This window comes from Lepidochelys olivacea (assembly GCF_965140295.1).
Source record: "Lepidochelys olivacea isolate rLepOli2 genome assembly, chromosome: 1".
NCBI lineage: Eukaryota > Metazoa > Chordata > Testudines > Cheloniidae > Lepidochelys > Lepidochelys olivacea.
Window position 1 is genome coordinate 206,756,454 of NC_140411.1, and position 144,179 is coordinate 206,900,632.

General features: G+C 46.6%; 2 protein-coding genes across 3 annotated transcripts; one reads left to right on the forward strand and one right to left on the reverse strand.

Annotated features, from left to right (window-relative positions):
• Positions 1 to 2,731: 2,731 nt before the first annotated feature.
• On the forward strand, positions 2,732 to 55,605 carry VANGL1 (VANGL planar cell polarity protein 1). 2 transcript variants are annotated; one of them, XM_084647128.1, is made up of 8 exons: positions 2,732 to 2,799; positions 11,212 to 11,461; positions 12,682 to 12,808; positions 16,757 to 17,364; positions 41,541 to 41,674; positions 45,351 to 45,483; positions 47,534 to 47,768; positions 49,311 to 55,605. In XM_084647128.1, the coding sequence occupies exons 2-8, from the start codon at positions 11,391 to 11,393 to the stop codon at positions 49,569 to 49,571; spliced, it is 1,569 nt and encodes a 522-aa protein (XP_084503254.1). In that variant the 5' UTR covers positions 2,732 to 2,799; positions 11,212 to 11,390; the 3' UTR covers positions 49,572 to 55,605. The 2 variants fall into 2 exon arrangements, with proteins under 2 accessions (XP_084503254.1, XP_084503253.1); XM_084647127.1 differs by having other exon boundaries at positions 2,733 to 2,799; positions 11,171 to 11,461.
• Positions 55,606 to 71,751: 16,146 nt separating this feature from the next.
• CASQ2 (calsequestrin 2) lies at positions 71,752 to 116,762 on the reverse strand (the record flags this gene model as incomplete). Its single annotated transcript, XM_084618035.1, has 11 exons — positions 71,752 to 72,002; positions 76,195 to 76,269; positions 76,680 to 76,780; positions 78,071 to 78,125; positions 81,233 to 81,278; positions 85,142 to 85,272; positions 87,488 to 87,561; positions 88,813 to 88,924; positions 92,260 to 92,360; positions 94,324 to 94,408; positions 116,529 to 116,762. 11 exons carry the CDS (start codon positions 116,760 to 116,762, stop codon positions 71,823 to 71,825), a joined length of 1,194 nt encoding a protein of 397 aa, XP_084474161.1. The 3' UTR covers positions 71,752 to 71,822.
• Between the last annotated feature and the right edge of the window lie 27,417 nt (positions 116,763 to 144,179).

Consider the following 144,179-nt stretch of genomic DNA (forward strand, 5'->3'; position numbering starts at 1 on the left):
GGCCATGGGTACTCTGGGCTTCTCGTTTAACCCTTCTGGGAGACCGTGGCAGGAAAGCCAGGGACATGGGCTTAGCAAAGGAATTAGCCACAGAAACCTTGCTGTTAGAGCACTGAGAGTTACAGGTCTTTGAAAACAACCAAAGGCCTGAGACCTACTGTCCAAAGTTCTGCATGCAGGCTTGTTTGGGTGGGCCACTTCTGCCAAACTGGCTTTCCTCTATTTAACACAGATTAGGCCAGTTTATCAACTTGACATAAAATAAATCAAGCAGCCCTTAAACCCTCAGGCTTGCAGTCTATCGGTCTCCTGAAAGCAGCTTGGTGTAAGGCTGTTGCCCCTTTGCCTTCCCTTTCTCTATCTGCTCCCTTCCTTTATAGTTGGGTTTGCTTTCTTTATTGCTCCCAGCTGTGGGTGCTTGTCTCTATGGTTGGCAGTTCTGGTAGCTGTGCTGGGGTATGGTCAACTTGGTTCTGTGAGCTGGGGAAGGCTCTCTTCTGCCTATGTTCTATCTGGGGTTTGTGTCATGGAGTCACTGGGCATGCTCTTAAGCAGGGTCTCTCCTCTATGCCGTATGCTTAAACTGGGAAGCTCCAACCCCCTTGCCCCTTTCTTAAGCTTGCCCCACCTGCAAACCCTGGCATAGAAAAATCATTGTTCTATAGGAGTGGGCCAGTACTTGAGTTCTTCACTCAATATTGCTCTGTGATGGTCCTTCAGCAAAGTGTTATTCCAGGGCAGAGCAACTAGTCTGGAATGCAATTCAATATGCTGCCCTCAGGCAAGTTTAGATGTGTGTTCCACTCATCATATAAAATGGAGTTAATAAATTGATACTCCACTCATGTTATACCCTGCATACACCAGTGCAAAGTAGGTATAGCAAGCTACCAAATCAGAGTGAAATGAAAGTTTAATCTCTTAATCAGTTTTGTGCCTTTGTTCTATTATAAATGAGCATAAGATATAGATCAAATATCATAGATCAAATATACAGATATTGCAAATACAATTGTGACAGTGCTCAGGGAAGGGGGGCAGAAGAGGGTGCAGGAAAAAACACATAACCCAACATCCCCCAACTAACACTACAATAACCTAGTACCCTGCATTAACATATAACATGAAGAAACATCTTAAATATCTGCTTCCTTTAAAGGACAGAACATTTTCTAGTAGTTAAAGGACAAGACAGGAAGCCAGGAGATCTTGAGTCTATTGCTTGCTCTGCCACTGAAAACTTTGCAGTCTAAATAGGACAAGACACACAAAAGGTGTGCGCGTGGGGGAAACTGAGGCACAGAGCGGTGAAGTGACTTGCCTAAGGTCACATAGGAGGTCAGTGGCAAACCCAGGGACACAACTCAAGCCTCCTGACTCCCAGTCTAGTGCCATATCCACTAGCCCACAATGGGTATCCACCAAACTAGGAGGAAGAAATATAATGGGGCAAGCAGGGGGCATGTTCTGCAACCACAGGGATTATTACTGGTCCTTTAGCTCTTCCCGCACCCAGGTGGAGTTCCTCTTGGTGGCATCTACTGGCTCCTTGGATTCCTTTGAAGAGAAATGGGTGCTGTCTGGGGTTCCCTCTGCAGCCCCTTGGGTTGGAGCATACTGCTTCATACTGTAGAGTGAGGGTTCCAGCACATGGTGATATTGAGTGACCCCAGAGTGAAGGCACTTGTGTACCTAGTGATTAATCGAGCCCTGGCTGGAGAGGGCTGATCCTGCAGGAGAGAAGGTTGCAAGAATCCCAGAGGTGGATGCAGCAGTATGGGGGTGCAAGGGGCTGGGCTCGGGGGTGTGGGGGAGGTTATAGTGTTGGAACAGCATAATTACTCCACCTCCATGAGAAGCAGAAGCTATGTTGGCGGGGGAACATCTCCCACCGACATAGCACTGGTGTACACTTGCATAACTCAGGGGGAGTGTCTTTTTCGTGCCCCTGAGTAGCGCAAGTTGGATCAACTTTAGAGGTTGTGTAGACCTGCCCTCAGAAGCACTCCTGGCCCTCATGAACTGTTTGCCCTGAAAGGAGTGAGGTCTCCATAGAATCTCCTTCCTTAGAAGTTTTTAAGGTCAGGCTTGAAAAAGCCCTGGCTGGGATGATTTAATTGGGGATTGGTCCTGCTTTGAGCAGGGGGTTGGACTAGATGACCTCCTGAGGTCCCTTCCAACCCTGATATTCTATGATTCTAAGGGCTGATCCTAAAGAGAGTTGCAGTGGGAGCGAGGGGCAGGGGCTGCTCTTATGCATGGGTGTCTGTAAGAGTGTGGTCCTGGGGAGGGGATGGGGTATAGTTGGGGATGCTGGGGGCCCTGAGGGAAGCTTGCAGTAGGGCAGGTCAAAGGTGCTGGAATTGGGGGTGCTGCCGCACCTCCTGGCTTCAAATGGTTTCCATGAAATACAGGGCTTACAGCTGGAGTCAATGGCTCTCACCACTCCCACTATACAAATTGTTCCAGCAGGCCTGGGGCAGGTCCCAGTGGGGCTGGGGGAGCAGCAAGGGGTGGTCCCAAGGCGGCAGGGGGGCTGGAGGTTGGGAGGCAGTCCCAGCAGGTCGGGGGGCCCTGGAGCGGCTGTGCGGAATGTGGGGGGGGGGGAGATGTCCCAGCAGGCGGTGGGTCCCGGAGGGGGCTGTGGGGCCGGCAGGCGGACCGCAGGGCGGCTAGTCCTGGGGGGCTGGTCCCTGCGGTGGGGCGGGGCGGCGCCGGGCACAGGAAGCGGAAAGCGGCGGCGCTAGCAACTGCAGCAGCGGGGCTGGTACCGGGAGCAGCATGGAGCGGCCGCGAGAGGTGGGTGCGGGCGTGGGCGGCCCGGCTCCCCCTGCCTGGGGCTCCCCCGGCCCGCCGCGGGGCGCGGGCTCCCCCTCCGCAGCGCTGCCCAACGCGGGGCCGGGGCTTCCGCGGGGCTCTGCCCTGCACGCGCCCAGCACCCCCGGGGCTGCTCTCGCCTCCCCGGGCTGGCCCCACATCCCCTCCCCCGCGGGGGCGGGGGTCCCGCTGCGGCTTGCGCCCCTCAGCCCTCCCCCCGCGGGGCAGGTAGCCCCAGGGGGCTGCGGCCGTGCCACCCCTTCCCCGGCTTCCTCCTCCAGCAGCCCCCCACCGTCCTGCCGGGCCTGTTCAGCCCTCGGCCCCAGCAGGGCGGGGGTTCGCGCCGGGCGTGCTCTGCGCCTGGGGGCTGGCGGCCCACAGCCCCTCTCCCATCGGGGGCCGCCCGGCATGGAGGATGGTTCTTAGCTGCTGGGCTGCTCAAGGCTGGGTGGCCCCTCGGCTCAGGCTGGCAGGCATCTCGCTGCCTCTGTTAAACCAGGGTCGGGGAAGCGGTAAGCGGGCTTCTGTGGGTCTCAGCTACCCGCCAGCGTGTACTTCACTTGCACATCCTGGCTAGTAGGTGCCTGATCCGTTTGGGCACTCCACGCTTCTGGTGGAAGGGAGAAGGAGCTTTTTGTCACTTCTCCTTCCCCCCACCGCAAGCCTCCTGGCTGCTGCAAGGGTTGCCCCAGCCTCTGTTTTCTAGATCTTCTGCCTTTGCTGCTCAGAGCTTTCCCGTGCAGCAGCATAAATCAGACCAGAGTCTTGTCATTTGGCATTGCTGCCCACAGAGTCCTGAATAACAGCAGTGCACACAACTGGAACTTGCTAACTTCAGGCAGGGCTATGAGCAGCAGCTTAGGCACACTGGGGCTTGCCTGCAGACCTGGGAAGGCAACACTGCCTTGCGCAGGGTTGCCAGGGAAAGCGTCCCACTCACCAATGGCAAGTGAATTTTTAAAGCCCTGTGTTTGGAGCAAATTAGTCATTGATTAATAAACCAGTGAATTAAAACTGAGTTCAATGCTCTGCAAATATATCTTAATTCCCTGGATGACGTTTAAGTTGTTTAAATTCCAAGTCTGTTTGGGTAACTGTGGGTAGGTGTATAAGACAAAAAAGCTAGTAAAGCATAATGTGATCTAGTTATACAGAACTTAGTTTGATCACTTGGACTAATGTGACAATTTATGGCTACACAGGTCTGCCTGGCTGTCTGTTAAGTTTAGACCATGGCAACTTACAGCCTTTCAGTGATAGAGAGAAACCTGAGATCCTTCTGCTCCGAAAGCACAGGCCTGCACTTGGGCTGCAGGGGACACTCCTTTTAGTTTTTAGCAATATAGGTGGTGATTGAAGAAGACTGAGTTATTACTTTTGCCAGTTTGTTATAACAATTGCAAACTTTGAATGGGTGCTAAAAAAAAAAAAAAAAAAAAAGACTTAATTTCTTTGTTTAGAATGTTACTTAATGGTTCAAAATAACCATTCTTGCACCAAAGGCTGAGCTCTTTAGCTACATGTTCCTGAAGGTGCAAATGACAGGTCATCAGCTTTCTTACTCTAGGGAGGCAGAACTAACAATTGTACATAGCGTTAGAATATCAGTTAGGAAAATAGTTTTGATTAGTGGGAGAAGAATTGTATTTTGCTGTTTGGGTTAGTAATTCTTGCCTCATAGTTGCTGAGTATTTAACCTTCTAAGAATTTGATTTTAAAGAGGCTTGGCTTTTTATTCCTTTTGGGGTTTGAATATATAACTGGCTGCAAAGCTGAGACCAATATTGGTCCTATAGTAATTTAACTTGTTAATCTTTAAAATAAATGGTGAATAGAGTTACAGAAAACCTCCTATTAAAAAAAACTCCTTGCAAGTCAAAATTCTGGAAGGATTTCCAGCCCACATTCAGCCACACAGAGAGGTAGCTAACCGCCGATGGCTATCAGCCAGGAGCATGAAAGCTAAGCAGATATACAGACTGTGTCTAAGTTAGGATACTGCTTCTAAATTCCCATGTTTGCTATTGTCCTTTCACCTCCACCACTGGAGTGAAGGTTAGTGCATTCAGGGCTCCAGATAGCCACTAACAAACTAAGCACCATAACATCTGACCCTGAGCAGAGCAGTGTTTGCATGAAAGAGTGGTTAAAATGCTAGTGGCTGCCGTTACCTTGGGTATCTAGTGCTCCAACAGAAGAAGAAAGGGCTGACTGGGTGCTATGGGTAATATTTTTTGCAAATAAATTGCTTACCATCACTTCAGGTTTACTGTCCCATTGAGATGAATAGAAGGAGTTCACACTTCTCTTTGGAGCAAATCCTGCCCCTTCCTCCATTGTTACTGAGGACATTACAAAGCCAGTGAAATTCTACTTTCAAAAGGATGGGGAGCCCCTGTAAGAGGTGCATGTTATGAAGCCCAGCTGGGTTGCCCAGTAGGGATTTGGATTTGGGACTGTAGATCCACTGGCCATTCCACCCCCTGTAGTTGAAGTGTAAGTGGCACAAAGGGTCCTAAAGGATGCCCCCCCCGGAGGGGGTACAAACAGACCTCTCAGTTGTTCTCCAGAGTCTCAGCTTTCATTTAGAAGAACCCCCAAAAGTCTAGCTATTACGGTTTCAGAGAAAACCTTGAAAATGTGACCTTCGTATAACCAATGCAGATTAGTATGCCTGAGTTTGCCGAGGGCCTGAAACAATGGCTCCAAGGTTGACCTGCCCTGTTCGTTTCAACAAAGGCTAACTCGGAGGCCAGGACGCTTTAAATGTCAATGTCGTTCACTATGTCACTGCTCATGAAAGCATAGATCATATAATGAAGACCAGTGTTTCCTAAAGTGTGGGTTGTGCCCTCCTCCCCAAGGATCCCACAAAAGATTAGGAGCATGGGGGGTATGCAAACTAAGAGGTACAGACTCAGCTTCCAAAAATTTGGGGAAGGCTGCAATGAAGCGCTGCTGAGTAGCTAGCCGGGGCCCTAAAGAAAGCCCGGTAGGAGCTTTTCAGGACGCAGACTAGCGGCTGCACATGGTGTGGGCTGTAACTCAAATCTCTTGCTTGGCAAACACTTCCGTTTGTTACAAAGCAAACAGCACTGCTGTGTTTTTGGACCTGTAATACATGTTCAAATGATTCACCCATGTGTTTGTATTACCTATTTAAAACAAATTCAGACTCTCCTCCTGCAGGAAGATCCATGCCATATAATGTGAAGGCCTTAACTTAGATATCGGAAATAAAAAAGCTGCTGCCAGAGTGAAAGCTGAAACGTGCCACAAACTCAAGTGCAAAAAAAGTACGTAATGGAGGTTGCGCACTTAAAATGAAAGTCCCGAGTCCTACAACTGGATTCACGTGGACAGACCATTCTGCCCTTGTGGGTGTGATTTCTGGATTGGGGCTTGAGTCAGGAACTGCTGAAGTTAATGTTCTTGCAACATTAATTTGGTGAAGTTGCTCATACGTGGCTCTTTCTATTTGTTCTTAAGTGTGCAATTTAATATATTAAACTACATGACTTTTACACTTAAGGAAAAGAGGAATAGGGAAACACCACAGATATACTGTGCAGCCAAGTTAATGCTGCCCAGGAACTTTTAACTTGTAAATTTCCTGCCTCTTGGTCTTTGGCGGTGCAATCCTAACATTGCCTTAACACAGCTTTTAGGTTTTTGTATTTAATTTCCAAGTCTTTACTAAATTAAATTGGGAGAAATTTCCCTTGTTTGCCAGCTTATGGGCCTCCATTGGCCAATACACAGTTGGTGGCATTTAAATATTGAGGCCAACTGCACACTTAGCTGAACATGTGTGTACTTGTGGATGCTTTCTGCTGCTTATGCTCCAAATGGCATTTTTAAATGCACGTAACTTCACAAACTAACTGCCAAAATCTAATTCAGCAGAAATTCTAAACCTGCATAAAGATTAATTCCTTACTAAATTTGAAACTTCAAAGCTGAGCTGATCTAGAGTTATCTTCCCAAGCACTGCATGAGCAAACCTTGAAATGGTGAGGAAACTGGTGGGGTAGCATAGAAGGCTGGGTATTTTTGTTCACATTTGTAAATCAAAGGGCTGAATGCGACCAACTCAACTCAACCTTTTTGGTAATTGCCTGGATCTGGGACCTTGCTCTCTTGAAATCAATGACAGACTGACTTCACTAACAGCAGGCTTGGGCCCTAAGCAAGGAAAATGGCCATTCCAAAGAAGAAATTTTTGTGAGCGGTTTATGAGCATGTGAAACTAGGGAGTTACAATGAGTTACTTAGCAACCTTAATTACAGAGATCTCTACTGTACCCTGTGGAGACTATCTTATCTAATATGCAGTGATTCATCTTGATGTGAGGGGCTAGTGCTCTTCTTGCCAGCATAACCACCTTCCCTTTAGGGAGCATAGCAGGGCTCTGTATCCCCATGTGCTCAGCAGCTGGGTGAAGTTTGCAACACCTTTATGGGCTGCGAAAAGGATACACACAGTCAAAGTCCTACCCAAGCCCTTCCCCACCACACTCTGGTACCCAAAAGGGCTTCCTTCAATGCCAGTCCAAAGTGTCTGAACACAATCAGGGCATCCTTGAGTAGTCACACATGATGATGAACTTAAATTGGGGTTTAAACTGGTGCAAGCTTGTGACTAGATAAGGCTTCTGTACAGTACAGTTGCCCATCCCCTAGGGCCATGAGGAGATTTATTGTTACTTTTATTGTGATAGCATCTATAGGCCACAACCAGGTTCGGTCCCATTGTGCTAGGTGCTGCACTCATGTCCGCTCTGTGCAGAATGTTAATTGTAGGAGCCTTCCCATTACTTTCTGGGCCTGCCAGTCAAGGACTACTGTAGCTCACGAAAGCTGATGCTCTAATAAATTGGTTAGTCTCTAAGGTGCCACAAGTCCTCCTTTTCTTTTTGCGGCTACACAAAAGACTACAGACTAACACGGCTGCTACAGACTAACACGGCTGCTACTCTGAAATCTGTCATTATGCAAGGCACTGAATTTAGCCGTATGGAGTGGAAATCTGTCAACTTCATGAGCCACTGCATGCATCTGATGAAGTGGGCTGTAGCTCACGAAAGCTCATGCTCAGATAAATTTGTTAGTCTCTAAGGTGCCACAAGTCCTCCTTTTCTTTTTGTCGTCTTATGGCTTCCCAACCTAATTAGCCCTCCCTTGTGACTCTTCTTTTTTCCTTTCTCTCACCCCCGTTGGCAGTTCTTAAGAGTTTATCCCAGCTGGGCTTAGCCATTTCCTACTGTGAGCTACATACCGCACACCCGTCCCTGCCTGACTTGGGTGTGCATGCTCCATGTCAACGGAGCATTGTAGGATTGTGATCTCTGCAGTCTTCCAAAGGAGGTTGCCTGTGGTGTTGCTCTATGTTGCTCAAATTGGGTATGGTCTTCAGGCTTCTGGAAAGTTGCCAGTGCAGCCCTGGGTTGCCCAACGTTTGGGTGCCCTTAGCTGGCTAATAGGCAAAGCCAGTGGTCTCTCTCTCTCCCAACTGAATTCAAATGGATATAGTGCCCATTCATAGCAGCCCTGCTGCAGCCTTGGCAGAGCGCTCTGTTTAACCGTCAGTGTCACGTGGCCAAGGCTGTGAGGTGTTGCAGAACTCTCGCGTTAAGGGTATTGCTGTTGGTGGTGACTGATCCAAGAGGTTTTACTTTTTGGGACCCTCTCGTTGACTTTTTGTGGCGTTGCATCACAACCGTTGCTTTTGTTTATACACACACACAGACACACAACTTAGTGGGATCCTGCCTGCCTGCCCTGGTGTTTCTGTGTTAGCTTAATGAAAATACTTCCTGATATAGGGTGCGTGTTCTCCACTTGATCCCTTGTGTCACCTCTCCCCACCTCAGAATGGGAACTGCCCGCTCTTGATTCATGCGGGGAAAGCCTGGGTACTTTCGCTGTAGTGTTGGTCTGCTGAAATGCTATGTTGACTCTCAACAGAGATCCTCGTGCCTGTAAAGCAGTACACCATGGGTTATCTCTCTGCCGCCATCCCCTCAACGGAAGCTCCACTGCTAACACACAAGGAATTGCTACATCAAAGCACTGGTTACTGCCTTAGGGTTGTAGTTAGAGGAGGGGTTGGGGAATTATACTCCTATTCTTGGCTCTGCCACTGAATTGCTGTGTGATCTTTGGGCAAGCCACTTGCCCTCTATGCCTAAGTTTCTCCATCTGTAAAATGGAGATAATACCGACTTTCCAGGGAGGCTGAGAGATTTAAGTAATGTATGTTTACAAAGTGCCTGGAGAACCTCTGAGAGGTAAGAGTGTTAGTCTCTATAGTAGAAGCTAGTGTAACTTCTATACTGGGGTGGTTATCCCATCGTAGGGGCACATGTTAGTGGAGAGGATAGCTGTCCTCAAAGAATAGATTTGAATAAGGTCACAAACAATTTGTGATTGGAAATAATGACTTTGAGGCCATGCCTCTTAATTGCAACTTCTGTCTAATTCAGGATGTTCCTCCTCTTTTGCATGCAAGTCTTGCTGATTTACGGGAATTGCAGATTATGGCTGTAGGTGGTTTCTATTGATCATGTTCTGCGAAGGGTGTTTTCTTCTCACCACCGTCCTTGCGCACACATCTGCACTAGCTTCCGATCTTCTCCTGCCTACACTTCAAGCCTCTCCTACTTGCTTTCAGATCTCTGCATGGTTCTGCTCTTGCCTGGGTCTCTACCCTCCTGCATCCCACCCAGCTTTGTGCCTCCTTTCATTTGGAGACTTTCCTGCCTTATAGCTGCAACACCCTCCCAATTAACATGCACACAGCCAACGCCCTCTCCATTCAAATAACTCCTGCAAGCGCCCAACTATTTGACAAAGGCCTTGCAGCTCCCACCATCCATGTAACATTTTGTAATATTGTCCCCATTTGTTCCATCAGACTGTGAACTCCATGGGACCAGCATTTTGTTCTTTGTTCTGCACACTTTATACTGTGTAATGTGGTGTGTGCTGTATACTTACATCACTAATTAGCACATGAGGTGTTGAAAAGATTAGCCCAGATGAGTTAAAAAGCCAACTCTTGCTCCTTTTGAAGGAGGTTGAATATTTCCTGCAAGAGGTTTGAAGATTGCTGTGAACAGAAAATAATAGAAGGATTTAATGAAAGCAAACTCTCCCATCTTAGAACTTGTAAATAAATGTAACACCAATGAAAGTAAAGGCCACGACGCTGATGAGAGGCAGGAATAGCCTGGGCAGGAAATGCATAAGATTGCTCCCTCCTTCCTCGTGCCAAACACCAAGCTCTGCCAAGGGCCCACAGTCTTGAGCTGCAGTCCTGCCACCTACTATTCTAGAGGCTGGGGATCTGTGTGGTGACAGTCCTGATTGTGTGCATCGCAAAAACTGGCAAATTGCTCCTCTCTCCGCTAATCAGTTTAATTTGTAACCTAATCCAAAGTGGGAATTTGGGTTCCCCAGAATGAAAGGGATTAGTGTCCACCAGTCCCTCGCACAGAGCTCCGACTCCATCGGACATGTTTGATTGTTGTTCCAATATCTTGTTCTTTCCAAAGCATGTTCCCTTTTCTGCTTGTTACAAAGATGTCATAAGCCAGAATGCCGTTCCAAATGTACTCCAGGAAAGAAATCTTGCACAGATCCAGGGTGTGTGTAAAGTAAATGTGATCTAATAGTCTCTACCCTGACTCCTGTGACTTTTAAAAAGCTGCAGTTCATAGCCCAAGTAGCATGTAGATGGTAAGTGATAGGGGGCCTTGTAATCAATGGTATTTTATAGTTAGTAATGCTAATAAAATGGACACACCTTGTACTTTAGCAAACAGTTCAGGTTCAGGCACGGTGGGTCTGATTCTCTTTTGCCTTGCCCGCTGATACGCACCTGCGCAATGTGAGTGTAAAATGTTATCACTCCGACTTGGTAGCATTTTTATATCTCCTTTGCACAGGCGAGGTGGTGGTGGAGACTTGAACCCACTGTATCTTTGTGCATTTTCCAGGAGTGAGTTACAGACCTCCACTGTGCTGCAGGCATGGGCTGCGTTGCCTTTCCCTCACCAGACCCCTCTGTTTACCCAAAGATTCTGCTGTCCCCTGGAGACTTTGAGATAAATGAGGCTGCGTTGTGCGTAGCAGGAACTGCTTATTTTATAATTTATTACTCCACAAATATATGGACAGAACAAAAAAGATGTGATATCTGTCCACAGGAGTTTACATGCTTAGAACAGGTGTGACAAATATTGATAGTTGCTACAGGGGAAGGAGGGAGGAGGCCTAGCACGGTCAGAATGTGGCTGCTTTGCTTAGTAGAGTATCGGTATTGTACGCCCATCTGTTTCTTTTTTCCTAGGTTGGTACTGAAGATTAAGGCACCTGCTCTTCCCTCCTTAGAGTTTCTTTAGGTGGAAAGTCATTGGCTGCCTGATGTTTTGGAGCTACTCATGATTGGGACGCTGAGAGTACCCAGGAAGGTACTTTCTCTGAGGACCCCACCTCAGGAGCAACAGCTGCTCACCGTCTAAGGAAGCCGATCAGTGCCCCTTCCAGCGCGGGGGCAGGCGTCTGCTGCCATGGATACCGAATCGACATACTCGGGATATTCCCACTACTCAGGTCACTCCAAAAAAGCCCACAGACAAGGGTATGGAAACCGTTATTAACAAATTAGTCCTTTAGGCTGGGCAGTGTCACAGTGTCATGACATAGGTCTTCCGTAGGTCATGCTGAAGCCCCTCGCAGACCAAAACACTGTGGATCTAGAGGAGGCAAAGTGTGGGACAACTTTCTCTCTCTCTCGGGACACTAGGAATAGGGCCACGGAAAGTGGAGATGGAAAGAACTCGGTTAGGTCAGTCATTAACTGAGAGAGCTGGATAGAGTCCCCAGATGGAGGACTGACCAGCTTTTTAAAAAGTTCTTGCTATTCCTTCTCCTTTTTTCCACTCCTGTTTGTCTTTCTCAGCTAGGGGCAAAGTCTCTCTTCCCCTCAGCTGCCTTCCCCCTCAGTTAATACCTTTTGTGGGTAATTCAGGTGTTTAAAAAAACAGCTAAAAATCAAAGTTTGTTTGCGGCTTATATATGTATTATGGCAGCCACTAGCAGGTTCCATCTGAGATCAGGGCCCCATTGTGCTAGGTGCTGTATGGACCCAGACATTCCCTGTCCTGAAGATCTTAGTCTAAATATTGCTGTCAGTGCTCCCTTTAGTACTACCTCAGCCCCCTTGAGACAGTTTGATTACTGACCTCCCTCTTCCCCCCGCCACCCCCTAATCTCCCACTGAAATCCTTTGGGGAGAGGGAGTACTCCCTGAGTTTACACTGAGGATACGTGTGGGAGACTTTCCCCTTCTCCAGGCCTTTTCTGATGTTGCTGGGCTAGGAGGAGTTTGTGACCAGGGATTGAGAAGGGAAGAAATAGGTACAAAGCTTCTAATTTAAGTCCTCTAGGCTGGGGACTGTCCTATACAGTGCTGAGCTCTCTGTGAGCACCGAACTAATGTGCCATGCCCTGGGGGGACTGGCATGCAAGATGGCACCTTTAAAGTTTGGAAAGAGGGTCATGTTGTACGGGCAGGTGCAGGCTCCTCGGTGGAGCGAGTCCTCTACAATCCTATTGCCAGAAACCATCTGCAGACATGGGATCTACGTTGGCTCCCAACCTTCTTGGAGGCATAGCAGGTGGAGTTTATGTTCTGGAAGGTTGCATCGCAAAGGTGACTGGCAAGAGGCGAGGGCACCTCTTGATTTACAGGAGGTTAATGAAAGTGGGTAGATCTCACTGGGAGGGCTGAGTCTGTGATGCCTTCTGGTGAATGGGTCCTGTAATCTTCTTCTCCCCTTGCCTTTATTTATGGGAAAGGAGTCGGGACAGGCACAAATCGCCGCGGAGTAAAGATGGCAGTAGGTCAGAGAAATCAGTCACCATCCAGACGCCTCCCGCAGAACCGCTGCTGGGGAATGATGCCTCTCGGACAGAAGAGGGTCAGGTAAGGAATGGGAAGCAGATGGAGACGTGGATGGGTGAAGCGTGGGCTGTGGGACAGCATTCTGCTTTGGTGACTGTCTTTGCCTGCCTGAGTGCTGATGGAAATGTGTTTGTTGCACTCTTGGTAGCAGGCAGGTATGGCTCGCGGGTCCCTTTGGATCATAGTTAATGCTGTTGGGTTTTTTTTTCAGGCCTTAAACTGCTTTGCAAAACTCTCTACCTATAGGGACTGCATCACTTCACCTACCACCAAGATGCAGCCACTTCTGTGGTGGGATGTGGTAACAATTTAACAGAGCACAACACATGATTTAAAGATAAATATGAAGAATTGAAATGGTCACAGGCTTTTAGAGAGGCAGAATGCAATGATCCAGTTATACCTCCACGCTTGTATTAAAAGGTATGGGACCTTTGAGCTTACAAGCTGTCAGGACTTTTGTTTTGTCTCTTCTGAAAGCATCACTTTCAGTAGTACAGTGCCCTGTCTGGCCACACTGAGGGCTTTCGCTCACTATTGATTTCGAAGAGCGCCTACTACTGAACCACAGGTGCTGTGTGTCCTGCCAAACGTACCAAGCCAGCTGTTTTTACCACTGATCAAGGATAGTTACCCAACCCAGCCCCCTTCGCTTTTCGGCTGAGCAACATGCCATTTTAAAAAAAATTTAGACCTTTTAAAAAAGAACTCTTTCCAAGAGTAACAGAACAGGCGACCAAGATGCTGAGTGGAGGGAGGAAAGCAAGAGACAATGTACAACAAATATAAGAAAAAGGAGTGACGGCAAAAAATTGAGTCCATGCAGTAGGTATATGGACACTAGGTCAGGCAAAGAATGGAAAGATACTGTTTCTATATTACATCTGGATCAGAACAGAGGCCCTTCTATACTGGGAGCTCCACAGTTTGAAGCAGTCATACTGCGTGAATAGTGGCCTTAAAGAGCTGTGACGCTTCAAGACAAACTTGGAATAGTGTCTAAATAGTGTTTTAGTGCATCCTATGTTTCACTCTTCATCTGCATGCACTTTTTAGGTTAGTACTGATGTCTTACACAAAACCAGGAACTCTCTCAGGGAATCGGCCTGTCTACACTTAAAACGCTGCATCGGCGCAGCTGCACCGCTGTAGCGCTTTAATGAAGATGCTCCTACACCAAGCTCTCCCACTGATGTAGCACTGTCTACGGGTGGGGAGAGGGAGGGGGGGAAGCGGGCGGGTGGGAGTTAGGTTCGTATAACTACTTCACTCAGGGCTGTGGATTTTTCACATCCCATGAGCGCAGTAGTTATGTAGACCAGACCTCAGTCTGCTGCCTCTTCCCCGCCAGCAATGTACGCGTTAATAGTTGTTAGAGCACCCAGATGCCACTGCAGAGAGTGCCAAATGGAGGTACATAAATAAAACTTCTTTGTTTTTTCGGACAATAGCTTTCACAAACTGCCAGTTAAGCAGTTGTGAATGGGTGAGTTTGTGTCAGGTGGGGCAAAATATGCTGATGAGTTCTTAAGAAACAAGTCTTTATCTTCATGCAAATCTCTCTAGTAATGTAAACTAAAAAGCTAAGAAAAATACAGAAACAATACAAGAAGGATTGTCTCTTAGCAACTCAAAGACATTATGCTCCGGCAGCTTTTCAGCACAAATTTTTAGCCCGGTAGCTCCACTTGACTGCATGAACTCTTGATAATGCCATTTAAAATGGGAAGAACTGTTAGAGCAGCGAGGCTGGGAACCAGGACTTGTGTGTTGTTCTGTTTTAGGCTTTAGCCCTGGCTTGCTGTGATCTTGGCAAGTCAGTTCCCCCTCTGTCACTGTTTTTCCATCTGTAAAATGGGGGTAATTATATTGGTCCACCTCACTGAGTGGGGAGGGGTTAAGAATCGACAATGCCTAGATCATCATATGGAAGGTGCTAGCAGAAGGCAGAGTACTCTAGTACTGCACTCCATTTGAGAACTCGTTAGGCCTTTCCAGGGCCTGTTTTTACAAAAAGTGTTAATGTTGCTGAGGCTGTTTCAAGATGCTGGCTGTGGTTGGTCTCTCACTCTCCTTTTAAAACCTTAGTGCTTTAGGCCCAAGATTTTAATGTCTCAAATTGCACCAGAAGTGAAAATTCTTGGATCTATTCTAAACAATTATGCTGCCTCAGTCTGCTCCTGTTACAAGGATTCCTTTAGACTTAATCTTTTTTATAACTTTTTTGAGAAGGGATTGTGATGATTTTATTAGATACTGGGCTGATGGAGATGGAGATTAGATGGAGGCCCTGAAACCACAGAACAAGAACAATGCAACATCACTACCTCTGTCAATTAACTTAAACCTGTTTGTTAAAACACTTTTGTCAGCATATTTCCATGCAGAAGCCCAGAGGGTTTTCTCCTATCAGTCACAGACACACTTCCACTGGGATATCTTTTTCTCTTCCCAAAACCATGTTGGGGTGCTAATGACTGACTGGGTGACTACAAAGGCTTAAGGTGCCACTGGGTGGAATGAAGGAATCTACCTATTGTCTAGAAGCTTTAATGCAGTTTGGAATGCACTGGTGTAAATTGTCAAGTCTTCAGAAGTCTGAGTCAGTCCCTGAACAGCAGCTCCACATCAAATCCATGCATACAAAGATAAAGAGTTAATCTGACCTTGTGTAGGTGTGTTCATGGAGTAGGAAGGATCTCTGTGGCAGAAGTTCTCTGAAGTTGGAATCCTTTTATTGCTGACTTTCAGACAACTTTATTGTAGACTGAAATTTGACTCTTTGGCAATCGTCCCTACTTTTTCAAATATGCTGGCTTCAGGTTGAACAGCTTTTGGACACATCCAGTACTTTAATATAGGAGCTCACAAGTGTTGTAGAATCCCACAGAGTCACATGGCCCAGCACCTCAAATTACTGGTGAGTTGGTTGTTAGCTTAACAAACATTGGCTAAAACAGTTCAGCAGAGGATGTGTGTAATGTTTCCTCCACTAGTGAGGGAGACTGAGAAAATACACAGTGAAAGTGCAAACCATGGATGAGGTTTCACTATAACCATAATTGCACTCAACTCATTGCTGACCATTGAAACAGAATTTCTCTTGCAGGTGGATTCTGCACTGCACTTATAAATACTTGCGGACTGGAAGAGCACTAGTTCCTGCATTTACAGAATGTTCTGTATCTGCAGGAGGTGGGCTCCTCTATTTTTAACTTCTGGCTATCTTTATCAGGGCTTGTTCTCCAGATCTCTAAGTAGCAGGAGCAAATGCTCCCAGTCTTTCTCCCTTCATGAATCCCCTTCCTTCCTTCTACTCACACTCACACCGTAACATATAATCTTTGTTGTCCCTACAGATTGGGCAGGGTATTTGATTGTCTTTCAGGGAACTGAAAGGAAAGACCCATGCACGGTAATCAGCATGTAAAGTTGTTATGAAGGCCAAGACTATAACAGGGTTCAAAAAAGAACTAGATAAATTCATGGAAGTTAGGTCCATCAGTGGCTATTAGCCAGGATGGGAAGGGATGGAAAACCATGTTCTGAGTGTCCACAGTCTCTGTTAGCCAGAAACTGGGAGTGGGCAACAGGGGATGGATCATTTGATGATTGCCGTGTTCTGTTCATTCCCTCTGGGGCACCTGGCATTGGCCACTGTCGGAAGACAGGATCCTGGGCTAGATGGACCATTGGTCTGACCCAGTACAGCCGTTCTCATGTTGAGTCATCTCTCCTGGGGCTGTAGATGCAAGAAAAAATTCCAAATTCGGTTAGACCATTTACCCCTGCTTTCCCACGCTCCCACGTTATTGTTGAATACATTTTTGGGGGATTCTAAACCTGCTGTTCAGCTGTGTTGTGGCGGTTTCCAATCCTCTTTGGTGACCATGTGGCCCTTTGGGTTCTAAACGCAGAATGTCAGGAATTGATATAAACTGATGTTTCCTTATTCTCTTTCCCTTTCAGGATGACAACTGGGGTGAGACCACAACAGCTATCACAGGCACCTCGGAGCACAGCATCTCCCAGGAGGACATTGCCAGGATCAGTAAGGATCTGGAGGACAGTGTTGGCTTGGATTGCAAACGCTACCTTGGTTTAACAGTGGCTGCTGTCCTTGGACTCCTCGTCTTCCTTACCCCCATTGCCTTCATTCTCTTACCCCAGATCCTGTGGCGGGATGAACTGGAGCCATGTGGCACCGTCTGCGAGGGACTGTTCATCTCTGTGGCTTTTAAACTCCTGATTCTTCTGATTGGGACCTGGGCTCTGTTCTTCCGTCAGCCGAAGGCGGATATACCAAGAGTGTTCATGTTCCGGGCCCTCTTGTTGGTCCTTATATTCCTGTTTGTTTTTTCCTACTGGCTCTTCTATGGCGTCCGCATCTTGGACTCCAAGGACACCAATTACCAGGGGATAGTGCAGTATGCAGTGTCTCTTGTAGATGCTCTCCTCTTCATTCACTATCTAGCCATTGTGCTGCTGGAGCTGAGGCAACTGCAGCCCATGTTCACGGTCAAGGTGGTGCGGTCGACAGACGGAGAGTCGCGATATTATAGCTTGGGGCACCTGAGGTAGGTTGAAAGTTCTTGGGGGCAGGGGAATGTCTGGAAATCTGTGTCAAGATCCAAGTGCAACAGCAGAGAATGCAATCCGTTGAGCATGGGTTTTTTTATTGTGATATCCAGTGGGTTTCTCTAACCTTCCCCACCCGAGGCTCTCTAAGTCCTTCATGAAGAAAAGATTAAACCTGTCAGCTCCCCAGTGGGGTAGGAAAGGAGTGTTCCAGTTTCACAGTTAGTGGAACAGGTACAAAGGCTGTGATTTGCCCGCGGTAAGGGCCAGTAGAGCTGGGGACTGAATGCAGATCTCCTCAGTCCCAGGCCTGTGTTTTAACCTCTAGTCCTTGCCTTCCTCTCTTCTCTTCCTATGAAGAGCCAGCATTGGGACTGCCTGAAGAATCCCTAAATGCTCCTGCATTGGGTAGCCAGGAGGAAAGGGGTCCTGTCTGTAAGTGATCAGCAGTTGATGAGATTAGAATTTTTTTCAGACTGATGATTTGGCTTGTCAAGTCTGTGATCAAGACGGCGGGGGCTATGTTCAAGGCTCGTCCTGTTGTGCATCTGGAGCCTGACGCTACTTGATGTGAAGGGGTTCTGTTTGCATGCCCTCGGTACACAGATGAGCAAGCTGTTGCTGTGGCAGCTCCCAGGATATGGCACTAGCTCCTTGTGAAAGAGCCGCCCCAGCTTCTCCCTCCCCTCTTAGGGTAATTGAAGACACGCACTCTGTAGTATTTGTTTCCGCTGCTGTCAGCCCCACGTGTAAGCTTTGGCTGCCTTTTCAGTTGCTCTATATTGTTACTAATGTGCTTCGTTTGGTTTCTGGATTATTTGCTGCTTCAGGTGGTGGTGGGTGGTATGCTCTACTTTATAGGTGTCCAGGTGGGGCCATGGTGCCTAAATGTTATTAGATCTTCTTAGCACTCCGGCACCTCCTAGATGTCATTTGATACCCTTAGTTGTATGACTCACGCCTGACAGCCCCGCCCTTTGTGCTGAGGTACCTGCCTCTCTCAGGTGTGGGAAAGGCCAGGTCACACTGGCTAGAACTTTTTTGTGGGGGAGAAGACTTATTTCTGGTTCCCTCACTCCATGAAACTGATGGCTCCTCAGGCTGGGGGAGGGAATGACTTTAAAGGGAAGATGCTATCAACTAGTGTCTGGATTAAACATCTGTCAAATGTATCCTGTCCAGATCCCTGTGGCACACACAGATCTACTGCAGATGGAGAGATTAGTGTCTGCTGGTTTAAATGAATATATGAACAGTCTCCTGCAGCCTGTTAGCAAAGCAATGGAATTGCTTTGAAGTAGGGCTTAGTGGTTAGAGCAAGAGCCAAGGAGTTGGGATTCTTGGTCCTCGTTCCTGGCTGTGCTGGTGACTCATGTGACTCTGAATAAGTTAGTTCAACTCTTTGCCCCTGTAAAATGGGAGAAGATACCTATCTTCATAGAGGGTGGTGCATTAGCGGGGCTTAACTTGTTGTTTGTAAATCACTAAGATCTGTAGGACTACACTACTGTTATCAGCATAATTAGTCTATTGCCTGTATAAGAGTTTAGATCACATAATGTTAAGATTCTTCAGTGATAGGTTCTAGTGTGTTTATCAGACAAAGGACCAAGACCCTTCAGCCCAAAGAGATTGAAGGGTAGCCACCAAAGGAAGAATTCATCTATATACTAACGCTTCACACACTGGGATGTGAAGATGCCATTGTTACAAGAAAAAGAGTTCTGCATTTTTAAAAATTACTTTTGTATCTGTTTTTTCCTAAAGAAAAAAAAATGGAATTCTTGCTTTTGAGTGTTTTAGTAGACAATGGTGGGAAATCCTAGGTTTGTATTCATAGACAGTAGGGCTTCTGTTGCAAACGTGTTTGAAACTAAGCTCGTAGATGTGAATAGTCCATTGACGTTGTGCTGAAGGTTAAGCACCTGCATAAATCTCAGCAGGATGAGGCCTAAAGTGGTAACAGGTCTTCTATTAGAGCCTGATATATCTGGCTTTTTTTGGAAAACACCTAGCTGCACCTAACTATTCTTTCAGTGACATTTAACTGGCATGGTAACTGAAATAAATGGACTAACTTCTCATCCTAAGACCAAGCAGTTTACTCCTGTCTTCACTTTGTCTGTCTTTTTCCATCTCCACAGTTTTGAGCCCCGCTTCTTCACCTCTACCCCCTTCCCTTGAGTGTCTAGCATGCTTTTTGGGGGTGCGCTGGGGTTGGGGAGAGCTTTCAACATATCTCCTCCTAATGTTTTCTCAGAACCCTTCCAAACTGAGCTGGTCAGTAAAAAACAAAGTTCTGTGGAAAAATTTCAACTTTGTCAAAACTGAAAGTATCAGGAGTTTTGTTTTTTTTTCCAATGGAACAACCAAAATTCTGAGGCAAGCAGACACTTTCTGCAGAAAGTCTTGTCACAAACCTAATTTTCTATCAGCAAAGGTTCAGATGGAAAGGTTCCGCCAGCACTGGCTCCAAATGAGCGAAGGAATGGAGAGGAGCTGAACTTGCCAGTAAGGACTTCTCTCTACCCCTGCTGAGCTCTGGCAGGCTCAGGTCACTTCTCTTCCCAGAGTGGTTCCTATTAGCAGGCTGGCTGAAGTGCTGACAGAGGGACCATGCCAATTCCAAAGATTTCAAGTTTAGCTGCCCAGTTTAAGATCCTCCTGGCCTGTGATTTTTTTGTTTGGGAGAAGGGGGTTGCAATGCAGGTGGAAGGTGGAGTTGTACCCATGATTGTGCAGCCAAACCTAAGCCCTGCTTTATTGGGTAAGTTTATAATGCTGGCTGCACTGCTGGTAACTGTGAAATCACTTGAGGGATGCAGAGGAACACAACATGAGGGCTGTTTGCAATCCTGTTCAGCAAATGCACGTGGATACAGAGAGTGAGAAAGAAAGAGGCGAGATGAACAAAACTCAGAGAAAGGAAAACTGAGGAACATGCAAGCGAGACAGGGTAAGGAAGCAGATGGTAGGAGTGAAAGCAGGAAAAAGGGGTGTGAACAGAAAGGGGAAGGGAGAGAGAAGGAAAAATAAAGCATTCTCTATCAGCAGGACTGATATTCTGGGGACATTAAAAAATTATGTCCCTGTTTATATCACAAAACCCAAGCATAGGTTGCTCTTTCAGGCCAGTTCCTCCCAAAATTTTCTGGATGCCTCATAGGTTGTTAGCAAAGGCCCCATTAAAAAACCCCTCCCATTCTTAGTCAGGCCGCTAAATGTATTCTCTTCCTTTCAAACGGATAGACATTCTTCTTCCCTCCCTTTTCTCTCCCACCCCCCACCCTTCACCCTAGAGCAGTGTTAGTCTAGACAGCTCAGGAAAATGAATGGTTTCAGAAGCGCATGGTGATTATTAGTCTGTAAACATTGACAGAATTGGTGTCAGGCGCCTGCATTATCTCTGAATGATTTGGGTTAAACAGGGCCATTAGTGGGTCATAGAGTCTATTTCCACCCTGTTACATCGGTGGGATGCCCAGAACAAGGAGCAGTGGAGGAGGGACAGGTGACACTGTTCAGTTGCCCATTTATATGGGTCTGTACAATGCCAGGTCAGTGGTGAACACCAGACTGCCCTAGCCTTTCACCTCTTGGGACATGGACTCACCTCTTAAAACAAGCTTCCTGTAAGATTAGCTTGTGAGTCTCAATCTAGCTTTTATTGGACATCCGGCCACATTTGCAGTGTGATCCACACAAGTGGATATACTTGGCTCTCTTTAATCCAGAGAGGCTGAGTACTTGGAAGGGAATATAGCAGAGGTGGCCAAACTTACTGACCCTCCGAGTCACATATGACAATCTTCAGAAGTTTGAGAGCTGGGGCTCGGGGCTTCTGCCCTATGGAAGGCACCTGCTGGGGCTTGGGGCTTCAGTCCCGCTCCTGCTGAAGCCCTGAGCCCTGGCAGGCGCACCCTGTGGGGCTGAAGCCCCGAGATCCCCTTCCCCAGTGGGCAGAAGCCCCTATCCTACAACCGTGCTACAAGGCAGAGGTCCCAAGCTCCCCTCCCTCCGGGTGGAGGGGAGGTGGAGAATGGGGGCGGGGGCATGGGGGGCTCAGTGAGCCGCACTTCAACTGTAAAAGAGCCGCATGCGGCTTGTGAGCCACACTTTGGCCACTCCTGGACTATAGGTTTCAGAGTAACAGCCGTGTTAGTCTGTATTCGCAAAAAGAAAAGGAGTACTTGTGGCACCTTAGAGACTAACCAATTTATTTGAGCATAAGCTTTCGTGAGCTATCGCTCACTTCATCGGATGCATACTGTGGAAAGTGTAGAAGTGAGCTGTAGCTCACGAAAGCTTATTCTCCTGGACTATAGTCTCAACTAGATCCTTGCCCATCCCTTTGCAAAGGTAGGATATAATCCTTGCTGAAAGCTATATGGGATATTTAATCTGACCTTAATTGTAGTCAAGAGGCCAAGAAAGAAACTGGTTGTAGCTACACCCCCATCTGCTACTACTCTGCCCATCCCTTCTAGACACATCTCCCTCTAGTAGTCATTAATGCCTCCAGGTTAGAGGTGCAGTTGCTCTGTTGATCACTGTGCATGCAGATGCAGTCACCACATCTAGCCTATATGAAAGGCCCCAGGGAGAGCTTGCCACCCACTGTAGCAGAAGATAATATAACCGTGCCATACGTGGCGAATGTCCACCCACACCTGTGGACTGTAATGCAAAGCAGGAGTAATCTGTGCTGGCAGAGCTGTATAGGGAAAATTTATGCAACCTCTTTTCTGATTGTATCCAGTACAAACAGCTTCTTTCATCAATGCTCAAACTTAAACAAACAGCAGGCCAGGCACTTGTGAAATTGCTCTCTGAGTTTTCAGCACTTAATGATCTCATTTGAAAAGCTGCCTCTTGTATCCAGGCTCCTCCAGCTGGCGTAGTGGGCGTGGGCGTAGGTGGAGTGTGGAGGGAGGGGAACGGATTGAAAAGGAACAAAGGGGTAGAGGGAAGTAGGTTCCTCAAACCAAAGTCTGCATGTTTAAGCCTTTCCTTAAGCATGGCTCACTAACTCCAGGCAATGCTTAAAGACTGACATGCTCTTAGTCAGCGAGGACACTTGTGCATCATCTGAATGGAACAGAAAACTCTGCTTTCTGTCCAGAGTCATGTTGAAACTTTTTTTCTTGGTGGCTACTCACACTCTGTTTCAGCCCCACAAATGCAAGCTCTTTATGGAGTACCACCTCTTAACCCCATTCTCCATCACAGGATTTACTGGCCCAGATCAGAGCAATGGCCCATTCTGTTGTCTCTTGGTTCAGGCAGGGCATGATCCTGCAGATGATGGTGGTGAAACTCCCGAATGTATCTGGCCGATTTGTTCCTTCCTGAGGACTAGTCTACGCTGGCAACGCTAAAGCGCTTTAACCTGCCTTGTGTGGTTGCGGCGCAGCTCCACGGGGGGGCGTAGCTCCCAGCCCTGGGGCACTGTCTACGCTGGCGCTTGACAGCCCTGAAACTTGCTGCACGCAAGTTGGGTTGGGTTTTTTCCACCTTCCTGAGCGAGAAAGTTGCAGTGCTGTAAACTGCCAGTGTAGACGAGCCCTGAGATTCATAGATTATAAAGCCAGACAGGATCGGTGTGATCTAGTCTGACCTTCTGCATAATACAGACCACATAGGACTTCCCTATTCATGTTTGAACTAAAGCATATCTGTTAGAAAAACATACAATCTTGACTTAAAAATTTCCAGGGATGGAGAATCCAATCCCTTGACAAACAGGTTAGGAAAGTGTGGTCTTCCAAACCTCCTGCCATGATCAGCCTTTGCTCTGAAGCATGAGATCTGATTACTCTGAGTTTGGCCTATAACTACTAATTTTATTAGTAATTTGAAATATATTCAGCTATGGTATCAGAGAGACTGACCTCCTGTAGCAGTAAGTTCTACAGGCTGAGTATATGCTCAGTGGACTAGCACAGCCAACTCTGAAGTCAAACCCAGTAGCCGAAGTGGAGCTGGACACCCTCTTGCTCATTCCCTGCTAAATTGTGCCATCTCTAAAATGTTCATGTTGGTAGAATTGGAGGGTGTTCTCAAATCAAAGCTAACCTACCCACTTCTATATAATACAACTCTTCTCTACTGTTTTCATTCCCCACAGCTGCCCCGCTTCCTCACACTAGCCGGTCCAGAACTTCCTGGGAAGCTGAGTGTCATTCTGCTAAAGTGGCTAATTGCCACTGAGGATGTAAAGCGCGCTCGGAACCTATGCAGTCAGCCCCAGTGTAGCCTTTCAGTGCTGGTGAAAGGTGCCAGACTGATGTCCTGGAGACTGAAGTCCTTCCGACTACAGAACTAGCCCAGCACAGACAATCACAGTGCAAGCTTCCCCACACCTGTGTGTGCCACTAGACTGCACCAAGAACAGGAGTACTTGTGGCACCTTAGAGACTAACAAATTTATTATAGCATAAGCTTTCGTGGGCTACAGCCCACTTCATCGGATGCATAGAATGGAACACATATATCTATGTATATATACACACAGATAAGTTGGAAGTTACCATTATAAACTGTGAGAGGCTAATTAGTTAAGATGCGCTATTATCAGCAGGAGAAAAAAACTTTTGTAGTGATAATCAAGACGGCCTATTTAGACAGTTGACAAGAAGGTGTAAGGATACCTAACTTAAGGAAATAGATTCAATATGTGTAATGACCCAGACACTCCCAGTCAAACCCAAGTTAATGGTATCTAGTTTCCATATTAATTCAAGCTCAGCAGTTTCTCCTTGGAGGCTAGTGTAGTGAAAGTTAGTGCAGTGGGATCCTCTCCTGAGATGTGCAGTTGTAGTACACAGCTATTCTTGACAATCTGTTGAAATTGGATATGTTAATGAGATAATGATGCAGCCCTGGGGCCTTCCAAGGGAGCCTGAGCTCGTTTTTTCCAATTGTTTTGCGTCCCAAAAACATGAGTGTGGAGTGGCGTATGATGCACACCAGCCAGTGCAACAGTTGCTCTCTGCTACTAGCAGCTCCAACCAAGAGACTGGGGAGTGACCTTTATTCCCTGGAGTGATGGTTTCACATTTTTGGAATACTTGTAACTTAATATTTTAACAGTCTCGATTGTGTACTTGCAGGTGAAGGGCCTAGAGTTAATTATTAATCTCTGGCTTTCTCTTCCTCTTACTATGTGATCTCCTGAAGGGCAGACCGAGGAGCTATGTCTTCCAGACCGAGAGGTAGCAGAGGAAATGCCATGGCTTAGTCTGCTGGGATTTTTCTCCTTGTTTTAGTTCTGCAAACTGACAGCACACAGCAGTAGATGTACAAGCACTTCAGCATACCCTGTACTTAGGGGTTTGATATCTCATTTCCTCTTCCATTGTTGTCCTGCTGCCCAAAAGGCTAGATGGCCTCCTCTGAAGTGCCTACTGTGAACTTTTTTCAGAGTAGCAGCCGTGTTAGTCTGTATCTGCAAAAAGAACAGGAGGACTTGTGGCACCTTAGAGACTAACAAAAGCTTATGCTCAAATAAATTGGTTAGTCTCTAAGGTGCCACAGGTTCTCCTTTTCTTTTTACTGTGAACTTTGTGGCCACTACAGAAAAGGCTCAGGCATCTACAAACACTGAAAAAAACAACCCCAAAACTTTTAACACAGACTCCCTGTGACAAATCATGGGGTACTAGGTTTGCATCAAAGTAGCACAAGTCCAGATCTGGTATACAAGACATTGTTTTCAATAAATACGTAATTCATTACCTATCTATACATAATATTAAAAATATCAAGTAAAATGGCAGCTAATCCTAGACCCTCCACTTAGGGAACAGGGGAGAAGTGCTAGGGAATTCAATCTGTATTGCTGACCTTAAGTCAGACTCTGCAGACTTGTCTTCACTGCAAAGTTAATTTGACTTGAGTGTTGACCCTAACTTGAGTTCCCTCCAGTGTCGATTTGATTTAAATCAAGGCAATTTAAATCAGTGATTTAAATAATGATTTAAATCACCAAGTGGAACGTCTTGATTTAAATTATCAATTTTAATCACTTTTCCATTTGTACTTCAGTTATGTTTCTAAAGAAATGTGCATTCTCCAACGCTGATGTAAATCAGCATGTTTTAATGGTTACAACTAAATAAGCATTTACACTAGAGTTGGTACATCTTTTTGTGACCTAGGAGGATACACTATACCTATATACATTTATTAAACAATTATATAGTTTAATGTTTTCAGATTCTTCTTGAACAGTTTAGTATGTTAGAAAATGGTGATTATTGCTGCTTTAATAGAAAATTAACTTTTTGCTCATATGTGTCAAGCTGCATTAGGATGGTAACTGGAATTAAACACACAACAGCATTTACAATCTTTTTATTAAACAAAACAAGCCCTTAATATGGTACATGACTTGTGGTACCATATTTATTAAGCTTGATCTCAAAAGTTAGATGTTTTCCCCCCTGATTCTTTCTTTATCTAGAAAAGCAGCCTTTAACACAGTTTTTGATAGAGGCTAATGGAATCAGCATTTTTTTTTTCCAATTTAAATGTCTTAACAGATAATAGGTTTAGGCCTTAACACTTCCTGTATTATACTCACATTTCATTTGAAACAGGTTTATTTTTAAAATGAAAACTTATAATAATTTAAATAATAGAAAACCTGAATTAAATTTAAAAAAACAACACGTTTTCCCCACCATGGTCCCCTCCACACATACAAACCTTGATCCAAGTGTACTAGTGCTTTTAACTCGAGTTGGCTGCCCTGTTTAGGGGCAGGGCGTGAGCTAAAACTCCTACGAGCACAGCTACTCTAGTACTGGATGCAGGCGAGTATCACTCAAGAGCCACTTGTTCTCCAGCGCCCTTCCCCCCAGTTCCCCTGTGTGCTCAAGTTCTCTCACAACTCCCTGGGAAAGAATTTATAGAGCAGTTCCTCTTATTGCAGCACTAAGAACCATGGGACGTGTTCCCAGATGTCCCAGTGACCCACACAGGGGTGAATGCAGCGCCACTGTGGACACTGAGGCTGTATCTATGCTATGGATGCTACAGCAGCATAGCTAGGGTGCTGTAGCTACACTGCTTTAATCCCACATCATAGATACTTCCTACAGCAATGAAAGAAGTTTTTCCGTTGCTACAGGAACTCCACCTCCCTGAGCGATGGTAGCTTGGTCAATGGAAACATTCTTCCATCAGCCTAGCTGTGAACACAACGTGGGTTAGATTGGCTTGACTATGGCTTTTAGCAGTGTGGATTGTTCGCACCCTTGAGTGCTCTAGCTATATTGACCGAAATTTTAAGTATGGACTGGACCTGAGTCTTGTTTCGCAGTGGGCTGCTCTCACTTGAGTTGGACTAACTTGAGAGGAGTAACTCAAGTTAACTCTGCAGTCAAGACGTGCCCTGCATGGGAGATTGCAATCTGGCTTGGAAATAGAGTGTGAGAGATGGGGTCCCTCAGAAGCACAGGGTCCTGTATGGCATAGTCTCAAAACCGCCCCCAAGAGCTGGTCTTTTGTGCACAGACCTGCACAGAAATAACAAAAGGTGTGAATTTAACCAGTTTAGTTACTTCCAAGCAAGTCTGTGTGGACTTCCAGTTTGGAAGAAAGTGGCTAATGTTGGTTTTGTTTAGTGAAAGTCTAGCCACTGACTTTAGCTGGTTCCCATCTGAAATGAATGTCCTCACCCAGACTGACAGATCAAGGAGCAATGGTCTCAAGTTGCAGTGGGGGAGAGAGATTAGGTTGGATATTAGTAAAAACTTTTTCACTAGGAGGGTGATAAAGCACTGGAATACGTTACCTAGGGAGGTGGTGGAATCTCCTTCCTTGGAGGTTTTTAAGGTCAGGCTTGACAAAGCCCTGGCAGGGATGATTTAGTTGGGGATGGGTCCTGCTTTGAGCAGGGGGTTGGACTAGATGACCTCCTGAGGTCCTTTCCAACCCTGATATTCTATCGTTCTGTGACTGACACTGAAATAACTCATCTGTTTTGGGACAGAGTAGTTACATCTCTGCAAGTCCATGTGCAGACCAAGCCTAAAATATAGTTTAGGTTACTGCCCCTGTACGTATGTATTCAACCCCATTGTTCAGCTATGAGTAGCTTTGTGGCAAAATTTGGGGGTTTGAGAGAGAATCATGAGAAATCTCCCCAAAAGAGATTAAAGCTGTTCTAATTCAGAGTAATGGCAAACTGCCTTTGAATTCTGAATCTGCTAATCCTGGGCCCTGCCAGGAATCAAATAATGGAAGATCCTTTCCCTGGGATGGCACTCAGTCAGGTTGCTGGCCAGGACCTGGAATGAGACCAGAGTGCTTTTGTCTTGTTGCAACAAATGAGACCCTTTAAACAAAAAGACTCTCTTCCTACATTGATGTATGAATTTAAAACTGTTTTAATGGTTACTTAGAACATTTCCTCGTGCTTATTTACTTTGAGGTAAAACTGGGAAAATACATTAAATATAATTTCCTTCCTTAACTTTCAAAGCTATTAATGTATGTGCATGGGGGCGAATTTCCCAGTAGCGCTCCCAAAGGCTCTTCAACCATCTCACCGAGCATAAGAAAGATAATTGATTTAGCCTTACACCCTTTTAAAAACATTATTTTTAATGAGGTTTTTTTTTACGCCCTTTTAAAAACATTTATTACCTAGTGATCTGATTCAATTTTGCATATGTACAAGAAATAGAATGTTTTTTCCATATTTAAAAAGAAAAGGGAAATTGGAGGAAGGTAGAGTTTTTATATTAGGGTTCCTTCATTTGTTTTTATTTTTACTGTGTTTTTTCAGGTCTGAATCCACTGCAGGTATAAATTGGGACAAATCCACTAATGTAAATGGAGATATTTGCTTAGGCTTGTGATGAATTTGATGTAGAAGGATGAGTCTCTATACCACCACCCCACCTCAGGAGCCATAGATGTAGGGCCAGTGACCGAAAGCAGCAAGGTTAGGGTGCTTCTGTATCCTGGCTGTTTCCTGGGTGCACAGGGGTGCACAGGGGTCATGGTAGCTGGAGTGCATCTAAAAAGGGGCAGAACTTGATTGCAGGAGCCCAAGCCCCTATCCCCTTCTGTTCCTGTGCTCACCCATACACTGGCACTTAAGTCCTGGGATCCTAGGCATGAGTTTCTGTTGCGTCTGGAAGACTTTTAGGAAGTGATGAGCACTCCCTGTAGACAACTTTCATTGTTAGGAAGCAAGAAAATGGGAGGAGGCGGTGTTTACTCAATCAAGCACCAACAATACGCTCTGTACTCTTTTGGTGTCTACCTTTGTTTCTAACTCTTTATCCAAAGTGCTTTGGTGGGAGTTTAATCCAAAACTAGAAAGTTTGTTTTACGCTAAAATCCTTTTTGGAAGTTAAATGTTTCTGTGCCTCTTAAAAACACACACTCACACTCTTCTTGTTGATGTTCTTTATGTGCTGGTGTCTTATGTTAGGAAGAAACCTGAGAGAAAAGGGTTGTGTCTACCTGTTCGGTGGATTACCGATGAATATTGAAAGAAACATGTTCATTTTCTAGGTCTCTCTGCAGTTGCCTTTTTAAATGCTAGTGGACAGTGTGGAGGGACAGCGTTGGAGACTGCAGTCTATTTGTCTGCAGAACAAGAACAGCACGTGATAGCACATGCCTCCCCCAGTATGGTGCCAGTTGTGTGCCTCATCCCCTGTCCTAAAGAACCCACCTCCAGAGTGGAAGTGACATTGACTCTCCATGGCCTGGTCAGTCTTTGGCACCCCTGCCAGCAATGGGGACTGTTTGTGATTTGGACATCAGGAACGGAGACCATCAACTCGCTTTTCTCGTAAGCTCCCAGATATTGTGTGATAACTTCTGTTCGCTACAGACTTAGTCTGGATTGGAAGAGCTGACCTAGAAATGAGACTCAAACTCACTTCCAGTCTCCGGAGCCCTCCAGATCTCTTCCTCCAGCACTTCTTGGCACCTGCTGTTCCACTCTCTCCTTCTTCTGAGATCTTTCTCCTAAGACCAACTTCTGTAGCAAGCATTGATAGTCCCCAGCAGTAGTTAGCCTGCAGATTGTTCACTTGGATTGATTTAATTCAAGCTTTCAAAGAGCTAAGGGTGCATGGGTTCACATTACTGTAAGGAAGCTGGAACGACCAGCTGGCTTGTGCTGCTTCTTACTGCACCTGTATGTGCTAAGCTGGGTGATGCTGTGCAGGTTCAGAGTGCCTGCTGAGCCGTTAATTTTGAGACTTTGTGGATCAACTTCCTGAAACCATCCCTTCGTGTAAATTGCCATCTCTGTGCTTTGGTCAGCCTTTCCCCCTAGTCTCGTCGATCAATTGATAATGGAGGTCTTTCACTGCTTAGGCCTGTTTCAGTGCTAGCAGTTGGTAGGTTGTTTGTTTGTTTTTTTAAATGAACAAGTTAGTCTTCTCTCTCACTCCCACAGGGATACTAAGCCACTTCACAAAGCCACGGTGTGGAGACAGTCGGCATGGCACACTGGCAGCATGCTTGGCAGAATCCTAAATCTGAGCTAGCTTCTGAGATCCAGTCCCCGCCTCCTCCTAGGATTTGATCCAGCTACCGTTAGCTTCAATGAGTACTGGCTCAAGTCTGTAATGAGGGTTTTGGGCATCTGGCCAGGCCTTGGTTCATTTCTCATTGGGTGTTCTTGGTTTGTGGTGGTGGTGTGGCTAGGGAAAGACAGTGACTTATTTCTTCTTTCTGTTCCTTGTGCCAGCCTCAAGTGTGAATTGGCAACAATAAGATGGGCTGGCGCTCTGCTCTGTGAGCGTTAGCGGCTTATACATATATATATTTTAAATCAGTTCTAGGGGAATTAATGCTTAGGGCTTCTAGGTGGTATGGTAATACAAATAAATACTAACTGGACACAGGGCCATTAGCTTCTAAGGCTGTGTCAATACAGCAGCTGGGAGCATGCCTTCCAGCCTGAGTAGACAGATATGCACTAGCTCTGCGCAGGCTAGCATGCCAAAAGTACCAGTCTGGACGTCATGGCACAGACAAGCCACAGGGTGGGACAAGCTTGTACCTGTGCCACTATGTCTCTGCTGCTATTTTTAGTATGCTAGCTTGAGCAGAGCTAGCATGTGTCTGTCTCCCCTGAGTGGCTATACTCTGATGATACTCTGTCGATGCCTTCCAAATTTGTATTATTAGCAAATTTCACTAGCACATTGCTACTTTTTTATGCCACGGTCATTAATAAAAATATTGAGTAAGACTGGTCCCAAGACCAGTCGCTGAGGACTCCATTAATAACCTCCCTTCAGCATGATAGTTTACCTTTTAACACAACCTGTTGCCTTCTCCCCTTTAGCCAGTTCCTTATCTATCTTACAAGTCTCATACTAATCCCTGTCTTCTCTAATTAAACAATTTCCCATGTGATACTGTGTCAAATGCTTTATTTGAAGTCCAACTATATTAAATTTGCTGCATTTCCCTTATTTAAAAAAAAAACAGATATTTTTCTAAAAGAGGAAATCAAATTAGTCTGGCATGTTCTACCTTTAGTAAACCTATGTTGCATTACATTCCCTTTACCTCCAGGAACTTAATGATTCTTTCCTTCACAATTTGTTTTTAAGTCTTGCGTACTACTGAGGTCAGACTAACAGGTCTAATTGCCCAGATCTCTTTTTTTGTTTTGTTTTTTTATTTCCCTTTCTTAAATATAGGTATGACATTAGCTATTCTCCAGACATATGGTACTACCCCCAAATAGATGCTTATTACAATCCTTGTTCTGGACGAGCAATCTCATGTGCCAGTTCTTTCAATATTCTGGGATGGAAATTGTCAGGTTCCCATGATTTGAGCACCTTAAACTCTTTAAGTTTTTTTCCTTCCACCTCTGATGTGGTACCTTCCATTTCTATACACTCACTTCCATCAGCCATCCTGTCTTTCATGGCCATGTTCCATATTATCACCCTTATTGAAAACAGAGGCAAAGTATTCATTTAGTTTTTGAGCATACCTAGTTTATCTTTAAACTCCTTCCCATCCACACTCTATAGCAGCCTAATCTCCTCCTCCTTTATTATTTTTATTTATATAACTGAAAACCCCCCTCTTGCGTATTTTAATTTCCTTGGCAAAGGCTAATTCAACTGGACTTTTGGCAATTCTCACTTTATTCCTCCATGATGTAGCTTTCTTTGCAGATCAGTCTCTTTTCCCATTCCCTATAGGCTCTATGCTTATACCTACTAACCTTTTTGAGGAGGCTATTCATCCAGCTGGACCTGGAGCCTTTTCCTGTAAGTTTTGCCCCTTGCTTGGGGTGCAAATGGCAGATGGAATTTCTTCAAATCAGCGATACAAAAGCTAAGTTTCCCCCACATTTAAGTCTGAGCTCTTCAGACTGGTTAACTTTAACTTCCCTTAAAACCATAGTTGTTACCTGATTTTGGGGGTTCTTCCATTTAATTTAAACTAAAGCAGCTCTTGATCACTCAATCCAAGGTTATTTCCTAGGGCCAGCTCTTCTATGATGTCCTCAGTACTTATCAAAAAGTCTAAAATTGTATTATCTCTTGTTGGTTTGGTGATGGTCTGATGAAGAAAACTCATCTATCATATCCAGGAAAAACTAGACCCCATCTGTATTAGTAGCATTTATTCTCCAATCTCTATTTGGGAAGTAAGTCTCCCATCAGGACACGGTTCCCAAAGGTGGTTCTCTCTCTCTAATGTTCTTGAAGAGATCTCTGTCCGTATCTGAGTCTGACTGATGGAGGTCTGGAGGAGACCCAAACGCTTGCCTAAATCAGCCTCTCTTACAATCCTTCCCCAAAGTGATTTTGATCCAAACAGGTTGTTTTGTTCATACTGTCGCTTCTTGTCTCTTTACAATTTACTGCTTCTTTGGTGCACAGTACTACCCTACCACCGTGGCCTTTTTTCCTCTTTCTCCTAAACAGCTCTTAACCTTCAATACCTCTAGGCCAGGGGTGGGCAAACCTGCACTGGGGAACCATGGCCAGTGGGAGCTTCGGGGGAGGTACCCGCAGGTGCGAAGCCTTCTGCCCCCCTAACTCCCAGAGGCTGCAGAAACATGGTGCTGGCCACTTCCGGGAGCAGCATGGGGCCAGGGCAGGCAGGGAGCCTGCCTTAGCCCTGCTGCGCGCTGCTGACACCCTGGAGCCACTCAAGGTAAGCAGCACCAGGCCAGAGCCGCACCCCAAACCCCTCCTGCACCCCAACCCCCTGCCCTGAGCCCCCTCATCCTTCCTGCACCCCAACCCCTTGCCCCAGCCCTACATTTATGGCCCTTCATGCAATTTCCCCACCCACATGTGGTCCTTGGGCCAAAAAGTTTGCCCACCCCTGCTCTAGTACATTCATAAGTGCTATTCCACCATGTTTCTGTCATTCCTATAATATCTGGTTTGACCTCCTGCATCAGTAGTTCAAGTTCTTCCATTTTATTGTCCGACTCCTTGCATTCATATATGAGCTCTTCATTGTTTTGCTCAGATCTCATCCAGTTTTTCACCTGGGTTAGGTATAGTCCTTTACTAATTGTAACATCTACCTGACTGCTACTCAAATCAGTATGTGTACTTTCACCTTGTTGTCCATACTCTCACATTCTGATGTTCCTTTATCCCTTAGTATATCTTCATTTAGCTGATTTTACTGCTCTGTGTATTGAAGCCAAATGTGGAGATTTCTCAAGGTCTCTCCCAACTTTTTCCCCTAGTCTCCTAGTTTTAAAACCCTTCTTATCAATCATGCCAGCTTTGATCCCAGAAGGTTAATTCTCTAGGTACTCAAGTGAAGTCCATCAATAGAGGAATGTCTTCTTTCTGTGAATGTCTCCCAGTGGTCGATCATCCCAAAGCCTTCCTCGTAGCACAAATCCTTGAATCACCTGTTCATCTTCATTAACTTGTCCCTCCTCTGGGGACCAGAAGTATTCTGCTGAAAATCACCCAAGCTTCCACTTTGTGTCTTACCCAGCATAGTGAAATCACTCTTTGACACTGCTAGATTCTCTCAAGAATGGATATTCGTTCCGACCTGCAGCACAGTTCTCCTCGGGATCCTTTTCAGCCTCGTGTCCACATCTCATAGCCTTGCTCCTCACAGACCGCATGCTCTTGTGTTCTCTGGATGTGTTGTGGTGATGACAAGCTTGTTGATTTTGCTGACTATGGAATCCCTGATCACATAAATCTTTTTTTTTTTTCCCCCTTGTGTTGGTATGAATCTCTTATGTTCTCTCTCTCTCTCTGTCCCCTGTACATCCTTATTTTTCCCCCTAAGCTCCAGGCCTTGATATCTTCATCTCTTCCTCTCTCCTTCAGGGACTGGCTTCCCTTCTTTCCTCCCTTGTCACCCTATTTTCTGCCTGCTTCTCCTTCTTGTTCCTCGGTGCAGCAGAGAATTAATAGACTTTTAAGGCTGGAAGAGACCTTTATGATCATAGTCTGACCTCCTGCATGACATAAGTCCATAGAACTTCACCCATTAACTCTTGCATCAAGCCCATAACTTTTGGCTGAGCATATCTGTTAGACATCGAATCTTGACTTACACTGAAAGTGATGGAGATCCCTTGGTATGTTCCACTATTCATTATCCTCACTGTTAAATGTGCACCTTACTTCTTGTCTAAATGTATCTGACTTCAGCTTCCAGCCATTGGATCTTGGTATGTCTTTGTCTGCTAGATTAGAGAACCCTTTGCCTTCATATCTTCTCCACGTGTAGGTACTTTCTTATACTGGGGAGTAAAATGTTTGGCTATTTGGTTGTGGAGGGACTAGTGAAGTGTGACAAATCTTGCTAGTCATTTTCTGTCCCTGACAAGCCAGCGTCTTATTGGACTTTTTAAATCATATCCCCCTTCACACACACACCAACAGTATCTTTGAATTTTGCCATGACTTATTGTCCTAGTTGCATTCTCAAACTTCTAGAGCTAAAACCAATGCTTCTTACCATCTGAAAGTAGCTTGTACCCTATCTTACAAATGGCAGGAAAACATTAATCTTGAACTCTGTCAGTTGACGTCTCCACTACTAAAACTGCCTGTTGCAGAATTGCTTAGTGGGCAGTCCAGTACAAATGCTCTAAAGACCATAAACTTCACCAAGCTCCTGGCCTGGTCAGTTTCTCAGAATAAAAATTTCAACCACTGTGTGTCGGTAATATAGAGTGTTACAGGATTTATAGAACTGCTATGAAAGCGTTCTGGATTAAATTGTGGACTTGAACATTGGCCTGGGAATATTTGTACAGTTACTTTTTAAAAATAGCTTGTTCTGGACACTTCATTTAAAGTAGTGCTTTATTTTTTTTTTTAAAAAAAAGGTTTGCTGATGTCGTGCTGCAATGAAACTTCCTTTTTAAAATGTAATTTTTCATGCTGTTTTTATCTCCAATGTGGACTAAATTTTATTTATTTATTTTTAACCGCATTTGTGGTAGACTTATAAAGACTTTTTTTTAAAAGTATCAGATGAAAAAAGTCTGTATTTCCTGAAAACTTTAATTGAGGTTGTACAAAATCCCTGCTGAACTGTTACCAGGGATGTTTTGCACACAGTATTTTGTATGAGGTTTTTATCTTGTTAAATATGTAACTTGATGTTCGGTGTGATGTATGCCAAAAAATATTTGGGATGTTCAAAGCAGCTGAGAAAACCCTGCTGCTGGAAACTTAACTAATGCATTTCCTGAGTAATGTTGCAGTGTATTTGTTTTGTTTTTTTAAAAAAATCCAGCTAACGTTGCATTAATATAGGTGTCTTGCACTTAATTTCCTAAACTGTCTTTAAAGGGAGCGAAGAAGCTGACATAGGAAGCGATTCCTGGAGCCAGTCCAACAAATCCTTCATACTTGTATGAAGTACGTGTTCCTTTAACTGAACCATTAGCACGCATTCAATTAATAGAGCCAAGGATGAAGTGTTTACAAGAACTGTTCTGTTGCTGCCATACAGTCAGCGGGGGAGCAAGCTGGGGACTCCTTCCCTCCCGGGACATGGTAAATCCAAGGATTGGCCGTGTGGATCCCCTCCCTAGCTGAGAAGACTGTCCAACAATTGCCTGGGGTCCTGCTCCTTAGTCATGTATTTAAAACAAATTCTGGCCATCCCAGTGCATTTCCTGGGCAGGCTTGCAGGGTGAGGAATTCTGCGCACTTATTCTTAGTTGCCTGTGGGCTTCAGATGTGGTGGTCTGACAAGAAAATGTGGTTTTCCTCTCGTTTGAGAGAATGAGACCACAGCCCAAGTAAACTAAAACGGAATATTGTTGCTGTTGCACTAGTCTGATGATCTTGTTCTGACACAATAGTTGAACGGGTTTCTTAAGTCGTTTTACGTGTGTGTTCTCAGATATAAAACCGAAACGCTGCTCCCGCTGCCTCCAGTTTGACACCACCTTAACCCTGCGCCCTGACAGCCACCTGGGTCAACGGAAGAGCACAATAACCTTCCCCTCCCTTAACCTCTTCCAACCAGGAGCAAGTACTTCCTGGATCAGTGGTGCTGCCCTGAGCACAGTGCGGGTACATATGAATTATGCTGACTTGGAGTTGTGGTAGGCACAGGGAACACAGCACATTTATTGAGAGAGGGGTAAAGTCCTGTGATGTTCCTATTCCATACTGCCATCCCTAAGGGGCAGATTCCAGTTTGTGTGGGAAGTATCCTCTTCAACCTGGGTTTCCAGCTTTTGCAACACTTCCGTTTTGGGAGCTACCTTGCAGGACATGGCAAGCACAGGGCAGTGCGGAGTGCCTTCGGCCTCCGTGCTTGCAAGGGGGTTTTGTGTGTGAATTTCCCTTGGTTTTTGAGAAAGTGGGAGTAACGAGGGGGGCAAAGTTGAGGGACAATTTTGGGAAGATGGGGAAAGTTTCCTGGGCATTTCTCACAGACCCTCAGCTACCAGCGGGAGGCAGTGCCAGGGGATGAGAGTAGTCCTGAACTGGCTTACCCCTACGTGTACCCAGCAGATCCATATGTTTTAGACTTGCTGTTGATAGCCTACACTAGATGAGCTCAGGGCAGCACAGTGATTTGACATCTCTGTGGATATGGCCGTAGTTTTAGGCTTGGTACAGAGCCCATGTGCACAAAACTAATCACAGGAATCTGCCTAGAGGGGGACTCAAACTCATGGTCATTGGGACTGCATTTTGGTGCCACTCTCCCTTTGCCATCAGCTGCGTGAGGGTGTCTCACTGAGCTCTTCCTTGAGGATCCAGAGCTCAGTTTCAGTGCATTGTGCCAGTTTCTAGAGCACTAAAAAATTTAAAAGTAGGTCATTTGGGGGAGAAACTTCTCTCAGGAACACTTTGACCAAACAGACCCCAGTGTGCACCACTAACACAACCCAGGTCTATCAAGTGGTACAGGAATCGTCAGGCCCATCTGAATATGCCTGTGGATTTTAGATACTTTGTTTAGAGCTACCTCTTCAGAAACCTCTGCTCAACCTTACCCTGGGTGCTGGAAGGGTTGCCCAGTAACATACCTGGGAAGACAGGGACTCCAGTGGTTAAAAGTCTAGCTGTGCATGTCTGTGCACTGTTACTTGTTGCGGATTTGATTCGGACATAACTGCTGGGGTTGCCGTTCTCTGCTCTAAGCTTCATCCTAGCATTTCTGGTCTTCTGCAAAGCCTCCAAGAAGAATCTTCTCCTTGAAAAGAGACTTCAGTCGCAGCGTGATTAAGTCCATCACTGAAGCCTAGGTTAATGCCATTTTGGCCTGCAAGTTGCAAAGTGTTTCGTGATCTCCTAAAACTGAAATCACATTTAGCACCAAGTTTCCAAGTGCGGCTGTACCTGAGTTACCTATGGCAGGAGGGGGAAGTGTTTCACACAAGGAAAAAACAAATCCCTTTTCCTCAGGGGCATTGTAACATTTAATTCATTACTGTTTTGTAAAGGGCTTTGCAATCCTCAGATGCAACATATTACTGAAGTTATATCTGCTTATTGGCGTCCCCTAGTCGCAGCATGCTCTGACATGACCCTCTTACTGATTTCACATCACAATATCCAGGAACTTATCTACATTAGGAATATCCTGATTTCTGCAGCCTAGACAAAGGGCAAGTGTTTTCTGCCTTGCCCCAACAGTGATTTGAGGCTGAACTCATGTTGTAAAACACTGACATTCTTGATGAAGTTTGCTTTACGCTGTTGTAGGTTAGCGTAATGCTAGAGCCTGCTTTATCTCGTAGCCTATTCTACTGGATGCTGTCATATGTAGGATACAGGTGAGACTTCCAGTTGCAGCCATCTGAATGGGTCATTTCAGTACAGTGCACAGAAATCTTCCCAGCCCATCCCCTTATTTTAATTGTAAATGGAAGGAATAACTTGCAGGGGTGCTGGGTGAAGTGTTACCAGCTAACATGGGGCTGAACTCCTTGTAGAGATGCTCTGCCAGGAAAAAAAAGAACAGGAGGACTTGTGGCACCTTAGAGACTAACCAATTTATTTGAGTATAAGCTTTCGTGAGCTGCAGCTTGAACATTGGCCTGGGACCTTAGCCAGTTTCCATTCGATCTGGAGTCCAGGGTGTGTGGGAGGAGAGGAGCAGGCTTTCTGCAGCAGCCACTTTACTTCTCTGTGCATTACTAAAGAAGCAGCCTAATCTGCCTGCAGCAGAAAGTCTCAGAGAATATAAAATCAGAGCTGAATTTTGTGTGTGTATTTAGCATTCTACTCTAGTCAATTCACTTACCCATCTTAATCCCTCCCTCTAAGGCAGGGGTTCTCAACCTTTTTCGCTCTTAAATCCCCCCCCACACACACACACACATACTATAAAAACTCCATAGCCCGTCTCTGCCACAACAACTGTTTGTCTGCATATAGAAGCCAGGGCCAGCATGCGGGGGTAGCAAGCGGGGGTAGCAAGCAGGGCAACTGCCCAGGCCCCATGCCACATGGGGCACCGTGAAGCTAAGTTGCTCAGGCTTCAGCCCTGGGTGGCGGGGCTCAGGGCCCTGGGCTTTAGCCCCATCCAGTGGGGCTTCAGTTTTCTGCCATGGGCCCCAGCAAATCTAAAGATGGCTATGCTTGGTGGCCCCCGGACCCCTGGTTGAGAACCACTGCTCTAAGGCTTTCCATCTACTCGAGGCTACACTAGTCCCTGCACTTTCGCCCAAATACATCTGGCCACTATGCATTCCTTCTCTGTGCCTTTTTCTCACAGCTGTGGGAAGGGCTGGGTGTGTATTTGGGGGTGGGGGATTCTTGTTGCTTTATAGCTTGTAAGGGAGAGCAGAAATAGTTTTCCTACTGCACAGTTGAGGGCGGAGCTTCCCCTTGAAGTGGGTAGAGAGGTTGAGCAATACAGCCTGGAGGCTCTGATTCAACCATTTGCTCACTCTTCTAATTATTGTGACCCTTCTAATTTTCTTATCTGTACCATCGGTGTCTTAAAAAAATTCAAGAGAATTTAGCTTTAAACCAAACACAAAGCCCTGCAAGTGAAATTCTAGCTGTTTCCTAATTTCATGCCCACGTGACTGTATGTGAGCCAGAGTTGGGCTGACAGGAGGATTTAGGAAACGATGAAACTTTGCTAACATACTCTGTAGCAGCTCTGGAGTGGGGAGGGACCTGTAGTTGAACAGGCCCCACTGAAGGGGATGTCTTAGAGTGTCTATGTGGTAGTGACATTTTTTTGCAAGTTGAATTCTTTCTTTCTTTCTTTTTTTTTTGGGGGGGGGTCATTGGGGTATAGGGGACGTCTACATTTTAATGTTCTTTCTAGATTGCAGGAAAATTGTTACATTAAAGTTAACAAAATTCTTTCTCGCAGCTATATTGCCCCTGCTCACTGAGGGGTGAGTCACTCAACACACCACCTCTCTGGAGATGCTCCGCCCATTTTCATGTAGTCTTATGCAGCCCAAACTGTCCACAAACAGAGCAGGAGCATGACGGTCTGTGTTCTAACTTTGTTCTCAGGAGCTCGTCGCTTTCCAAACCCTTCACCTTTCCAGGCATGTGGGTGAAACTTTGGGAAGCTTGAGCAAAAAAAAGTTGTCATGTGTAAGTATGATGGGGGGAACAATAGGCACTTATTTAACAGCCCCTCAGTTAGAATGACTGGGGTTGACCAACAGAAATTTGGCAGGTTAAATCACCCTTGTTGAGGAGAGACACCGTTGAAACTTCAGGTGAAAATTTGGTTTTGATTTGTCATTGGGTGAACCATTGAGAACTGTTCTGTGTGCGTGGTTCATTTTATGCAACTTTCTCACCAAGACTTGAGTTTTCAACAGTGAATGGAGGAGTGGAGTGGGGGGGAGAAATATCTCAAAGACTGAGATGCTTTTAAGGGGACCATTCAGAAAGTGGCAAGCACTTGCCTTCTGAAAATCAAACACCTTTCAGGTGTCTCAAGTTGGATCCTCAAGAATCAAGTCTAAAATCACTATTCACTTTTGAAAATCTAAACCTGAGCTTTTAATGTACACAGCTAAGGAAAGCAACTTAGCTGTGCAGTGAAACTTAATGAGGAAGGTGCCCAACGAAAGAGGAACAGCTTGCTCCTCCTTGCTCCGCTAACCCTAGGTAGTTGAACAGGTATCTGGATTTTGACATTTTTTTGGAAGGCTATTTATGTATTATGTGGGCTCAGAGTAGCATGGTATGAAGGCTTTTATCAACATTAGACACACAGGTTAAGTAACTTGTCCAAATTCATACAGTGAGTCAGTGGCAGAGCTGAGAATAGACTCCAAATGCCATTTCTTGATTCGAACCTTTCCTGCAATGCTGTCCTTCCTATGCATACGTGTCCTACAACCACCACCTTATAACACGTGTGAGAATCATCTGCTGTTGTTTTCATGGGGGAGTTTGCTTGTTAATGACAAATGTAACTTAATTAAAACAGGTTAGGTTGGTTCTAGGAGCTAAAGTGCTCGTTGTTGAGTTCAAATCCTTCAGAGTTAAAAGTGAAACCAGCATGGTGTTCTTGGCTGGTTCCCTGGGTAGTGACATGAAGAAATCTCTACTGATGGTCTGTTGAGGGGGATGCTGAGGACAATGGTACATTGGCAGAGCTGTGTGATGGGAGCCAAGGGCCTGTCTACACTGTGCAGTCACAGCCTTGTCACTAAAAGTCAGCATGTGTAAACGCTCTGTCAGTATTTTGTCGGCACTTTTGCCAACAAAATACTTCCAGCCCCGTGAGCGGCGTTAGCTTTGTCGGCAGGAGAGCGCTCCTACCGGCAAAGCCGCGTTCACACTACCGCTTGCGTCGGCAAAACTTTTGTCTTTCGCGGGGGGGCTTTTTTAAGTATCCGTGAAAAACAAAAGTTTTGTCGACAACTTTGCAGTGTAGACAAGCCCTAATCTGTGGAGCATCTCCGTGCACCGTGCCTGATTTAGCCCTGGGCCTTGGCTCATTTTGAAACACTTCAGCTTGTAATGTCTTTAAACAATGCCTATCTTTATATTTTGCTTGACAAGCTGATTATGAGGAAAGGAAGCCCTTGCAGCTGAGCACTTTTTTGTGTTTACTTTGCTTGTGTTGGCTGTCCTATTAGGAATAGAAGCCAACTCCAAGGGAGGAGGTGACACTGTTTTACGTCCCAGCCCTAGTGTGGGATGTAACCAGAAATTGTGAATGTTGCTATAATGCAGCCATTCTACCTCCAGGCTGTGATCTTATCTGATCTCACAAGTTGCAAAGACTGTGCCATGTCAGTACTTGGGTGGGACACATCTCAAGAACCACTAGGTGCTGCAAGAAGTAGTATAGAAGATTTGGAGGGGAAAGCCTCAATCAGTCCCGAACCGGTGCCTCAACCTGAGGCTGACTGGCTGGCTAATATGAGCTAGTACTGCATCAAAGCCAAGATGAGATGAACTATTGTTTTCCAGGCTGTCTACAGATTTGAAGAGGATGCTATGTCAGTTTACACCCTGTTTGCATTTAAGAAGCTTTTCTTAGCAACTGTAAAGGCAAATGCTTCACTCAAAAATGAAAGCTAGAAGATCCTGGAACCCAATTCCGCAAGTAGTGGAGTCTGACAGATTTGTCCGTTGCAGAATTGCATAGTACGCAGCACCATGATGCTAACCACCACTTTCCCGTTAATGGGGTTATGTGTGTTTCTCTATATAATGTTAAGTTGTCCGTTTTAAAATGTTTTGTTGTATTTTATTTCTAGCATCCAGCGAGCTGCATTGGTGGTTCTGGAAAACTACTACAGAGATTTCACCATCTATAACCCGAGCTTGTTAATGGCCTCCAAGTCTCGTGCAGCCAAACACATGGCTGGCCTGAAAGTCTACAATGTGGATGGTAGGTGAGGTGGAATAGTTGCTGAGAATTGATGTGTGGGGTGGAGACGAGCAGGACTTGTTATCCTTTGTTCCAGGCACATGCCCTACCTTCTCACCATCCAAAATTCTTGTCAGAAATCTTCCTACCACTTCTGAGTACATTGCTCCCAGATCACTTCAGGCTTACAAAGCACAATAGAACTTTGTCTTGACTAGGAAAAGTGGCCAAGTTTAGGTCAGGTTTAGCTAGTATGTATTAGCTAAGCCCAATTTTGATTTGATTGTACTTCCTACTCAACACAAAGCCTAGATGGGTATGGCACTTTATAGGTAAATATAAGGACGGGCTTAGTGTCCTGCAAGCCTCTGTGAACTTAAGGCTTGTCTTCACAAGTTGTACCAATTTAAAGGAGTGTTTTTTCAAAAGATGTAGTTAAACCATTGTGAGGCCCTTTGTGACCCCTCTGAACCTGATTTAAACTAAACTTGACTCCATTCTTTGCTGATTAAATCCAAATAAGCCAGGTTTAAAGGAGCAGAGGTTGTGTCAGGACACACACAGCCTTGATAAAATCAGGTGTTCCACAGTAATCGGGTAGCTTCAGTTCTATGGGGAAGCTTTTAAACTCCACAGGGCTGAAGCTAAAATACAAAGGAGACAGGCTGTCCCAGGAAACACGGCCACCTTTAATTTCACAGGCGTTGGAAAAATCAGGGCTGCATTATACATGTGTGGATTAGCACTGAAAGGCTTTGCAGCAGGATGCGTTCAGAGGGGATTTGACTTTGCAGAGAGCGACTGTTTTCCACGCACAGCAGGAATGTGGGAGATGAATCTAAGACTTCTTCTGCCGTCTTTCCACATGGCTTATATCTTGCTTTGCATTGTTCGGTGCTCCCAAAGGGTTCAGAGGTTGTGTGGATGCTTCTCCAAACCTCCTCTGAACCTTTAGAGACAGCAAAAATTGGACCTGGAAATGTTGCCAGAGCAGCCTCCTCTAGTGAGACCTACTGCTGATGGTGGGCCCAGAAACCCGGAGAGGGGCAGCTTTGTTTTGTAGCACTTCTGGTCCTGGCTAGTGCAGGAAGTGCAGAGTGGTGTGTAAGTAACATCAGTAACAAGGGATGTAAGCTAGCATATTCTGTTGTAGAAATGGGCAATGTTTGTGTGTATGTGTGTGGGGGTGGGGGGTCTTGGAGAAAAAATAAACGATTTTGACCAGGTGGAAATCTTCTCTTTCATTCTGGTCACGGGCTAGTGTCAGGGGGGAACTTACCTTCTGGACCAGTATTTCCAAATTTGATTCCGCGAAAGTGTTCCCAGCCTTTTCAGGTTGTAAGGTATTAGACTTAATTAATGTCATGTTTTCCAGTTACCATCTTGGCCTCTCTTCTAGTGCAGTTGCAGCATAACTGTAGGAGGCGGCATGGCACAACTGGTGCAGGAAGAGGCTAATGATGTATACCCCTGGAAAGCTGGGACTCCAAACTTTCAGAGGAAAAATCCGTGATTTTTTTTTTCTAACACTAGCAGTCTGTGAGCTAGCATAATTTAAAATCCAAACTCAAGTAGACAAAAGCAAGCTAGGGATCTGGATGGGATGCTTTTTCAGTTCCAAAATCTTTCAGTCTGGCAGGGCTAGAAACAAGTGCTTCATGACATTGGATAGGATGAACTCCCAACTTTCCAGGAGCATAAAGCATTTATTTGTGGCACTAGTGGCTTCTAACACAGGATGTTACAATCGTTGTCCATTCCTTGGTCTCTCAGTACTTCTTTGCTTTATTGCTGTAATGAATACAGCAGGGCTTTAGCCGTTGCAATATACTGTGCAATCCCAGAGTTTGCAGAGGTATTGGATAGCTTCTCTTGCTACGCAGCAGGTTTTTTTTTAATGCACACTGAACTCAGTGGCATAGAAGCATATCCTTTAGAAGAATTCCTGTGGATTTACTAAGTGGACTGTGTAGCTCTAGCCAGGACCCTCTTAGCAGAGGAACAATCTGTCTTGCATGCTCTCCGCGTGAGAGGACAGTAATGCTGTTAAGACCTCTAATTTGTTGGCAGCCTTTGAGTTTGGTGTTACAGCAGCTGGGGGGGGAGGGAAGGGGTCGTCTTGCTTAAGTCCCTATTGTGCTGGCAAAATGGGAGCTAGCCCAAAGGCTGTATTTTCATCACCATGCATGATGAATCAGACAATTAATAACTCTAAACCAAACTGGAACTGCGCCTCTCCTAAGCCGTACCACTACACATCGCGGCTGTCAAATGAAATCTAAAGTGTTTACTCTTGAGAAGCTGTTTGTTTGAATTCCTAGACTATCCATCATTAAACATCAAACTTATGTCTTGGAACTTAAAAAAAAACCTTACTTTTTTAAAGAAAAAAGCAGGCTTTATTGTGTGAGCAGAGCATTCTTGGGACTGTCTACCCTACAGAACTGATAATGCTTAAAGACGTTCAGTTTAATGGTGTAGACTGGCTCTTAAAGCATAAAGAAAAGGAGTACTTGTGGCACCTTAGAGACTAACAAATTTATTTGAGCATAAGTTTTCGTGGGCTAAAACCCACTTCATCGGATGCATGCAGTGGAAAATACAGTATACTGCATGCATCTGATGAAGTGGGTTTTAGCCCACGAAAGCTTATGCTCAAATAAATTTTTTAGTTTTTAAGGTGCCACAAGTACTCCTCAGTCTGAATCAGCATAAAGAACAACACGGCTACCACTCTTAAAGCATAGTTACAGTCAGAAAAGTGGCTTTTAAAAATGTATACATTTTGGGGGTGGTTTTATATGTCTCTTTCTCTGACTCCAGGTCCGATGTGCTTTGTTCATCAAATGACAACACTTTTCCCTAACTCATAGCGCTGCAGGCTGCATGTGGGATCACAGAACCTAGCTGGGCCAATCCTGCATTTTAAAGCATCACTAGTAATCAAGTGATAGATACTTACTTGATACTGGTGTGCGATGTAGAGCAGACTCCCAACTCCTTTTCCTAGAGCTAAGTGGGCTCTGCTAATAGGCATAAAAACTCTTGAGACAGATGTAACTTTCAGCCCCACAGAGAAACAGTATGGAGCCCAGAGTTACAGTCTGCAGAGTCGCTTCTCTGACAGTAACTACATTTTTGAAAGTGTCTGTCTTTTTTCTGAAGATGATGCCACTGCCCAGACATCCCAGTGTAGCTCTGTGTTTTCCTGTGTGTGTCTGTTGTGTCCATGTCTCTTGATGTTCTTCTTTTCTGTCTGTCTTTCTCCCCCTCCCAACTCCTCTTGTGCTCTCTCATTGTCTTGTTGCTGAAATGTGATGTGTTCCAGCTGCCCTTGTGGCCAAACTGCAAATGTATATAGTGGATGGTAAGTAACATCCTTAGCACTCTGTTTCCTAGTTTGTGTAGTCAGTCACTGTAACTGTTCAGCTACTTCATCCCCTCTGAATTCTCTCTCCCATCTCCACTGACTGCAGCACTTGGAGTGGACAGGAAATATTCCCTCCATATGCACGCTTCCCAGGGATAGTGTCTGCAGGGAGGGTTTTTCACCTCCTTTTCCCCCCCAGAGCACTGGGCAGGAACAGCCCAACTTGGCCCACAAATTGCCTGTGACAGGCACTCTTGGATTTTGAGCCTTTTCAGCTCCCATTCTGCAACAGTAAAGTCTTCCTCTGACTTCTGTTTCCCCTTGAAGGCCCAGGTAACAATGCTGCTGGCCAATCCCGGGCCATGATCGCTGCTGCTGCCCGGCGCAGAGACTCCAGTCACAATGAGCTTTACTATGAAGAAGCAGACCACGATCGCAGAGTTAAAAAACGTCGAGCAAGGTAATGCTGTCTCCTTCACGTTGTTGTGATTGTATCCTGCTGCAGTCAGTTTGCTGGCCTGCTGGATTCTCTAACTGTATCTGAACAGCTGGGTGGGCCCATAAAAGAGGGGAATCGGATTGAGAGGTTTTTGTTGAAGGGACTGAGTGTTTGGTATAAATAAAGTCCTTTATATTAAAAAGGTATAGGAGAAAACAGACACCCAGGGGCGGCAATGGCTTGTGACAGGAAGTGCTTAGAGAAATGCATACGCAAAAAACATGTGTAAATGTTCCAGATCAGCTAGCAGAATGTTAGGGATTAGGGAAGGGTCCAGTGCCTGCGAAATCCATAACAGCTCAGTGCATGAAATCCCATTATTTCCCCAAGTAGTCCAAGGGCTGAATCCATAGCGCTGTCAGTGCCATCTAGTCTCTACAGGGAGGAATTCTCCCTCCTTCGGAAGCCGGTGAATGCAGCATTTGATATGGCAATGCAACACTTCAGCCTAAACTCTGTAGTCTTGCTGTCCATCTGAACAGGTCTGGTAGAGGCAGGGACACGACTAGCTGGATGTTTCTGCTGGAATGGTCCTCTGTGCATTACCAGTTCAGCATGTTGATTGCAGGGTGTTGTTCACCTTCAGAATTAACACCCAACTGAAACTAACCTGGGTAGGTAGCACCTCCAAGCTACTGTCTGAGGCAGATCACCTGCAGCAGGCTGACATCCCTGAGCTGAGTCGCAGTGTAACCAGAGGGACTAAACGAGTTGCCCTAACTGAGGGTTTAGAGTCAGCAGTAAAGTGCTGATATGAGGTCTGTCTCCGTGCTGGCTCAGCCTGACCCCTTGCTGCTGGTCAGGCTTTCTCCAGTCTCTCGGCAAAAAGGGAAGCATGTGTCTCTGGGTTTCCACGGGCTTCCTTCTGTGTAATCTAGCAACTTGGGTTCTTTTCACATACTCACTGAGCTCAGCTGGAGCAGCTGCTGGCTTAAAGACAAACCATCATTTAGCGGGAGATGCCGCCTGCTGGTGTATACATGGGGAATCTTTCTAAAACCATCAAAACCTAACTAAAAAGAGCTCTGAGGACCTCCTGGTGTTTCTTGAACATGTCTGACTGAAGCTTCCTGTGTCTCTGGCTCGTCTGTGATATTTCTGTCTTCCTACGCGTGATCAGGCTGACAGTCTCCTTGCATTAATATCTAAAGGTTTTATATGCAGGGCATTGTAGAAAAGTCATTATTAGTGACTTAATTCCATTCATTTAATCCAATGTGAAACATGAGTATTTTACAATCCAACAGCTTTCCTTTAACTGCACTACTCTCTTTTACTCGTTCAACACGGTTAGGGTAGCTTTTGAATATCCTCTGGCATCTGTGTCGCTTTGCTCCAGGGGGGTCTGAGTTTGTTTGCACAGCTGTGCTGAAACAGGGATAGTTCGCATAGGATGCGTTCTTGGCTGCAAGTGCCCTGAGCTAGGGCAGGGAACAACCCAACCGCATGCAGGGCCACTTGGGCAACTTGCCAGGAGCCTGAGGACTGCAACCCGGTTTGTATAAAATGGAATAGAGTGCAGGTCATGAACAGGGAGAGGTGTGTGGAGACTGTGGGTCCCAGTGTATGCAGCGCTCTATCTTGAGCCAAGCACCTTCCCCCAGACCAAAATTGGAGTAATGCATGCTGGTTCCACCACTCTCGTACCGCTGTACTCAATATGAGAGTAGCTGTGGGCCAAAGTTACAAATGGAGGCAGGACTGTCTAGTGAGCTGAACACAAGACTGGGGCCAGGAACTCTTGTGTTTTAATCCTGGCTTTGTCACTGATGTGCTGGGTGACTTTCTGAGCGAGAAGAAAAAGCAAACTCCCATTCACCTCTCCATGCCTCCATCTCCCTCTCTGCGGAAGGGGTTAAGTGACTTGCCTGACATGTCACGCTGGGCCAGCGGCAGAGCCAGGAACAGAGTCCAGATCTCCTGACTCCCGAGCAATCGGTGCCCTAACCACATAACCTTCCGCCCTCCTGGGGGGTGAATCTGGCTTCCTTGTGTCTTTTTCTTCCTCTAGGCTTGTGGTTGCAGTGGAAGAGGCTTTCACTCACATTAAACGTCTCCAGGCGGAGGAACAGCAGAAAGCTCCAGGTGAAGTGATGGATCCCCGTGAGGCAGCCCAGACAATTTTCCCATCCATGGCGAGGGCTCTGCAGAAATACCTTCGCACCACCCGCCAGCAGCATTATCACAGTATGGAGAGCATCCTGCAGCACCTGGCCTTCTGCATCACCAACAACATGACGCCCAAGGTAACGCTGCCTCCAGCGGAGAGCCAGAGAGCTGCAGGAAGTGTGTATGTTAGGGGAAGTGGGCGTCAGGCAGAGTAATGAGGCTTGAGGGCTGCTGTTGATGATACAGTTGGTACATTTCAGTCCTTTGCTTGTAACTTGGCTTTAGGTCTTGGAGTGAACTCAGCCCCCACTGTCCCTTCTCCTGTCTGCCTTTTTAAGCTGTGAGCATCAATGAGCTACGATCACCGCAATTCTAACAAGCCGAGTGGGGTCAGGCCTGGCTGATCCTTGGTTTGGAGACCTCCAAGGAAAGCACAGATTGCTGCAGGAAGTGGGGTTAGCAATTCAGTAGGGAGCTCTCTAGCTCTGTGCCTTAAGGTGGTGGGAGGGGTGGAGTGGGTGATTCAGGAAGGAGCAGTTTTCCCGCTGCCAGCACTGACCTCAGAGGCGCAGTGTTGGGGGTGCAATTCTTTGGATTGGATTTCTACCCAAGGAGCTGTGGCTGCTAAAGACCCCGAGGCACGTTGTGTGTGTGTGTGCATGAATAGGAGTGTTAGTCTTCATGTCCTGGCCAAACCTCCAGTTCGTATGACTGCATTCTACCTCCCTACATTTCCCTGCAGATGCAGCAGAATAATTATGCTTCACTTGTTGCTGTGCAACTGTTAAATGGCTGCCACCGTCCTTTCCAGAGGGGGCTGCATTTGAGTGCTGGGTGAAGTGAGGCTTGGTGCTTTACATATAGTCCTCTTTGGGTTGAAGGCCGCTGCAGAAATGCAAAAGCACTTACTATCTTACCCAGTATTAGTAGCCATATGTGATAGTAGCAGGGACACTGTGGGCAGGACGGGCGTTTAGGCTGGCTTTCACACAGGGTCTGTTATGACCTTATACCCGTGTTTGAATCCCAGCGGGCTCTTGGCATGATGTGTGTTGACAGTTGAACTTACCCCCTGAGTTTGCAGTGGGAACTTTAAAATACAACAATGTCAAGTAAACTGCTTGAAGTGATGCTTGTTCTTCCAGGTGTCTGAGTTAAAGTACTTTCCTGCCAAGGACTGAGTGGGTCACGGAGACTGAAATCTCCTCCCACCAGGACAGGGGATTTTTTGGCAGTGGGTTGTATACATGGCGGAGGGGAAGTTGTGCTTTGCCCAGGCTGCGCCTTTCTGGAGAGAGAGAGGCCTCGGCTCTCCAGCGCTGTCGGACCTTTCCCCAGTGCTAAATTTATATTTAAAAGGCAATTTTGAAACTGGAATTGGAGCCATAATTTTGTGAACTGACTGGGATGAGATAAAGCAGATCTCTAGCTGTCACCTACTTGTTCAGATCCTGGGGGTAGGAAATGGCAGGAGGAGAGGAAGGTTTACCAAGTGTGCTAGCTGAAACAATTTGCTACAGGGAATACCTCTGTCCACAGGTCTAAATCATGAGATTGAAAGAAAGTGTCAAGGCAGACCTGAGTCATGGGAGGTGGAGTTCCCCTGGCACTAATTCATTCTTTTTCTCTGTGTCTGTGTGTGTGTATGTGTCTCTGTCTGTCTGTCTCTCTCTGTCTAGGCATTCCTGGAGCGTTACATCAATCCAGGCCCAACCCTCCAATATGACAGGGATCGCTGGTTCTCCAAGCAGTGGACGCTCGTCAGTGAAGAAGCAGTCACACGTGGATTAAAGGATGGTGTTGTTTTTGTTCTCAAGTGCTTGGACTTCAGCCTTGTAATCAATGTGAAGAAAATCCCCTTCATCAAACTCTCGGAAGAGTTCATAGATCCCAAATCTCACAAATTTGTCCTTCGCTTGCAGTCTGAGACTTCGGTTTAGGGTGCAGGGCAGTGTTCTCTTCTTCTTGTGCTTTTGGGTTTTGTGTCCCCAATTCTGACTGAAACTGGCAGATGACAAAGACCAGTAATATTTGACCATCTGCACTTTATTTGGAAGAAGGGCTGGGGGTAATGGGTTGGGATATCTATCTAGAAAGTAATATCTTAAAAGCTCACAAGGCAACTTGGTTGAGTTAGCTCAGCCTTTACGACAGAATGATCCTCCTTGTTTTCCAGGCTTATTGTAGACACTGTGAACAAACAAACAAACGGCCTTTATATTTCCTTTGGAGCCCTGCCTTGCAGTGATCAATACTGTGCGTACATCTCCCTTACTCAGGCCTGACCTGTCTCTGCGTCCTGTGCGTGTAGATTTCTATTGGGAAGTAGCTTTTTCTCATTTATAAAAGTCTGCGTATGAGGGAGTATTTACAGTTCCCCTCCTCTCAGGAAGGAGAGTGTGGTGGGTGGGGAGAGAATTGATAGTTGTTTGTAAACCAGGCTGTCTAGTGGTTGAAGAGCCCTTCCCCCTCCAGGGATGCTCTTCTCCAATAGCACTGGACCACTGTGAACCAGGGAGTAGCAGGGATGGGTTTTGCCATCTGTTTCCTTCAGTCTCTTCAGTTGATTGTATTGCTGATCATGGTACGGGCACTACTCATTTTGCAGCTGTTTGAATTATTACCAGATGTCTTAATGAGATGTCAGGGGATTGGTGCATGATGCAACTCTCCCCCTCGGCCCCTTGATCTCTAATCCCTGCCCCACTAATTTGAACATCCCATGCTCCCTCTTCTCTGTCCCCCTTGCAGCTTTCTGAATGTGTTTCTCTAGCAACGGCTCCTCTGGGGTCAGTCGTGTTATCACGTTCTCCCCACCCCCCTTTCGCGATATATTTGCACAGTTGCAGCCTGGCTGAGTAAACGTTCTCCTCGGAGGTGTGTGGCGTTTACCTAACCCTGACGGCCTGGTCCCAAACAAAGCGAGCCTGCGCAGGAATGTAGTATCGTATTCTAGAAGGGCTTCAAGAGCATCTTGAAGGAAGGGGGAATGCTTAACCCCTGTCCCTCACAGGGCCCAGAGACAGTGTGAGCAGGGAAAGGGCAGACCTTGGCTGACACATGTGGTTGAGTGCCATGGTTCCTTAAGACCGTATATATAAATGCACTACAGTATATTCATCCCCCCCACCCCCACCCTGCTGTAGCTAAGAGAGACCAAACTGCGTCTGAATGTTGCAATTGCTTTTTTAAAAAAAAAAGTCCTTGACTGTTTACCCCATGTTACTGTTCTCTTAGGTATTCGTCACCAAGCTAGCCTGGAATTTGTCTGCTCTTGGGTGAGGGAAGCTTAGCTCTCCAGAGAACATACTTTTTAAGCCTTTTTTTCTGTCAGTGCCGCTCTGTTCTCAAGGTTTTTAAACAGGATTGTTTTAAAGCTGGGCTTAAACAGAACCTCTTGATCTGAACACTCTCCCTGCACTCTGAATTCAAGGAATGTTTGGGTCCAGGTCTCCACTCCAGAGCCAGCTCCTACTTCTGTCATGAGCTAAACCAAATCCCCAGTTCCAGACGACCTCCAGACTCTGGGAGTTCAGTACAGGATCTGGAGTGGGATTTCCTGGCTTGGGCCTATGTCTAACTTTATTTTGATGAACAGGAAAGTCTGGGGGGAAGTCTCTTACAATGTGAATGTCTTTGTTTTGCTTGCCTGTCTTTGTTACAGACAGATGTTTAACACACTAAGGCAAGGGACTTAAGCAGGTCCCATTGAAGTGTATGGGACCAGTCACGTGTTCAAGCAACTTGGTGAACCAGAGCCTAAAGTGGTGATTTTCAAGTCATGGCCTATCTGTGGTCTGCCAGGCCCTTCCTGCTGGTCCTAGGTATCTCCTATGGTATTTATAAGGACCCTACCCCCTTTGTATTTATGTACCAGTAACAATTACAAAGAAGCCAAATTGCACTGGTGGTTGCAGGGTGTGGGATGGGTCTATGGGAGGATCTCTTCTCATTGCCATATGCGATGTTTATAGATATCCCCTGCCCTAAAGCACACTCAGTTCTTTCCGTCAGGCTTTCTGGCAGTTTTTGTTGGTTTTTAACAGTTGTGGCCTTTTGCTGTATATTCATTTTGAAAACGCTGTTGGTTTTGTACCATTTTTTTTAAATGAAAGTCACATAGTGTTGTGCCTGATGCATCATAAAAAGTGAGTTTCTTTAACCTTTGGATAACAAGTGCAACTGGAGAGCAGACTCTGTGGGGCAGGTACTGTGGGGGTAATTGGATAAAGCTGTGATCAGGGCTGAACTGGCTGTCTGAATTTAGGGCCCCAACCCTGGCTTAGTTGGCTCAGACGTGTGAATTTAGAACAAAAGCACCCAGTATGAATTTCCTCCTTTCATGATTCCTGCCATACCACCTCAGAACTGGAAGTTGTTTGACAGTCGCTTTGCTCAGGAAACATGTCTTTCTGTTTTTAAATGTGTGTAAGGATTTAATACAAAACCAAATAGAAGCCGAGTGTATTCACAGCTGCTACATAACCTACCTGCTGCAGTTCAAAGTGCCACCATTTCTGTCTGCCCCGGAAAGGGGCACTGTTAGCGTAAACCTCCTTTAAATGGAATGCCCTTAATTTTGTTACTGCTAATGCTTGAGAGGTCTCAACCCCCAATGAGAGAGAGAAGGTCATTTACTCTTTGCCATTTACCTTTCTGCACTTCGTTGAGCTTGGAAGGAGAGGGAAGTGGTTGGAGTGGGGGACTGGGCGCCAGGACTCCTGGGTTCTATTCCCTGCTTTGCCATAGGAATCACTGTGAGACCTTAGGCAAGTTACTTCACTTCTCTGGGCCTTCATCTCTCCATTTGCAAAAGGGGGGACCATGATATCTACCTCACAGGGATGTTGTGAGGCTAAACTTAACCTTTGTGAAGTGACTTGAGATTGTCTATCGAAGCGCAAACTGTCTTCTAATAAAGATTTGAACAGTGAAACTAGACCGGCCTGTTTCACTTGCCATTTATAGTCTGTTAATGGATGAGAATCAGGTGTCGGGGACAGCAAGATAGTGTCGGCATTTCCAACCCAATCCCATAGTCCTTGCTTTACGCTCATGTCCATGGGAAGCATGGTTTGCAGGGTTTGCTCTGAAGGGGGCTGTTTCACTCCGAATGCCCTCCCCTTTTCTCCTCTCTCTTATTGGAAAGTTCTTAAGTGAATGGAAACCTACTTTAAAATGTTTAAGCCTTTGACCATAAGCTAAGTGACCGAGGAAATTCCTATTGAACAATGTCAGGTGAAGACCAGGTAAGGCTGAGCCTTTCCCTAGGGAGTTAGGTCTCCTGGTTGCTCAGGGACGAGCGATCTCCTTGCTCCCTGCTATTTCCCCATCTCCCACTATGTAGGTTGGACTGCCAAACACACTATGTCACGTCTTTGCTCTCAGTCAGCAGCATGATACAAATCCTAAAGCCTGGACGGGTCAAGCAGAACCTCCCAAGTAGGTGCAAGCAAAGCTGCTGTGATCAGTTTGAGATCCATGGAGATTGTTGAGGTGGCTTTTCTGTAGTAAAGTGGTATGTGGTGTTTGTAGGGTGGAGTGGATGGATAGTGAAAACGGTAGGGTCCCTGGCCCCTTGTCGGAACGAAGGGGCAGATGCTTGTCTCCTGGTTCTTGCCAGTCCCATAACTAGGGCCGTAGCATAGGGAAAGGCCATGTATGAACTGAGCCGTCCACCAGAAACACAGTTGAGGTGCTGCTGTTTTCTCCCCTTGGCATGTGGGTTCAGCATGCTGCCCCTCTGCTCTGCAGGGTGAGGAAGGAATGGAATTGGAATGGACCTAGAGCAAGGGGATTGGTGGTAGCGCTCCCACCCTGTGGGGACGGAGGGGAGCGGATTTGGTCCCCAACCAACCCTTGCTGCCAGGGGGCTATGGTGACTTTCTGCCTCCACCAAGTGCGCTCTATCAATAGCGGAAGAGGGTGGTAGTGGAAGAATAGGTGGCTGCTGGTCACCTCGCTGCCCTTGGGGGCAGGGGTGCTTGAGCGCAGAGGCAGCAAGCAGAGCGAAAAGGTGGCATGACACAAGTCTTGCAATTGGGTCTGATCTAGCATAGGCCTTGACAGCGGCCCCCATTCCTGCATAGCAGAGGAATAACATAAGTGTCTTTGGATGGGGCCAGTGGTGATAAATATAAACCAGCTTTCAGCACCTCTGCCCATGGCTACTCCTATCCTCTTCCCTCTCCCCCCGCCCTCTGCTGGGCTGGCTGCCTCTGATGACCCATTTGCCAAAAACACCCACTTCCTCCTCTGTTGCTCCAGCCTCCACTCCCATCTCCCTGTTGTGTTTCTCAGGCCAAGAGCCTGGTGAGGAACTAGTAACAGGCAAGATGGATGTCATCAGGAGCACAGGCTGGAGCTCATGATAAGGCAGGGCTCTTGGGTGGATCCCATCCTCACCCCAATCTTGCCTCCCAGCTGCAGGAAACACTTCCATTTCCCCCACGCACCCACCCCTGTTGCCATGGACTCCACCAAAAATCCTATAAAATCACACCACTACCAGTTTCTTAAAAACTGGCAATTCCATTTAGCCCCATGCACTGCTTTAAAGTCTTGTTGGCATAAACGTATTTAAACAGTAACGATAAAGAAGCCTGAAAGATCACAAACTTGTTTGCACCGCTTCGTAGGAAGACTTATTCAAGTCAATTAAGCTAACATAGCTATCCCATTAAAAAAGCCTGCAAATCTGGCCTCCCCTCTTAAAAAATATAAATTGACTTTGGGTCTTTGGAGAGAACTGTGTTCTGGCTCCAGACTTTATCTTCAAAATGTCCTTAAGTTTTCAGTCTGCCATCCAATAGACATTTAGATGAATAGGAGATGAATGTGCAGATGTCTGTTTTCATGTTCAGCTTGTATTTGTACGTGCTGTCCCCTTGTAGGTGTGTGTATTATTCCTGTCTAATGCCTGAAAAGCCAGGGGTGGTGGTTCAATAATGCCCATTAGGACTGTATGGAGAATGAAGCACTCTTGGGATGGAGTCATAAAATTACTTCTGTAAGGGGGCTGTGTGGCTGCGGGTGGGCAATGGGATGGATACACAGATCCTTTCGCCTCCCGTCGGCTGGCTCCGACTCCATTAAAGATGATGACCACAAGTTACCGTCTGACAGGTGTTCAGTAACCTGTGCAACTTCAGTGTTGATCTGTTCGGTTCCTCTTGGGCCAGGTCTCCACAGCACCATGACTGCCCACGAGTATGGCCTCTCCGAGGAAGGGGCCCGTTAATAGAGACCGAATTTTCACCCCACGTGGCAGGGCAGTGTGTAGGGGAAGCGTTGTGTCTCTGCCACCTGTGCCTGTCCTGGGCATAGAGAGGACTGAATTCTCTAGGACTGTTGCTCTGGCACCTTTCACCAGCACTAACTAATTCACTGGGGACGGACGGACGGGGACACACACGGACACATGCACACACGGACACACACATGGACACACTCGTTTTGCTGTGGTTCGCTGCCTGCACGGAGATCTGTCTGTGAAGGATTCTTACACTCCTCTGTGCCTATATCTTGTAATGAATACAACGTTATTCTGTACTGGGGGCCAGGATCTCCTGGCTCCCACACAACTCTTCTGATCACTGTGTAATGTACAGCCTGGTACTTTTTTCTACATAAACTGCATATAGTAAGGTGGGTTCTGCTGAGGTTTTCTAATGAATAGACACTAACCAGCCTCTTGCTGCACATGTGGCTTTAACTGCAGTGTTACATGGTCTGAAATAAATTCTGAAATCTGTTTTTGTTTTCCCCCCCCCCCCCTCGTCCCAGTTGTGAACTTGAGTAGCAAACTCCTGGTGTCTGTGATGTTCATGCACTGTGTGTCTAGCAGAGTGAATTGTTCTGTTCCAAGCTGGGTTCTCTTAAGTTATAGCTGGATGGTTTTGTTTTTGAACTGAAACATTGAAACCATTTTACACTTTGCATATTTTGTACAGTAAAAATCTGAAAATAAACTGAAAACAGAAATTCTGTGCTCCTACGTAGTCTTCTTTTGATTATTTCAGCCTGAGAAACGTCTTCCCCCTCTCTCTCTGAGCGTTCTTTATGCCTTGAGAGTGGTACCCTGTAAACAAGTGCCATAGCCTTTTCAGGCTAAACCTCCAATCAGCCTCATTGCCCAATTCTAGGCCTCTTTCATCTGTCCTGCCACAATAGGGGACGTGTTCATTTATCACTCTTGAACAATGAGACCTGTAGGAGGCTGTGCTGAATGCCTTAAAAAATCTCAGATTCGTGGGAGGAAATACAGGACATGGGGCTGGAGCGAACTGGCAGTGGGGGAAAGGAGTTAGAATTCAGTAGGTAAAACTACCTGCTCCCTTTCATTTACTTGGAGCTCGCGCCACCCGGCACACAACCTAATCATGAAGTACCAGAGCTGTTCCTCAAACTCGCTGGGACTCCTGATTGGAGTCTGACCTCCACTAGAGTCTGAGGGGGCCGGGGGAACAGCTGGAGCAGCAGTTCTTAGGGGCGGTGCCTTTGGTGTCTACAGAATTCAGGCCGTGTTATATTCAAAGCAACCAACCAATGTAGCTCTTGGGCACTTTCTCAGCAATAAAGCAAAAAGGTATTGCTACCACCACTCTGGTTACACGACCCAGCTTACAGAGCCTCACCTCTCATCTGTTGCCAGAATCAAGGTGGGGGAACAGCCCTCCAGCAGGTCTTGTCACCAGCTGGACTTGTACAGTTTCCTTGCAGACTGAAGGAACAAGAGTGTGGAGTGATCCCACGGGCACTGCAAATGGTGGTCCCGAAGCACTTGGCCTCCCGGCTTCATCCCGCAAGCTGTCCCCCCACCACAGGCCAAGCGTGTGCCAGGCTGCTGTCAGCACTGCTGGAGAAATGGTTGGAAAAATCCACAGGATGCTGCTGTGCTATGAAAAATACAGTGCAAGGGTTGCAGAGATAAGAGCAGTTAATGGATAAACATTAGTGCAGAGAGCCTCCGAAGGGGATTGCTCCTCCTGGGATTACCAAACGAGGTTACAAAGCATTAATTTCAAACCAGTAGGAAACAGGAAGGGTGGTGGGGGAGCACTTGGCACTGCTCAACTCCACTCCACTCCTCTCCTCTCCTCTCCCCCCCCCCCCCCCGGCTTCCTGATCCTTTTCCCATTGAGTGGTGTATCCCTCTGGGAGCTATTTGCCCTTGTCCTGCGGTGCCGTTTGTGGTGGCCAGCCCTGGGAGTTGCCTAAGGAGCAATCCCTGGTGCTCTGAAAGAAATAATAGAGGGACTGCAGTGAAAAATAAATTACAGGCACGAATGAGGGCAAGTTGCTCTGTCCCTCCCTCCAATAAATAATGAACCTCAGATTTTCCTGGTGGTGCTGCAGTCACTGCTGGCCACTCCTTGTGCCTGAGAGGAGCTGCCAGACTGGATCAATCCCAGTGTCCATCTACTCTCCTGTCTCTGGTAGTTGCTAGCAGCAGGGGCTTGAGGAAGGGGTGAGATCCCCACAGCAGGCTGAGGTTGGGTAATCTACCCCTCATGTTAGGTCTCATCCTGATCCTGATGGAATCCCTAGTCATGGCCCCTGGCCCTGCTCCCCACTCTCCTGGCTCAAGGAGCAGAGGTGGTGGAAGGAACTGGCTCGGCGGGAGGTACCTGCTCCTACTGGCCTCTACCTGGCTGCCTCTCGTGTCTGGATCATAGGGGGAAGCCATGAGCTTATCGGAAATATGGGGCTGAGGCTGCAGCTCCAGTTCAGCCAAACTCCCATCAAAGTCATGTGGGTTTAGCTTTGTGTGTGCGCCCTACGCACAGGATCCAGCCCCACGACTGGTAACTAATAATGCTAAGCCACGCTTGTTTATCACCGTTTTGTGGAGTTTAAGTTCCTTGCTGGGGTCGCTCTGGGAGCGTGGACCTCTGGCCGCCCTCGTCCATGGTGCCCTCCGCACGCAGGGAGGTAGAGCTTCAGGGGCTGTCCTTGGGCAGGACCGAGCCAGCTGTTGGAATGGCCTCTCGACTCTGAATGAGACTAGTAGGTCCACTGACGTGTTGGGACTAGACCCAAAATTCAGGGCTGTTCAGAAAGCAACTCCTCTTGAGAGCTGTGCAGGGACGTGTGTATGTGTGTGAGGGGCACACACACTGACTGGAGAAAACACTGTGTAGGGGCATGGTCTACCGGTTTTACATGAGCTGGGCGTACAGCGTGGGTGCTCTGAAGCACTGCAGGGAGTGATGGTACTAGCAAACATGGCTGCTGCATGTCCCTCTGTCCTAAGGTCTGAAGTTAATGGCTTGGCATTTCTCCTGGCAAAACACCTTGTGTTGGCTGAGTAGAGGGGTAAGGTTTCACGGCCACAGAACCAACCTTCTGCTTATGTCACTGTCCTTCATTGCTGGTATTGAGCCACGCTGGTACTCGCTCCAGCATCCGAACTAGCAGCTAGTTTTCTCTGGGAGGTGTGGGAAGAGCCTAAGCTTGGGGCCAGTCAGAGGCATGGGTGCTGAGTATTTGGGCCCTGAAGCACTGGAAGGGGTGGGGTATCTTGGGGAATAGGATCCCTCTGCAGCACGCTATGTCACATCAGGTATGCAGAAAGGGCGGACGTGTTGTTGGGATTGGCCAGCAGAGCGTGGTGTTGAAAGATTGATCTGAGTTTATCTTGGACTAGGAAAAGCCCTGGGCTCGGGTTACAGCAAATTCTGGTACTGGCAGATAAGCTATCGGGTGAGTGTGTCTTGCCCCTTGTGTCTCTCTCACACACACACCCCATTGGTCTGCTACACAGGCACACAAACGTGCACAGCATGTTCGGGGGGAGGGGGAGGAGGAGGATGGTGTGATACTGTGTGTGTGTGTGAGAGAGAATATGCACAAGCAGGATTCTCAGCAGAGCCATCCCTAGGAGGGTGCAGGACCCAGGACAAATCAGCCTCCCCACTAGTCTCCTCGCTGTCCAGCCCCCGCCCCTGTCCGCCCACCCTCCACTCTCCTCCTTGCCGCCCGCCCGCCTGCCTTCTCACCTGAATATCAGGGGGGTAAATGGTGTCCCGATCGTACATCAGTTGGGACAAAGGGCTCTATATCAGGACAGTCCTGATTTTATCAAAATGCGGGGGGGCCCCCCAAAGCACGGGGCCTGAGGCAGTTGCCCCAATTCACTGCATCCAAGGGACGGCTCTGATTATCAGTTACTTTTACAAAGGAACCAATGTCTATTTCAGATCCCATGCCCTATATCTAACTCATACAGCCCTGATTCATGTATACTTGTTGGCCTGCAGTAGTAAATTATCAATAATGCTGAGATGCTGCCTTAGCATGACAGGAAGAACCGTTTGTCCAGGTTTCCCAGCTTTCTGAGAGTAATGGCACCCCTGTGAAGAGGGCTTTCTCCAGCCACACATTAGATATTGATCGCTAATCAAGTAGGTCTACCAGGAAGTACGACCCCCCTCCCTCCCATATGCTTGTACCACCATTAGGCCTAACTCATAATCCCTGACCTGTGGGAAATTCCTTCCCAATTCCACATATGGTGATTGGTTAGACTCTGAATCTTTGAGCAAGAACTAGCCAGCCAAGCCCCTGAGAGAGAGAATGCTCTGTGCCACCTCAGAGCCCTGCCTCACCCCATCCAATGTTCCTTTGCCAGTCATGGCTGTACATAATACTTCAGAAGGAGATTTAAAAAAAACCCCTCCCATGATGCATTTGGGGGGAAATTCCAGCTGCTGGTGGCTGGCTGAAATCCTGAGGCATGAGCTTTTAGGAACATAAGACACTTGTTGCTTGTTCCATTTGCTATGCACGGAGATCAGCTAGATACCATGACCCTGAATTACTTCTATTTTAGTTTAAGGGAAACAAGAAAGAAAAGGCAAGTCAGTAGGAGAGAGCTGTGTGTGTTTGTCTTCTCTGTAACATGCTGCAGCATCTCCGATTTAGGGCATGGCTACGCTACAAACTTTTGCCAACACAAGTTATGGTGGCATAAAGCTTTCGCAGTTTGTATATCACTTGGGTACGTGCATACCGGGCTCCTGGCATTTGGCGGTGTGTGTACTCACTAGGAGTGCTTCTATGGATGCACAGTGCAGTGCACCATGGGTAGGTATCTCACTGTGCAACTCACTGTCCAGCCCGCTATGTTTTGGGAAATTCTGGCAATGCATGCTGGGGCAGAAACGAGTCACACAGGGGTTGACTGGTACTGCAGGATCAAGTTCCCATAATGCTACTTTCTCAGCCCCATAATGCCATCACTATTTTTGCACCAAATTTGAATATCCCATGGATCCAGGCAGGACTAGTTACGGGCCATCATCTTTGACAGCAGCATGGAACCTGCACAGCTCTGCACTATTATCATGAGTGTTGCAAACACAGAATGCATGGTCCACTGGTATTTGCAGCACCACAACAAGAGCCATGGGGAACATGATGATTTCCTTGAGGGCAGACTGCTGTGGGACATAGCAAGAACCAGTTCAAGATTTTTGGTGGTATTCATGAAGCAGCTGCAAAGGGTGGAGCACCACTTCTGCACCTGAGAAATGAGCACTGACATTGTAACGCAGGCTTGGGATGACGAGCAGTGGCTGCAGTACTTTTGGATGTGCAAAGCCACGTGAGCACCATGTGAGCCACCTGTTCAGGGAGGCTAGCCCCTGGCCCCGCCCCTTCTGCTCAAGGCCCCACACCTCCCCTGCCTCTTCTACCTCCCTCCCCTGCTGGAGCCCAGATCCCGCCCACAACCGCAGGTGCTGGTCCCTCAGCCCCAGGCTGCTGGAACGCCCCCAGAGCACTGGGCGGGTGGTATGGCCCCAGTGCCCCCAATCCCAGTGCTCCCAGCCCCAGAATTCTGGGCCGCACAAGCACTGGCCCCACCCCCCCGAGTCCCAGCCCCAGCTCGGGCCACAGGGGAAGAGCAGGAAGCAGGAGGGGGTCTGGGGGCAGAGCATGGGTGGGGGCCACGCCTAGCTGTTTGGGGAGGCTCAGCCTCCTGTGGCTTGTGATACCTACCATCCATGCAAGGCCATATTCCCGGATCTGTGTGCAGAACTCACCCCAGCCCTCCTGCACAGGGACACCAGAATGAGCTCTGCACTGACAGTGGAGATGCAAGTGGCTGTCATATGTGTAAACTTGCAATGTCATATTTCTGCCAGACATTGGGAAATCATCTTGGAGTTGGAAAATCCACTGTGGTGGCTGTTGTCATACAAGTATGCAGGGCCATTCACCATCTCCAACTATGCAGAACTGTGACTCTTGGCAACATGCAAAACCTAACGAATGGATTTGCAGCAATGGCGTTCCCAAACTGTGGTGGGCTGATAGATGGCACACATATCCCTATTTTGGCACCAGCCCACCTTGCCAAAGAATATACCAACAGAAAGGGCTACTTTTCTATGGATTTGCAAGCGTTGGTGGATCACCAGGGACATTTCACTGACATCAGCATTGGCTGGTCAGAGAAGGTGCACAATGCTTGCATCTTTAAAAATACAGGACTGTTCAGAAAGCTATGAGTAGGCACTTTCTTTCCTGACCACTGGATTACCATGGACAATGTTGAAATGCTAATAGTGATCCTGGAGGACCCAGCCTACTCCTTACTCCCCTGGCTCATGAAGCTGTACACTGATCACCTAGACGACACCAGGGAGTGATTTAACTATTGGCTCAGCAAATGCAGAATGACAGTTGAATGTGCTTTTGGTAGATTGAAGGGATGCTGATGTTGTTTACTCACAAGATTGGGTCTCAGTGAGAAAAATATCCCAATGGCTGTAGCTGCCTGCTGTGTTGTGCATAACATCTGTGAGGCAAAGGGGGAAAAGTTGCAGATGTGGTGGAAGTGGAGTGGCTGTCTGCTGAGTTTGAACGGCTAGGCACAAGGGCTATCAGAAGAGCTCAATGTGGAGTTGTACGGCTCAGGAAGGCTTTGAAAGAGCACTTTAACAGCAAGCTGCAGTAACGTGTTGTGATGGGCTGTGCTCTAACTGGCCCTGTACTTTGGGGCTCTGTTAGGAATTGTGCAGTGTTTGGTGCACATTTATGAGTGTAGTACTGACAATGCACCTATTAGTTTTGTGGTGCATGCTGTACATTAATGATTAGTAGCAATTGGATGTCAAACATAGTGAATGTCAGTGAAAATGAGGTAGGATCAGAGGGTAAAATAGGGAAAGAACAAGTTAAAAATTACTTAGACAAATTAGATGTCTTCAAGTCACCGGGGCCTGATGAAATACATCCTAGATTACTTAAGGAGCTGACTGAGGAGATATCTGAGCCATTAGCGATTATCTGTGAAAAGTCATGGAAGATGGGAGAGATTCCAGAAGACTGGAAAAGGTCAGATATAGTGCCCATCTACAAAAAGGGAAATAAGGACAACCTGGGGAATTACAGACCAGTCAGTTGAACTTCAGTACCCGGAAAGATAATGGAGCAAACGATTAAGCAATTTGCAAACACCTAGAAGATAATAAAGTGATAAATAATAGTCAGCATGGATTTGTCAAGAACAAGTATTGTCAAAGCAACCTAATAGCTTTCTTTGACAGGGTAACAAGCCTTGTGGATAGAGGGAAGCAGTAGATGTGGCTTAGTACGGCTTTTGATACTGTCTCGCATGCCCTTCTCATAAAAAAACTAGGGAAATACAGCCTAAATGGAGCTACTATAACGTGTGTGCATAAGTGGATGGAAAACTGTTCCCAGAGAGTAGTTATCAGTGGTTCACAGTCAAACTGGAAGGGCATGTTGAGCGGGGTCCCTCAGGGATCAGTTCTGGGTCTGGTTCTGTTCTATGTCTTCATCAATGATTTAGACAATGGCATAGAGAGTACACTTATAAAGTTTGCAGATGATACCAAGCTGGGAGGGGTTGCAAGTGCTTTGGAGGGTAGGATTAAAATTCAAAATGATCTGGACTAACTGGAGAAGTGGTCTGAATAGAATGAAATTCATTAAGGACAGATTGCAAAGTATACTCCTTAGGAAGGAACAATCAGTTGCACACATGCAAAATGGGAAATGACTGCTTAGGAAGGAGTACTGCAGAAAGGGATCTGGGGGACAAAGTGGATCATAATCTAAATACGCGTCAATAGTGTAAGACTGTTGCAAAAAAAGCAAACATCATTCTGGGACGTATTAGCAGGAGTGTTGTTAGCAAGACACAAGAAATAATTCTTCCGCTCTACTCTGCACTGATTAGGCCTCAACTGGAGTACTGTGTCCTGTTCTGGATGCCACATTTCAGGAAAGATGTGGACAAATTGGAGCAAGTCCACAGAAGAGCAACAAAAATGACTAAAGGTCTAAAAAACATGACCTGTGAGGGAAGATTGAAAAAAATTGGGTTTGTTTAATCTGGAGAAGAGAAGACTGAGAGGGGACAGAACAGTTTTCAAGTACATAAAAGGTTGTTACAGGGAGGAGGGAGAAAAACTGTTCTCTTTAACCTCTGAAAATAGGACAAGAAGCAATGGACTTAAATTGCAGCAAGGAAGGTTTAGGTTGGACATTAGGAAAAACTTCCTAACTGTCAGAGTGGTTAAGCACTGGAATAAATTGCCTAGGGAGGTTGTGGAATCTCCATCATTGGGGATTTTTCAGAGCAGGTTAGACAAACATTTGTCAGGGATGATCTAGATAGTCCTTAGGCCATGAGTGCCGGGGACTGGTCTAGATGACCTTGCAACGTCCCTTCCAGTCCTATGGTTCTGTGATTATCACACTGTGTCACTGATCCTCTGAGTTGCATTACATTGTACAGTACCAATAATTGGGTACTTTTATTACCAGCAGGCATCCTGAAGCATATGTTGGGAACTAATAAAGAAGAATTCTTTCCCAAACAACACAGTTTTATTGAATGATGAAAACACTTAAAAAAAAATAGCCACAAAAAATCCCATGTTGTGCAAGTTAAAAGCAAATATGTTAAAACCTTAATAAATGTATGAAAAATAGCTTAAAGAAGAGGAAGGAACATTCTTGTTCATTTTAGCTACTCATTCATCAACTGTGGCGCTCTCAGGTCAGTGTATGTGAAGCTGTGCTTGTCCTTACTGTCCCCTTGAGTTGGGGGGGAGGGGAGAGGGCTTGCAGACCCTGATGCCGTGTGGAACATTTGAGGGAGTGATGTAAGGAGGCTAGACTAGAGTTCTCCATGGACTGCAAAGGGAAGCAAGCCTGGGATTGTTGGACCTCTAGGTCCTCGGGAGTCTGCAGCCTCTGTGTTCGCTGCCAGAGAAGCCCCATTATGTCCTGGTGCATCTCCCTTTCCTTTTCCTGCTGGGACCTGTGGGCTGCTCTCCTGTCCGCTCTGTCCCTCTCCATACGGTCTGCAGTATTCACCCACCAGGCCCTCTGCTCACAGTCCACTGCCGCACTGGCTTGTGGGCTCTTGCAGAACGTGTCATCCCGATTCCTCTCATCTGTATCTGGCTGAGGTATTCTGTAGGTGTGGATAGGGAACCCTTCAAGGCTGCAATGTTAGCAGCTGCAGATAAAACACGCAGAGGCACCATTGTCAGTATAGTCACAATGGAGAGTGACCGTTAAGGTTCAGAACTCCCTTCCCTTGTTCCCCTGAAGTTTTAAGTAAGACATGCCCATTGTCACGTCTACTTCGGAGTGCTTGTGCCTGGCACCACTCAGCACCAGCAGTTACCTCTTCTAGTACCAGTAAATCAATGAAAAGCCAATAGCTGTGTCCTGTTAAATTGAGAGGCACCTCCCATACATCTGAAATGGGAAATACATTCACGCGTTGGTGGCGACTCAGTGGGTGCTCCGGGGCTGGAGCACCAAGGGAAAAAATTAGCTGGTGCTTAGCACCCACTGGCAGCCAATCTCTCCCCTCCCCACAGCGCCTCTCACTTGATTGGCTGTTTGCATCCCTGGCCTTTGGATAGGCCTACTGCAGTTCCTTCACTTTCATGGGCTGCTGCTGCTGGTCCCTGCCAGAGCCCTTCTCCTGTAGCCCTCATGCAATCTGCTCGTAGCTGTTACTGTTTCTATGGCTGGTCCCTAGCACATCATCTTCTCCTCACAGGCCCAGGAGAGCCAACATCTACTGTCTACTCCAGGCCAATGCATGTCTGGAGTGTGTAGCTGGCATGGTAAGGTGGATGACTGCATACAACAAAGGAGCACTGCTAGGCGTGCTTGCCACGCTGGACAATCAGGAAAAGGCATTAAAAAAATTCATGAGGTTTTAAAGCGTAAGGGGGGAGGGGGCTTCCAGTCTCCATGAGCCCTGGGCAGTGGAGTTCACAATTGTGACCAGAGTGGTCTGTGTCGGGCATTGTGGGAGAGCTGCTGGAGGCCTCTGAGGGTCAACAGAAGTAACACAATGTCTGCTCTTGCACTGCATCGACCTCAGAACATCGACCATGGCTCAGTCCCACTCGGGGAGATGGTGTTATTGGGTCGCCGTAACGGGGTGCTAACATTGGTGGGAGGCACATGTAAGTGTAGACACATGCACAAGTAAATTGGTGCAAGGTAGCTTATGTTGACTTAACTTTCTAGTGTAGACTACTCTATCAAGTTAAGTGTAGAAACCAAGGGTGGCGGGTAGCATAAGCCGGGGAGGGCTGTGCCTCCTCAAACAGCCTGGAGTGGCCCCGCCCACACTCTGCTCCCCCAGGCCCCCTTCTGCCTGCTTCCTGTTCCCTTCCTGCTCTTCCATGGCAGAGAGCCTGGGGCAGGCTGGGCCTGGTGCTCACAAGGCCTGGGGCTGGGGCTGCTGGGACGGGGGCCACACTGCCTGCCCGGCACTGGGGTTGAAGGTGCTGGGACTGTGCCTCACACTCAGCACTGGGGTTGGTGGGTGCTCCAGCCACACTGCCTGCCTGGCACGCTGGGGCTGGGGGCGCTCTGTTCGCGCTGCCCGCCCGGCACGCTGGGGCTGGGGGCGCTCTGGGCCTGGGGTTGGGTCATGCTGGGCCGGGGCCAGTGCCCATGGGGTTTGTGCTTGTGCTCTGGGCTCTGGCGGGGAGGGGGAGGGGCCGAGGACTAGCCTCCCCCAACGGCTCATTCACCCTCTGCCCATGGTAGAAACATAAAAGTGCAGAGCTCTTAAAACAAAGACATGACAGACATTGCCACATGCACAATGCTACTCTTTAAGCCCTAATATTTTTCCTCCTTCCTCCTTTTACAAGGCGATAATCTGACTCCCAAGGGGACACATGCTTGTGTGCTGATCGCATTTTAGTTTTTTACTGCTAGTAAAGGTAACCTCAGTGGGGAGTGGGCAGGGGGCTTCCTGGTAAAGTGTCTTTAATCACCTTAACATTTCTCAGAAAATGTTTTAGGGCCAGCACAGAACTGCTTCACATGTTGGAACAGCATGAGCAGTACAGACATATGCTGTGGGCAGTCCTTAAAAGCTCTGGGGGTATGTGTGTGTATCTGTCTGTAGTGTGGTGGAGAGACAAGGTGGGGAAGCAGTAAATCTTTTGGTTTGGTTTTTGCAAAGGCCAACCTTGAGTTCCTGGGCACCGAAAATACTCAGCCCAATATTTATACCGACTTTGTTGTTCTGTAACTATTGAGGGGGTGGCCATAACTAGTTTGCTGTTGCTTTGGAGTGCTGTCAGTACTGTGGTTTTGTATGGGATTTTTTTTAAAAAGAAATTCTGACTAATCTGATTAGTGGTTGCAACTCAGTAACCTGGCTGCCGAATTATGTGTGTTTCTATGGAAATAACTGGGTGGGGGCCTATGACATTTTGGATTCAAAGCTTAAAAGAAAACCTAGGAGCAGGTGGCAATTTGGTGTTTGGATTCATTGTCAGGTCAATGTTGAGCCACCCACCGAGGACATTATTGGAGTACGAACTGGAGCTACGTTGCATCTTTAGTTACTGCAGGTCACAATCTGGGAAGAAACTCTGCTTTGCAACTGACCAGGGCTTTGCGACAACTGGAAAAGATCCTTCCCCATAGAATTCATCCCAGGTTTTACTCGCTGAGGCAGGACTAGTCTATGGGAGTTCAGTGGGTGTCCATGCAGTACAGACAGGAACAGTAAAGCTCCCTCATGATGGAGTCTGTTGGGGCCTGACAGTGGTTGTGCATTCAAGGGCCTGAATGGAATTTCACAGCAAGGGGAGCTCAGCGTGAACCAAGCCCACTAAGTGTCTTGCTCTAGGGAGCCCGCAGTGAGCTGGGACACTGCCCTGCACTGTGTGTCAACCCTATTCCCCCAAAGCAAAAGGAGCTCTGGGTCCTGTTTGCCCTGGACTCTCCCCTAAGGAGGGGGAAACATTATTTTCTGCAGGTTGGCTCCTTGGGAGCAGCCATCTCCTCTCCCTGCTTTCAGCTGGGACTGCGTAATGAGTCCCAGACCCGCTTAGAGCAGTGATCCCCAAACTTTTGAGGGTCATGTCTCCCCTTATCTCTGTCCCCATTCCCCCAGGCTGGGACTGGGGCTGGGAGCAGGGCTGCAGCTCCGGGGGGAGGGGAGGACTCAGATAGGGGTAAGGGGGCCGAGGCTGGGACTGCAACTGGGGGTAGGTCTGGGGTCAGGAGCAGGGATGAAGCTGCGGTCAGGGGCCGAGGTTGGGGGCAGGAGCGGAGCCACAGCTGGGCCCCTGGCCAGGTGCAGAGCTGTGCCAAGGCTGGGGATGGGGCCAGGTGCAAGGTCGGGACCTGGGGCCATGGCTGGGGGCGGGGCCGGAGCTGGTAGCACTCCTCCCCCACCCCTCCCCTCCCCGTGGGGCTGGCCTGGGCCCGATGCACCCCCCAGAATGTTTCTTCACATTCTTCTTGGGGGGCACACCCCACAGTTTGGGGACCTCTGATTTAGAGGCAGTTCCCCGGCTTGGAGTGGATGGGGAGGTGGCAATAGCAGCTCTGTGGGTGCTTCTCGGACCGGTGGGTTTGTGAGCAGCAGTGTGGTCGCCTGGCCGTGACAGAGCACGGAGATGAGCTGAGGTAGTGGGGACAATTTCTAGCCCTGTCCTTAAATGGCCGTTGACAGCAGATATTGGAGGGCAGGAGAGGAGGGAGAGGGAGGAACAGGAGAAAATTGGCATAGGGAGAACTCAGGAGAGAAAGCAAGGGACAGAGGGGGATAGATGGAGAGAGAGAGAGAGAGAGAGGAAAAAGAGGAGGACGGAGGCAAGGGATAGCTTGATTTCCCCCTCACATTGGTTTTCCCCTGGTGTAAATCCATTGACTTCCTCCTCACTTACCCTGGTGAGAGCGAGCACTCTTCCATGGTTATTGCTATTCATTAGCTAAGTTGAGTGGCAGCTGTTTCATGCTTGACAAGTGGCTATAAGATGTAGTAGTCATAGGACCCAAGAGACTATGGTCCACCAATTGCAGCACAGAATGCCTCAGTATCCCACCACTTGTAGAATAGAACATCCTACCATCACAGCATGGAATACACCAACATCCCACCAGTCACAGAAGGGAACATATTAACATTCTAATCGCCCCTTTTTTTCCAAAAGAGATATTGCCCCATTTTGTAAAATCACAGCAGACAAGGTACTGAAAAGAGACAGAAAACTACTGAACATTTGGGACATTCCAGATAAATGAAAAAAATGCATTTGAATTAGCTTTCCCTCCTACTTTCTTCATTGCCAGAACTGCCTCCTTCTCCCCTCCCTTAAAATGTTACTTATTTTTTAAAATGGCAAAAACCAGAAGAGAATTAAACATCTGTAGCTTTTTAATTAAAAGGTAAAGTTAAAAAGATCCCAGATGATATATGGGTGAAGAGAAGCAGAGAAAGCCCTGTTTGAAGACTGGGGCGGGAGAAACGATAGTATCAAAAGCAACTTCACAGGCCACAGGGATGACAGGTGTATATTTAACTTTTTATTTTATAATACAAAGAAAAGCTTTCTAGTCCAATTTATGAAGCACTGAAACCCCACAGCACAGGATACAACATCACCCATCAGTTTCTGCATGGAACGCATCCATGTTCTAAGTGCCCCCTTTCCCAAAATAAATATTGCCTGATGCTTTAAAATGCCTTTTTGTATCAGTGTAGCTTTACCCATACAGCTGCACCAGTGCAAGACACATGGTAGGTGGGGCTCGCACAAATGCAACTCACTCCGTTTTACACTGGCACAGTGCATCTATGGGAGAGGTTTGCACCCGTGTAGCTAATGATGCAAATATACCTAACGTAGCCAAGTCCTTAGAGCAGAAAAGGCACTGAAAAGAGGCATGCAGAAAGCTAGTGAGCATTTGGGATGCCCCATTAGTGATAATGACCGGGAAGGGATAAAATAACGAATTTGCTTTTCTTCATGTTCACATAAATTAATTATACTGTCAGATTACAAATCACTGTTTCAGTGTCTACTCATGTTGGAATTATCCTTCCATGAGCCAGTTCAGGCCAATCAAAGAACTGCTCAACTGCATCACTCAAACGGCTCCTGGGAACGGGTCATAATTTCAGAGAGAGAGAAGCCGATCAGGAAACAGTATAAATAACTAAAATGTGTTTTGTAACAGGGATTATAACAGGGGTTGCAGTAGTGTTGTGAATGGTGAGGACAAAAATGCATGGGATCTTTATTCCCTTGTAAACTGCAAACCCTTCTGATTAGCCAGGAAGGGTGAAACCCTGCTTGTCTTACTCATGTGTGTAGCCCCAAGGTGAAGGCAAAGCTGGTAGTCTTCCCACATGAGGATGCAAGCAGGATCTGTCCCTTAGTGGTGAACTGAGAAGAGAGACTGAAAAATGTTGGCTTTACCCTTTCCTGCACTTTACAATGCATAAAGATGACCTCAAATTTACAAGAAAAATCCTGCTTGCTATTTACACGAGGCATCCCAGATCCTCACATCCCTCTCTGTGCTGGAGGATCTTGGGCAGAACTCTGGAGAGCCTGAACCATAAGATCATCTCTGGTGGCTGTAGACAGAGCTGTGACTCCCCTTCACCTCAACCAATGGGAGAAGGGTTAAGACTTAGCACCCCCTTTCCAGGAAGCAGTAAGAAAGCAGGAGACAGCTCGCAGCACAGCCTAGAGTGACATCATCCTTCAAGTCCTCCAAAGATCTCACCAAGTCTTCTAGAACGGAAAGGGAAGTGAGCGCTTGATGTTCCAAATGTTAATACTGTACATAGAAAATCCCCCCTGGCCCCCCCCCACACACGTATTTTAAACCTTTGGGACAGAAGCAAGAAAGGGCAGGTATATAGATATATGTAGATATAGATAGCGCTATAAAATCTTGCTTTGCAGTTCACTTAGACAGAGGCAGTTTCTGGAGTGTAAATCTTAGCTCTTGTTGGGCTAATTCACATTAATACAGTGACCCAATGAGTCCTGATTCTCATCTCACCTCCACCAGTTTTACATCGGTGTTAATTTCATTGACTTCAATAGTTACTTCTGACTTGCCCCAGTGTAAACAAGATCATAAGGCTCTGTATCTCTAGTAAGAGAGAAGAAACAGACCCTAACTAAGCTAAAAAGGCAAGACAATTTGAGGATTACTTCCTAAGGGTAAGAATGTCCTCAGATTGTCCTTCTCTTGCACTAAAACCTAATAAAGCAGGACAATTGAAATCTACAGGTGAGGGAAATCCATGAGCCCTAAAGATGTCACGTTGGTTTATGTGTGGATTTCTCATGGATGGCCCTGCATTCTGCTAGATCAAGTTTCTGACCCCTATTGTGAGTGACCCTTTGACTGCAAATGAATGCTGTGATGTACTTTAGACTAGAGTCTGCAGCCAAAAGAGGCTGCACCCTTAGTACTAAGGGATGTGTGAACATTTATGTGGAATAGAACTTTCAAACCCAGTCCCACGACTACTTAAAAGCCAGACAATTTGATCCTTTCACTGATGGTTACCACACCAAAATTATTCATCCAATGAGTTTGTCTAGTGAAGCTGAACAGACCTGTCCCCGGCTGACAATTTGTTCACTGGAAAAGATGCCATGCAGGAATAAAGTTCCGAGGACTCTAGGGTTGTACAGTCATATGGAATGGGAGGGTTTTAGGGTGGAGTACTATGAATGTTTCTTTTGATCTCCACGTGTGGCAGGGTGAGCCTCTGTATGTAATTTCCAGTTGTGTATTTCATGTGATCTCAATGCCCAACAATAAATCAGCTAAGGATCCCTTAAAAGAAGAGATGGGCCTAAGCCAGAAAGTTCAGATCCAGATTCAGATGTGGATGCAAACTTCCCCAAAATTCAGGTAGGTCGTATATAGTGCTCTGGTTCCACCCATCATACAGATGTATCAGAGTGGTAGAGTTCAGATCTGAATTATCTCAAAGCTCTAGAGTCAGGAATCAGTGTTTCATTTCAGTCCATTGGGTCTGAACCTCAGAGTTTGGATTCAGACCTTGATCTGAACTCCTCAGGAGCTTTCAGACCTGATGTTCTGACCCATCCGGATTTCTACGCTTTTACCAACCTTGCCTGAGTTTGGAGCCTGCAGTGACACACCAATCCAGGCAGGTTTCATGAGTTTGGGTGCAATTTTTTTGCACAGCTCTGCACAAAGGGAATATTCTTTCATTATACAGATAATTGAGATCTTAACTACCATCCTTAAAAAACAAAACAAAACACCCCACGGTGTTTATGATGTCATCAGTGAAGAAGTACCAGACACCCAGAGCAGAGTTTGTGGGATACTGTGGTCTCTGCTGTGCTGTTTAGCTGAGCAGATGTGAAGGATGTTTTGTTTAATGAGATTGGCAATATTTTTCAGTGACCTTCCTGATGTCTTACAATGAGATTAGGTCTTAAAATGTAAGAGGCCAATTATCATGGCAATAGAAATTAGTTCCCCATGCCCTTTGGTGGCATGAAGAAAGGCCCTCTACCATTTACCCACTACCCAGCAGTAACTCACAAAAACGTCAGGGGAAATTCCCTGCAGATTTTTGTTGTCCATACCGATGAGGCCTGATTTTCAGCAGTACTGAGCATCTGCAGCTGTCGCTGATTTCACTGAGAGCTGGGGGTGTGCAGAACCTCTGGAAACCAGGCCAAGGTGTTTTTTTGGCGTGGGGAGCAGGAGGGATGGGAAAGGAGGAGGAGATGGGTGTTCTGTGACCACTGGAAACAGTCTTCATAAGGCTGAGGAGGCGGGACAGCCGTTTAGGAGGCACAGCAACCTGCCGCAAGTGAAAATGGCTCACTGTCCGGAAGACAAACTGTACAGAATCAAATCTAATCATCATCATCGTCGTCGTCGTCATCGTCGTCATCATCATTGTCATCGTCGTCGTCGTCATCGTCGTCATCTTCCGTGTTTATCTTCCCAGAGAGCACATCCTCTATCCAGTCTTCCAGCTCCTCCGCTGTGGGCAGGTCATCATCATCCTTGATTTCCATCCAAACACTGTCTGCCTGAAGGAACAGATAACACAGCAAGAAATCAGAGCACCTCCCTGCTGGGGACTGGCTGGTGGTAGGATTACTTCACCTCTTCAAGGAGGGGGTAGGATTAGCTCGTTTCTCTAACTGGGTGTGGTGGGATTAGCTCATGTGTCAGGTAGGAGCTGGCAGGATTAGCCCCCCTGCTTTCTAACAGGGGGGACTCCATGCTGCTTTATTAAGGCCTGGGCTACACTTAAAATTTAGGTCAGCATAGCTACGTCACTCAAGGTTGTGACAAATCCACCCACCGTAGCTATACCAATCTGGCCCCTGGTGTAGATCCAGCGAGGGTGACAGAAGACCTAGCTACCGTCACTTGGGGTGGTGGTGATCCTACACTAACAGAAAGACCCCTTGTATCGCTGTAGGCTGGGTTATGCCGGGATAGTCCCGGTAGTGGAGACATGGCCAAAGATTGTAACAGATGTACTGCATGGAACTGATCATGTTCTTAAAGTGACTGTTAGGAACTGGGCAGGTAATAGCATGTATTTTGATCACATTTTTCTCATTATTGGACCAGCTAGCTAATTATATTAGCCAATAGTCCATAGGGACGTAGCTCCACTGGTTTTAGCCCATTTCACAATGCAGTTTCATATTCCCCTCTTTGTCTCCAACTCTCTCTGTGGATTTATTCCGCTGGACTTTCCAGACCTTGTCATCTCTACTCATCTCCCTGATCCTTCCACTCTTCTCCTGCCGGCACCCTCTCTGGCCTATCACACAGTCTGGAGGGACACTCTTGGGGGTGACAGCAGCTCTTGCCATCTGGAAGAGCCTTTTCCCATAACACCTCTTTGCCTCACTGACTCCACAGTTCATTCCAAATCTGCAGAAAACACTGCCCATCCCCCTTGTCTGTATGTCTTAAACTCTTCTCTCTCTCTCTGCTCACACCATTTAAAGCTGCAAACCACTGTGGCTTTCTGTCGATATGAAAGACACTGTACAAAATAAAGTTATGGAGTAGTGAGAGGAGGCATGGTCTAGTGGGAGGGGACTCAGGTGACCTGGGCTCTGTTCCCTGTTTAGCCATAGATTCCTTGCATGACCATGGAGTTTCCCTAGCTGTAAAGCAGGGATAATGACACTGTTCATTCATGCTTTGAAAGGCACTGGAGCAGTGAAATCTCCAAAGCAAAGTCTTTCCTTGCCTGAGGGACCTAATTTGCCTGGGGTCCCGATGTAAGCTTTGATAAAATGTCTGGCCACATTTCTGCCTCCAGGGAGGGCTTAGATCCCCAAGTATTTCCTTTATCAAACAGGAAGCTATCAAAAGAGATACAGAGCTTGATCCTGATGCCCTGCGAGTAGTCCCATTGAATGAAATGGCACTGTTTGGGTGAATGAGGGCTACTCTTGTGAGTAAAGACAGCTGAATCAGACTCATTGCTTGTGTGGAAAATATAGCCGCAGTATATTGCAATCCACAGTGGCAAGGCTTCTACACCGCCACAGTGAGAATAGGCAGTGGGGACCTGGAACCCAATGGTACTTTTATTGGCGGATTTCTAGAGACATGAGGGGAACAGAGAGGCTACTCCTTCTGAAGTTAAGGAAAATGTGTCTGTGTATTCACTGGGCCTGATTCATCACTGTGTTACTCCATTTTGTATCACTCCATCTCAGTGGATTTACATCACTGTCACACTGGAGCATTGCAGTGCGGAATCAGGCCCACCATTTTTCTTTTCTTACACTGCACCAACATGCACCTTCTTCAGAACACCCTTCTAGATAAATGGAAACCACACTTAGGAGAATGAACTAAAACTCTCATAAACCCTACGATCAACAATCTAGCCCCGTTTACAAAGAAAACGGTAGCAAAGCCATGGTCAAATGATGGGATCCACCTCTTCTGAAAGATCTCGAGATAACCTCTGGATTTGCTCAAGGTCACAGAGGAAGTAGGTGGCAGAGCCAGGAATAGACCCCCCCAAGGGTTGGATCGTTAGCTGGTGGAAATTGACATAGCCCATTGAAGTCTCTCCCTCCTCTCCTCTGAGGTCAAATTAAACATTCAGATTTTTTATTAACAAAATTTCAAACACAAAAAGGGTTGTTAAATCCAGACTCCATGTTATGGTATTTACATAGTTGAGGGAATTCTGATTTCCAAGCTGCTGTGTTTCCAGACAGCTCCTTTTTAAGGTTATGAAAGGTTACATTTCACAGAATCCAGCCATGGAAAGAAGCCTGTAAATCTGGAGTATGTGTTAGATGTTCTCAGATAATCTCGACGTTGCCGTCAGAATGAGGAAAAATGTTTTTTTTTTCTCCATTGTCTTGCCATTTGGCATGTTACGTGCATTTTATTTTCCTGACTGTTCCTTCTGGTTGGTTGTTGCTTGGAAGCAGGACTGCGTCCCTAGCCTGGCGACCAATACATATATAGGGAATTTGCAACCTGACATTAGTCCCCCACAAGCCTGGTACAACACAATGGAAACAATAGCATTTTAATGGCAAGATTTACTGCTCATAAAACCTAGGCAGGTAGCACAATGGCAAAGTCTGAGTCACCCAGGGCCTGATCCTGGGATGTGCTGAGCACCCTGGACTCCACTGTGAGTTAGGACTCAGCACCTCTCAGCAACTGCATTGGTTACATGGGTATGTTTTGAGTTGATTTGCACTCTCCATGGTAACACAATGGCATGACTTAGAAACAATTGCCAACCTGGTAGGAAAATTCCATGTGTTTGTGAAGTGCAATAGGGGCTGCTTAGCTTTTGTTATATTGTGCATGCACGTGAAACAATGTAAGATCATGTGCATGGATGGGGAGGGACTCAGGGAACCTCCCTCCCTCCTCTGGTCTAGTGCACCCTCCCCAGGGCTAGGCTCACCGTGGCTCTCGTCACTAGGAACATGAAGCGGGGAGGGCTGGTTAGTGCTGACGGCAGTACTAGAAGCCCAGGCTGTGTTTCTGGGCTGGGTGAAGCCAGAGCTGTGTCCCTTCTGCGCTGGGATGGCTGCATGGTGGAATGTATTGGATATACCTGTTGAACAGGTCTGACAAGGGCTTCCCTAGCCTAGGCACCGAGAAGAATTATGCCTTTCTTCCTCCTCTGCCCCATTGCAGCTCGAGCCGTACAGGAGCCCTCAGTGGTTTTGTGATCGAGCGGTGTAGTGGCTAGAAAAGGGCCTTTGGTTTTAGACTCCAGGGGGCGTGCAGTTGGGGAGGAGTGTCTACACTCAGAGTTTGCATAAGGCCTGGGGGAAAGTGAGGCTTAATTAAATTCCATTAAAAGAACTCAGAGAGAATATGATAGTGTGGTTATCGTCAGACAGGTGCCTATGTAAGAACGGCACCTGCTTATGGAGCCGTTCTGCTCCCTGTGCATTAAACCCAGTGCTGTGGTCTAAGTACATGAGTTCACCCTCATCTGTTTCATGGTTGCGAAGACTGATACATCCATTGACACCATGCTATTCCTGTGATCAAATTCTCCATAGTGCCACTGAACACAATGGTCTCACAGTGGGCTGGAAACGTAGAGCAAGCCCTGATATTCAATATTCTTTCCATGAAGATCTCACCATTGTCAATTTATACTGCATCCTTCTGGTTTCTTACTGTATTTTTAATCTGTGCAGCTGCTCACTGTTTGTTAGTGACCGTCTTTCCTCGCACAGTCAAACTGTGCCCTTCTTGTTTTGCCATGCAACTAGCCTCTTCCTTCTTTCAGTCCCTAAGCTATCTTTTGCTGCTCTGTTTCTCTGCTGAGACCTATAGAATTCCATGCAAATAAGACCCTACTGTGAGTGACTGACTAGGGAAGACCTTAGGGGAAGTGATGAAAACCTCATTGTACGAGTCATTTAAAATTAAACTGGATAAAGCACTGGGGAACAGTCTGAAGGGAACAATTGTGCATTGGCCAGAGGTAGCCCACAAGTGACTCAGTAGTAGAACTGAGCCCAAACCGAAACTGGATCTGAACTTTCCTGCGCTTTGAAGTGTTGAAAATCCAGATCTAAATGTAAATTTTGTGGCTTAACATTTGCTCTGCTCACCGGGGTGAAATTCTGGTTCCACTGACGTCAATGGCAAAACTTCCATTGACTTCACCAGGGCCAGGATTTTGCCTTAGGACTTGTCCTTCTTAGCATCTCAAATTCTTACTGGATTTGCTGTGTTTGTCATACTCACATCTGTGACATTTACCACCCCGATCTGTGGCTTGAATAGGTCGATCTTGAAGATCTTCTCCCAATAGGTGATGAGCTGCAGCAGGGGGGGAAAAAAAGCTAAGACAAATGTGTTTAAACAACCACTTCATATTAACACAGCCAGCTGGCTATTGAAGAACAAGCTATCCAGCAATCAGTCTAATCCTGGAAATCAGAGATGGGTTCTCTTGTGTGGCAGTGTAAAATGCTAACCAGTGGGCTGTCCCAACAGCACCCATTTAATGGTGGAAACACCAGATCAGTTTCTTCTCCAGCACTGTCATGCAGATTTGACTTTGAGGTGGATCCTTGCTGGTTAGTTCCCAATTTGCCATGCTATGTCTCAACTTCTCCCATATCTTCTCTTCTCTTCCTCTACATTCTGTGTGTTCTCTGGTAGGATGAGTGCACACACACACACACACACACACCAGCCAAGGAGGGAAATGATCCTCCGCCACTCACCAAAGGAAAGTCATCAGGGTCGATCCACACAATGCTAAGGTCAGGATTGTCGGTGTTCTCCTTGGCGACTTGCTTCAGAATCTCCAGGAACTCAAAGCCATCTGAAATGATATATGTGAACCTCCCAGTCTCTCAAACAAGCACCCCGACACACGCTCCTTGTTTTGTTGCAATGTCCAGGCTAAAGATGGCGTACAAGGCTCCTTTTTATTTAAAAAATTTCTAGCTAACCTCCATTCCTTATGATGATGGCTGCTACATGACAATGCTTTGCACTTCTCTAGCAGCCTTCCTCCAAGGATATCAAAATGAAGCGAGTGAAGGGTGGGGTTTTCACTAATGCCCGAGTGATTTAGGACCACAAATGCCACTGACTCGTGCTCTTAAATCACTAAGGCACTTTTGAAGATCTCATCCTAAGTGCTTCACCCAAGATCACACAACAAGTCAGTGGCAGAATTGGGACAAAAACCTAACGGTCCTGAATCCCGTCCTCTGCTCACTCAGCCTGTGCAGTAGGACTCTAGGAACTACCATCCCAAACTAATTAATAGTTCATGCAGAATATTATTTTATCTCCAACAGCTGCCAGAGTCAAAAGCTTCTGAGGAAGATGTAAGCCCCTCACGAATCTCCTGTCTGTGCCATGCTGACCACACAGAGGGGTACATTTCTTCCTAACCCCAGCTGGTCACAGTTTAAGCTCTGGAGCATGACGATTGATATTCTTTGCAATTTAATCCTAACTGATATAATTGCTGAGGCTATTCTTATTCTCTGGCTAAAAGTTCACACAAGCATCCTGACTCCAGATCCCTGCAGGACCTGTCTCCCTTTTCCCAGTTTGCGTGTGGGGTTCTCGCTGCTTGATGGAGGCAGGCCCTGCTGAACTGGTCTGACAGGCTTGCCAACTGCCAGACTGCATTTGCTTTGGAAACTTTCTCATGCCAGGTAAGGTATGGTAACTGAACTGCAAAGCAACAGACACACCTTCTTCTGGGCGACGCTTCCTCGTGGCTGCACTAGTGAAGGGGAGACAGACTTCCCTTTAGAATCAGCACAGATCCTGAGGTGCTCCATGCGGGGATTGGGATTGGTAAGGGATTGGGAGGGGGAGAAGGTGTCTCCAAGATGTGGAGTCAGTTTAACAGAGTGTAAGATGGTGTAACTAACACACTCCGAGGCTGGGAGGGAGGATTCTTGCAGGAAAAGCAACTTGCAAGAAGGGATGACAAGGTGTAAGTCCTTGGGGCTGAGAAGAGGGCCTATGTGTGAGGCTCATACCAGGTAACCATAATGCAAGTCAAAGATGATCCTAGCTGATCTGATAGATTTCCAGCTAGGTGTGGGGAGAGACAGGAGTTATGTGGGGGTAAGGAAGGGCCTCCTACCCGGGTCGTCTTCTTCGGCGAAGGCCACAATGTGGATTCCATCCAGGTCATCCTCCTGTGGACAAGAAAACTGTTACTGGCTGGTCAGGAGAGAGGAGGAGAGGGCATTGAGAGGTGATGGGGCAGCTTGAGTGCGGGTTGCTGTTGGAGATGAGGTCTGAATTATGATGTGACATTAGAGGGTGGGGCTTAGGTGGGTGGAGATGTGGAGGTGATAGGTACCACAAGGAAGAGTTTGGCTGGAGTTGCTGTGGAGTAACGCACAGCATTGGATGGGATCTGCTGTGAAAGAGGAGGAGGAGGCCACCACGTCAAGGGTTAGGGCTGGAAGGGGGGAAGAGAAGGAGGAGGAAGAGAGCACTTTGCAAGGCTTGGACACAGTTGCTAAGAGCGATAAGGATGGGCCTGCGGGCCTGGCAGTGGTGGAGAGGCATTGTTCCTGTAGAAGGCCTAGTGCCCCATGGCTTGCTGTGGAGAGCCAGGTGAGTACAGGGTCTTTCTACACTAGCTGGAGCCTGAACTCTCCAAAATGCTTCCCTGCTGCCAGTGTCAGTGTGCAGTGTCAGTGTGCCCTGCTGTCAGTGTGCAGGGTGATGGCCATGCCCCACCCCCACACAGACATGCCCCTTCTGGGCTGGTGCGTGATGCCAATAGCATCAGCTGGTGTTCCTCCTCTCCCAATAATGGAAGAAATGAAGTGGCTCAAATGAGTCTCTGTAAGGGGTGAAGAGCCCAAGGTTTTGGAGGGGGGTCACTGTGAGTAGTGAGGGGGCTCAGACGGGGTGGGTGAGAGGTGAGGGGGCTCAGACAGGGCAGGTGAGAGGTGAAGGAGCTCAGATGGGGTGGGTGAGAGGTAAGGGGTTCAGATGGGTGACTTTGTGAGATCTGACAGAGTTAGATGAGGCTGATGTGAGGGGCTTGGGTTATTTGCTCCATGAAAGCTGTGGGGCTGTGAGTAGGGCTTGGCTAATGACATTGGCAAAAGCCAATGTATTAGCCAGGCTGTTTATTGTGCACCTGCTATGAAAGTCGTCTCAGAATTATCCCACGGTAAAGCCTCGGTTTCTTCATCCTCTGCCGATGCCAGTTTCCATTTCAATTGATTTTAATGCAAGAAAAAATTCCCATCTAAATGCTAATTTCTTTTCCCCTTTGAGCCCAGAGGTGACAAAACCACTATCAAAAACTAAAAACAACAACAACAAAATAAAACAAGCTAAAAGATTAAGTGGAAAACATTATCTTTAAAAACAAGAGCGGGTGTCAGGCCTGTCCTAGCTTCTTTGGGGACTCCCATTTTCACAGGGACACTTAGGGCAGATTTGCTACAGAAATCAGACCACAAACAGATTGAGTAGCCTACAGTTTTGTTTTTCCTTTACATTTGCCAGCAAGATCATTGCACAACAGACTAAAAAAAAATCTACATCTCCTTAGACAAATGGAGCCAGATTCTGATCTCAGCTGCACTCGTGTAAACCTGGAGTAATTCCAGTGATGTCACTGTGACTATTCTGAATTTACACCTGGGTAACTCAGATCAGAATCGAGCTCCTCATCTCTTGTGCATAAAAATCTCCTTACCTTAATGGATGTAAACCCTGTATTTTAACACTGTGTTTACTAAGCAAACTTTCCACCACTGACAATCCATGCTTTTTTCAAGACTATTTTATGACATATTTAATATTAAATCAAAATCACTATGGGTGAAATCCTGGTTCCATTGAAGTCAATGATAAAACAAAATGACCATTAACAACACTGGAGCCAGGATTTAACCCAGTATATCAAAACCATATTTAAAAAATAAATGAAAACCCTGGGTCCAACAAGACATAAAGCCTAAACGACTCAATCTTCAAGGTTTTGTTGCATCATTTCTTTCCTTATTGTCTCAAGGACTAATCCTGCAATCAGAGGCCCGAGGTGTCTCAAGTTGGGCAGCCAAGCAGACACTGTTGTAAATGTTGGTCCTGAGCTCTTTGGAGAAATAATTGTATCTTCTTCAATGTCTGCAAAGCACCATGAGTGGAAACACAATGAATGAATAATATTAAAGTGAATTTGTCGGACTGCAGGACACAATTGGAGCTCCTGACTGGCTTTCAGTGTCACACTCATGTTTATTAGAGCTGAGTCATTTGCAGCAAATAATTCATTCTATGAATGTCCGATGAAGTGAGCTGTAGCTCATAAAAGCTTATGTTCAAATAAATTTGTTAGTCTCTAAGGTGCCACAAGTCCTCCTGTTCTTTTTGCGGATACAGACTAACACGGTTGCTACTCTGAAACCTGTCACTTTCCCCCAGTTCACAGAACACGGAATTCTTGCCTATGTTCTTACATTTCAAATTTCTGGTGAATTTCTTCAGAATCTTTTACCTGCAGTTCATTCAAACTGTACCTATTACAATCAATGTACAATTTCTTCTGTAACTCATGTGACTAATCTAACTATTTCAGCCTGAATTTCAAATGGGATATTCTGTTGTAACATTCACAATTCATGCTGTGTAAGTTCCATAAGCCATCCAGAAACAACACTATGTGGCTGAGCTATCTAATTAACCCTGTGAACACTACAGGTGAATAGATGATTCCTTACCCAAGGATGTTGAATATGAGTATATTGTAGTCACCATTATAGACTTAATATTGTTACCTCTTGAACCAGCCAGAGTGATTACTTAACACTGAACTGAGAATATCTTCTCCTCTTCTGTACCCTAGAACCAGCTGTTCCAAGATGCAATTATTTAAGGTGCTGGGAAATTGCTTCTTTAAACCTTGACCCAGAGTGCCATTTGACCAGTTTATGCAAGCAGATGGATTGTTATAGTTATTATGTTTTGATTTTCCTCGGCACTGTGCATTCAACACCATTATCCCCGATTCTGGCCCTGGATCAGCAGTCTAGCTCCAAACAGCAAAGCACTTAAGCATGTGATTTAACTTTACACACTGGAAGCTATGGATGAAGCTTTCCCTGCTGCATAATCACTCAATGTGCTTGTAAAGCTGCAGAGGCTTTGGGGGATAATGCTGCTGTCTAATCATCACAGCTTGGAGCTTTTCTGTAGCAATTCATGAGCCAGAGCAGATTTGTTTCTCATTCAAAGATTTCAAGGGACTAAAGACTTCCCTCCCTTGTGTGCTTACCCAGGTCTCAAACATGTCTTCTGGACGCAGCTTCCTCAGGGTGGCTCTGAAAAGAACAAAAGCACCTTCTCTTAGGATGCAGGCATGTTATTCATATTGCTGGTGTGAATGGAAAAGGCAATCATGAAGCAGGTACCTACCAGTGGGATTCACCTCTCTAGGCCCCTTCTGGGTGTGGACAGAAGGGTCAAATTCTGCTCTCATTTCATAGATTCATAGATACCAAGGCCAGAAGGGACTGTTGTGACCGTCTAGTCTAACCTCCTGTATAACACAGGCCATAGAACTGCCCCAAAATGATTCCCAGAGCAGATCTTTTAGAAAAACACCAATCTTGATTTAAAAATTGTCAGTGATGGAGATTCCACCATGACCCTTGGTGAATTGTTCCAATGGTTAATTACCCTCACTGTTAAAAAATTACGCCCTATTACCAGTCTGAATTTGTCTAGCTTCATTTTCCCTCCATTGGATCATGCTATTCCCTTCTCTGCCAGATTGACAGGCCCATTATTAAATATTTGTTCCCCATGTAGATACTTAAAGTCTATGATCAAATCACCCCTTAACCTTCTCTTTGGTATCATCTGCAAACTTGATAAGTATACTCTTTATGCCATTGTCTAAATCATTGACGAAGACATTGAACAGAACTGGAACCAGAACTGATCCCTGCAGGACCCCACTCATTATGCCCTTCCATCATGACTGTGAACCGCTGATAACTACTCTCTGGGAATGGTTTTCCAACAGTTATGCACCCACCTTATAGTAGCTCCATCTAGGTTGTATTTCCCTAGTTTGTTTATGAGAAGGACATGTGAGACAGTATCAAAAGCCTCACTAAAATCAAGCTATATAACATCTACTGCTTTCCCCCCCCCCATCCACAAGGCTTGTTACCCTTTCGAAGAAAGCTGTTAGGTTGGTTTGAAACAATTTGTTCTTGACAAATCCATGCTGACTGTTACTTATCACCTTATTATCTTCTAGGTGTTTGCAAATTGATTGCTTAATTATTTGCTTCATTATCTTTCCAGGTACTAACTGGTCTGTAATTCCTCAGGTTGTCCTTATTTCTCTTTTTATAGATGGGCACTATATTTGACCTTTTCCAATCCTCTGGAATTTCTCCTGTCTTCCATGACTTTTCAAAGGTAATTGCTAATGGCTCAGATATCTCCTCAGTCAACTCCTTGAGTATTCTAGGATGCAGTTCACCAGGTCCTGCTGACCTGAAGACATCTAACTATGCCTGTTGCCTGCAGCACATGGATTCACTACAGACTCTCTCTGCTATTCCTTTCCTACTCTTCTTTTGGGGTTTGAATCTCCACATCCCTGTTTCCTAGCCCACTTTCTCCTTTCTCTCACTGCTGGGGTGAAATCACAGCAGCATGCTCTGGGAGGGTGGCAAAGTTGTGATTCACCAACTCCTCACCACAGGGTGGAGTGTGTACCTAGTTAAGATGTGCTGTGAGATGGAGGAAAGCCCTTGAAGAGTCATCATAGCACATGAGAGGGAGTGGTTGCTTCTATACATTTGACAACTTTCTACAATGCCATGGCACCAATACAAAACAGTGATTCCAGGACCTGGCTAGTTCCCGAGTGGAGAACTCCCAACAACAAAATGTCTGAGGGACTTGTAGATGCTAGGTAGCAGGCACTAGTGTAACACACTCTTTCTGCATAAACATGTTGTCCTCCCACATGACCCCTCTATCCATTGCCACACTCCCTTTCTGAACTCTGTGCAACCTGCCTCTCTGTTACCAGTTGCTGACTTGACCACCGAGAAACGATCAAATGGCAGGTGGATTAGATAGAAGGAGAGGTGCATAGGAGTCGAGCAGAGAAATGGCAGGAACCTACAGAAGGCAGTAGCTGGGAGATTTAGGGAACCAGCAAAAAGGAGAAGAGGCCAGATTAGGGTACTTCTGAAGGGTTGAGAGATGGCAAACTGGGAGGAGTGAGAAATGCATCTTCAGCTGGGAGGGGGTTGTACCTCATCTGTTGGCGAGGAAGTGATATACTCCTCATCAGAGTCAACTGCTGACTTAACCTCATGTTCCATACCAGCCTGGTCATTTCCATTTCCAGCTAAATGCACCTCCCAGTTTTGTTTTACGTAGCTGTATGGCCCAGGTCCTGAAGCAGGATAGGAAGAGCTTGTCTGTTGTGAGGGGCTCAAAATGAGCTGCTAGGAACACGTCATTAGGAACTGAAGATTTTCTACATGACACAACAGGATCTTGATGGGCTGGATTTTCACAGATATATGATTTCATTAAACCTCTTTCCCCGCCCCCCGCCCTTCTTATCCTGGGTGCAGATGGCATCAGTCATCCCCCACCTCCTGCCAAACCTGCCGTATCATCTTGCAATCTGTGAGGCTCAGAGATTTTCCTTTTCATTGCTGATGGTTAGCAGCAGATGGAGAACCTCAGGGCCTGGCATTTGTCTGAGTGTTTAATCAGCCTCCTGTTCCTGCTGTTTGATGGAAAGAACGTGTTGAAAAAGACAGGAAGAGCTGAGGTCAAAGTCTCCCACATCAGTCCAAGAACAGCAGGACACTGATGACGGGGATGAGCCTACCTGATGGACTGAAGCTCCCCTCAACATTCCCGAGGAAAGTGAAACCATCTCTGAGTTCTTTGCCCACACATCCAGGGGCAATTCCCTCCTGACTCTAAACTTCATAATGAGTTTAACCACATGTGTGTGAGCAAAAATCATCAATCTAATCCCATTTACGAAATTGGTTAGTCTCTAAGGTGCCACAAGTACTCCTTTTCTTTTTGCATGTTTTCCTTGAATCCTTTCTTGATCCTTGATAGCCTATTAGATTAATTTGGATACGTATAACTGCTGGGAAAAGCAATTTATATGTGTGGGGCGATGCCCTTTCTGAACTCCATTGCACTTTATGTTTAAAGGTGCATATTCACCTTGTCCCACAGGCAGGTGCATACATAGATTTAACCCCTGAGATGGGAATAACCTCATTAGTCATATACAGAATCTTGGGCTACCAGGTTTTTTTTTTCTTCCTGCCCCATCCCTAGTCAAATATAAAGCTGGTCTGATCCCAAAAAGTATGGAGCACCCACAATTTGCATTGACTTGAGTGGAAACTTTTCCAGACCAGGCCCAATATAACCACATATGAAGTAGCTTCCTTCATCAGCCAACTCAGAACAAGCACGCCGTACAGTATTGTTCCTCTTATCCCACCTCAAAGAGTGCACTCTGGTCTTAGCGCGGTACACGTGCTGATGGGTCACTTCTAACATCAGGAGCAGAAGATAGTCAGGGGTGGGGTAGGGTTGGACTGCATTTAGTGCTGCCTTGACAGCCCTGGAGAATGAGGCCTTCTATTTCTCCACAAAGGAAGGAACTGCATGAGCAGTGCATGCTTTCCACACTCTGCTATCAGTATGTCTCAATCTGGACCTAGATCAGTGGTTCTCCACCTATTTACCACTGTGGGCTGCATAGGCAGCTCTCTATGTGTTATGTGGGCCGCATCCACACAATATATATACTACCTATACATCTACATGGGCCACAGCTGTGTGCTGATTGGGCTGCAAGTGGCCCATGGGTTGCGGGTTGAGAACCATTGACCTAGAGGGACCACCTCTGGGAAGAAGAGGGGAGTTCAGTCTCCATTCAATCCTTAGCTCAGAATGCCTGGTTGTGAGGCACTGTAACCTGTACACTAGGAATTAGGCACAGTCTCACAAAATTAATGTCACATAGGCCACTGGACAGCTAACAGATGGTAGTAACCTTCACTTACTATTGAGATGGTCTGGGCTGGCACCAGCAACCATGAGGTGACAGGCTTCCTAGGCCAGTCCCAACTGCCTGAGCCAGCCAGTCCCTGAACAGCAGGCTATGTACCTTTTGTGCTCCTTCACAAACTCAACCAGCTCCTCTTCCGTGTAAGGCTTGTCGGGGACATGAACTGGCTCATCCATGAATGGCTCGTAGAAATCCACCTCATTCAGCTTCAGAGCTAGTTTCTTTGCAACCTGTGGCAATCACAGAAGTTACAAGTGAATAGGTCTGACATACCCACCTGAGTTAGCAAATGTCTTCCCCATTGCAGAGGAGTGGTGAGTATGATGTCCTCTGAGCACACCTTGTAGTGGGCATCTGTCGCACACGTAGCTCAGTCCTTCCCTTGCCAATACTGCTTTCTACAGTAATGGCCTCAAACACTGTGTCAGAACTGGGCCCACACGTCTCGCCCTTTGGTTTTCAAATCCAAACCAGGATCTGCATCTGAATTGCAGCAATGGCCTTTATCCTTATAATACGGACAAATTAAAACCTGAAGTGTTCAAAACCCTGATCTGGAACCAAATTTTACATATGGGACCATCTCTAGATCTTAGAAGCACTATCGCAAGCTGTTGCATTTGCAGAGATGGGTACTGAATGGGTTTTTGATAAGCAGAATATTCTTTTGTGTTTTATAACCCTTTTCCCATCCACATGTCTCTAAGTGCTGTACACCCACCACTTTCTACAAACACCCACTGGGAGGCAGGTAATTTAATTATTACTACCTTCATTTTGCAGATGGAGACCTGCTGCACAGAGAGATGAAGACACTTGCCTAAATTTCATAGTGACTCATGCGCTGAGCTGCAAACAGAACACAGTAATCCTGACTCCCAGGTCTGTCTCTAGAGACTGCACTTCTCATTGCCAGCATGTGCATGGCCTGCCTATCCATGAGGAGGCAAAACTTCCATGTGCTTCTTGTCCTCTAGCTGATAAATGTTCCCCTTCTTGGGGTGGGCCTCTCCACAGTTGAGTCTGTTTTACCTGCCAACTTACGGTGTAATACTTACTGCACCTTCTTGTCTAATATTGCTCTCCATGTGTGAGGCTATTCACAGTTGCCCCAGAGTCCTGTATTACCCCTCGTCTGCCCCAGCCCATTAACTTGCTTCCCCTTTCAGCCCTTGTCCCTTTCCAAGCCTATTGCCTTCTGTCCCCGTCCCTCCTTCAGTCTCCACTCTGCGCCCATCTCGCTTCATCCCCTGTTCTGCTAGCCTGCCCCTGTACCACAACCTGTCCCTGCTAGAGAGGCACCGGGGCAGGAGTGATCCCACTCACCCACCTTCTGCTCCCTGCTACCAATGGATCCTCACTGGCTGGGAGAGGAGGAGAGACAGTCTCCCTGTCCTCAGTAAAAAGAAAAGGAGTACTTGTGGTACCTTAGAGACTAACCAAATAAATTGGTTAGTCTCTAAGGTGCCACAAGTACTCCTTTTCTTTTTGCGAATACAGACTAACACGGCTGTTACTCTGAAACCTGTCCTCAGTGACAGCCTCACAGCTGACCCCATTTAGTAGGAGGAGTCATTGCATGGGAAATGCCATTTGGTCCCTGCAGCCCTGCTGAACCGGGAAGATCATTCCAGCAGGGCTAAGGAAATGCATGACAGAGTGGGAGGGCCAGAGACATGTGTCATGTCCAATGTATGACACTTGGAAGTGCTGAACAGAGGGAAAGGGGTGAGTGGCTGCAAAGCCCCTACATTTACTGCCCCTATCACCCCAGGATACTGCTGTGTGCATGTCTGGAGTAGAAATTACTGGAGAATCAGGATGGTCTACTTTTTTCACATGCACTAGAATTAACCACCAAATTATAGCTAAAGTGTTCACTTTACACACGCAACCCAGAATCAATCCCCCCCTCCCCAGTGAGCAGGTTACACTTGTTTTATACACTCATCGAATGCCAAATTGGTTCAAGCTACATGACGTCACCGCTGTTTTCTGACTAATTTCCACCTGATGTATAATGTACACTGCTGAATTTAGGCCAGAGACTTCTAGCAGAATTGTCTCTTTGGGACAAATTCATCCCTGATCTAACCCCACTGAAGCCAACAGTCTCTGGAACCTGCTTTGTGTTTAGACAATGACCTAGATCAGAGCGGTCACTGCTTTGTTTGGCTGGGGATAGAAGCCCCTCTTGATTTCCAGTAAGAAGAGAATTTTCTTTGCCAAGGCAGAGTAATGCATCAGGACTCAGGATGAAATTTAGAGTCAGATTCTCAAAACCCTGACTGAAAACTCCCGATCTGCTGAGCTTTGGGAAAGTCCTGATCTTAACTTCACTGATTTCAGTCATTGTTAGCCTAATCCTGAACTCTAAGTTGAATGCACTTTGGCTGTGCAGAAAGGAGACTGTGAGCTCTCAGGAGGGTGTTTCCGGATGCTTACCCCTTTGTCAAAGGTGGCAAAGAATTTGATGGATGGTTGGAAGTGTTCTGCTGCTTCTTCAAATGCCTTGTAATCTGAAAGGAGAAAAGACAGAAAAGAGTGTTAAAGAAGAGATCCCAAAGGTATCTGACCCAACTGTGCTCTACACAAACCCAGTGGAACTTGTCAGTCAGGAACCTGAGGACTCAAGCTAATATGTAGCAGGGAAGGGAGGACGTTTTTGTAGCTAAGGAATAGGCCTTGAGGTCAGGAAACTGGGGTCTATTCCTGGCTCAGCTGCTGTGTGGCCTTACCCAAGTCAATTGACGGCTCTGTGCCTCAGTTTCTCCATCAATAAAATTGGGATAATGGTGCTTACCCACCCCTCAGGAAGGTTGTGAAGTTAAGGTCATTGCTGTTTGTGAAGCATTTTGAGATCCTTGGGTAGAACATTGCAGATAATAACAGTACTGAGCCTTTTTCATCTTTATTGGACTTACCAAGAAGAATTATTTAGTGCTGATTTATAGTTTGTATAAATGTTTGCAGGTTCCCAAGGTATCTTTGTAGAAGGGTAGCCCATGGAAACTACAGATCCCAGAAGGCAATGCTGCCATGCAAATACTTTTCCAAGCAGCCCTACTGGGCAAGGTAAATTTCTGGTCCCAACTCCTACCCATGACAAGAGTGCCCGCAGCCACCCTCCCACACACAAAGCTGCAGCTCGGTCTGAGAAATGTACCATCAGCTGGAAAGTCCTGTTCCGCTGAACTAGTATTAATGATTTCAGTGAGTTCCTGGATGACCATACAAGCTCCCTTAGCTCTCACTGTGGGGGTGGAGGAGAGGGTGAGTTTCCTCTATGGCTGCTGATATCAGCTCCCTGGCTGGAGTCAAGAGTAGCTTCTCACTATAGTATAAGCATTGCACAGATAGGTGCTTTGTTTTGGAGGGTTTGCATCATCCTCTGAAACATCCGCCGTGGACCATTATTAGAGACAGGATACAGGACTAGCTGGATGACTTGTGGCAGGGAGATAGGAAACCAGAGTAGATGGGCCAATGGTTTGTTCCAGAACAGCAGCGCCTACCACCCTACAGTGGGATTAGGATCTGAACACCTATACTTTTGCTATACAGTTTTTTGCTGTTTTATTTAACATGTGAATAAGCTCAAATGAAAAGAGCAGATAGAAATTTCCAGGTGCTCTCAGCCCACCTCCACCTGTTGGCAGAGATTTTGACCCTCTGTGGCACACCCTCCCCTCTTAAGATCCCTGATCAGGAATCCCCCACCTTGTTCCTAAAGCCCATCCAGACTAGAGCAAGGAACAGGTCAATCTCACGTTCAGAGTCTTCTCCTTTGAAGTAGCCAATGAGTTTGATCTCATCCTCAATGCGGTCGAAGGCCTGTAGCTCCAGCTTGCTGTTGATGATTTCCACGGGGTCCTCCAGCAACTGCCATGACAAATGTATTTGATAAGCAATCCTATGTTTGCAGCACCAGCCTCCTACAGGCTACTTTTACAGAGGGCCTAAAGGGGAGGTCTTAGCTTGCTTCCCTGCTGCCAGAACCTTACCCAACCCCCATGGCAGGTTCCCAACCCAGCGCTGAGGCAAGGAACCCAAGAGTTGAGTTGGCTGAGAGCACCCTCAAAGAGAGCTGTCAGTAAAGAAGTCTGGACCAGGGAAGTGAATGGTTGACAGACAAGAGGTGGACAGGGAGAATTTGGGACCTGGCCACAGGATGGGACATCTCCAGGGGGTTTGTATGAGGGTAGGATAGCTGGGTGAGGAATAGGTCTGCTGTGGGAAGACAGAAGGAGCAATCAGCAGCCCAAAGGATCACAGAGAACCTGGTGGGGTGGGGGAATGAGGGTTAGGAAGCAGGATGGTGGGTGCCTTGTGTTATGGGGGAGCGGGGGGGATGAGTGATCAGCAGCTGAGAGAGGCTGGGTGGGAGAGTAGCTGTTGATGAGGTTGAGTGTTGACACTTAAGATAGGCCAAGAAAGATGTTAAGGTTTGCCTGGGAGCAACACTCCCATAGTGCTTTGCAGTTAAGATAACGATATCTAACAAAGATTGGAATTTTACTGTGCAGTAACCTAACCCTTCGCTTATTTTGAATGCTATTTTTAAGATCTATTCTTACAGTATGCTGGCTGCAAGATGTGTAACGGATGAAATGATCCAAAAAAGGGCATATTCACTGAACAGCCACTAGGTGATAAGACAGTTGGAGAGTTGCAATGGAACAGGGAACCTTGGAAATAAGGTAAGGAGATGTATGTACCAGAAGGAGGAATTAGATAAAGACCAGAATGATACACAATAAGGGTAACAAGGGTGTGATTGTTCAGAGGGGAAGTAAGATCACTGGCAGACTGGATGCCAGCTGTTAGAAAGTACAGGGAAGGTCTTCCACGGTTATTGGTAATTGTATGCCTCCCTGTGTATATACTGTCCTTCTTAAATGTTTGATTAATAAATACAATCAAAACTGACTTATCAGAGGTCTGTTATTATTAAACTAATCTGAACTGGAGAGAACGCTTCTCACTAAATATATAATCACAGTTAAAATTCCTACCAATTATTGGTTATTGATTATTAATAAACTATTGATTATTGATTATCAGCATGAGGTTATTTGAGTTCCTTTAGTGCAAATGGTTGAGGTTGAAGGGGGAAGACACTGTAAACAAATGAATGATGCTGGGTGACAATGTAATTTCAAAGGCCAGTCAGAGTTAGGCCCAATGCTACCAGGGACTTCTGGAAAGTTTGGTTCTGGATCTGAATTTTATGGCTGACCCTATCTGTAAAGTGGGTTATATCAAACCTGGAGATCCAGACACCTCAGAACTTGGGGGAAGGAGGGGTTCCAGACCTGCCTGCAGCTCAAACCCAAGTCTAATGCAGATCTCAGCCTTTGATTTCTTAAGCTGCCACAGACAAGGAAAGGATTGGTCTGATGGCCGTCTCAGTGACACTGGTGTAAATCAGAAGTGACTGCACTGGAACCAATGGAGATAGACCAGTATAAAACCTGTATGAGGGAGAATTGGGCCCATTTTCTTTAGGGACAATTCTGCTCACACACTAAATATTTTCTGTCATTCTTGTCCCTTGTTTGTTTAGGATTTTCTTTATTATAAGGCACCTGTTAAAAGAAGAGAAGATCTTTGTTCGCTTTCTTTTGTCACTGCTATGTTTTATATGCACATGTCAAAATACAGCAAACAAAACATCACACTAAGCGACTTGTGCTGCATAATAAATGACACTTGGGTGTACATCATGTGTGTCTGCTACCTCCTACTAGAAACTAGATGGAAAGCCAGAACAGCTCCAGTGTTTGTTATTATAGTGCCCTCTAGTGGATGGCCGACAGAGGATATGAACCCTATAACAGCAATTGATAGTTCGTTGCCACAGAATCATTATCACACCAAAGCAGAGACCCTATCCCTACCCTGAGCCCAGCCCTGAAGCAATATCAGAAGTAGCATCCTTCTGGTGGGAAGCCAATATGCAGCATTGTTCCCTACAAGTCTGTACTGACCCAGTAACCCAGCACAATACTGACAGATGTGCCATCCTTCAGATGAGAAGCTGAGGACAAGCGGCATACACATATTGTGGGCCTTGTCTTGTCTTACTTACACTAGTGTAAATTAAAAGTAGCGTCACTATCATCCATGCAGTAAGCTGTTATAAACCACACCCTGCACCATATCTCTTGCCACCAATTTCTGGTCTCCTGTAACTTACGCTGGTTTTAGGCAGAGATGGAGTTTTTCCTGCTATTCCAGAAAACTAGCTGCCAGCCCCCATTACAGATTTATCTTTAAACAGGTGGGGATAAACAGCTGGATTTGACAGCATTTCATGAGAAAATGAGTGGTCTAGTGGTTACAGCAATATATGGGGGGACTGGAGATATGGGTTACTGATGAGCTCAGGGCTGCCATGTCATCTCTCAGTGTCCCAATCTGCAAAATGTAGATAGTAATAATCACAAGCCCTGATAAAGGCCTTGGAGCTCTTCAGATTGAAGGAGCTACATAGAGCAGGACCACATTTTTTCTCTAGAGCAAAGATCTTGTTTCCAAGCTGATGTCCCTCCTTGTAATAAAGAATAAGGGTAGAGAAATAGAGAGCATCTGTCAGACCAGTAGCATAATTTCTGTGTTTTCAGCAGGCACGAGTACCTCTTTGTGCACTGGCAGAAATAGACAACATAACCTGATAGGTCCAAGTTCTACTGACCATATTCTCCTCTCACTGACACTGGTGCAATTTCATTGTTTTCATATGTCTGATCATGTCTAGGGATGGGCAAACTGGTCAGCAAATAATTTAATCACGGAGCTATTTTTAGTACATTACCCATGAACACACTTGGATTATAACTAATTTGTTCTTTCTTCTAAATCAATGATCACTTTATTCAAATGTATTCCCATTTGCTAGTTATTCACTATTTGTGGTGTGTGACCGGTCACCTAAATCACATGGCATTGTTTCTTGCTCCCTGATTGGATGACTGAACATCTTATAAGCAGGAGGAGGAAAATCAAAGAGATTCCATGATGGCCATGTGAACACTTTGGGTGTCAGCCTTGGTGGGGAGTATTCATGAAGTTTTCAAACAAGAAAATCATATGTATGCATGTTCGCAGAAAACAGACAAGAAGGGGTTCCAAATAGGACTGAAGCTCATTTGTGGCGAATATTTGTAAAAACATTTTGGAAGTATTTGCCCAGATCTGATCTTATCTGTGCTTACGTCCAGGAGGAATTCAACCAAGACATCTGCAGCCAGTTCCCCGTCAAATTCAATCATGCGCTCCTCCTTGAAGACATAGAGGCTTCCTTCTTCATCCAAACCTGGAAGAAGGGGATGAAGAGACACAACATAGTCAGTATGCTACAAAAAGGGTTAATTGTGCATTCTGGGAAAATATGGTTAGCAGCCCAGCTGCGTGTGCCCACTTGTCAGTGAAAGTTCCCTGTGGGAAACAAATCTGATCTATCCGCTGAGAGACGTCACAACTAGGGACAGGCTGGATCTGGAACCCTGGATCAGTTTTCTCTCAAACTTTGAGAAAGTTCAGTTTCTGATTCAGATGTGAGCTTCATGACTTGGGCCTCTTTCCCTTTAAACTGCAAGAATTTTGCTAAGCAAATAATAAAAATAAATAATCTTGGGCTCTAACTGGCATTCCAAAACCAAACACCCCAGAACTTTCAGAAAATTGGTTTGGATTGAGATCTGGGATCTAGACTTCACTGTTGTGCCTGGATCCCTAGAGATGGTTGTGCCAAGTCTGTATAAAATAAGAACTGACCAATAAGCCAAAGTGAGTCTCAAACTCTCTAAGACTCACCTAGGTCTAGCATATGTTTGTGTGGCACCATGTATATAGATGGATTCCAGAGTGCTTCACAGACTAGATATAAAGATATCACCCACCCCTGAAATGCAGCAACTCCTGGGGTGGAACGCAGCAACCTTACACCTCTATAGTAGGTCATCAGTTCGAATCCATTTTAGGGAAGGCAATGTTTCACAACTAGAGAGGCAAGCCCCTGTAGGGGTTATCACAACTAGTCTAGGGGGCAGAGGACAGAGGAGAACACTGGAGATGGAGAAAGTAGTATGACTCCAGATCTACCATTCCCAATGTAAATATGCTCCCACAACCACAAAATAATGCAATGACTGGCTTCTTGAGAGCCAGTCCTGTTCCCTCTCCTCCCATAGGAGCCCCTATTGTAGAGGACCACAGGAGTGCTCACTTGTATAGAGCTGCAGGCTCAAGAAGCAGGCTACAGAACCAAGCTATTCTCCTCTGCTCTTGTGGCATTCAACTGAGCTGCAACCTGTCACCAGCGAATGCTCCTATCCGAAGAAGTTTGTAGCCTCCTGCTAAGTGGGGTGCAGGAAGGAGAGCCACAAAAAACACCACCATGCTCAGAGTAAGAGAAAAAAGAGTTTGAAAAGAAAGAACAGGAGAGAGAAAATGGACAGAAAAAAAAAAGATCCAGTAACAGTGCCTGAGCATAGTCATAAGGGGATAGGTGCCCATATTCTGAGGGGTGGGGGGAAGGGGAGAGAATCTTCCAGGAAGAGCTTGGGATGTGTTAGGGGACTGGATGATTTCCTGGGGATTGGTGATGTACTACAGAAAGTTTCAGCTCTACATCACTGCTTCAAATCTACGCCACTGTGACATACCAGGGTATAGTCCAGAGCAGTGGGGGGCTGTCACCCCTGCCCTGCAACCTTGGGTGCCTTACAATGCCTTGCTGAGGTAGCTCCCACCTGGGCTGCTCACAAACAGCCTTCCACATGCAAGCCACACCCTGGATCTCATCAGCCTGGATTAAACTGCAAGGTGACCCCAACACACCCCAGTCCTGCATTTCCTCCCAGAAATGAATGGTCTGTACTGCCCAGCCCTCTCCTGGACAGTACAAATATATTAAGTCCATTAGTTCTTTAAGGGAATTGGAGGGTTATTTCCTTCTGACAACACTCTGATGGCCTCTGTTAAATGAATTGTGAGTCTCCATCCAGCCATCACAAATAGCAAAGCCTGGCTTCTTTGTTGGCAGTCTCCGCGAGGAAGCTAAATGGGGGAAAGGACCATGGATCCTGAACTCTCCTCTGGCCCTTACACAGTGAATGATTCCCTTAGAGCTGGGTGGGGCAGCATGCACGTGGAAAGCTGTCACTACGATTCTGTCCTGTGGATAATCAGTTGGCTGCCCTCTCCAGGGCTGACAGTCTGATGCCTTTCCGATGTGCTCTGGGCATGTTTTCAGAGACTTTAGCGATAACACTTACCCAGCTTTTTGGCTAGTTTTGCATCTTTCTTGGAATCCACAAACCCAAAGCCGAAACCTTTCGTTTCCAGGACCTGGGCAGCCAGCTGTAGGAGAACCCAGACATGAACATAAATGCCATGAACATAGGCCACCCAAATACCCCAAGAGAACCTACTTCAATACCAAAATAACCTCCCCTCTGACCGCACACCCCTAGTTGTCACCTATCACCCCACACTGGAACCCATGTGGGGTATCATCAAACAATTACAACCCAAATTATGACCCCATCCTGAAAGAAATCTTTCCTGAACCCCCTCTTCTGGCCTTCAAACAACCCCCCAATCTCGCCAAGCTCATCATCAGAAGCAAGCTACCCACACACCAGAGCACACTAATTCAAAGCAGCACCAGACCCTGCCAGAACAACAGATGCAAAACCTGCAGGCATATCCCCACTGAGTCTGCTACAATGATCAACACTCCCCACAACTCACCTTTCAGGCTCCAAAGGTCCTACACAGGTGGTTTACCTCATCCGGTGCCCTAAATTTATGGTGACCCAGATATCTCAATTTTATAGGGACAGTCCTGATATTCAGGGCTTTGTCTTATATGGGTGCCTATTACTCCCACACCTCCTGCCCCGATTTTTCACCCTTGCCATCTGGTCACGCTAACTAAATGCCCACTATGCTCTTGATGAACTCACACAGGAAAATGCTAAAAGACAAAAACACCCTATCATATGTGGGTGAGCTCTCTGTGTCTGACCTCTCAGGCCTCATCCTCCCAGGAAACCTGCACAACACCTTCAAAAGACGAGCCTGGGAGCTTCAATTCATAACTCTGCTGGACACTAAAAATCATGGTCTCAATAAAGACACTGGATTTATGGCTCATTACAACAATCTGTAACCCACTAATGCCCCCTTTTTGTCCTATGACTACAGGACACTTCACCTGGAATGGTCCCTTAGAATCAGTGATGAGCTGCCAAAATCTTAACAATGGGTTCCCTCCTCACCCCACAAGGGGGTTGTTGCCCACCACCGCCCCCCGGGACTCCTGCCCCATCCAACCCCCCTGCGTTCCTTGACGCCTCCCCGCCCAGGACCCGTGCCCCATCCACCCTGCTCCCCTGTCCCCTGACTGCCCCCAGAACCGAGCAGGAGGGTCTCGTGGGCCACCGTAGTGGGTGCCACCCCACTCCTAAGAGCCAGAGGCACCTGCCAGGGGACGAGGTGGGGAGTCCCGGAGGTGCTTACCTGGGGCAGCTCCCAGGAAGCATCCGGCAGGTCCTAGGGGTGGGGGAGTGTAGCTGGGGGGGAGAAGGGGGAGCGGCCGCTCCCCCACTGATCACATCAAAAGTGGCGTCTTAGGCGCCGACTCCCTGGGTGCTCTGGGGCTGGAGCACCCATGGGGAAAATTTGGTGGGTGCAGAGCACCCACCAGAAGATCCCTGCCCTGCGCCCGGCCCCAGCTTACCTCACCTCCACTCCGCCTCCTCCCCTGAACGCACCGTCCCGCTCTGCTTCTTCACGCCCCCTCCACCTGCCGGCTTCCCGCGAATCAGCTGTTCGGTGGGAAGCCTGGGAGGGCTGAGAAGCAGACGGCAGCTTCCCGCTCAGGCCGACGGTGGTGGAGGTGAGCTGGGGTGGGGAGCAGTTCCCCTGCGTGGCCCCCCCCCCGGGTTACCTGCTGCGGAGCGGGCAGCCCTCCTCGCACCCCCCTGCCCCAGCTCACCTCCGCCTCCCTGGGCCTGAGCGGGAAGCCGCCGCCTGCTTCTCAGCCTGCCTCAGCTTCCAGCGCAAACAGCTGATTCGCGGGAAACCTGCGGGGGCGGAGAAGCGGGGCGGAGAAGCAGGGCGGGCAGCACGTTCAGGGGAGGAGGCGGAGCGGAGGTCATCTGGGGCCCGGGGTGGGGCAGGGAGAGGAGTTGCTGGTGGGTGCTCTGCACCCACCAAATTTTCCCCTTGGGTGCTCCAGGGCTGGAACACCCATGGAGTCGGTGCCTAAGGTGCCACTTTTGGCCAGTTAAATTTAGAAGCCCTTTTAGAACTGGTTGTCCCTTGCAGAACAACTGGTTCTAAAAGGGCTTCTAAATTTAACAACCAGTTCTAGCGAACCGGTGCGAACTGGCTCCAGCTCACCACTGCTTAGAATATGTGCTAATTACTTATGCCAAACAGTCTGTTCAATCTTGTATTTAGCTGTGACAATCTAAGCACCTTTCCCAGGTGGGAGGAAGAGCTCTGTGTGGCTCGAAAGTTTGTCTTTCTCACCAACAGCAGTTGGTATAATAAAAGATATTACCTCACCCACCTTGTCTCTCTAATGAACACCACAAGACAGCTAAAAGTCATCGTGACCAACCAGGATGGCACCATAATGACAGGTGACCTACATTCTGCTTTCTGAGCAGAATTGATGGGTGGATCATATCACATGCCATTTGTTGGCTGAGGTATGCTATCCGTAGGTCACAATGACTTGATCTCATCCCAGTCGTTCACAGACCTAGGTTGGCTTAAGATAGTATGTGCTGCTAACTACTCTCAGATATTCAGGTATTGGGAGAAGGCTCACAGCCCAAATCAGGGACAATGAAATGGGAGGCACAGTTGAAAAAAGATCCATTTGCATTGATATAAAACAAATAGTCCCCAGCCTATGGCCCACAAAGAGGGGAACCCACTTATTTTAACTCAGAGACTTCTACCGACAGTAAGTAGCGGATAACATCTGGAAACTCAGGGGTCAAGCTCACTGCAAAGACAAACTGTGCCCACGTCATTGCCTTGCTCAGGACACGTGTAGGGGAAACAGAGATGAAGAGAGATGAAATGACTTGCCTAAAGTCACATAGTAGTCAGTGGTAGAGCTGGGGTAGGGCCTGGTAGAACCCTGAAATATAGGCCAGTGCCTTATCTACTAGAGTAGCCTCTGTGTCTGTCTGCGTCTGTCTCTCTTGCTGCTCCACTTGGTCACTATGGGGGTTTCTTTTTGTCTCCACTCTCTGCCCCCTTTGTCACTGTCTCTCCTGAATGAACCAGGAGCGTTCAAGGCAAACATGCTCCAGCCATTTGGGAGAGATATTGTGTTGTGGGAAGCAGAAAGCTATGATGTCACTGGGATCCAAATTAGCCAGTCAGACTGTTTCAATTAACTTCAGAGGCCAGCTGGATACTGGCAACAACACAAACAAAATCCCAGTACACATTGGCTGAGATAGCACAGGAAATGCCTTCTAATGACTAAACACAGCCCGCTCCACTGCATGGCCACCTCCAGTCCCACCCAGTCCCAGCTCCCAAGTGACAAGCCTTTTTGACTCTGCCACACAGAATGCCCCAGACCCTACCGGTGCCGTAATGACAGGAAGAGGCTGCAAAGCAGCTGGAAAGCCCTGCCCCTGGAGAATACTTCTGGTGCATGGGCCTCTTTGCCTTCACAAGAGCTGCTTCTTCAGGGTGTGTGCTGAGGGCAGATCGGGGCTGTGGGGAGTGGCAGAAGCAGTACCAGTGGCATCATGGCACCGGGCCCAGAGTCAGAAGGGGCCCCAGCCAGCCTGATCCCCCAGCCGGCTGAGCCGGCCAGGAAAGCTGCCCCCGGCCCTGCTCCTCCCCCACCCTGCCTCTTCCCACCCTACTCTGCCCTAACCCCACCCCCACTCCACCCCTTCCCCTGAGCTACGTCCTGGGGGACTGCAGCAGGGGTCGGGCCCACCCTGCACTCACCACGTGGCGGGAAGTTGAGTGACCCAGCCCCAGACCGCTCTCCTCCGCCAGAGGAGTGCTGGAAGGTGACTCCCCCTGCCCCCCAAGTCCCAAGGCTGGGAGCCAGGGGAGCTCTGCTCCGCCAGCTCATGCTGGGGGGTGGTTTCCCCCCTGCCCCCCAAGTCTGGGGAGGAGATGGAGCAGTGGGGAAGGGGCATGGGATGCGGAAGACAAGGGGATGGGGAAAGCAGGGGCAGGGCGGAAGCTGGAGCCCAGCATGCGGCACCCCCTGGACAGAAGCTGACAAGCCCTCACCCTGACAAGCCCCACCTCCCCTGCATCTGTACTACCCTGATGAGCCCCCCCAGACACCCTCCCCACTGAGCCCCAACCACCTGCACCTAGACCCCCACCCAAATGAACTCCACCTCCCCTGCACCTAGCCCCCCCTCACCCCCCCGGCTGAGCCCCAAACACCTTCACCTGGATCCCCTGAGAGTCCCATAGTCCCTGCACCTGGAACCCCCCAGTTAGCTTCTGTGCATCCAGATCTCCGCACCCAGATTGCCCCACAGAGAACTCTCTTACCCCCACCTGGATCCCCCCACATAAAGTGCCTCTGCTCTTGGATCCTGCTGCTGAGCTGAGCCTGCTCACCCACACATGGTGCGCCTGGCACAGGGCTCCAAGATATTTTTGGAGCAGGCCTGGCCCTTGCACTGTGTCAGAGTCGGGTGCAGCCTCACTGCCGAGTCCTTGTCCCAGGGTGGGGTGGGGGGAGGCTGCAGGGTAATCTCCCACCTGCATGCAACCAGTGGCCTGTGCTCCCCACTGCCATGTTGGAGCCTCCACATTTATTTATTGACAAATAATATTTGCAGAATTTTAAAATATTGTGTGTGCAGAATTTTTAATTTTTTGGTGCAGAATCCCCTCAGGAATATGGGGTGCTGTGCAGCTGTCATGGTGGGACTGTGAGGAAGGTGGTGGGGAGGTCTATGGATGGGGGGCGCTGGGCGAGCCGTGTGGTATGCAGAGTGCTGTACAGTTGTGGTGGGAGGCCAGCAGGGGAGGTCTCTGGGCGAGGGGGCGCTGGGCATAAGGGTGGGGCACTGGGCAGGGGGCGGTGTGGTGCGGGCCTGCCCTCAAGGGGAAGAGGCATGCTGGCAGCACAGGGCTGAGCAGGCCTGTGTGCAACTGGCAGCTGCAGGTTCGTAAACAGTGCCCTCCTGCTGGGCTGCACAGAGGGGGGCTGCTCCAGCTGTGCTGTGCCTCATTGCCCCCAGCCCGCCCTTCACTCTGGAGACTGACTATCCTGCCCCCCTTGCCCAATGGGGGCCCACAAATATGTTTGGCACCGGGCCCACAAAAAGTTAGTCCGGCCCTGGGCAGAGGGCATGCAGGGGAAGGAGGAGGCATGGCCGGGCATTCCTACATCTCAGCTGTCACAAGGCAGCTCACCACCACAAAACCCCACGGCTCTTTTTTCTGCATACTGGTATTTGAAGAACATTATGACCCAAGGAACGGAGCTCCAAGGCTTGTAGGAAAGGGATGCCCCTATTAGGACATGGCTGCTTTCAGATGTCACCACAAGACTAGATGGAGAAAGAAAACCTTCAGGCAGATTGTGGCATGATTTATGAGTGACGCAGGGCCCATTTCAGGGCCTAGCATTGTGGGCATCCTGTGCTCCCCACACCCCGCCTCCCGGCTAGTTTGAATGTCACATAATAGCTCTGAGCTGCTGCCGCCCATAGAAGTGCAGCATGCTAACCTCCCTCCTATAAATAGCCAGGGTCTGAACCCAAGGGTGACAGGAGATTAAGGAAGATAAAGGCTAGCTACAGAACCTGAGTCACTCATTAGGGATGCATGGTTAAGTCATCACCATTCATTGGCAGCAGTTAAACCTTTTGCCAAAATTTTAGGGCAAAACAAGGCACTTTAATGGCTGGACTGATAGATGCTTTGCTTGGGCAATGGGAAATACAATTATTTGTGAAATTTTAATTCTCTTCTCCCCTTCCACACAGTACATGCTCCCAAGCCTGCACCCCACTTCCTTACTCTTATACTCTCCTTTCTCCCACAAAAAATGCCCTCGACTACCACCCCACCCTTACAATCAGACTCCCCCTTGCTCCAAAGGAAATCCCCTCCCCCTCTTCTCACTCCCTTCACCTGAATGATGTGCCCCCAGGTCCATCCCCCCGCCCCTCACATGTATTCTTCTCATTCCCTCAAAGGACATGTTCCCAGGCCTGCTCCAGTTTCTTCACCCAACCCCCCAGTGCTCTCCTTTGTAGTATAGCTAGCCATATAACTATTCTGATTTTGTTTCCTCTCTATTACAACTTCCTGGGGTCTGCCGTTGGTGAAGGAAGCTGCCATTTTGTGAGACAGAGTTGATGTAGCATGTTACAAAGGAGACACACGCTGGGCTCTCTTTCATGGAGACTTTATTTTTGTTCTTTCTTGCCTGATGATTCAGAGGAAGATTAAACCCTCTTTTAGGGTACTTAGTCAGCTAAGCAGAGGTCTGCGGGATGGGGGGGAGAGAAATCCCTTTGTGTTCCATGTTATATGTGGCTGCCTATCCAGAGAAACTCTTTGCTGAACACAGGAATGGTGAGCACTGGAGCGTAGGAGGTTCCTGAGCAATACTCAGTATTGTAAGCAGATTGCCACAGTGAGGACGTTTAACAGACAAATAACAGTTTCCTCAGGCCCCAAGTCCAGCACTTGAGCCCGTGCTTGCCTTGTGACCAGAGGAGAGCACTGAGGCAAAATACGTTCAGCCCAAGAAACTAACACCGTGGCTATTATCAGCCAAACACTCCTTGACCCCACACACTGGGATCAGGGCTGGTGTGTCTGAAGGCCTTTAACTGGGCCCTAAAATGTCCCCATCTTTTGAGGTTTAAACACCTGCTATGGGTGGGGGGGTGTGAGGGGATGTGAGTGAGTGAGGGTGTTTGCGTGATGGGATTGTGAATAGGCCCGTGTGTACATGAGCATTCAGGTATAAGAGTGGCTGGGTGAACAGGGGTGAGTTTTTGTAGGGGCATGGTGTGGGCAGTGGTGTGAGTGTGCAACTGTGAGCATGTGTGGTTAGGGGTAAGCATGTGAGGGATGGAATCAGAGCCTCTGGGGTAGGACAGTGTGTGCGTATGTGTGTGTGTGAGAGAGAGATAGTGTGTGCATATGTGTTTGTTAGAGTTTGTGAGGGGGAAAGTACAGCGTGTGGCTGGAGGTATGTATGTGTGATAGGAATTCTGTGTGTGCATGTGTGTTTGGAGCTGTGTCTGTCAGGGTATGTGTTGTGTGTGTGGGAGTAGTTCTGGAAGTGTCTCTCTCTGTGGGTATGTGTGTTTGGCGGTGTTTCTGTGAGGGTATATATTAATATGCCAGTGTGTGAGCACCGAGCAGGGAGCTATGCAGGCAATCAGACTGCTCTGCTGGGACAGTCACACTGAGATAACGTCAGGTATACCGTACAGCATGTGCCCATGTGCGGCACTCCAGAGTCCCGCACTGGGGAATCTCTCTGTAATGCCAGCTACACAGGAACTGACCAGCCTGACTGCCCTTGCCCTAACCCCAGCTGGTTAGGGGAGTCTGATACATTGCCTAGGTATGGCCTTATCCAGGCTACTGCATTTGATCCACCATCAAATATCAGAGCACAGAGATTGCCAGAGACACAGCACCTTGGCTGGCTGCCCATGCTTTATACAGTATCTGACATTTATGTATTCACTTACAGTATTTTCTGATTCCAGTGGGATTTGAAAACAGATAAAGTTTCTAACCTCAACAATCCTTTTGGCTCAGGACCATGGGAGGGAGGGAGAGAGCTGTAATGCACGAACACAGCCATCTCTTCCCTGCCTTTTAAAATCAGATCCCTTGAAGGTCTGGCCTACCTGAACCCTTGTCATGGTGTCTGCTTCAACAGTGAGAAATTTGGCTATAACAGCTGCATGGTGAGCGGGAGGAAAAAGGCTGTATTGGAAGAACTGGACCTAACTGGTCATGCTAGATTGTCTCGAGGTGCAGCAGGAGTTCAAGGCAGGCAGGGGTGGATTTAACCATGAGCAAAGCAATTGGACTCTCAAGGCTCCACATTCCACACACATTTGGTAATGCACAGCCCATCTCTCTCCTATCTGTACTGTGCCTTTGTAATGTGTCCCTCCCCATAGGACCTAGGTGCTATGTACAGCATTCGGAATAGCAGCTTTGTGTCTGAGAGGACTCCTTTCTCCCTAGTATTACATTCCTCCCTTAAATGGGATGATCCTGTTATTTGTTTCCATGTCATTCTGCTCCCACTGTTGTTGTGGGAGGGCCTTATGCAAAAAGACGAGTCCTACATTTTCCCCTGATGGTTACAAAATTCAGGCTCATCCTGATTTACAGTGGTGCGGAGTTCCACAGCCAAGGAACTTCTGCTATTAACTCCTTGCCCTGCCAATTAAGAGTCTCTGCCTTCTCTCAGTCAGACAGAACAACCCTATGGATCCCAGCAGCTGTGGTACGGTGTGGCCTCTGAGTTAGTTAGGGCCCAGCCCATACAGGGTGTCCAGGTAAGGGATGGCTGGGGGTCAAAGGGTCAGGGGCAGCCCCTGGATTAAGGGAAGATGATGGAAGGTGTTCTTAAGGCTACTGCTGCTATCTGAGTGTCCAGGACCACCCAGGAGTCCCAGTACAACACTCGCACACTGTCTTGACCCTGGAGGTTGATTCCTTCTGTGGAGCAGAGTCATAGCTTCTTCCACTTCCTCAATGCATTTTGTGTTCCTATCAGCATCACCTCCATCTTCCCTGGGGCTAGTCTTGTCAACTTCCTGCAGACTTTGGGACAACTAGAAGTCAGCATTGTTCGCACTGGATGCAGAAGAGATGTGGACCAGGGTTTCCAGGCACACTGATGACAATGGAGCTCATGGTGCCTCACGAACTGTCCTAGAGGCCTTACACAGATGGTGGGTAAAGGGGCTGACAAGACAAAGACCTGTGGAGCGGCACTGATGAGAGCTCTGGGAGGAGGGACATTCTTATCTTGGGCCTTTGGCATCTGTTGGAGAGGAACTAGTGGAGTCAGCCCAAAGCAATTCCTTCTACACACACCAGCTCTTATAGGCAAGTCAGCACGACCTCATAGCTGATGGTATCAAAGGTCACAGAATTCTTTACCAGGTGTCTGCCTGGTGGGTCTTGCCCACATGTTCATGGTCTAACTGATCGCCATATTTGGGGTCAGGAAGGAATTTTCACCTGGGTCAGACTGGCAGAGACCCTGTGGGGGTTTTACCTTCCCCTGCAGCATGGGGCACGAGTCATTTGCTGGTTTAACTAGAGTAAATGGTGGATTCTCTGTAACTTGAAGTCTTTAGATCATGATTTGAGGACGTCAGTAACTCAGCCAGAAGTTAGGGGTCTATTACAGGAATGGGAGAGTGAAGTTCTGAGGCCTGTGATGTGCAGGAGGCCAGACTAGATGATCATGATGGTCCCTTCTGGCTTTAAAGTCTATGAGTCTGAGTCACTGACAGCTGGAATATCAGCAACATGAACCTCTGTCTCAAGCAGAGAGAGGAAATATCTCCTTTCCAGAGCTGTTTGGGCCTAAGGGAGCGTTCTCTGTATCTACGTGGGCTTAGGCTTTGGAGCTGAAAGCTTTTGGGTGATTAATAAGACCCTCAAGGCTGTTTCCAAAATCTCAGGATGTATAACAGCAAAAGTGAGGTTGGATAGACTAGAGGAGGGGCCGAGAGAGGCATCCTGACTGGGCAGACTGTGAGAAGGCAGTTCTTGAGATCTGCAGCTGACCAGTCTCCCTTCACTTCGCAGAGAGGGATGATTATAATTCTGATGGAAATATTAATGCTCATGCTGAGGCTTGTATTTGATGTCAGTTTTTTTTCTCAAATGGCAGAGAAGCCTATGGGGGCGGGGGGGAACAGCACTGGGGAAATCTCAGCTTTGACTGCTTCCAATTGTAGGGTGGCAGCTTGTTTTGTGGCCTGAACTTCCCTTGGCCTCACCTGGCAGGGCCCCACTAACTGTAATGCTAGCATTTCTCAACTCCCCGACTGGCAGGGATGGACAGGGGTGATGAATTTGGATCCCTGGGGGAGTGTGATGAGGTGTTCACCCTACACTTACCCTAGAGGGGTTAATGGAGGCCAGATGGGCCAATTAGCCTATTAGGCTGTAAGATGGGACATTGAAGGCCAAGAGGAAAGCCCTAATTAGGGGAAGCTCACCTGTGTGGAAACAGGCCTGGCTTTTATAAAGCCAGGGAACTGATAGCAGAGAGAGGCTGAAGGGAAGTGTCTGTAGTCACTCCTGGGAAGATTGGATCGGATTGGCACTATAGAGGCAGTTAGGCTATGGTTACTCCCTGGGAGCAGGGAGTTGTGAGGCTGGCAAGCTCAGAGAAGGGCGGAGAGCCAGAAGGTAAGGAATGGCTCAGGGAAAAGGGAACAGACCTTGGTTGCTGACTAGAGGCTCCCTGAGCTGGAACCTGGAGTAGAGGGCCTAGGTTCCCCTGCTAGCCACTGGGGAAGTGGCACCCTAGGGCAATGAATGCGAAGATTGCCTAAGACTGCTGGTAATAAAAGACTTTGGTACCCCAGAAGGGGGAAACATGCAGTGACCTGACTGGAGGGTCAAGTCATGAAGAAGGAGCACCTGGTGTTGCAGAGAGAGAGTGGCAACAGAGAGCAGAAGGGGACCCCTGACCTGGAACAAGCTGACTCCACAGAGTGGCCAGGAGGAGACCCCACATGCAGTGAGTGGATCCTGTGAGAGGGAGTTGGCATTAATAGCTTCCTGTTAAGCAAGGACAGTTTTTTTTCCAGTCTGCATAGCCAGAAGAATAAGAGACTGGAAAGGAAGGTAAGAGAATGAAGGGAAACCTCCCCAAGGTGCTGCATTCTCCCTTTTAAATTTCCTGGTTATCCCTGCTCTTCTGGTGGCTCCTCTATGCTAAGGTGACTTATCTAAGGGAATACAAGTTTAATCCAGTGCGACTCAACTGCCTCAGGCCCAATAACCTGAATCCTCTTCCCCTCCCGCCATTTCTTTTCAAGACCTCTGTGCAGCTACAAGTGCACGCAGCCTCCGGGAGCAAAATCTACATCTCAGCCATGGGAGTCCATTGGAAGGCCCAGATGTGCTTCCAGCTGTGCACATTTGATAACAGTGAGCTTTGGGATTGAGAATGGTAGGATGTTTCCCATTTTTAGCCTCCAGCCCATTTTAGAGTGCAGAGTTATTAAGCAAACAAAGTGACGCTTTGTCCTAAATGAAAGGCCAGTGAGAAATTAAAGGTGGGTGAGATTCTGTGGCCTGCGTTGTGCAGGAGGTCAGATTAGATGATCATAATGGTCCCTTCTGACCTTAGTATCTATGAATCTAAGGGGCCATTGTGATCATTTAGTCCAGTGGTCACCAACTGGTTGATCGCAATTGACTGGTCAATCCTGGAGATTCTCCCGGTCGATTGTGATCTCCAGCAATGCAGTGGGGCCAAGGCAGGCTCCCTACCTGCCCCAGCCCCACACCGGAAATAGCCAGCATGGCCCCAGGGGAGGTGGGGGCCAGGGGTCTCTGCATGTGCAAGCCAGCTGCCCCTCTCTGCAGGCACCGTCCCTGCGGCTCCCATTGGCTGGGAATGGGGAACTGTGGCCAATAGGAGCTGTGGGGATGGTGCCTGCCGAGAGGGGCAGCGTGTGGAGCCATGTGCCCCTGCAGGGATGTGTGGGCCTCTTCCTGGAGTGATGTGAGGCTGGGGCAGGCAAGGAGCCTGCCTTGGTCCCACTGTGCTGCCGACTGGGAGACGCCTGAGGTAAGTGCCGCCCGGTGAGAGCCCATGCCACTCACTCCTGCCCCAGCCTTAAGCCCCCTCCCAGAGCCTGCTACCCCAAGCTCAGCCCAGAGCCCCCTCCCACACTGTGAACCCCTTGGCCCCAGCCCAGAGCCTGCACCCCCTCCTAACCCCTAAACCCCTGCCCCAATCTGGTGAAAGTGAGTGAGGGTGTGAGAGCGCGAGTGACCTGGGGGGGGGGGGGAAGGCGGGGAATTGAGTGGGCAGGGCTTGGGGGAAGGGGCAGGGTAGATCCTGGGTTGCCCTTAAATTCAAAAAGTGATCTTGGGCATAAAAAGGTTAGAGACCACTGCTCTAAGCTAAAGCATGTGTTGATGGTTGGGAACTGGCTGTCAATGAGTGTTGAAAATGCTGGGAAACTGTTTGGAGCTATGGCCAAAGATGTGTTTTGAGTTCACATGCAGCCTTGCAGGATAATAGACTCTCCCTCCCTGCACCTCCACCCAGTGATTGTCTTCCCCTACCTTTAGCACTAGGGGTGACCTGTTGGGCAGAAAGAGACCCCCTTTTCCCTTCCAGCTGCAACAATAGCTGCGTGGTGGTGCCCAGTTGCCTCTCTATTGCATCTGTCACTCTAGCTCTGGTAGTGGCACTCTGGGGCTGTCGAGAAGAAGTCCCACAGGCTTCTGAAATCTGAGTCTTGGAGTGTTAGTGGGGGTGAACATAGGTGGTGGGGCTCAGCTGAGTGGCTAATGGGGATCATACCCTCTGGCACTGGGGCTAGAAGGGAGGTGACTTACCACCCTTTCTCCATTAGAACCAGATGGGGAGGCCACTCACCGAGGCTCCCCTCCAGAAGGCTGCTACCCCTCAAATCAGAAAGCAGGCCTTGAAAGACAGAACGCCAACACCAAAAAGTCACTTTTGGCCGAGACCCTTCTCTGGCTATCCCCCCACTGGAAGTCTCAGCTAGTCCTGGCATGCAGCTTTGTGGGCATTAATTACACACTGTGGAGTATCTCTGCACAGTGGGAACTTAATATGCTCTTTGGATGCCTCACAAAAGGTTGAACATTGTTAGGTTTGTATTTTTATCTGAACTGAGCATTCCTAAAATGTGAAGTGTACTCTCAGCCAAGGCACAAGTTTCCAACCGTGAGCTAAAAGGATGCTGATGGGGGTCCAATCCTGTCTCAGCACAATTCCCACGCAGCTCCTTAGCACTTCATTTAACCACTGCTCAGTGGCATCACCAGGAAAGTTATCTTGCTGACTAAGCTGGGCAGCCAACACACTAAACATCCATGTGGAGCTGGGCATGTCATTTCTCTCTGCTGTCCTGCCCCTCTGTTTGCAGTATTTGAAACCAGAACTGCCCTACCACCGTGCAACTGTCCCACAAAACTAAACTCCCCTCTGAAGAGAACTGAGGCAAGAAGAACAGGAGGACTTGTGGCACCTTAGAGACTAACAAATTTATTTGAGCATAAGCTTTTTGAATGTTATGATTCCTGATGTTAGATTTGTGTCCATTTAGTCTTTTGGATAGAGACTGTCCAGTTTGGCCAGTGTACATGGCAGAAGAGCATTGCTGGCACATGATGGCGTATATCACATTGGTAGATGTGCAGGTGAACGAGCCCCTGATGACTTGGCTAATGCAATTAGGGCCTATGATGGTGTCACTCGAATATATACGTGGACAGAGTTGGCATCGGGCTTTGTTGCTTCCATCCAGCACACCACACGATCCATTGTCTACAGCCAAGCTCTAAGATACAACCGCATTTACTCCAATCCCTCAGACAGAGACAAACACCTACAAGATCTCTATCAAGTGTTCTTACAACTACAATATGCACCTGCACTACAAGTTTCTTTGTGTTTTTTTCTCCTGCTGATAATAGCTTATCTAATTAGCCTCTCACAAGTTGTATGGTAACTTCCGACTTCCCTGTATGTATAAGCTTTCGTGAGCAAGTGAGCTGTAGCTCACGAAAGCTCATGCTCAAATACATTTGTTAGTCTCGAAGGTGCCACAAGTCCTCCTGTTTTTTGCGGATACAGACTAACATGGCTGCTACTCTGAAACCTGAGGCAAGAAGGCACAGATTTGGGGGGGGGGGGCAGAATTCAGTAGAGATGAGGCCATTTCTCATCCCATCTCCTCTGCCTTGCTTTGTCTAAGCATAAGAGCGTCTCCTTTTAAACTTCAGGCCTGATTCAATCATTAAGGCACAGGTCCATGTTGAGGGCAGTGCAGTCGCCTTGGTTCAGTGGGAGCTCAGGGAGCGCAATCCCTCCACCAGCACCGCAGCGTCCAGGGCAGGGGCTGCTGCATAACACACCATCCCCTTGGTCAGTGCCACTTACCCAGCTCTGTTCTCCATGCTTGGCTGGTGCTGAGCAGGGCTTCAGGGCTGTGACCATGTTCCTGCTAGGTACAACTTGGGTTTTTGTGTTGATACCGGAAATGGTTCCGAGGCAGACTCCTGGATCTGAAACCCCTCTAGACTTGGGAGAACTCACATCTGGATCTGAACTCTGCAGGTGGCATTTCTTGCCCCCTTGGGGGAGGCTTAGCCTCCCCAGCCTCTTATAGCTGCTGCCTATGCATGGCACAGATATGTCTGTGTTTAACCTGTACACCGCACCACTGAAATTCATAAAATCAGAAAGGCTGAGCACTTAAAAACTGGACCGTAACTGACTGCAAATCCCAGTGATGATTGAACCTGGTGATCTTCTGAACAAAAGGAGCTCTCCACCATGATTATAGCTGTTTCCATCGCTTCACATTGGCTCAACAGACTTTTAGGCTTCTTTGGCACAATGACAATCCTCAAATCTTATATAAATTCTATAAGGGAGGACAATAAAAAGATGAAGCAATCCATATGGCTTATTGGGCTTGCAGGGAAGCCCCAGAGCGTGCTTGCTATCCAGATGGGCAAACAGCGCAGCTGCCTACCCAATGTTAGGAGCACCTGGGGCTCTGTAGCAGCCCTGGCTTTGCATAGTGTCTGGATACTAGCTCAAGCCCTTCTCCCTTAGGGCTCTGTAGTGTCTCCATGTGGCAGATACATAGGTTGGTTATATCCCAGGACCAGTTGAATGTTGAACTTTATTGGAGAGAGGAGTTCCCTGCTCCCAGAACAAACAGCTGTCATTTCTAATTTCATAATGCTTTAGCCAACAAGGAACTTTCATTGATGACATCTGGCCATGAACAGCTGGAGTACCAGAGGGTGATCTTAGCACATACACTCTTTCAAAAATTGGAATGGGGCCAAAGCATAAAGCTTTGTATTACTAACCCCTCACACCTAGGCAAAACTCCCTGCTGACACTTGGTAAGGGTGCTTTATCTTTTAAAGAGGGAAGATAGTCAAGTAGGTAGGGCATAGTCCAAGGTGTGGGAAGACTTGCATTCTATTCCTGACTCTGCCACTGACTTGCTGTGTGACCTTGGGCAAGTCACTTGGCTGCTCTGGGCCTCGTTTCATGCAACTGCAAAATGGGGAGAATGATGCTTATCTGCACTTTTTTTTAAAAGTGCTTTGAGCTGTACAGACACAAAGCTCTAGGTGGTGTTACTACACAGCCGTGCTCCTTCTCAGCTATGCAATCTCTAGTGGATAGAGAGCAGCACATCTGGCCCCCAGGGCCGGGGTACTGGAGCATGATCTCTCCTCCCCCTCTTCATGAATGTAGTGCTGATGAAAGTTGCTGGACTGGCTGGCAGCCATGGACTCTGAAAGCTTCTCTTTATCCCCAGAACAGGTATGGTAAAGGCAGCCGTGCAAGCTTCCTCCATGCACCCTGCCCTACACATGTCTTATCTGTGCCATGGAGGAACTGTCTTTCAGGGCTAGAAGCATGTTCAATCTCTGTAGTCCAATCAGTCTTTGGCCTCTCTGGCCCTCCTGCTTCCAGCATGAGTAAATCAGTGCTAATTAACCTGGCTTGTGCACTGTGGATACCTGTCCACTGGGTACTGGACTGAGGCCCCCATCTCATGAGCATATTCATTTTCAGTGAAGAAGGATGACGTCCTTTTCAGTCAATCAAGGAGATTGTACATTTGATCCTATGTGGTTGCCTAGAGAGAGGTTAGTTTTATGTGCACTAATACTAGACTATAGCTGTGGCAATTCTAGATCCTCAAGCCCTAGCTCCTTTGAATATCTGGGGTGAATCAGATTCAAAGCTGAAGTCACACCTATAATTTCCATGTCAAAGGCAGAAGGGTCTTGTGGTGAGCTGGGGAGTATACATACAACTTACGAATTCTGGTTAATTTTATGAAATTGCTGTATTACTGAATGCCTCAGTGGGTAGTGACTCAAATATGGGCTGACAGTGTATCAGCATCATGACCACTCCCTCGTTTGGACAAAGCTACAGAACAAACAAGAAGTTGTTTAAACTTAATGACTGGGCTCAGGTTAAACAATGGGTCTGGGGGGAGGATGTCTGAGCTGGGAGGTGGCCTGATGAGAGGTAGGTCTGGAGAGTAGAAAATCCACAAACAAAGAAACCAGGTGGTGCTAGTTTTTTAAAAATTCAGAATTCACAGAAAAGTTTGGGCGGGAGACAGGAACAGAGGGGAAAGTTTTGTAGCAGAGCAGAGGGGTCCTTTCCAGCTGCAGGACCAGCTGAGGAAGAAGGAAGCTGGCTCCTTGATTTGGAGAAGCCATGTGCAGTCACAGGAGGGGAGGGCAGATTCTGGACTCCTTAGAGGACTTTCACCTAAGCCCAAAAAACACTTAAGAATGGTGAGGAAACTGAGGCAGGGAAATGCTTCCAGTTGTGTGTTAACTTGTCTAGATAGCACAAGAGATATACAGATCTAATGTGGAGAATAATGGGTTTTGGAACCCTTTGCGAAGCCTCTGTGTTATGGGCTTCCACTGTTGCATGTCCCTGAAGAGGTGAACTGTAAAACCAGCGATGCCCATAAAGTTGGTGGGCTAAATTCTGGGAATGCTTGGAGGGTCCAGCACTAGTCCTGGGAGCCTATGGCAACAGAGCTGCAGAACCCATTTCCATGAAGGAGAAGCAGACCATCTGTGTTCAGAAAGTGTGCCAGAGGCTGAGGAAAGAAACCGTGCCGGAGCCTACCCAGACTCAGACAAGCTTAAAAGCACACGGGTCCAGTGTGTGAGGCCTGGTGAGTGTCTAGCAGAGGGAGCACAGCCAGGGCTATGACAGGCCTATTTTCTATTTCAGATACATCTGCATTCTTGCACAAATCCTCTCTTCTCAAGGGATTTCAGACCAAGTTGGTGGATTTATCCTGAGAATAGCTGATCTCACAAAATTTCCAGTGTCCTGGCCCCAAATCTCATGAGAACAGCTGGCAAGATTTCAGTGCCACCTAATCCAAACAAGAAAAGGAGTACTTGTTTTGTACAAATTTGTTAGTCTCTAAGGTGCCACAAGTATGCCTTTTCTTCTTACAGATACAGACTAACAGGGCTGCTACTCTGAAACTAATCCAAACACACACTCTTGTCCCATTTGTGCCTTAGACCTGACTCCTATGTTTTGGTTCTAATCCAGCGCTGGAGGCGAAAGCTGCCTTTTCATCTCTAAGAACATTGGTCCTTATGTGCTAGGAAAGAGATCTCCCCAGGTATTCCTCCTTAGTATTTCAGAACTGGCCAAGTATGTTATGAGCATAGGCATTGTTCTAAAGCAGCCTGTGTTGGCTGTTGTCAGAGGCACAACACCAGTGTGCTGCTCGACCTGTTCTGGAATGGTTGGGCTAGATCAGCCTCTTTATTAAGGATCTTGCACATGCCTACAAAGGCAAGAAGCAGGGATGCAGGCCATGCCTGATTGCAACCTCCCTGGTCAGTATTTGAAAACCTGAATTCCTTTACTAAAGCCTCCCATTTCAGAAGCAAAGCCCTAATCCAACAGATTATTATTATTATTGTCCCTATGGCTGGATGCTTGTCCCAGTGGAAGGAGGAATGATTTAGTTTACAATGTTTGCTGCAGAGATGGATCCAGTGGCAGGTGTCTCAAATGGGAGAGGGACTGTGAAAACACAGGAGAAGAGGAGGCAATGGGGAAGGAGAAACAGGAGGAAGTGAGGTTGGGATGCCGAGGGGAAAAGGAGAGTGCCAAAGGAAAGGGTAGGAGAGGGGATGTTTCTCCCCTCAGCTTCATTGTTCTGCTCCTCTTTCTTCCTGTACTTTGCCGATTTGAGATCTTCAGGGAGCTTTTCTGCTGATTTATCTGTGAAGCACCTAGTGCAGAGGTGGGCAAACTATGTCCTGCAGGCCACATCCAGCCCGCAGGACCCTTCTGCCCAGCCCTGAGCTCCTGGCCCAGGAGGCTCACCCCTGGCCCCTCCCCTGCTGTTCCCCCTCCCCTGCAGCCTCAGCACACCACGCCTCGAGCACAACGCTCTGGGTGGCTGGGCAGAGCGGTTGCAGAGTCGCAGCCTGACCCGGTGCTCTGGGCGGCACGGTAAGGGGGCAGGGAGGGTTGGTGGGCAGGGGTGTGGATAGGGGTTGGGACAGTCAGAGGGCAGGGAGCAGGGGTGGTGGATGGGGCAGGAGTCCCAGGGAAGCTGTCAGGGAACAGGGGGGTGAGAAGTGGGGGTTGAATAGGGGGTGGGGTGGGGGCTGGGCCATGCCTGGCTGTTTGGGTAGACACAACCTCCCCTAAACGGCCCTCCATACAATTTTGGAAACCTGATGTGGCCCTCAAGCCAAAAAGTTTGCCCACCCCTGATCTAGTGTAACCCAGTGATGAGTGAGTGGTGTGGCCCTGGTCCACAGAGGATAGGAGTCTGTTCCAGCCTTGCTCTTTTGCTTAGTCTGTAGACACTAATATATTTAGCTCTGAAGGTCTCTGCTTCAATTCCCAGGATCAGCCGAGCTGGCGGCTGTTACAGCAGCGCCCCGTGAGTGCTGTGCAATAACAATACAAGTTAACAGGGTGGGAGGGGAAAGGGGAGAGAAGAGCCCTTTAGCCACAGCTTAGAGAGCGCTGGCGCCCACCCCTCCCATCACCACTGCGGCCATTTTGCAACACCCCCTTCCAGCCCCTAGTGGCACCACTGACCAATCAGGGAGTGGCACAAAATCAGAAGTGCAGCTGCCTGAGGCTGGCAGAAAAGCCCCAGCTCCAGCTGCTGCTTCCCCACCAGGTGCCACGCCCGGAGCCACTGCCATGGGGGAGCTGCAGGAGCCATAGTTCCTCCCTGCCAGGCAGCAAATGCAGGAGCAGGTCCAAGGAACTGCAGCTGCTGAAGAGTACCTCCTGCCTGGAAGGAGGAGGAGTTGCCAGATAACAGGAGCCCACTCCTTTGCAAGCCAGAGAAGGACTCTAGATCCCAGACCCAGGGAGGGAGCCCAACAGACTCCAGCATGGGACCCCACGGAGGGACCTGACGACACAGTGAGCAATCCCACTGCACCATCGCTGTCAGTTATGGCGTTACTCTTCTTTGTTATCTGGTTGTTTAAGTTGTGCCCATGACCATAGTATCTGAGCATATGGGCTTTGAGTGGGTGGGGTTTGGGTCGTGGGTGGAGCTGAGGAGAGCACCACTACCAATTTGACCCTTGCACTTTTAATAAAACATAAGCCACCTTTGGCGGCTCCAGTATATGCTTATTGTCTTACTCCAGGCTGTCAGCGTCTTGGTCACTTGGGCCAGAGACCCTTACCTCCACCAGGTCAATGGCTTGCTCACAAGGCACGTTTTCTTACCACCCTGAAAATGAATGTGTCAGAGAGAGGAGATATGTGATAAGACTGTGCGGCTGTCTTTGCAGGTGTACATGAGGCTGTGCTGTGGCTTCCTTGGAAGTGTATTACTCTTCAGTCTGCTCATTATGGCCACATTTCAGCAAAGCACTTAAACCTGTGCTTAACTTTAATCAGATGCTTACTTGCTTTTCTGAAGCAGGGTCTGTCTCTGCCTACACCCTCCCTGTGCCACTGTCTCATCTCCTTCCCTGTACGCTCCTCCTCCACCACAGCATATATCTTCCTACTGTATTTTCCACTCTATGCATCTGATGAAGTGGGTTTTAGCCCACAAAAGCTTGTGCCCAACTAAATGTGTTAGACTCTAAGCTGCCCCAAGGACTCCTCGTTCTTTTTGCTGATACAGACTAACGCAGCTATCACTCTGAAACCTAACATCGTACTAGAAGTTGTTCTCATGCCTCAGAGTGCCCCACAGCAGGGGCTGCTAGAGAACCATGTTTCCCCACCTTCCCCCCAACCAGGAACTGACAACTAGCACAGGTTGAAACATGGATTTTCCATCTTACAAAAAAAATTGGCAATTTTAAAAAAAAAAATCTCCCATATGGACAAAAAGCCAACATTTTTTGCACATAGAAATGGGGGGGCGGGGTGGAAGAGGGATTATTTAGCTAAACCCAGGATGTTTCATTTGACTTCAACCTGTTTTTATTTGATTTATTATATAAAATGTTGAAACAAAAAGCCATTTTGAAATGAAAAATTGAAACTTTCCATCCTGAAAAGGTCACAAGGGGAAGTGTTGACATTTTCAAAATGTTTTTTCTAATCTGTTTCCACATGAAATTTTGCTGAAATTGAGACAATTTCATGAAAAATTTCAGGTTAGTCAAATGGCATTTTCTGATGGAAAAACGTTGGAACAAAAACTTTCCAACCATCTCTGCTGCGAATGTCATGTCAGCAGTGTACTCCCGGCCCCCATCAACCTGTGGACACCAAAACATTCTATGAACAGACAAAGAATAAGGTCCCTTGGCAGCAGCAGTACATTCTGTCCTGCTGATGTGCCACAACCCTGTCCCACAGAAATCACCTCTAGAAGCGAGAAGAGATATGAATCTCCATGGCTCATTAAGTTTGCATTGGCCTCACTGTGGAGATTGCCAGAAAGGGGGGCAGATGTGAGGGCAGTTTTGTACTGTGGACACCTGTCCACTAGGCACTGAAACAAACCCCACCAACACACTTCATTTAGGCCAACAGGCAGATTCTTAAGAATACATTTTAAGTGAGTTTTATTTTGGTAGCACTTTGAATGATAGTTCTATCCATCTGTGGTACTTCTATGGCCCCGTCATGCTAGTGTCTGAACACCTCTTACTCCTTAATGTATTTATCTTCACAACACCCCTCTGAAGTGCTATTATCTGCATATTGCAGCTGATGAACTGAGGCACAGGGAGATTAAGTGACCTGCCCAAGGTCACACAGGAAGTCTGTGGCAGAGCCGGGAATTGAACCCAGGTCTCCAGAGTCCAAAGTTAATTATATCCTAACCATTGGACCGTCCCTTGCAAAAAAAAAAAAAATTCACGTACACATTTAATAAGATAGCTAGTGACAGACCATCATGGACAGATTTTTGGCAGGGAATAACACCTGTAATATATAATAGATACCTTCTGTCAAGCCTCCATAAATATGTATGTAGTAATCAATTGCCATTTATGTAGCACATAACTACCCTATTAAATAACAATGCAATTATAGCATCAGTACAAACATCTCAGCTAGAGATCTGCAGTTAAGTTACCCAGTTGATAACCCAGTTTTGCAAAGCACTCTACCTCCTCTTTCACCTGGGGCAAGTAATCGTGTTTTGATGGGTGAATATAATCTCCTTGGTTTTTCTGTCACCTTCATTGTTAAATTGTATGGGTACATTCTGAATCTGGATTAACATGCTGTCAGGATAGTGAACCCCCAGTGTGTATATTTTTCTAGCTTTCAATTGCCATGCTATTAAGATGCAACACATTTAAACCCCAGATCTGGGAAGCAAAGTGTAACTGTCCCTTCTTCACTCCTTACTTTTTCTGAGCTGAGATTGGGGGAGCCTCCTCAACCAAGGTGGAAAATGAATATCTAAAGACACTTCCCCGCCTCCTTAAATTCAGGTGCCCCCCTTCCCAGTATGACCCAGTAGCTTTCAGGTGCCTTTATGACCAGGAACCAGTGCTACAAATCTACCGTGTAATTTTTACTGTATTTCCCTTTGCAAAGGATCAGTTCATTAGAACCTCTCCTCGCTGGGTAATTAATCACACATTCTCCAGCTTGGAAATGGATGGTTATACTGAAGAAACTAATAAGAAGCTACAGAAAGACTCCAAGCAGGTAACTGAATGTCAGGGGAGCACAAAGGATTAAGCATTGGCAGGGACTGAGAGCTTTTTTAAAAAGGCAGCCAAGTATTGTCTTTGCAACACTGTTTAGTAAGGGCTCTCTGCTGAGCCCTCCTAGTGGGCTAGAAGATTGGGTTCAAGTCCAAAATATGGACAGGCAAAACAGCTTGGATAAAGTACAAAGTAACCTGAACATTTGCCCAGCATTCAAACTGGAGCCTCAACTCTTTCCAGAGAGTTGGAAAAGCTCAGTCATCTTGGTTTCTGTTGTTTCTATGGAAAAAGGGTTCTTGGTTTTGGATGGATGCAGAAATTCTAACAGCAGCACCGGAAAACCTATTTTCATGAGATTTCCAGACCGAAGGGTTTCAGCTGAATTCAACACCCAATACTTTGGGGATCTGTCCCACCTGAACCTTATGAGTCCTTTCCCCTGGCTAGTTCGGATGGCCCCAAACTGCACTGCAGTAGTAAACCCTGGCTGAAACAGCTGTGCAGCCAAACATGCACCAGCACTTACCTCCAGTACCATCTCTGTCATCTGGAACTGCTTCTGAGAGACTTTATCAGAGCCCACAGGCTCATGGAAGAGTAGGCAGAGCACGTCATACTTCTTCAGGGCCTGCTTGTAGTTCTTCTCGTTCAGGTCAAACACCCGATCCTTCCCATCGTAGGTGGGGAAGTCCAGTCCCTCTTCAGCCCTGCAGCAGAAGAACAGGTAAGAACCTGCCAGTAGCCAGCAAGCTATCTTCATTGGGAGATAGTGTGGGGTGTCTTTTCTTATATATCTGAGCAGGGAAGGAAAAAGAGCCAGCAGAAACCAGAGTCTCAGGGTGAAGTTTGGACTGAGTGTATATTTCCTCTGCCTTCCTAATGATCAATCCAGGCCAGTGGGAAGCAGCAAACTTTGCAGTCCTGGGCTGAAGACAAAGAGACAGACAGGAGAAGCTGCGAGGCCAAGCCCTGGATACCTTACATAGCTCTGCCCAGCTCCTGTGTCATTAGGAACTCCATTTTTAGGAAGCAGTTGTTTCAGGCTAAAAATAAACCCTGCAATGAATAAAAAGGACAGATATGACACCATTGAGGGACTTGCTGGCACTCTGCATCATCTGAGCGAGGGAGAGGGAGTGAAGGAGATTGAGATTAGGAATGCAGGCAGGCAGGCTTTATCAAGGGAAAGGGTACATGGGGCATCAAGGCACAATCCACCTTATTAGGACTTTAAAAAATAGACAGTTGATGGGACACTAAGTGGTATCTTTCTTTCTCAGTACTGTGTGGTTCATGCCTAGATATCACAGTAGTTAGGCTTTAGATCAAGGGATTGATCAATCAGTCTTGGAATATAAATGCAATTAAATGTTTCATGATAGTGATTCTCATTCACACTGCAAAGAAGAATTCCATCTCCCCAGTCTCTAGGGAGTGGAGACAAGTGAGGACCTTGGGAGTTTTCTTCTTCTTCTGGGGTATTAAGCAAGGATCATCACTGAGGTTCAGATAGGCCACACACCTGACTTGTTCAGTTTCCTCCAATCTCCACATCGATCCGTGGTCATTGGTAGAGCTTGGTCCTTCCTGTCTCTATGTACCTGTGATCCTGGAACAAATGGAAACTGACCATGCCATTTCTGACACCCAGAGTAGTTAACATGCATCCAGACCCAGGCATTATTGAGATGTGACTAAAGCATTCTGATGTCAAACAATATGAATGGCTGGTCTTACTGACCACACTTTGTGTCCAGCAGCTGGGAGCTTTGGGCAGAGGTCAGTGATCTCATCAGGACATTGGACAGAGGCCGGATGTCTTTGCTGATCCTCCTCAACTTCTGGGAGGCTGTTGATCACCAGGTGTTGCTCACACAGCTACACAATCCAGCAAGGGTAGGTGGAATCACTGTAGAGTGGTTCCCCTCGTCCCTTTCTCTTCCTTGCCAGCAGGTGAAGCTGGCTGACTGCTCCTTCTCCCCAGGGACTCTGAGTTGTGGGATCCCTCAGGGCTTAGTCCTGGTACCCCTTTTCTCTTCCAGCTACATGAAGCTACTGAGAGAGACAGCGTGAGAAGCTGTGGGTTGCTGATGCCCCCTCTTTGTGTCTTCCTCTCCTCTGACCCAGAGAGCACTGCTGACAGACTCCCCCCAGTGTCTGGCAGTAATTGGGAGCTGGAATAAAGCCAGCTGGCTGGAGCTCAACCCAGACAAGATGGTGGTGATGCTGATCTGCAGGGAGAAGTGTTTTAAGGGCCTGGTGAAATACAGTTCAACTGGGCATCAGAGAGGGGTTTACAACTCTTGTTCTTACTAGACTCCCTACTGCTCCCAGGTTCCTAGACTCACAGATTGCTTTGGTCACCCACACAGCACTCCTTCCCTGACAGTGGTAGAGACTGTGTCACTTCCTATTAGATACAGATCTCACCTCCATCATCCATGCCTTTGTAGCCTCTTGGCTGCTCTACAGCAATAGGGTCCACATGAGGCTAAACTTGGAATCCACCTAGAAGCTCCATCTGGTGAACTTCCTCTCTTCTGAGCGACCCAGGATCCTCTCCCTGCACTGGCTCCGTAGTGCCTGTCAGGTGAAATTCAAGGTGTTGGTTACCAAATGCAAAGACCTAGAAGGTAGAGGCCCTTGTTATCTTAAAAGCCTCCTCGCTATTTCCTACCCATACAACCAAAATTTGCCTGGAACTTGACATCCCAAACCTGAAACTTCACGGAGCTGAATACCAGGTATTCTTTGTGACAGGTCTGCACCTCTGACATTACCTTCCTACTGAACCATATACTAGCACAAACCTGGCTGTTTTTAGAAGGAGCTGCAAGACTCCTCTCCTAGGTGATGAAACTCCTAGCTGACTAGACACATTAAAGTGATCATTCACTGGATACTTAGGCTGTAAAATTAGAACTTGGTTTGTAAGCTCCTCAGGGTATGGAACAGGTTGTTTGTTTGTCTTTAACAAACCATATCCATTTATGATGCTGTGTAAACCCCCATCAGCAACAGCATGTGTTTTAAAGCACACATAAATCAAACTGCATCATAAAATGAAACACTCGCTGGAATTTGTGTGCCTTCACTTGTCAAAATCAGGTTCCTAAAGCCTGCTCTCCTTTTATTTCAGTAGGTCACAGATCTTTGGAGAGTGGTCCACTTTCATATTTCTTGAGCTATTTTTAAGTTGTTTCTCTTCCAGAACAACTTTCTGAGCTGTTTAAAAATAGACGCAACCCCATTCTCTTTTACATTTTTAAAATGACTTTAATTCTAGTGAAAGGTACTCGATTATTAGCTCTGGAGAATGAACACCTCTGTTTATCTTCAGTGTGTGTGTGTGTGTATAATGTATAATACACACACACACAGCATGAGTAGCAGCAGGGCAAGCTTTTCTCGCTAGTGTGCCTCCACGGAGGGACCTTCTGTAGCAGTGCCATTGTCAATGGTCCATTCACTTATTAACCTTTCCACTGAGTGTGTCAGCTAGGCCATGGGACCATTTAGTGCCATTTGTGATGGTCATTTTTTGTGATTTTTTTTTTTAAATGTGCCCAGCTAAAACTCTGAACACCAATCTACTAGTTTGGATTGGTAGAATCAATGTCTTTTTGGAGGTGGAGTTTGGCAGCAGAACAAACTTTTCCTTGGTATTTTGTAGAGATGGACCTGTACCAAAACCCTGGATCCCAACACCCCTGAACTTTTGTGGAAGTTTGGCTCTAGTCCTCGTCTCTACATTGAGTCAAATCAAAAATCCTGAATATATATGGCCCTGTGACCTTTGAGATATTCACAGTCTCCTTGAAATTTTGTAATTTGACCTGACCTCTATTATTTTAACTCTTCTACTTCCATGCCCAGCTGGAAACAGGACAAAGAGCGCAATGCAAAAATGAAAAAGATAAGCTAACTGGTTTGAACTTCCAAAAAGGTTTGTTTCAGGTAAGCTGGATGTCTCAGGGTATTGGTAAAGCAATACAGACAGAAGCAGAAGGCAAGTCCAGTGACTAGGTCACATAGTCTGTCTCTCTGTTCCCCATCTGTATAATGGGGATAACAGTACAGCCCTGCCTCAGTGAAGACCTCAGATACTATGGTATTGGAAGTCAGATAAGTACCTGGTGCCATCATTTTACATGCTGTGTTACAGAGATTAAACCACCATCCTTGCTCCGGTAACCATCATACCAGCCTTCCATCTGAAGTCTGTCCAGGGCAGGGACCCATGTGAAATGAGGTGCTAGGTCTCTGGTCCAGGTCCTTCTGAATAGGTGTCCACATCACTAAAATCACCATCGTAACTGGCACCAAATCTTCCTGGAACAATTCACAAAAGAAGACAGGGACCGAGGGAGGAGACGAGTGGGGCAATAAGGGTGTTTGCTGGGCCCCAACCCACCAGAGTGCTTTTTGTGCTTTTTAGTGTAGTTTAGAGTATGTTCTCTGGATGAAATCCTCTCTTGGTTGAAGGGGTTGGAATAGGGGCAGGGAGGGGGCGGAGTTGAGGTGGTGACTTTGAAGAAGGGGTTGGAATGGGGGCAGGAAAGGGGTGGGAAGAGGCGGGGCAGGGGTGGGGCCTCATGGAAGGGGTGGAGTGGGGGCAGGGTGGGGGACAGCAGGAGGGATGTGTGTCAGTGATGCGGCCCTCGGGCCAATGTACTAGTCCTCATTTGGCCCTCATGGTGATTTGAGTTTGAGATCCATGCTCTGGAATCTAAAGAGGCCAGACTTCTCATCCCCCTAACCCCCAGCCCTGCAGACATACAGGGCAGGGCGCCTGCTGGAAAAGTGTAATACATGAACACAAGTTGTGTCTCTTCTCACCGTGTGGCTATTAGGAAGGAGTTTGGAGTGTAAATTCTCTCAGCTTCCCCCCACTCCACACTGACATGCTCCCCTTCATTTTCCTGGCTGGTCAGCAGTGCAAATGAGCTCTCCAGCTACATCAGATACAAATGGCTCCAAGGAATCTGGCTGTTTTTTTTCCGAGGCTTTCGGATTTAAAGTTCTGCCTTAGCTAATCTCGTTACAAGCCTCTAAGACCTTGTATGTTTTCCAACATAGGTGTATTCAGAAAATGTACCTTTTGCCACAAGCTGGCCTCATTACAGGGACGCTAGATAGTCAAACAAGGTCATGGTTTGTAATAACTCCCAGATTCTTACTATTATTAGCACAGAAGCCTTAGAGAACCATTGACAGCTTATGGGAAACTGAGAAAAACATTCTCATTTCAAAGGCAATTTTTCAGCTTGAGTCTCCACTGTCTTGCACCTTCCCTTGCGTCATTTAGCCCTGCGCAAGCTGAATGTTAAAGGCTCCCAGTCGAAGCACTTTGCACTAGTGTCAGTGATGACAAGTGCAAGGCAGTGAAGAATCAGGCCCATCAAATTTGCTGTTATATAGGGCTTGAGATATTTGCAACTTCCATCTGGCAGCTGGAGGCACTTCGTACACTTGAATTATTTAAGATTCAGAACACCTGCTGGCTCCCATTTACTAATGGGGAAACTGATGCACAGAAAAGGGAAGGGATTTGTCCAGAGTGGCACAAAAATTGTAGTGGGAGAGCCAAGAAGAGAAACCGTGTGAAAAACTGTTGTCTCAGTTCACTGGCTGAACTGAAAAATTTAAATGAATGTATTTGGGGCAGACCCGAAACTGAAAAATTCTGATTTTTTTCAGTGAACCGAAGAAGTAGGGGGAAAAAAATCTTTTGTTTGATCCAAAATGAAACATTTCATTTAGTTTTTGACTATTTTTACCCTTTAGAAAAAGTGAATAAGCTGGAGGTAAATTTTGAAATGCTCAGACATTCCATATCAAAAATCTGAACCATTCCACTTAGAAAATGTCAAAATGAAACGTCTCAGTTTTTTTCTGACTTTCTTTTTAATTGAGACAATTTGGCAAATTTAGCACAAAGTCATGAAGTGTTTTGGTTGACCTGACTGCATTTTTTTATTTTTTTTTGGCAAAACAAAGTTTTATCAGAAAAATTTCACCCAGCTCTACCCAGAGGCCCTCCCTGCCTCTCTCTTGCTCTATGCATTAGAGCAGATAGGGTCCTCACGGCACAGGCATTTAATAAGCAAAATTGTTACTTTAGAAATTTTGTTCTCCAGAGCTGTCAACATGTCACACGATTGGGGGTGGCTGCATCTGCTTACCCTAAGCAGATACTCTGGGCTTGTTTCAATGTCCCACCCAAATGGGATATACTTCAAGGGACATCCTTGCCAAAACTGGAGGTGTCCCACGAGAGCAGGGTACTACCCCTAAGTCAGGACAGGGTGGCTATCCCAAAAAACCTTGAGTGGCAGCACTGCTCCCTGCTGTGGTGCTGAGATGATGCTCTGTACTTTGTCATTGCTCAGTCAATATCACTGGATCCCTCACACAGAAATACTTCCCCCTTCACACAGTATGATGAAAATCTTAACTGGGACTCCTGGTCACCCCTTCCATGCAGTGAAGTACAGCAAGAGACTTGCACCCTGCCACCTCATGCTAAATTGGGGCAGGAGAAACTGAAAAAAAATGGATCTGGAAATCTCCCAGGAAAGACCCTTCTTATGAGATGTCTGGCCCTAGGGTCCAGTTCAAGGGACCAGTCATACAGCACAGTCTGTGCACATACCTGTGTTCAGAATTCTCCCCTCTTCCTCAGCCCATGTGCTGCTGCCTGCAAAGATTATCCTTGCTAGACGAGGAGCAGTCTGCACCAGGTCTGGTGCGTTGACCTATGGCGTACATGCCGTATCCCTACCGTGTCACACTTACAGTGTGTGACCACTCCAGGCTTGTGCAGAGGCGGGAATGGGTGCAAAGATTATGCCTCCCAGCTCTCTGGGCATCAGCTTTTCAGGCACACATGAATTACGCCTTCTTTTGGCAGATGGATGAGTTTGGATAGTTTGGAAAAGATCCTCAGGCAAGCATCTAGACTTTTGACTCTTTAGCTAATCCAGACCTGGGGAGGTTTCACTGACACATCATCTGTGCTTGTACTATCCTCCTCTACCGGGAGCCACAGGTCCTTTGAATGCCCAATAGGCCTCCTCCGACAATATCACATTAAATTCAATGCCATGCAGCACAAGTTCAAAGCTAGTCTAATTCCGAGAAAGGTTTCTGACCATATTTTGTTTATTTGGTAGCTGAGAGCAAGAGGAGGCAATTCATTTATTTAGGGTGGCTAACGTCTGGCTCTGAACAAACTCTGTTCATCCCATGAAAACCCTTCCAGATCGCTTCTTGCTATATCTAGGAGTGCACAATTTACTTCTTTGATTTACTTAGCTCTGTTCATTTAAATTACCTGGCGGTAGTGACAGTGTCGTATGATTTAACCATCAAGTCATTCTGCTTTGGCTCATCACTTTACACACAGGCACTGGCCATAGGGGCCAGATTCTCTGCTGATGAAAATTAGCACAGCTCCATTGACTTCAATGGAATTGCACCAATAGCCACCAGCAGAGGTAGCATGTTTCAGAGGTTAGGGCATGAGCCTAGCATTTGGGAGACCTAGGTGCAAGCCCCTGCTCTGCCATAGTCCTCCTGGATGACCTTCTCTGTGCCTCAGTTCCTTTAATAGCACTGTCCTATCTCACAGGGTGCTGTGAGGATAAATACATTAAAGATTGTCAGGTGTTCAGACACTAGACAGTAATGGGGGACATATAAGCAATTTAGATAGAGAAATCTGGATCCAGATTTCAAAATCCCTGAAAGAGGTGAGTGTTTAGAGCTAGGTTTTTGGTTTGGCCTGTTACAGAACTAGCGGGGATAGCCACTGGTGGCCAAACTTTCCAAAGAGCAGTTTTCAAAAACTGGTCAGAAGTGTCCCAGTAGTCGATGCTGAGCTCTGTTGAAAATCTGGCCCCAATTCTGGGGGCTGAGCACTCCAAAAAGAAGAGGGGGCAGAGCTCTTTTGAAAATTTAACCCTAAACTTGTCTCTTCAAAGCAGGGGGGTGGGGTGGATTTAGTGTTTTGTTTTGGCCCAGAGCCCCAGGAACTTTTAAAACTAGACTCAACCAAACTGCGTGGAACAATCCTGCACTAACAGGATTGGAGATGGACTGGATGATCTAATGAGTCATCCCCCTCCCTAGTTTCTATGACCAGCATTATCTAACTGGCATGTTCATTTGCAATGAAAACTCCAGGGTAAGTCACAGGGTTCTGAAATCAGGAGTGCTGGAACAATTTCTATGGTGGGGGTGCTCAGAGCCATTGAACCCAACTATAAACCCTGTATATGACGGAAACCACGTCAAGCCAGGGGATGCGGCAGCACCCCCAGCACTCCAGGTTCTGATTTTTATCTGAATGTATGATTTTAACTTAGTGATGTAAATCAGCATAGCCCTTCAATGGGAGCTCCGCTGAATTACACCAGCTGCAGATCTGGGTCTAGCAGCTTCAATATTGGCATCACTGGGCTACTTTTCTCCTCTCACTTCCTTTCCCCTCTCAGTGCACCGGCTTCTGTGCTGCCTTTTGAAATGGACATTGTGCTGTGACTTGAGCAGCCCAGGAACATGTTATTGGTTGAATGCACTGGGCACATTTTGGCAAGCACAGTGAAGTGTTGGGGTGACCTGATTCGTCAGAGGGCAATTCATTTCATTTTGCTGATGATCTGGACAAGCTTAGGGCTCTTCTTCACTTTACAGGGGGAACAAAAAGGATTTTCTGCTCTTGAGTTTCCCTTCTCTGTTAACCTGGCTCTCCCTCCTTCGCCTGGACTTCTAAAAAATCATGATTTTTGGCCATTATTTTTGAATGTTTGGTGCTGGCAAGACTGGAGCCATCCTCCCTGTTGGTGTGTGCTGGCTTTTGGGCTGCTTTGTACTATTGGAGCAGCCCCATTGTAGCATATATAAGAGGCAGAACTGGAAGCAAAACCTGCTTAACACGTCACATGCTAAGATCTTGTTTACAGCTGTTTATAACTTTGCCAAACTGTAACCGTTTCTGCTGAAATTTTCCATGCTGGGTGTCTGCCTCAGGCTGAATGGGTTTTGAAAATTTCAGCCAAAATGGTTCAGCTTTTCTGAGAAAGAAACTATGGGAAAATATGTTGTCTTGTGTACGTTAAAAAATTATTGAGATTTCTTTTTAAAATGCTCCCCCCTCCTTCCCGATTTGGAGCAGGGACTTGAAATTTGGCAGTGAGGTGGCATACTGAGTTAAGCAGCTGAGTTAAGATTGCACAGGTAACTTTCATTCTGGCAATTCCTAGCTTTTGAGTGCTTGACTTTGCAGTCTTAACAATGTTCTTCTAGTGGGTTTGTGTGTGTGTGTGTGATATCATTGAAGCCAAAATCTGATTTCCAGCTCAGTTCATGCTGAATCCAGGAGCAGTTCACCTAAATTCAGAGAGGTTACAATGTAAAGGAGTAGGAAGGGCGACTAAGTTCAATATTCACTGGTCCTGAGTCTCCTCTGCCATGCACCTTGTATTACCGTTTATACATGTGCAATATGAGTGCAAGGTGAACATAAAACATTACCAGTCAGCATTCTCCACTCGCTCAGAGCAGTGGTCGTGTTTTACACTTATTTCTTTGCAGAGGAGGAAATGACTAAACAAGGTGCAAAAGCAGGGAAGAATCAGGCTGTATGGGCCAAAGGCTGGGGTAGGGATGAACGACACAGAGCATAGCCGAGGGGATGGAGTGGAAAGAAAGGTGGCTTAAGCTCACGTGCTTTCCTCGTGGCTTCTGTGCAAGGTTGGTTCCCCTTCCTGACCGCTGCTCTGTCTTATGCTGTTGCAAAGGAGCTGAAACCACAGCCAAGAACAGGTATGGCTTGGGGGCATTTTAGCCATGGCCTCTTTCCTTTGACCACACTTCCTTTTCCCATAATACTGGCAGCGGAGAAGGGTTATGCACAACAGACTGTACAGTGGCTCAATGTCACTGCAGAATCACCTGTGCACTGGGGTGATCCTCCAAGGCAGTTAAACCAGCTATTGAGCCTAGGGTTGCAAATTTTGGTTGGCTGTATTCCTGGAGATTTCATCACACAATATAATCTTTAATGAACAATTCATCTTTAATTCCTGGAGACTCCAGGCCAATCCTGGAGGGTTGGCAACTCCAATTGAGCTGGATTGCACAGGTGTTGGTTGTCTAAAGGAGACACACCTCACCAGTGATCCTGGCCCTGTTTTTTGATAATCAAGTCTGAAGAGAAAAGAAAAGAGAGAAAAATAAACAGAAGAAAGTGAAAGCGTAATAGCCGCTAATAGGAGAACCCAGGCTGTGCAATAACTGTTGCTCATTGCTGTAGTGTAGTAAGCAGTCCCTTCTGTGACCCTTTTAGGTGCTCCTAGAGAGACCCATAGGATCTGCCTGTGTCTGACGGTCTCCATTCCCTTTATATTCATTGCAACCCAGTCCTGTGGCTTCTTTACTCAGGGAATGCTGTCAGAGATAGTAGGAGAGAGGGAGAAATTAAGCTGTAATGTATATTTGTTTTTCTTGCTAATGAGACACCTGTCACTAAACAACACATCAAGGTTGCAGGCTTTTTGAGGCTTCCATAAAGGTTTCCTCGGTTTGTTCGTATTTATAACACTTGCCTTCCATGCATTGTGCCAGCTTGGAGAGGTCAGCTATCCGCTGAACAAAGGGAAACCATGCCACTCGAAGGACAGGGTGTTCTGCTCTTTCCATTTACATGTTAAAAGTGGCCTCCCAGCTGTCAGCAGATCTGCCATAGATCACTTGTGTCTGGGGGGCACTGAAGAATTGTGAAGGAAGGGCCAGGACAGCAGGCATCAGGCAAATGAGGCTGTAACTTCTAGTGTACACTCTGTGAACTCGCACCTCTTTCTAGCAGTACAGGCTAAACCTTGATTTACTGAAACTCCTGTTACCCAATCTCTAGGTTATTAACCAGTTCTCTTCCCTGGAGTTACTCACAGAATTCCTAAGTAGAAATGTCCAGGAGGTTAGGATACTTTGGTGGTGGGGGTAAAAGTCAGAGAGGTGGGGTTTGGGTTTGGGGCACCACTCATCGCTGGCTCACACTCCTCTGTTCCACAGCACATACCCAGAGTCTCACAGTCCAGCTCTGCAAATCCAGCTGTTCCATCTGCCTTCAGAGCCATAAGTCTTAGTTATGTGGAGCTTCTAAGCTCTGCAGGACTGAAACGAAGCCCCTGTGGAGCTCTTAAAACTTTGCAGGAATGGGACCACAGAGGAGGTATGAATCAATTTGCCCTTAAATGAAAATTCTCTCCAGCAAACTTCAAATAAGCAGGTGGGTTAAGGATCTCAGATGAGCTGGAATATGTAGGTGCTTGGGAACCAGTTTGTACTGAGTTCTTATTATTAGCTGGAGGAGAAATAGATCATTTTGTTTTGCTAAACATTATTGAATCCCATTCTCGCTATGTCTGTTTTTTGCTTTCTTTCCCATTTTGGTCTAATATAGGAGGAAAGATTCCAGGGGAATTATGCAGTTTTCTTATTATCTGTAATATCTATGACATTTTGAATAACCTATATTCAGTGCCTGGCTTGCTCTGAAGTGATGTGTTGGTCTTTTTATATTACATTAGTAAATACTTGTGGACTTATATAAGCACAAACAATTGTGAGTTCAATTTTTCAGATACATTTCAATAATTTCTGTGTCTAAGTGGCTGATTTATAGGTATAATAGTATACTTAGGCACCTAAGGGCTAGATTTTTAAACACATTAACTTCTCTTTTTGACACTCAGTTATTTTCAGGCACAGTTTAGGTTATATAAGTACCAGATTGTGTCTGCAAATCAGGCACTTTAAACAACTAAGGGACTTGGGCCCTAATTCAGCAAAGCACTTAAGCACATGCTTAACTTGAAGGCTGTATCTTAAGTCCTATTGAAGTCAATGGGACTTAAGTACGTTTTAAGTGTTTTGTGGAATCAAGACTCAAACCGCACCTGCAATTATATGTACCTGAGCAATTGCACTTGTAATTATTTTTATTTGCATAATTGTTGGTGGAAAAAGGGAAGCCCGGTTAAGGTTCACCTCTGATCAGAGTCTAAATAACCCAAACTGTGCCTGCAAATAATTGCAGATGCAAAAGTGTCCTTGCAATTATTTGTACCCTCAAATTGTGGTGGGGAGATCACTTTTGAATAATCTGTCCCTGAAAATCTAAGTTCCTTGGGGAACTTTGTGGTGGAAACTGAATTAACCCAGTTCTCAGTGAAAAGAAAGGTCAATGGGTGGGAAGTCTTACCACTCTGATATTCTGGGGGACTTCCACTAAGTGGACCCTTCTGTACCAAATGCTATTCTCTGCCTTTGTATCAGTGACCAACTCCTGCTCTATGGCTATCCAATGACAGAACTCTGACTTGGGCTGCCAGTATATGAGTGAGCATAGATGGAGAGTTTAATATTATAAGAAAAAATTAGGAAGCAACACCTTGCCTTTCTCCAGCCTGTTTTGCAGTAGATACAGACACATTGTAGGGTATTGACCTTCTCATAGGTATTGGTTTATAAAGCCCTAATCCAGCAAGATGCTTAAGCATATGCTTAATTTAGAGTCCCATTGGACTCCTCATGTGCTGAATGTTAAGCACATGCTTAAGTGTTTTGCTGGATCAGGGATCAGCTTCTGAAAGTCCTTCAAGAATATACCAGATAGAGTTGGTCAAAATTATTTATTTCAAGTAATACTCGTGAATTCACCCTTTTTTCTTTTATTAGCAACTAATTCATGAACTGATCTTGACCTATGGGCAGATGAACCTTCCTCTCTGTCCCATGTCTGTCACCTTTCCACACTGAGAAGCTCTTAACACCCCCGCAATATATGTTAAGTTACACATGTGCTTTGTGATGGTCACATGTCACATACACAACTTGCCTAGACATATCTAACCACAGTTTTTCCCGATGCTGAACTCAAAGATGTATTATGACATTAAGCAAAATGCATGCTACAATGGTGATGAGATGAACATTAAAACAAGAAGGGAAAAAGTTTCACAGTCCCAGGTCAGAGGAATGTCTAAGGACGCGGCCTGTATGGGTGGTCTCTGGTACCCTGACAATGGTTACTCACAAACTCTTTGCTTCAGCTAAATACTACTAGCTATTTGTAATGAATCAAGTCCCATCTGGGGTGCCATTTTGTAACAAATTATGGCTGCATCCTCTTACAGACACCAAGGGCACCAGTGGAGATCCAGATCAGGACCTTCAACACCAAAAGCGTAAGCCTCTAAAGCAGCTAGCCCAACTGTGAGTAACTAGAAAGTTGTCATCACTGCTGGGACCAGCCACTAGAGGGAGCCATGATCAGACAGAGAAGGCTAGTCTACTGTATATTTGTAGGTTTCAGAGTAACAGCCATGTTAGTCTGTATTCGCAAAAAGAAAAGGAGTACTTGTGGCACCTTAGAGACTAACCAATTTATTTGAGCATGAGCTTTCGTGAGCTACAGCTCACTTCATCGGATGCATACCGTGGAAACTGCAGCAGACTTTATATACACACAGAGAATATGAAACAATACCTCCTCCCACCCCACTGTCCTGCTGGTAATAGCTTATCTGTGACCCAACCTGATGATCATTTTAGATAAGCTATTACCAGCAGGACAGTGGGGTGGGAGGAGGTATTGTTTCATATTCTCTGTGTGTATATAAAGTCTGCTGCAGTTTCCACGGTATGCATCCGATGAAGTGAGCTGTAGCTCACGAAAGCTCATGCTCAAATAAATTGGTTAGTCTCTAAGGTGCCACAAGTACTCCTTTTCTTTTTGTATATTTGTAGCGTGTGGCTGGTCTCCTTAAGTCATGTGGTATTGTTTCTGCTCTTTGAATAGATGACTGAAACTTTTAAAATATATGCTATGATATGATTATGATATGTTTGTATTACCATGGCCCAGGAGCCCGTTTTGCCAGGAGCTGTACACACACAGAACAAAAAGTCAGTCCCTGCCCCAGTGAGCTCACAATCTAAGTAAATGGTAGAAAATCACAACAGGGAATCACAAATAATGCACTTCCTGGTATGAATAATCATTGGTGCACATCTGTGGTGCTTTAAAGATGCATGCACATTTTCACAAACACTCAGCACCAACCCAAATTCTCATAAATTACAAACAATGAGACCACAAATAATACCAAATCGAAATTGTTATATTTTTCCATACACAAAAAGCTACAGACACTTCCAGTCTGAATTTCCTTTAGTTCAGATTTGAAGAACAACAAAACTAAAAAGAAGAGTAAAGTCTCCATGAGAGAGATTGTGTGTATTTCCTTTGATAGTTTGCACAGGATTTATCACAAAATGGCTGCCTGTCTCTGCAGACAGCATAGTACTTAAAGATATAAAGGTGCAGTACACAAAGAGTAAAGGCATAACAGTTACGTGGATAAATGCACCACAGAGCTCACTGCTTTTTTCAAAGGTGTATCATTTTTTTATGTTGTTGGTCCTTCTGATGCCATTGTCTTGTACTGACACCAGTGTCATACCAAAGCCAAGTAGTAGCAGACATAGGGGACCTTGCAGGTTGGCTTCCTAGTGCAGGAGATATCAGTGACACAGTGTCTGGGTATATTACATGTGTGACTTGCTTTATTTACATACAAACACCAGTCCTGGGACAGAGGTGGTCACAAATAACATGCAGGGCAATCCCTTCTTCCAGGAATCCCAGTCCAACACCAATGCCCGGTTTCCAGGAAGTCTCAGGTATTGACACTAATGAGCAACCAACACGAGAGAAGACTCACCTGCTGCTCACACAGCTCCCTCTACACGGAACCTTTTATAACCAAAAACTAACACCACAAACATTCCTTCCAAGACCGAGAAGTTAGAAGACTATGTGTAACAGTGTGACCTGGCAGAGCTGTATCTAGGGGCAGGTGAGCATGGCCGTTGCCCTGAGCACAGACTTGCAGTGGGCACTCTAGCACTGGGCTACTCGGCTTTTGCATGGGTGCACACACTCTGCTGATTGACTGGCAGTGGGTTTTTGTTTTGTTTTTTGCTCAGATGCTCAGGGTGGGGAGGGGCGCTGCAAAACTGTTTTCCACCCTAACTGACAAAATGGCTATGGCTGCTCCTGCCCCCTCTTGACACCTTCGATAACATAGTATTTAACCAGCCATCTGAGAAAAAGAGATGGGCCAGAACAAAACCCTGGCTCCAGACACCTCCAAACATAGTGCTGGAAGTAGAGGTGCTGCCGCACCCCCTGGCTTGAAGTGGTTTCCATTATATACCGGGTTTACAGTTTGGTTCAATGGCTCTCAGCACCCTCCCTCTCCCCCTCCCCCCCCCCCCATCAAATTGTTCCAGCACCCCTGTCTCCAAACTTTGGAAAAATGTGGATCAATATCAAAGTTCTCCCTCTGCAGTAGAAAACCCATCACTTTGATGATGACATACATAGTTTGCTTGGCATGTAGAAAACAGGTACCCTTTTTGTGTGTATAGGGCTGTATTTATTGTTTTGATGTTTCTAGGGCAAGGGACAGAGAGAAGGAAGTACAGATAAAGCATTGGGGAAGAAGAAGGATAGGTAGGTCCTTGTCCACTGACATCTTTTTCTTCAGATGTTGGCTCTAACTGTCAGGAAAAATATCCTGTTCTGAATTTACCGGTCATTACTTTTAGTGAATCACCTGATGTTATGGGACAGTGTACAAACAGGAACTGATCAGTTTTCACTGTGCCCTTCAGAATCTTTAATACTTTGACCAAGTCCTTGCTAACTGTGCCCTTTGCTAAACTAAACAAACCCACACAGCACACACAGCTCTTGCTCCTGGAAACTGTTCTTTTCTTTAGCTATTGATCTCTATCTGGTGGACAAAGGAGAAAATTGCTTCTGCCTTTTACAAGCTGCAGACAAGCTTGCTGAGAGCAAAGCCTTGGAGGTGCAGTGTGCTGTTTGCGGGGCGGGGGGAGCCTTTCCTATGGAGCTGCTTCTGCTTGTCACTAGATGGCGATAACATACAATAATCTGAATGCAAACAAATACTCTGCTGAACTACTAGGCCCCAGCCAAAATAATTAACATTAAAAAAAAAAAAAAGCCTCTGTTAATAAGTCAGGAAGAACTTAATGGGGGCCAATGGGTACTCAACACTTTTGGAAATCAGACCACTCACTTACATGCTCAAACAGAGACTGAGTGCACCTAATTTTAGGCACCTACTTGTGAAAGTCTTGACCAGAATATGAATGGCCCTTTGTGTTCTTCTGGAGCATTGGGATCCATCAGATCTTCAAGGGAAGAACACCCCCTGCTGAGTTATCAATACTATTTCATTCAGCACTTGCATTTTCATCAGAAGTCTCCCATTCAAATAATGGCCGGATGCCCCATCTGCTTAAATTACATAATACCCCAAAAGCTCACAGTCCCAGGTAGTGAGGATACAGTCCTAAGATGCAGTTTGGCCAGGTTTAAAGTTATTTCACCTGCCTTTCCTCTGCTGTTGTTCTGTGCAGTGTAGATATAATAATACTTTGTCCTTCTCCATCTCCAAGCACTTTACAAACCTTAATGAATTTAGATTAAAAACATCCCTGGAAGTTTCTGTGGATAAGACTATCCAGAGTTATAATAGTTCATGCTAACAAAAAGTATTCAGTGTGGCTAACTCTTTCAATTTTATCATGAGTCTCAATAGTCTGTGTTTTTTCTTAAAGCCCCAGCTCCTGGAGTCATGTGACTTGTGAGAATCTCAGAGAAAAGCTGAAAATGTGACCTAAGTGCATCCTAAGGGCTCAGAAACCAGAAGGCGAAGAAAAAGAACCCCAAATGTATTATTTTGTAAAAAATGTGTGACCTGACGCAAGATTTTTAAACACTTGGGATGGGTGATGCTGAGTTTTGGAAGGGTGATAAAATCTCATGTGTCGGGGCCAAAACCAATGTCTGTTAAAAATTCGGACAAAACCTTCATGGGGGTCAGATTAACCCACATCTGCTTGCTGTAGGGGTTTCTTGCACCATCCTCTGGTACTGATCATCATCAGAGACAAGGTTCTGGACTAGATGGATCTTGAGCCTGATCCAGTCTGGCAATTACTGTGTTCCTATCCCAGTTAGGAAGGCTGGTATCATTATCCCCATTTCACAGATGGGGAAACGGAGGGGCAAAAAGAAGTGAAGTAACTTGCCCAAGGCCACACAGCAAGTCAATGGCAGAGCCAGGTAAAGGCTCCAGATGTCCCATCTCTGTGCTATAATCACAAGCCCACCCTTCCTGCATGTTCACATTCACTGATGACACCGTCATTGTGTTATTTTGCCCTTTAGGGCCAAATCATGCCCTTACCTTTTCTGGTGTAAACCCAGAGTAAAGCCAGGCAAGTAACTCTGAATTTGCAACTGAGAGCAGAATCTGGCACCTCACACACCAGTCTCTGGCTATTTAAATAATAATGGCATTTGTGCTGGTGTAGGTGCTGCAATGCTGCCCTGTGAATCCACTGCTGCTCACAGCTGCGGTGCAGCAGCCATCTCCCCCTATCAATATCCTTTCCCCTGAGCTGGAAGGACTAAGGGATAATTTAGTCTTTATGCTAGTTTGGACTTTTCTGATTACCAGCTGAGCCTGATTACACAGTCCATGTGGTCCTTCTGGGATACGGACTAGGCAGCACTGAGGAGACGCTGCGACTGCTGCTGAGACCATTTATTTCATTTTGGATTCTAAGATGAATCTCTCTTTATCTCCCGTCCTCCCATGCACCCAGCCTCAGATGGTTAAGGGCCTTGGTTTTCATGAGTACTCTAAATTGGATTCTTGCAAGGCTGAAATGCAAAATTGCTGGTACAGATGTGACAGATCTGAACTCCCGTAACATCCGTGCCTTGGCATGCCACTTAAATGGGGTGAAGAACTTACTTTTAGACAGAGTTGGGTACAAGCGGCAAAGTCTAGATCCAAACTTTAGGTGCTTGGATCAGGAAGACACAAAATTCAGGTCTGGCTCTTGATTGGCACTTCCCTGGAGTTCAGTGGTGTTTGGATCCAGGCTTTGACTTTGGGCTCATGGAAAGTTTACAGTCTAAGGCTACAGCTGTGCCGCTAAAAGGTGCGCAATGTAGCTGCTCTTTGTCAGCAGGAGAGAGCTCTCCTACTGACAAAATAAATCCACCCCCAATGAGAGGTGGTAGCTTTGTCGACGGGAGAGCTCTTCGCCGACAAAGTGCTGTCCACACTGGTGCTTTTCATTGGTAAAACTTTTGTCATTCAAGAGGGGGGGTTTCACACCCCTGAACGACAAAAGTTTTACCAACGAAAGTGCAGTGTAGACAAAACCTAATTAACAAATGATGTTCTCCCTCCTGTCTAGAGCCCCCTTTGTGGCATGTTTCTAGCATGCCCAGCCAGCCAGGAGTGTGAACAATGCTGCAGCCTCTGTACATCAGGAACCCAGGGTTAGAGCAGGGATATAAAGTTTAAACCACAATGTGACACTCTACCTTGGGGGAGCACCCTGGAACCCCCATATTCCTCATCTGTATATACTGTAATTGTGATATTGCGTATAAAGCAGGCTGTGTGAGGTATCAGGAGAAAGGTTATGATCTGCTGAAACCCACTGTTCCATCTATCTATCTATCTATCTATCTATCTATCTATCTATCTATCTCTCATTAATGCATATGAAGTTATGAGAATTGTGTTGTATGATCGTCACTAAAACATGCTGTAAGTTTGGGAAGTGCCCAGATATTAGCTCCCCAAAGACAATAACCAGGGGGCTAACCAACGCCCAGGCAGGTGTCAAACAACCATCAACAGACATTATCCAACAAGGGAACTACGTAACAATGCAATGACACACTTGCCCAAGGCCATTGTGAGAGACAGCTGAGGCTGGAGAGTTAAGGGGGCACAGCAGCCCCACAGTCCCAGGCTGCACCCCGGGGATCCTGTTACACACAGTTCTCTTTATTAGATAGTGTGACAGGATCCCTGGGGTGCAGCCTGGGACTGTGGGGCTGCTGTGCCCCCTGAACTCTCTCCAGACTGGGTTGTCTATCACAATGCCTTGCTAGTGATCAGCAGCAAACCCCTCCAGACACTGTGATCACTCAGCACAACTGCATGTGGTGCCCCACACCCGGCTAGATTGCATGAATGCTCCCACAGCCACTCATGAATCACACAGAGAAAGGCACCAGAGCCAAATCCCCCCAGCTCCCAGCACTGTATCCCAGGAATATACTATCTTGCACTGCTCAAGACGGACAGTGCAGATTTATCAATTGGTTCACCACTTCATTAATGGAAAGTGGTTATACACCAGCCTTTGCAAAACCTGAAATTTGCCACACACTTTATTCAAAGTCACTGGTAAAGATAAACAGTTAAACAAATTTATTCATTGCAAAAGATAGTTTTTAAGTGATATTAAGTGATAGGCAAAAAGTCAGAGTTAGTTACCAAAGTCAAATAAAATATAAGCACACAGTCTAAACTCTCAACCCCATTAGACTGGGCAACATCTAGATAAAGCAATTTCTCACCCCACTGGATATTGCAGGCCTTAATATACAGGTTTGTTCCTTAAATCTGGGCCAATCTCCTCTGTTGGAGTCTTGTCTTCCTCTCAGTGTCTTAGTTGCTTGCAGCGAAGGTGGGGGCAGGAGAAGGGTTCAGTATGTGTCCACTTTGTCTGTTTTATACCCTCAGTCCATGTGCTTGGAAAACGCAAGTCCAGGCATGTCTAGGGCATTGCTGAGTCTCCCAGCAAAGTTGAGCAATTCCACTGGTGTGGCCTCATGCAGGTGAGTCATTGCATTGTAGTTCCCTTGCTGGACAATGGCTGTTGATGGGTTGTTTGACTCCCCATCCGGGCGTTGGTTACTTTCCTTGCCGTTGCCTCTGGAGAGCAAATATCTGGCTGATTTCCCCCCAACTTACAGCATGTTTTAGTGACCACCATTCAATACAATTCTCATAACTTCATAGGCATTAATGATACACATATATGGATAGAGAAATGACTTTCAACAGATCATAACCTTTCCCCTGATATCTTACAAGGCATGCTTTATACGTACGATCACGATTATATAAAAATGAGGAATATGGGGGTTACAGCATGCTCCCCCAAGGTATAGAATGTCACAGATAGGGTGAGGGTTTTTTTTAGCATGGCTTCAGCATTGTCTCATAAATGAAACTCTGTCCTTACAAACTCACTGAACCCAATCAGTTGAGCACAAATATCAGGTAAGTAAAGCGGCCATGAGTTGCCATCCAAGCTCCTGGGCAACTCTCCTGAGTGAAGGGACAGGAAGTTTTGCTTGTCTGCTTGGAATTCTTTCAGACGGATCAAGACTCCTTCATGAAAGCTAATTAACTTTGTGTGAAGGAAGAGAATATCTGCTGTGGTGAGAGGCAGCTTAGAAATATGAAGGACACAAATAAATAGATAAATAGACAGATCTCGAGGGTGCTGCCTGTGATAAATATTGCCACCCCATGCAGTACCTTTGGGTCCATTGTTTTAAATGAATGATTTATATATGATTGTCAAGTATCAGGGGGTAGCAGTGTTTTGTCTGTATCCACAAAAACAACAAGGAGTCCGGTGGCACCTTAAAGACTAACAGATTTATTTGGGCATAAGCTTTCTTGGGTAAAAAACCCATTTCTTCAGATGCATGGAGTGAAAATTACAGATGCAGGCATTATTATACTGATAATACTGAGCATAATAATGCCTGCATCTGTAATTTGCACTCCATGCATCTGAAGAAGTGGGTTTTTTACCCACAAAAGCTTATGCCCAAATAAATCTGTTAGTCTTTAAGGTTCCACCGGACTCCTTGTTGTTTTTATATATGATTGTGTTCTACTCCATGGGGGTAGGCTACCACAGCTCCTCCAGGAACTCAAAACAGTGTGTGGTGATTAAGGCAAATCAGCCAGTTTGTAACCCCCATAGGGAGGTAGCCTCATTCCTGGTAAGGGTCACTTATACTAGTTCAAAACAGATTCTGCAGACACCAATAAAGAAAGAACTTTTGAATAAATAGCCTGAGTTTAAACTGACTTATGGATCCAGCAAAAGAACAGGACCTTCTGACCAAGGGAGGGCCCCCAATCTTTGTGGAAGGGTTGATAAGACTTGACCTATTAGGGCCCCATAAGACTGATGGGTGAACCCTGGTAAGCTGTTAGCATGCATAAAGGAACGTTTATTGGTTTTAATTTGTTTTTTTTTCCAAATTGCTTTGACTTTTAGAATAAAGGAGCTTGCTTAGAAAGAGCAGGATGGTGACTTGTAACAGCTGGCAATTACTCTGTTTATAGCCCTTGTAGAGAAAGCAAAGCATAGACGCTGGCCTGTTTAGGCAGTCTGGCTTGCTGGGAATATCACAGTGTAGGCAGGGAATTGTGTCGCCTGGAAAAACCCTTGTTAGGAAGGAGAGAGACATTGGTCTCCATCCAAGAGAGGTGATGGATGAGAGCCAGAAACCTTTAAGAGAGTGCCCTTGGTGGACCATGGAGGGGGAACACAGGGACAGTTACCCTGAAACTGTGACACTTCCTACCAGTTTCATCACATATTGCCCCCAAAGTAAACTCCCAGTGTGAGCTTTGACCACATTAGGTATCTCTACAGCGGCATCAGTAACAACTGCCAACTGTGCTGGGATTTTCTTTGTAGATAGGGTTTCCCTGTGCATACTGCCATGAGACGAGCCAGAACCGGAAACCCAAAACTAAACCACCCTCCTGCTAAACCTTGGGGAAGTTCAGCTTTGTACTTTGTAGCGTGGACCCATCTCTCTGCTGAACCTGCCCCCTGTGTCTCTTGCTTTTTGCTCATGCTCCATTCATGCTTATTCCAGCACAACCATTATCAGCCAACTCCACAAATCTATCTACTCTTTGAGAAATAGCCTCTGTAGCTGTGCAGGTTGGCAAAGCCTGTGAAGAAAGGAACTCTTCTCTTTGCCATTGGCTTCACTTCCAACATACAGGAGATGCTTCGCAGTGGAAGCCACATCAGTGAATGTGTCAACTGAATTGCAAAGAAACAGCTGCTATGAACTAGGGTCATGGTTGGTTCTTATACTTCCGCAGTCCTGGCAGAGATTATTCTTGATACTGTGTCATTTGGCAAAAGTACCAAGTCCAAGTGCCTTCATTTCTTGTCACCAAACTGCTCTCAAACCATTTCCTAGGCTCCTGGAAGATCTAACCTTTCCCATTATTATGATCTTTTCCCAGGCTTTTTGATGCACAGACACACGACATGACACCTCAAAAGCTTTTGTGTTAAGGGCTAAGACTGACTGCACATTCTTTTTGTTGGCCTCAAGCTTTCATGACAAAAAATCCACAAGATTTGTTTTTTACATCAACATATTCTATCTCCAGATGTTGCTGAAGATTTGCTAGTTTGAAGTTGTCATTGGCCAATGCTTTATAACAGATGACTCAGTGGAGGAGAAGCTTATCTGGGGAATCAAGCCATGGAAAAGCCATTTCTATATGTGTTGACCCACAGAACTGGGCAAAAATTTTCTGATGAAATATTTTTCCATAGGAAATGCCATTTCATCTAAATAAAAACTTTTCATGGGAATATGTTGTAGTATATTGACGACTGTGTTGGAATTGCAAACTATCAATTTAAGAATGAGGGGGAGGAGGAGGAGTTCTTATACCTGCTTTCAGGTTAGGGGGCACCGTAGCAAAGCATGTGATCAGACTCATTCGGGAAAGAACGAGCCTTGAAAATAGCGGGCTGAATTGTGCCTCTCTGCCTTAAAGAGAAGCCTGCTTTGTCTCTCTCTGTGTTTGGGTTTTTGTGTGTTATTGTTCTGAGTTCTAAGCAATAAAGTAGAGTTAAGTTGCAATCTTCCAGCAAGAGTATTTATGTTGTTATGTAATTACTCTGTGTGTATGCCAGAAACATAACAGGTGTAAATTTTCAAAACATTTTGCTTAAAAAAAAATCAAAATGAAGCATTTTGATAATGTCAAAATGGAATGTTTTGACATTTTTGTAGCATTCCATTTCAAACAACTTTTCATTTTGAAATGTATTATATGTTATTGGTATCTACACCCCAGGGGAGTGCCCTGTAACCACCATATTCATCATTTGTATATAATTGTGATATTGCATATAAAGCATGCCATGTGAGGTATTGCAAAAGGTTATGATCTGCTGAAAGCCATTGTTCTATCTAAATATGCATATCATTAGTGCATATGAAGTTATGAGATTGTGTTGTATGCTTGTCAGTAAAATATGCTGAGTCATGGAATTGCCCAGATATTAGATTCCCCACAGACAAGGACAAGGTAGCTAACCAATGCCCGGGCCAGTGTCAAACTACTATCAATAGCCATTGTCCAGCAAGGAAGCTACAATTCATTGACTCACTTGCACAAGGCCTCACCGGGGAATTGCTCCACCTTGCCTGGTGGTGACTCAGCAATGCCACCAGACACACCTGGACTTACGTTCTCCAAGCACATGGGACTAAGGGTATAAAACAGAACACAGGAACCCCATGCTCTGCTTTTGCTCCTCCCCCAACCTATGCTGCAAACAACAAGGATGCTCAGGAAACTGAAGACTCCAACAGAGGAGACTGGCCCAGGTTTCAAGGATGAAACTCATGTACTATGAACTGCAATATCCAGTGGCGTGAGAAAAACTGCTTAATCTAGATGTTGCTCAGTCTACTAGGGTTGAGAGTTTAGACTGCGTGCTTATATTTTATTTGATTTTGGTAACTAACTCTGACTTTTTGCCTATCACTTAAAATCTATCTTTTGTAATCAATAAAACCGTTTTACTGTTTATCTTTACCAGTGAGTTTGCGTGAAGTGCTTGGTAAATCTGCTCAGGTTTACAAAGGTTGGTGTATGTCCACTTTCCATTGATGAAGTGGTGAACCAATTAATAAACTTGCACTGCTTGTCTTGAGCACTGCAAGATGGCATATTCCTAAAATACAAGGCTGGGAACTGGGGGATTTGGCTGCTGCCTTTCTCTGTGTGATTCATGAGTGGTTCTGGGAGCACGCATGCAATCTAGCTAGGTGTGGGGCTCCCCATGCAGTTGTGCTGATTGATAACAGTGCATGGAAGGGTTTGCTGCTTGTCACTAGCAAAGCACTGTGAGAGACAATCCAGGCTGGAGAGTTAAGGGGGCACAGTGGTCCCACAGTCCCAGGCTGCACCCTGGGGATCCTGTCACAGTTACATTACAAATTATAATATAAAATCTTTAAAAAGTTGAAATTGAAGCTAAGTGTTTCCATTGACCCAAAATGTATTTTTTCACCCAAAATTTCATTGCATTTCAGAAATTTTGAAATGCAATGTTTTGTTCTAATTTGGCATGGAAATAAATTTTGAAACTGGAATTTCCCACAAAATGAAAATGCTTGTTCCCACACAGCTCTGTTGACCTACTTTTTAACTATTCCTTTTCTTAGTCTCTTTTTCCCTTGTAACTAGATTCTGTTGTTCTGACTAGTGTGTAAGTGCAACATTGCCCTCTGTGGGATAGAATCAGAACTGCTCAGCTGTCCATCACATGCCCTCTACTGCTAACAGCTAAAGGAATTCTTTCTTTCAAGAGTTTGGGGTCTGTGCTGTTTTTGAAGAAAAATCTGAGTTCTATCCCGGTTCCATCTACAATTGTTAATGGTCAAGGTGTGCAATATAGCAACGACTGTGAACTTGTTACAACCTACTAGAAAGGCTAGTTTGTGACTTGACTGTTTAATTTACCGAACTGTGTGCATGTAATGTGTGTAGAGTGTTGTGCATTTAAAGTATGTGTTACAGCCGCCTCTAATGGCTAGTCCACATAGGAGATAACTATAACCTACTACTGCTGTCTGCTAATGAAATACTCCTTTAACTCAAGGCAGTGATAGAGGTCTGCACTATGGTGGTGAAAGCCCTGGGTTCTGGTTCAAACCCAGCTGTTGACCACTGGGGAAGAGGGTTGTTACATTTGCTAACTAGGTAACTGCCTGTGAAAAATTACCAACTGGATGCATAACTGTCCATTTGCCTGAATAATTACCTGAAGTGCATGTGCAAGTGAGGTAATTTTTGCACGCATATTAGATGTGCAGTTTTGAAAGCTGTCTTGGTATGCCTGGAAAGTGCTCAGCAAGCTGTGAGCAGAGACGGCGCTCCTTCTCCATGCAGAAGTGCTCCCCTACTCACCTGGATTCTTGTTCTGAACATTCCCCCGCCCCCAGGGAAAAACATTCCATTTTTTTATTCTGCATTCCCTATGTGCAGAATACCTGGGAAAGAAAAAGGGACATCTCTGTCCCTCAGGGCCAGCATTTGGAATGCATGAGGCTGGGAGGAAATATAGATCTACCTGCTGCTGGACACAGCTCTCAGGTTCTTTTCCTAGACACCTGAGACTAAAGCTTAATGTTCAAGGCTCTCAGTAGCATTCTGAGCCTGGGGAAGAGCCATTTTCTGGCTTAGCTCACCTTTCCCCTCATACAGGTATTGTATTCACTAGGATAGGCTGAGACTTCCAGCGATATATGATCAAATGAACTGATCGTTCACGAACCTTAATCAAGAGCCCTGTTTGGAGGATCAGTTCCTGATTCCATTGATCTGCAGCCACTGTTAATATTTCAGATCTGCCAAGTGCTGCCTCCATTTTGCATTTTGGGATTAATTTGTAGGCAGTTTTGAAAGTCTCTCTGGCTCATTCGTCTCTCAGTTGTGGTCCCATTAAATTTAGCAGGGCTGGGTGGATGTAACTGGGGCCAGAAATAGACCTCACTCTTAAGACAAAGAAAGTTGCCATGAGACCTTAAAAATCATACTTGGAATTGTCTGAAACCTCCTTCATTGATACGGATAATGAGACCATCCAGCATGGCGGTGGCAAGAGGTGCATATCCTGGGTGCCTCACCATGTTCTGTGGCCACAGCAAACACAGTCTGAATCCGGATCGCATGGCATGCCTTTAAATACAAGAAGAAGGAGGTGTTTGGTAAAATTGAGAGTGGTTAATCTGAACCTGACAAAAGGAAAGGCTTTTTCACACAGTGCACAATTAGTCTGTGGCACTCAGTACCACAAGGTATCACTGAAGCCAAGAGTTTAATAGCAGGAGTCCAACAGGGATTAGACATTTGTGTAGCTAGCAACATCCAGAGTTCTATTAGTATATATTAATAATAAACAAAAGTTTTGGTGGAAACATAAACCCATATGCCTCAGGCTTAAATTGGCCACTCACCAGTGGGATTAGGAGGAGACTTTCCCTAAGGGCAGTTTATCCCATAGCTGCCTACTGCAGGGTTTCTAGTACCTTCCTCTGAAGCAGCTGCTGCAGGCCACTGCCAGAGACAGGAGACTGGAGTGGATGGACCGCCAGATGGATCCAGACTGGCAAGTCCTGTGTTTGGACTTGTCAGGGTTGCCTCCCCACTTTGAACTCTAGGGTACAGATGTGGGGACCCGCATGAAAGACCCCCTAAACTTATTTCTACCAGCTTAGGTTAAAACTTCCCCAAGGCACAAATTCTTTGCCCTTGGACAGTAGGCTGCCACTACCAAGTGTTTTAACAAAGAATCAGGGAAAGGACCACTTGGAATTCCTATTCCTCCAAAATATCCCCCCAAGCCCTTACACTCCCTTTTCTGAGGAGGCTTGAGACTAATATCCTAACCAATTGGTTACAAAGTGATCACAGAACCAAACCCCTGGGTCTTAGGACAATAGAGAAATCAGTCAGGTTCTTAAAAGAAGGATTTTATTTTTAATAAAAGGTAAAACTAGCCTCTGTAAAATCAGGATGGAAAATAACTTTACAGGGTAACAAAAGATTCAAAAACACAGCAGAACTTCCTCTAGGCTTAGTTTCAAAATTACAAAAAGCAGGAATAAACCTCCCTCCAACAAAGGAAAAATTCACAAGCAAAACAAAAGATAATCTAACACGCCTTGCCTGGCTTTTACTTACAATTTTTGTAATATGAGAGACTTTTAGGATGGTTTATAGGAGAAGGAGTTTTCTGACCTGATGCTTCTCTGCTTCCCAAGAGAACACACCAAACAAAGCCTTCCCCCACCAAGATTTGAAAGTATCTTCTTTCCCCATTGGTCCTTTTGGTCAGGTGCCAACCAGGTTATTTGAGCTTCTTAACTCCTTACAGGTAAGGATGAATTCTAGGCTACCCTTAGCTGTATGGTTATGACAGGGCTAAAACCAAAAAACAAGAGTTTTGAACATAGAGAGCCTCATGATTCGAGGTGTAAGCCAACCTCTAACTAAAGGGCATTAGGAAGGAACAGCTTACTCCATAGCTGGACGGTCTCAACCCTCTTCTCTGAAGCATCTAGTATGGGTCACTCTCTGAGACTGGATACTGGACTAGGTGGACCACTGGTCTGATCTGGGCTGGCAATCCCCATGTTCATTGTTCCTTCTGGTACATTCCGAGTCAGCTCTGAATATTTCAAAGATAAGAGCAGAACCCTGGAAATCCTTACAGTCCCCATGTTTTGTACTGATTTGTTGTTGTTCATTTGAGACTTGACTCAACTCAGCCTTCCTGATGGCGTTTTTAAACCACAGAGCTGAATGAAGATGAAATAATCTTTTTATTACTAAAAGAATAAACTAAAATAAAAATGTGGGGGACCCCTCTTAGGTAGATGTCAAGTTGATGTGTATATATGTGCAAGAAGACCAAAAAAAGCCACCATGGCTAAACAACAGAGTAAAAGGGGTAGTTAAGGGACAAAACAACATCTTTTAAAAATTGGAAGTCAGATCCTAGGAGGAAAATAGAAAGAAGCATAAACTCTGGCAAGACAAGTGTAAAAATATAATTCAGCAGGCCAGTAAAGAATGTGAAGAGCAACGACCAAAAGACACAGAAACTAACAGCTAATTTTTTATAAGTACATCAGAAGCAGGAAGCCTTCTAAGCAACCAACAGGGTCACTGGACAATGAAGATGCTAAAGGAGCACTCAAGGGAACCAAGGCCTTTGTGGGGAAGCTAAATGAATTATGTGCATTGGTGTTCACTGCAGAGGATGTGAGGAAGATTTCCACACCTGAGACATTCTTTTTAGGTGACAGATCTGAAGAAGTGCCCCAGATTGA

Bases quoted from the DNA above. Each gene is read 5' to 3' on its own strand.
- VANGL1 (XM_084647128.1), top strand. From the start codon at position 11,391: ATGGATACCGAATCGACATACTCGGGATATTCCCACTACTCAGGTCAC. The intron at 11,462-12,681 runs GTATGGAAACCG...TTTATGGGAAAG, and splicing joins AAAAAAGCCCACAGACAAGG to GAGTCGGGACAGGCACAAAT. The intron at 41,675-45,350 runs GTAGGTGAGGTG...TTCCCCTTGAAG, and splicing joins GAAAGTCTACAATGTGGATG to GCCCAGGTAACAATGCTGCT.